The 108,819-nt window shown below is 48.4% G+C and overlaps 6 protein-coding genes and 1 long non-coding RNA gene across 11 annotated transcripts in view; 1 reads left to right on the top strand and 6 right to left on the bottom strand.

The window, feature by feature from the left end:
- Positions 1-2,114: 2,114 nt before the first annotated feature.
- LOC146560461 (uncharacterized) lies at positions 2,115-8,515 on the bottom strand. Its single transcript, XR_014888250.1, has 3 exons — positions 8,139-8,515; positions 2,357-2,559; positions 2,115-2,270 (listed from the first exon to the last, which is right to left on the bottom strand). It is a non-coding gene; the product is annotated as an uncharacterized LOC146560461 (long non-coding RNA).
- A 6,593-nt stretch (positions 8,516-15,108) lies between these two features.
- On the bottom strand, positions 15,109-28,296 carry dvl3b (dishevelled segment polarity protein 3b). Its single transcript, XM_085244557.1, has 15 exons — positions 27,562-28,296; positions 25,983-26,052; positions 25,415-25,548; positions 25,239-25,330; positions 25,001-25,145; positions 23,710-23,806; positions 22,950-23,019; positions 22,486-22,625; positions 22,322-22,398; positions 19,530-19,597; positions 19,365-19,445; positions 19,159-19,293; positions 17,768-17,935; positions 17,510-17,677; positions 15,109-17,362 (listed from the first exon to the last, which is right to left on the bottom strand). The coding sequence occupies exons 1-15, from the start codon at positions 27,723-27,725 to the stop codon at positions 17,070-17,072; spliced, it is 1,902 nt and encodes a 633-aa protein (XP_085100683.1). The 5' UTR covers positions 27,726-28,296; the 3' UTR covers positions 15,109-17,069.
- Positions 28,297-28,528: 232 nt separating this feature from the next.
- On the bottom strand, positions 28,529-35,891 carry rnpepl1 (arginyl aminopeptidase like 1). The gene is made up of 12 exons (XM_085244555.1): positions 35,509-35,891; positions 33,994-34,525; positions 33,765-33,905; positions 33,516-33,667; positions 32,949-33,065; positions 32,642-32,877; positions 32,349-32,462; positions 32,150-32,262; positions 31,060-31,168; positions 30,747-30,974; positions 29,838-29,980; positions 28,529-29,728 (listed from the first exon to the last, which is right to left on the bottom strand). The coding sequence occupies exons 2-12, from the start codon at positions 34,480-34,482 to the stop codon at positions 29,432-29,434; spliced, it is 2,139 nt and encodes a 712-aa protein (XP_085100681.1). The 5' UTR covers positions 34,483-34,525; positions 35,509-35,891; the 3' UTR covers positions 28,529-29,431.
- A 9,271-nt stretch (positions 35,892-45,162) lies between these two features.
- On the bottom strand, positions 45,163-65,273 carry abcc5 (ATP-binding cassette, sub-family C (CFTR/MRP), member 5). Of its 2 annotated transcripts, XM_085244558.1 has the most exons (30): positions 65,104-65,273; positions 64,178-64,309; positions 63,127-63,224; positions 62,861-63,016; positions 62,637-62,781; positions 62,321-62,554; positions 62,057-62,230; positions 61,368-61,515; positions 61,139-61,287; positions 60,946-61,053; positions 60,674-60,837; positions 60,391-60,589; positions 60,214-60,285; positions 59,999-60,123; positions 59,801-59,873; positions 59,516-59,719; positions 59,279-59,422; positions 57,862-57,955; positions 57,567-57,736; positions 57,334-57,480; positions 57,077-57,206; positions 56,714-56,996; positions 56,450-56,636; positions 47,960-48,049; positions 47,566-47,755; positions 47,301-47,460; positions 47,143-47,221; positions 46,929-47,042; positions 46,689-46,853; positions 45,163-46,092 (listed from the first exon to the last, which is right to left on the bottom strand). In XM_085244558.1, the coding sequence occupies exons 2-30, from the start codon at positions 64,241-64,243 to the stop codon at positions 45,991-45,993; spliced, it is 4,170 nt and encodes a 1,389-aa protein (XP_085100684.1). In that variant the 5' UTR covers positions 64,244-64,309; positions 65,104-65,273; the 3' UTR covers positions 45,163-45,990. The 2 variants fall into 2 exon arrangements, with proteins under 2 accessions (XP_085100684.1, XP_085100685.1); XM_085244559.1 differs by lacking the exons at positions 64,178-64,309; positions 65,104-65,273 and adding an exon at positions 63,430-63,544.
- A 4,639-nt stretch (positions 65,274-69,912) lies between these two features.
- On the bottom strand, positions 69,913-74,409 carry rpl35a (ribosomal protein L35a). Its single transcript, XM_085244617.1, has 5 exons — positions 74,345-74,409; positions 73,460-73,504; positions 71,961-72,113; positions 71,734-71,878; positions 69,913-69,994 (listed from the first exon to the last, which is right to left on the bottom strand). The coding sequence occupies exons 2-5, from the start codon at positions 73,468-73,470 to the stop codon at positions 69,971-69,973; spliced, it is 333 nt and encodes a 110-aa protein (XP_085100743.1). The 5' UTR covers positions 73,471-73,504; positions 74,345-74,409; the 3' UTR covers positions 69,913-69,970.
- Positions 74,410-81,059: 6,650 nt separating this feature from the next.
- On the bottom strand, positions 81,060-99,325 carry lrch3 (leucine-rich repeats and calponin homology (CH) domain containing 3). 3 transcript variants are annotated; one of them, XM_085244578.1, is made up of 20 exons: positions 99,031-99,325; positions 97,153-97,297; positions 96,559-96,685; positions 96,369-96,474; positions 95,071-95,207; positions 94,886-94,995; positions 94,693-94,786; positions 94,242-94,347; positions 93,753-93,895; positions 93,476-93,531; positions 93,339-93,384; positions 92,825-92,938; positions 92,692-92,736; positions 90,551-90,604; positions 87,581-87,611; positions 87,383-87,496; positions 87,206-87,297; positions 86,995-87,132; positions 86,849-86,926; positions 81,060-84,108 (listed from the first exon to the last, which is right to left on the bottom strand). In XM_085244578.1, exons 1-20 carry the CDS (start codon positions 99,260-99,262, stop codon positions 83,947-83,949), a joined length of 2,130 nt encoding a protein of 709 aa, XP_085100704.1. In that variant the 5' UTR covers positions 99,263-99,325; the 3' UTR covers positions 81,060-83,946. The 3 variants fall into 3 exon arrangements, with proteins under 3 accessions (XP_085100704.1, XP_085100703.1, XP_085100706.1); XM_085244577.1 differs by lacking the exon at positions 81,060-84,108 and adding an exon at positions 84,978-86,402; XM_085244580.1 differs by lacking the exons at positions 81,060-84,108; positions 90,551-90,604 and adding an exon at positions 84,978-86,402.
- Positions 98,566-108,819, top strand: part of abcf3 (ATP-binding cassette, sub-family F (GCN20), member 3) — a 21,073-nt gene continuing 10,819 nt past the window's right edge. Inside the window, exons 1-12 of one of the 2 annotated variants that reach the window (XM_085244582.1) lie at positions 98,566-98,688; positions 101,957-102,173; positions 102,288-102,479; positions 102,896-103,043; positions 103,127-103,203; positions 105,398-105,453; positions 106,210-106,307; positions 106,380-106,502; positions 106,581-106,847; positions 106,973-107,053; positions 108,150-108,209; positions 108,295-108,351. In XM_085244582.1, the coding sequence (XP_085100708.1) occupies positions 102,407-102,479; positions 102,896-103,043; positions 103,127-103,203; positions 105,398-105,453; positions 106,210-106,307; positions 106,380-106,502; positions 106,581-106,847; positions 106,973-107,053; positions 108,150-108,209; positions 108,295-108,351 (1,040 nt within the window). In that variant the 5' untranslated portion in view covers positions 98,566-98,688; positions 101,957-102,173; positions 102,288-102,406. Of the gene's footprint in view, positions 98,689-100,685; positions 100,972-101,956; positions 102,174-102,287; positions 102,480-102,895; positions 103,044-103,126; positions 103,204-105,397; positions 105,454-106,209; positions 106,308-106,379; positions 106,503-106,580; positions 106,848-106,972; positions 107,054-108,149; positions 108,210-108,294; positions 108,352-108,819 lie in introns of those variants that run through there. The other variant, XM_085244581.1, reaches the window with a different exon arrangement.

Raw genomic sequence — 108,819 nt, forward strand, 5'->3', positions numbered from 1 at the left:
CTCAGTGTTTCTGGCCCACTGCCCGGGGCCCACGGCTTCCTGGCTCGAGTCCAGCTGGCTCGGAGGCCCGGCGCATTGGGAACCTGACGGCACGTCACTCAGAGAGACGGAGGAGAAGACAGACTTTCAGCCGGAGCTGAAGGATGACGATTTAATTACACTTCTGTCCATTCATCTGTCCATCCACACACACACACACTCGTCAGCAGGTTCCCACACCTCACAAACAGCCCCTCCATCTTGTTCTTTTCTTGTATTTTTTCGGGTCGATGAAAAGAAACGATTCTGTTTTTACAGGCTGCTGGTTGCCGTGGTGACCGGGAGCGACCAAAAAATGTCCTGCAGGTCAAACTAGACGCCTCGACCATCAGCAGAGATGAGAAACCAGGTTGCTCAGTTTAACTGAAGCTCCAGTTTTATGACTGAAGATTATCACCTCTGCAAAAACTCTGTGTGTGTGTGTGTGTGTGTGTCGCGAAGTAGAGCAGCTTCAGGTTTGTGTTGTCTTTAGTGTCACAGCCTCAGTGTGAGCTGCTGTTAGACTGAACCTGAGATGTCCAGCAGGGGCAGCAGTGAGTCCGTCTCCATAGACTTCCATGTTAAAGGTTCGCAGCACAAACAAACATGTTTACAGCCTGAAACACAGACAGTCATAACACGCCCCACAGGTGTTATGAAGGCGGGGGAAATGTTTATATAACTCACCTCTTTGCATTTTTAGGGGTGTGGCCTCTTTGACTGACAGGTAGATGGGCCTGCTCAGCATTTATCTACATGCCACGGAGCATGAGTGGATGTTAATTGCTTAATTGTACCATGCAGTGCACCTGTGTGGAAACATCTGCACTGGCTGTGTCTCTCCACTCATTTATTCAAGGTTTTTCTTTTAGATAGCCTCATTTATTATTGCAGATGTTTTGCTTTGCACGGGATGACTAAATTAGTCAGATATTGTGATTGGAGTGCCTTTGTTTATCCGTGATGCAGTCCATGTTCAGTACAAGAAAAAAGAAACACTGTGGCAGACATGAGGCAAAAAAATAAATCACTCAAAACTCTGGAACAGTGAAAGATTTTTAAAATCTTCCTTTCAAAATCAGTCATTACAAATAAGGGACAGTTGTATAAATAGGATAGACCATAAAATAATTAACAATAACCCATGACTAGACTCTTATCTACGCACATAAAAAGCGTTTTCTTATCAGCGAGACCATTAAATGTTGCTGTGGCTAATGGTCACTTATCCAAACAGAACAGAGGTCTTACGCTTTTTATTTACATGAATTGTTCCAAGTGTTGATGCCAAATTGTTGTCAAGGTGTAATGTGCTAATGTAATTTAGCTTTAAAAGAAAAAAAAAAGATCTTTCTAAAAAAAGATCTTTCGCACAAGTCTACAAGCCGTGAACATTACCAGTCAGTTGATTTTGTGCTGCGCTCTTCTCAAACTCCGCATTTCAACACACAGCATCTGCAGTATCTGCAGTGTGGACCTCTGGACCAACCCAGTATTACAGCAAAGCGTGTACACGCTAACCTGTGTTTACATGTAAAAGTTTTAATGTCTGTTTGAATGTTTCACGTCATAATTTCCATGTTGGCTTGAAATGTCTCCCTCTGCTGGCTCTGCAGCTTACTGCACATTTGGAGGGTCACAGCATGAAATGGACACTGTGGACTGCGTGTCTGTTACACGCTTTGCTGTGATATCAGGACTGGACGTGTTTGTGCTGTTTTTAATGACATCATGTGACCAACAATATGGCTGCTGTGAGGTTACTGTACAGAGCGTCCACAAAGGCGGAGCTCCAGTTTTAGTGAAATTCAAGGATTTTGATTGGATGTTACTAATGCGCAGGTATCTGTGGTACCAAGCGTCAGCTGATGACTCCATCCTGTCATTTCTGATTGGATCAAAGCAGCCTGGAGTCCATCTTTTATTTACAGTCTACTGTGAGTAAGCACGCGTCACGCCGCTTTCACTGGTCCAGCACCAGTCAGCACTGGTGGCTGAAACAGGCTGCAATGTCAAATCAAAGGAGTCTAATCAGCATGATGACATCGTCAGCGTGATGGGCGGGTTCACGTAAACAGACTGAGACACTCGGAAAGTTTATTTTCACTCTGCTTTACTGAGGAAGATGGAAACGCTCTGACAGCGATCACAAACAGGAAGTGCACACATCAGCCTCAAACATCCAGCTGTGGCGTGATCGCCGAAGGTCAGCGACGCCTCCAAGACTGTCACACCTGAACAAGCCACAAAACCTGAGGAGGAGGAAGAGGAGGAGTTAATCAGCAGCAGATGATGAAGAGTGAAATTCAGCGTGTATGTGACGATTTCCTGTTCTCACCTGAAACTTGATGAAGGTCACAGGAAGTGTGCAGACCTCCTCATGTCCAGCAGCCTGGTGCTTGGCGCCCCCTGCAGGAAGTTCTGTCAGCGCTGTATTTTCTTTAGGTTTTGATTTTCTTGTCCAACGCTACAAAAATCAAAACCTAAAAAAACCACAGAGCCGCAGCAGCAGCACAGCGGCACCATGGGACACGCCCCTTCCTGTTTAGGAAAAAACAAACAAACCACACACTGGAGCTGTGTCCCAAAACGTTGGCTGCATCCTTCGGAGGCCGCATTTGAAGGCTGATTACGTCACAGCCAGGCGATAAAGGCTGTCCCAATTCGTCGACTCCTTCAAATGCGGCCGACAGATACGCCCTTTATTTCCCCGAATTTGAAGGATGGGTCGGGTGCGTCCTTCGTGGCCCACCATATCCCAGAATTCATAGCGCAGCTCAGCCAATTCCAGTTTCCAACAATGACAATTTACATATTTTCGCGTGAATGCAGCTGTGTAACCTTCAAATATCTGCTCGGTTTATCAAGATATCACATATTTGCAAAAGTGCTCCGACGTTTTCAGAGACGTCTGCTACCCACCAGCTCGATAGCTGACTGGTAGGGGTGCAACAATACACAAAATTCACGGTTCGATATTTTTTCGATACAAAAAAATGTTCATACCTTTTTAATTTGACATTTATTAAAATTATAAATATATATTTTAACTCAAAAGTACAGTTTGATGGAGGAATCACTCATCTTTGGAAAAGAGAGTTTATTACAGAGAAATGGCTCTTTCAAAATAAAAGCTATACTATCCGCTTCTTCTGGGCTATATTCTCAGCAGCATAAGGAGAATCATGTGCTAACAGCTGTCTAAATGAGTTGGCTAAAGTTAGTAGCATGCTTGCTTTTTTTTGTCTGCTTCCACTTGTCTTTGCACTAGGATGATGTCGGAGTAAATGTGCAGTCATATTCGTTGTGTTCCCACTAGTGCTGTCAGCGTTAATCTGAAATGACCTTAACGCCACAACACGGCAAATCTCCGTTAATGAGCTACCGCGGATCGCCCCGTGCGTGGGGCTGGACGACCAACACGTTAACGAGCTAACTGCGCTAACGCACTAGTTCCCACCCATGTAATTGAGCATTGCGTGGCACATCCAACATACTGTTTTACTTTAGTCCATGACGCGCTTACCTTCAGGGTCATACGTCACATGAAAACCAAAATCTGAATAAATTTGCCATGTTGCAATGAGCTTCGCTTCTGTGCTTGTGCTGCGCTCAGTGGATCTGCGCTCGACAGTGCAGCCTAGGCGGAGTAGTCGAACGCAGATCCACTGAGCGCTCAAGACAGACAGCATAGTCAGAAGAAAAGTTGATAAAATAAAAAAAAAAATTTTTTTAAATTTGTATTGTTCGATACATATGCGTACCGAACCGAAAGCACTGTATCGAACTGTTCAATATCCATACGAGTATCGTTGCACCCCTACTAGCCGGGGTTCAATGGTCACTCGAGCTGGCGAGGGCAGCGGATCCCCGCTGTCTTTCGCTACTCAGGTTAAACGTGATATTTAAGTCACTCGGATAACTTAAATCGTAAAAGTAAATCGGTTTGGCTGAGATCAAAGTTATTAGATTAGATTAAATAAAACTTTATTAATCCATCGGGTGGGTTCCTCCAGGATTTTCACACAGCTGAATAAACGTCAAACAGAAAACTGATTAAACAGAAGTGTGAGACGGTCGAGAGTTTACTCCAGTGTCCTGTTATATTTAGATAGCACGGAGCAGACGGCCAAGTTCATTAAACCCCACCCAGACAGCGATGACGCAAATCTGAAGGCTGGACCGTCCAATTTCACAACCTCGCTCTTCCGGCCTTCTCGGTCTTCAAAGGACCCGGCCCACGTAGACCGCAAAGGCCGGGTCCTCAGGAGGACGCAGCCTACGCTTTGGGACACAGCTTGGGTCACAGAAACACTGCTGAGGTAATACCTGAAATCACACTTTACCCTCCCCCGCAGCCACACCTCCAAACACGTCGGTCAGCGCCGCAGTTTTCGGTCACGCCCTCCCTTAAAGAGGAAATGTCCTCCAGCCCCAATCTGCCATGATTCCTGACGGCATCCGTGCAGCGATGCAGGAATGTGGTCAGAGCTCGCGACCACTCGCTCGATGTCAGAAACACTCAGTAATAAAAGGTCAGAGCAGCGTGCCAAAAACTCAGTGTCTCCACAGGTCACGTCTCCACAGACATGACCTGTGGAGCTGAGCGGCGGGTTTTACCGCACGGTCGCCGGGTTGGCGTCGCTACGTCAGTCCTCAGGTGGTTGAACAGGACAGGTGAGCACTCTGGGGTTCCTGTTCCTGTCACCTGCACCTGACTGTATCCAGATATCAAACATGGCCGACACCGCGGTGATCGTTACAGACCCCGATGCACACGCACAGTTGAGCCAACATCGTAAAAAAAGCTCTCCGTCATCTGAGACTGCCTCCTCAGCCTGAACACGAGGTGATCGGGGTCGTCCGGGTCAGAGTGCGCTACGTGTTTGATCCACTAACGTCCACGCCATTATACCCGAGGTCCTGATGGGCCTGTCGGAGCAGACGCTGTGCATCGGCTGGAGGTTGGACCAGCGAGCTCACCTGTGAGCCCGGCGTCACTCACTGAGCTTTCCATCAGCGCCGCAGCCCTGCTGCTGTTGCCTAGCAACAGGCTCCCTCTGCATGTCTGCAGGACCGAAGGAAGCTGCAGAGCGTCACGTTCAGCACGCAGCTCTGCAACGGCGGTGGGAGAGCACCTGCCTCAGGGCTCCATCGCATTTTTTAATCACTAGGGTTTGAGAGTAACGAAATTTCTATTCTCTGTATGTCCTGTACATGTGGCAGAATTGACAAATAAAGTTGACTTGACTTGATCACCATCGAACAGCACAGCACACCGTGTGACTCCACACTGCCTCCGATTGGTCCAGGAGAGTCGTGGTGCAACCGTGAGATCAGAGTTTAAATCTAAACGATCAGCTTCACATCGAAGCAGCCCCGCCTCCTGACGCAGACTCAGCATCCAAAAAGAGAGTGAAGCGAGGCTGCGGTAACCACGGGAAACGGCCGACGGTACAACGAGCTTCCTCCACTCACCGTCATCAGACAGATGGCTGGATTCGAGATTAAATGGAAAGCTGAACCTCGGAATGCTTCAGTGACAGCGCTGCAGAGGGCAATCACAGGAAGCAGCGTTTGGTGCAGCGTCTCACCTTTGACCCCAGCTGACCGTCACAGATTAGGTTCATTCTGCATTTACAGCTACTGACGAGCTGTCACATGACCAGGTGTTCCTGGTTTCAGTTCTGGGCCGGATCGATCAGTAATCAATCAACATTAATGAATCTGTATGGATGACCTCAGCGGGCTCGCTGCGTTACATCCTGTATGGGTGTGGAAACACTCCAACATCTTTACCATGGAAACACGTTTCCATGGTTACTGCTGGAGGATGAACAGTGAGGGCCGTTTAAGACTTTTCTACTCTGGGATCTATATGACATCATAAGCACCATACAGATGCCTGTGAGGGTCAGCCAATCAGAAGCCAGCTGTCTAAAAGGGGAGGGGCTACAGTAACTTCGGAGTATGACTTCGAGCCCTGAATCATGCTAGGTTGCCCTGAGTAAAAGATTCTGAGCATGCTGTCATGGTGACAAGCTCTGGAGATCAACACCTCCCTCGCAATCGTGGATGAGGAGCTGACACCGTCAGTCAGAGCCAATCATAACGGAGAGTTGCAGCTGCACAGACAAGAACAGGGCGCAAGTTATTACAGGCAGCGCCTGGGAAACACTTCACATAGCAGAGGGCACTGTTCCCGACTCGGAAAACTCCATTCCTCCTGGTCGTTGAGCTATCGATCCCGCTTATCGGTTCTTGCACTCGTGCTATGATCAGCTGATTTTAGTTGGCGTGTCGGAGGAGGAAAACGGCGGTGCAGTCTCCAGCGTGGATATGCACGTCACTTTTATTTTATTGCACAAAAGGGCGAGATACAAACTGCAGTCTGCTGCTAACACAACTTCACTCTTTACAAGCAACTGCACAGACAGCATGTTAATGCTGAGCTAGCCAAGAACCCAGAGTGCACCAGGTAACAAACAGATGAGCCGTCAGGCTGCAGCCTCCTCTACCTGTTCAGAATCACCGTGGCGACCGCTTTTTGTGCTGGTTTTCATTTTTGCGTTGTACCAAGACAGGGGTGAGCAACTCCAGGCCTCGAGGGCCGGTGTCCACGATCCAACACAGCTGATTCAAATGGCTAAATGACCTCCTCAACCTGTCTTGTAGTTCTCCAGGGGCCGGGTAATTAACTAATCATTTGATTCAGGTGTGATATCTAAAACCTGCAGGACACCGGCACTCGAGGCCTGGAGTTGCCCACCCCTGTACTAAGAAAAAGACCTGAGAGAGGTGCGTGCTGCTATGTGGGGCTGTAGCCTCATGGTTATATCGTTAGATGGTGATTATAAGCGCTTCAGATCATTTTACAGAGGAACATGAAAGTAACGAATAGTAGAACGAAGTGTTCTGTGTAATATGTTACCGAGTACAAAGAAGAAGGAAACCTCAGCACGCTCAAACATGCGACCCACAGCGTGTGATTCATTTACATGACTGTAATGTCTTAGTGATGCTGGTGAAAAACAATCCATAAGAGAATCAATACTGGAATCGCTAAATTCCTATCAGTTCCCATCCCTGGCCAGCTGATGACATAATGTTAAACTGCAACATGAAATGTGGACCTCGGCATCCATGCACAGAAACATCGCTCAGCTGGAAATGAATCCGCAGTAATCCTTATGACAGGCAGGCAGCTGAACACTCTGAAATCTGACTGTCAGAGCAGCACCTGAACAGAGCGTCGTAAATAAAGCAGAGTCCATCATTATTTTAATTTCACACGCAGAGACCAGCTGTCAGTTTACCTTCTTATAAATATACATCATCTTTTCTAAAGAAAGCTCGTTTGTATAAATATGAAGATGCATTTGTGGTTTCCCTGTAAACGTCAAGCTACACCACTCCGTGCGGATGCTTCAGATTATAAAGATGAAGCGTTTAAATGCTGGCGGACATGTTCTCCCCTTTTATTGTTTCATATGACATATTTATTTTAATCGTAGACACGAAAAGGCGTTTTGATATTCACATATGTGCACACAACAAGAACATCTCCACACTGAAGGTTAAAATGTACGCTGACAGCCTGCAGTTACCCGCTGATAAACCTTAAAAGGGGCGCACTCCGAACTCCATTGAAGAAATCTCCGTTTTAACGTTGGTGTTAAATTTCCCGGGATGGCGAAGGAAACCCTTCAGATCGTTTAGCGGCCGGTAACGGCAGGCTGTGCCGCTGTTTTCGGCAGCCTCGTGTGTCCCCCCAGTTATTTGTACCTGGACGGGAGGACTGATGTTTCTACCCAGTCACGTAGGTTTCGGCGCCGCTCACGAGAATGGTATTTATCGACGACAGCGACACATAAAAACGCTAAAAAGGTTCGTTTGTCTTACACGAAGCTTCCTTATGGGTGAGCCGAATTGAAGGGCGGCTCCTCGGCTCTCACTGTGGACAGTACACCGCAGCTCAGGCGGGAAAGACGGGAGCGGTCAGCGCCAGGAGCGAAAACCGGGATTTCTGACGGCTGCTTCGGAGCTAGCCGTTAGCAGCTGCTGCTAGCGCTGCCGCAACGGTCAGCCACCGCTGCTGCAGTGCGGACGGACGGACTCACGGGCAGAGCGCGGACCGCTGCCGGTGTTCCCCGGCCCCGCGGACAGGCCGCTGGCTCCCGGCGAGGATTCCTCCTGGACCGCGAGCCTCGCCGTCGATCCATCGGGGCGTCAGGACCGGACCCTCCGTCTTCACCGTTCGGTGCCAAGATGTCTGCGCCGCGGCGGAGCTCCGCGTAAGCTGACGGAGCCCCGCCGGCCGCGTCCCACTCAGAGCACCGCCTTCCTCCCCCGGGACACTCCCTGCCCTGCGGGACCCCAGCGGCTCCCTGTGCCAGCGGCCCGGGGCCTGGTGTCGGTGTGGTTCGAACACCGGCGCGTCCCGGACCCCGCCGTGCCCGCTCCCGGAGCCCGAGGCGGCAGCTGAACGGTTTGGGACGCGTCCCAGCAGAAAAGAGCGAACCGTGAACGCGAGCCAGTGACGTCACCGTCCGGGCCCAGACATCAGGGGTCCCCAAAGACCAAGGTTAGGCTTCAGGGTGACCGTGGGAGAACGTGTTCACCAGAGGCGGAGCCAGACATTTGAAACACCCGGGGCTTAGCCCTAAAGGGTAGTATGTATGTGGGATTTTTTTTTATTTTTTTTTTGGGGGGGGGTTTAGAAATGACTGAAAGATTAATTGGCTCTGTAATAGAGTGAATTGTTGCCCCCCAGTGGTAAAATACAGAAGTGCCTGTTACAGGGCTAGTTCTTGGTTGACCAATATATAACAACAAAAAAGGGTAGTTTTCTGCACCGCTAAGAAACAACAAGTTAGTGTGTGATGTCCTGCTGTTCAATAAAGGCACCTATCCACGTCCTTCTGTCCTGATCCTTTTAAGAGCCTAATCCAGAATATCACAACTGGCGACGAGGATTCTAAAGATTTCCACAGCGTGACAGAGGCTGTAGGAGGGTTGTGTTCACATGTAAAGAAAAAGACAAATCAAGACGTTTTCTTCACGGCTGCAGCGGAACAGCTTTTGGTGAGCTAACATGGCGATGCATGTGGGTCGTGTTGAAGAGTATAATGAATCGAAGGAAGATTTTGAGTCATATTTGGAGCGGTTGGAGCAATGGATGTTGGCAAATGATGTTTCCGATGAGAAGAAAGTGTGCACGTTTCTCTCTGTGATCGGAGCAGATACATACAGGCTGCTAAAGAATCTTGTGTCTCCGAGGGTACCGAGTACCATAGGATATGCAGCGCTGACTGGGGCGTTAAGTGCGCATTATAAGCCGACTCCAGTGGTGATAGCTGAGCGTTTTCGTTTTCAGAAACGTAACCAGAAAGAAGGGGAGGCAGTTTCTGACTATGTTGTCGCCCTGAGGCAGTTGTCAGCCACATGTGATTTTGGACAATATTTGGATGAGGCCCTGAGGGATCGTTTTGTTAGTGGGCTGCGTTCTGATGCTGTGCAGCGCAAGCTACTATCGGAAAAGGATCTTACATTTCCACGTGCATGTGAGATTGCCGTATCCATGGAACTCGCTTCGAAAAATACGATGGAGTTCTCAGGACGCCAGGACCCTCACCACGTAAATGCCTTGACAAATGCTCCAAATTTTTTCAACAAAGGATGGAAAGGACAGAACAGGCAAGAGGGCAATAACAAGCCAAAGAACTGGAAGGGACCTAAAAAAGACACAGGAATGAAGCAACCATGTTATCGTTGTGGTGGAAAGCATTCAGCACGTGAGTGCAAATTTAAGAGTGAAAAGTGTCATGTTTGTGCAAAAATAGGACACATTGCACGTGCTTGCAGGAATAAAAAATTCAGTCAGCAAACTCAGTATTTGGAAACTGAGGATGAATGCTCAAGTAGGAATAATGAAGCTGAACTTTTTGGAGTATATTCAATGTACTCCATCACCTCCAGTGAGAAGGGATACACAGTGGATGTTGCGCTTGGGAGCAAGAACACCACCATGCTGCTGGATACAGGATCAGCAGTGTCGGTAGTATCAGACAAGTATTATCAGATGCATCTCACTCATTTCCCTATAAAACCAGCCAGTGGGCTAAAGCTCAAGTCCTACTCAGGCCAACACATTGCTGTGCGTGGATATATTATGTTACCAGTACAGTATGGGACTCAAAACATCACCCTACCACTGATCGTTGTTCAGGGAGACAGACCAGCTCTGATTGGACGAAACTGGTTAAAGAAACTACAGCTGAACTGGAAACAGATTTTCACAGTACACAAGGTACTGGTGCAGAAAGAAGCAAAGCCAGGAGTACTAGAAGTGATTCAGCGCCATCAGGCAGTGTTTTCGGATGACCAAGGCTGCATAAAGGGATTTAAAGCTAGAATCCACACTAAACCAAACACCACACCAATTTTCTGTAAAGCTCGCCCAGTTCCTTATGCACTAAAAGAAGCTGTGGAAAAGGAGCTGGACAGATTGGAAAAGGTGAAGGTTATTTCAAAGGTTGAGAAAAGTGAGTGGGCATCCCTTATTGTTACTGTGCCAAAGGCAGACAAAACAATTAGGATATGTGGTGACTACAAAGTCAGTGTCAACCAGTGTGTTGAAGAGGAAAGATATCCACTTCCAAATACGGAAGATTTGTTTGCCACTTTAGCTGGAGGAACATCCTTCAGTAAACTTGACCTTTCTCATGCCTATCAGCAGCTACAGTTAGATGAAGAATCAGAGAAGTATCTGGGCATCAACACACACAAAGGTCTCTATAAGTACAATCGCCTCAGCTATGGTGTTTCCAGTGCTCCGGCTCTTTTCCAGTTTGTGATGGATCAAATCCTTCAGGGGATGGAGCATGTCACCTGCTTTTTGGATGACATCCTCATCACTGCTTCATCTGAAAGGGATCATTTGAAGAGGTTGGAGGAAGTACTCACACGTCTGGAGAAGCATGGTGTCAGAGTGAAGCTTTCCAAGTGCCATTTTCTTCAGAGCAGTGTGGAGTACCTGGGACATCGTATTGACAGGGATGGTCTGCATCCTTTAGAGGAAAAGGTAGCAGCCATAGCAAATGCACCAGAACCAACAAACGTCACTGAACTGAAGTCCTTTCTTGGTCTTCTAAATTACTACAGTCGATTTTTGGAAAATCCATCCACCATTCTTCAGCCTTTGCATAACCTGTTGAGAAAAGATGCTAAATGGATTTGGACCATGGAATGTGCAAAAGCATTCAGGGATGCAAAAAGTCTACTGCTGCAGAACAAAGTGTTGGTGCACTACAGCACAAATCTGCCATTGAAGTTAGCCTGCGATGCATCACCTTATGGATTGGGCGCAGTCATCTCTCATGTCATGGAAAATGGAGAGGAAAGGCCTGTGGCTTTCGCATCAAGAACATTAACTGAAGCTGAGCGAAAGTATGCCCAGATAGAAAAAGAGGCCCTTGCCATAATTTTTGGAGTAAAGAAATTCCATAAATATCTGTATGGAAGGAAATTCACCCTCATAACAGATCATAAGCCACTGCTGGCTATACTAGGGCCAAAGTCAGCTGTCCCAACACTCGCTGCACTAAGAATGCAACGCTGGGCTCTTATTCTAATGGCATACAACTATGACATTGAATATAGAAGATCAGCTGAACATGCTAATGCAGATGCATTGTCACGTCTACCTCGGAATACGCCAGACAACATTGCCGCTGAGGGAAGTATCTTCTATTTCTCACATGTGGAAGAGCTACCAATAGTAGCTAAAGACATTGAGAGAGCAACCATGAAGGATCCAATCCTCAGCAAGGTCTGGAGCTACACCATGAATGGGTGGCCGAGTTATATGCAAGACGAATCACTTAAGCCTTACTTTACACGCAGACACGAGCTGTCAGCAGAACAAGGATGTGTTCTTTGGGGACAACGGGTCATCATTCCACCGGTTTACCAACAGAAAGTGCTGGAAGACCTGCATCATGAACATCCAGGTATCTGTCGTATGAAAGCACTCGCTCGCAGTTACCTGTGGTGGCCAGGCTGTGATGGTGATATACAAGAACTGGTTCAAAGCTGCTCAGTCTGTCAGGCTGTACAGAAGTCACCACCCGTTGCACCACTCCATCCGTGGAAGTGGCCTGAGAGAGTTTGGCAACGGATTCACATTGATTTCGCTGAAAAAGGCAAGCAGTACTTTTTAGTTGTCATTGACAGTCATTCAAAATGGTTGGAAGTGTTCCCTATGCCATCCATTACCTCACACAACACCATTGAGGTTTTGAGAGGGTTATTTGCTTCATATGGACTTCCAGAAGAGCTTGTTTCAGACAATGGACCTCAACTTGTGTCAAAGGAATTCAGTCAGTTTCTGGAGTTAAATGGGATCAGACACACAGCTGTTCCTGCCTATCATCCTGCATCAAACGGGGCAGCAGAGAGGTCAGTACAAATCCTGAAACGATCCCTGATGAAAAATGTGCTGGAAGCAGATGGTAAGGCCACATTGCCACTCAGTCATCGTTTGGCAAACTTCCTTATCATGTATCGCAGTACACCGCACACTGTGACGGGTCGTACACCAGCAGAGTTGTTCCTGAAACGTCAGATCCGGACTCGCTTCAGCCTGCTGAAACCTGAACTAAGCAGACACATTGAACAGAAACAGTCTGAGCAGAAGCGACACCATGATTACAAAACCCAACCTGTTCGTGTTTTTTCGGAGGGAGACGCTGTGCGTATCCGAAACTTCAGGGGGGGGGGGAAACAAAATGGACTCAGGGAACAGTTCTGAAGAAAATGGGAAGTGTTACTTACCTGATACAAGAGGGACAGAGAACACGCACAATACATGTGGATCACCTGTTACCATGGAGACAGACTGTGGAGAAACCCCCAGTTATATTTTCACCGGTTTCAGAGGGACGGCCAGAAGTGATTATGGACGGTGTTGTTTCAGAGATACCACCAAGTCCACCTGGGATTTTAACATCACACTCCTTACCTCCTGAACCACCTAAACAGACAACCGATGAACCACCAGTATCCAACCCAGAAACCACCCAAAGCCCATCTGTGGAACGCAGATACCCAGAAAGACGCAGAGTTCCCCCAAAGAGACTGAATCTTTGAAAATGTAGAGTTATGTTTTAGCTATTTACTGCCAGTTATTTTAGAAGTGAACAGTTTAATAATAAAAGTAATGGCTACATTTGTTCTTTGTTCGTAAGGGCCACAGAATATTTCTTTTTGGTGGGGGCAGTGAAATACATTCTTTAAAGGGTTGCTTACTTCAATTACAAATCTAAAAGGGGAGGAATGTAATAGAGTGAATTGTTGCCCCCCAGTGGTAAAATACAGAAGTGCCTGTTACAGGGCTAGTTCTTGGTTGACCAATATATAACAACAAAAAAGGGTAGTTTTCTGCACCGCTAAGAAACAACAAGTTAGTGTGTGATGTCCTGCTGTTCAATAAAGGCACCTATCCACCTCCTTCTGTCCTGATCCTTTTAAGAGCCTAATCCAGAATATCACAGGCTCTGTTTTGAGTTTTGTTAAAAAAAATGACTTCATATAGGGAAAAATATATATCACATGTGCAGGACACCTTAAACTAGTTTTTTAATTAAGCAGCGAGGCAGAACAAAGTCAGGGCTGTATCAAGACACAAGGCCTAAACCCCAATTCAACCAGACCCAGAACTGATCTGGAATTAATAATGATAATGAATTGGATTTATATAGCGCTTTTCAAGGCACCCAAAGTGCTTTACAATGCCACTATTCAGTCACACACTGGTGGAGGCAGCTACAGTTGTAACCACAGCTGCCCTGGGGCAGACTGACAGAAGCGAGGCTGCCATATCGCACCATCAGCCCCTCTGGCCAACACCAGTAGGCAAGTAGGGTAAAGTGTCTTGCCCAAGGACACAACGACCAGGACAGAGAGCCCAGGGATCGAACCGGCGACCTTCCGGTTACAGATGCGATTCCCAACCCCCTGAGCCACAGCCAAGTGCAAAATCAGGACTACTGAGGACTTAACCAAGACAGAACCAGAATCAGAACTAGATGATAGCAGCACTAAAAATCATCATAGACCTGCACTACACTTATTTTTTTAATTCTACCAAAGTTTATATAATTATTTAGCCTTGTTGTGCAAACAAGCTGCAGAACTTAATAAATATAGAATTTGAAAAATAGCAAACCTAAAAAGAAACACGAGGTACGAGATACATGAGGACCTGTGATACGCTGATACTTCTGGTAAACAACCATTTGACTAACATGTGAGTCTCACCTGCTCTTGTTCCCTCTCTTCCTCTTTGTGCTGACAATCATCAAATATACAGTTATACAGATATTTACAAACTCTTCAGATAAAAACACTTTTTAATTGTAACATCAAATCAGACTAAATGTTTATTTTTTAGATAAATATAAAAACATATTTGTTAACTTTAAGAGTAAAGAGAGAAACTATCTGTATTTCTTAATTGTAAATGGCACCAAATTGTATTCAAACTGAGCCACACTTATGGAGCTCCACAGTTCTGTTCCTGGTGTTTTGGTTGACATCTCCTGATGTTCCCATGTCACAGAAACAGGCTCTGTGTTTTGCCTTATATGCATCCACAGCTGTGCCACCAGTTTACTCACATGGACTCTACGAACCAATCAGAAGCTTCTTCAGCTCAGAATGGAATCGTCTGGAGTTTTCTTATTAATTTACAATAAACTTAGTGTACATGTACTCCTAAATTTAATGAAAGTGATAAAAACAGAAGCTCTGTCTCTCTTTATTCTGACATTTAACTAATTCAAAAGATGTTTCAATATTTATCTAAAACAAAAGTTGACTCTAAATTGATGTTGTACAGTAAAAATGTTTTGTTTTCTCCCTAAAGTGTAAATATCTGGTTTAAACTGTGAATATCCTGCTGTGTGTTGAAGTTCCTCTTGTTTTCATAGAAATATACTGAACAACATACAAAGCATAATATATAAAATAACATCTGCCAGAGTTTTTTCTTTGAAAGAAGCTCCTTATGTCCATGCTTGTACATCAGTGCATTACTGAAACCAGTTTAGAGAGTTTATTTAGCCGTGGAGGGAAACAACTGAAAATATGAAATAAACACATGTAAGCTGAGACTCTCTAAAGAAACAGCATTGTTGTTGTTCGGCTTTTCATTTCGCCATTTGTTGATTCACTTGAAGAACAAGTAACGTAATATGGGTCAAGTGATCAGTTTGATATCAATCTTTCATGATGCACCGTCATATTTACATTATTTGTACAGTACGAATGATTTGCTTTGGTACCTGCTCAAACTTCAGCTCTCCTCTGTCTGCGCTTCTCTAACAGAGCACTCACAGGCAGCAGCTGCCCCGCCCCGGTTAGTGCCTGAGCTCGGATCATACCAATATCAGGGGGGATTTACACACAGTCGTAAATTCCCACAGTGTGCACTATGTGCTTCGAATATTGTGTGTACTTTTTGTTTTATACAGTTGTCAGCCAGACATCTAACTATGAAGAAATTACACTCCAAAAGACCCCGGGCCTCTGACAAAAAGACCCGGGCTTAAGCCCGCCCCGCTCCACCACTGGTGTTCACTACAACGCAGTAATGAAAGAGGCGTGTTTTGTTTCTGAGTGGAAAAGTTCCGATTGAAGGTCTTCGGGGTCACCTGACACAATTCTCTGTTTTTACATGTTCTAGATTGTTTTTTCAAATAATAAGATAACCTTTATTGGTCACACACGTGGAAAATATTTCCTAGTCTTTGACTTTTACACTACCGGTATAAATGAATAAGTTACTTTATTATTTTTATTCATGTGGATATTGAACATGTATGTCTATAAATGCACATCACATGAAAAATAACACGTTTATTTTGTTTTAAAAATAAACTTGTGATATTTATGTCATATGCACTATATCCACATGAATAAAAAATAAAACAATTCTGACCAGCTCTGCCCTACATTATACATGCTTCCCTTAGGCAGTATCATCAGAAGACATAGCATACATTTTCACCCAGCTCTATCTGTCCATGAAGCCAGGTAACACACACTGGTATCTAACCAGATTCTTACTCTGGGTGGTGTTCACCTGTCTCACAGAGCCTTCACGGCCCATGAGGCCTCTGTGTTTTGTAGTTTTTGTCCAGCGCCACCCATCGTTCAAACAGCCTACTGTAATCAGCTCAGCGTGCAGATCGGAGAGAAGCATTTCACACATTTCAAAGACTTTTATTGTTTTAAACAACTCAAATGTCTGCAGAGGACACACAGCGTTTCTCTGAAAGCTGTGATGGAGCAAGAAGGACCATCCTCCGACCATGTTGCTGGTTTCACTGGGTTTTTATTTCTTTCAGGTTTGGTGTTTATGCTTTTCTATACTTTCAAACGTCTCATTCACTCTGCTGTCACTAATAAACAAGTGACCCGAAGACACGAGCAGCTGAAGTGTGCGCAGGAAACCGGGTCAGCACGGACTCGAGGAACCGTCAGTGAGCTGGACCTGCTGGACCTGCAGGCCTGCGGACGACAGCCGGGTTGGCAGGGCGTATCTGCAGTTAGTTCCCGTTTCCTCTCGCTGACCTGAACCTGCTTCTGCTTCCGGTTTGGATCTCCTGTCGAGCCCAACCCGGCACACGATTCAACATCCAGCAACTTCTGGAGACGAAGCTCAGCTTTCCCTCTGCGACATCCTCACGGACAGGAACCAGAGAACCCCGCGTCGATGGAGAACAGAAGAGCCTCAGAGCGAGGTCCTGACGTGATAACGGATCAAATCAAACGCTCCCGGCCTCTGAGCTGCTCCGATCTTCAAACACGTGAGGATGGCGGGTTGGACAGTGCTGGAGGCAGGTGAGGTCAAAGGTGTGCCGCTTCACAGTGGAGGTTCATAAATAAAATCTAAATATGACGAAGAGCAAACTTTCCTGAATCAGCTTCATTCAAACTACGAACTCAACAGTTTATAATCACGGAAACGTTTCCAGTTCCCAATGTGATCACATGACATCCACAAAGAAGTCGCCGGGGTTTCCCATGGCCATGCGGAAGGACTGGCGGGAGGCGGAGACTCCAGGCTGGGCTGTTGGAAGGTCATGGTGCTGACCTCTAGATGACGGCAGGAGGTCTTCAAAGCAGCTCAGAGGTCGCTGGACACGACTGTCACTGAGAGGCTCCGCCTCCAGACGCTTCTCAGGAGAGGCACTCGCTTCCTGTTTGGAGGCTCTCAATTCGCTCCCTCCTGCTCCTTCCTCCTGATTATCGCTGCAGTTCGAGCCGCTGCTACAGCTTCCTGTGAGGTCACAACAAACCATCATTACTTCAGACATCATGATGTCAGTCATTTCACAGCGACCATATTTGGACAAGAGCGGCCAGCTGATCAGTAACAGCCAATCAGAACCCACTGCGAGTGTTTGTACACGAGCACGTTTGTTACCTTCACTACATGGGCCTCCTCCTCCTCCAAGGGCCGGCAGCTGGTGGAGCGGGTGGGGGGAGCTGTAGGGGTGGGGGATGGGGTACTGGTAGGGGAAGGTGAGCTGGTCGCAGTCAGACCCTCGTGTGGAGGCTCCTTCCTGATCCATCAGTGACATCACAGCCATGTCTGAGGAGGAAGCACAGAGTCATGATCAGCGCAGCAGAAACCTCAAACTCACGCTCTTATTATGAAATGGTTTTAACTTCCTGCCCTCACCTCCACAGAGGTCTCCGAACACATAATAGCACTGCTCGGAGAAGGTCACCTTGTTGACGGTGTGTCGGATGAACCCGGCCTTCAGCAGGTTGCTGGCATACTTGCGAGCCTCGCGTCGGTCAATGAAGCCATCCACGTTGCGGTGCAGCCAGTCCACCACGTCTGAACCTGCAGGGGCGGAGGGAGGCCGTCAAAGGTGAGGCACACATAACTTCCCGCTTTCCTAAAACCAGCCCTCGCTGCAGTCCAGCCACCAAAGCTCTGCGGGGATCCGAGGAACGTCCCTGGAACCAGAACCAGCTCTAACTGGTACTTGCTCGCTCTCCGAGCCTCGTGGAGTGAACGTCCTCACAGGGCGCCATTCATTGTCTGACGGCTCCTCGCTAGCACACTGTGGTTGCCTAGGTAACCCTCCAGCGTATTTACTACCAGTGTAGTATCCTGTGCTCTCATTGGTTAGAACCTTAGTTGCTCATCTCAAAGCTGATAAGGGTTTATCTCGGGACCCGCACACTTCAGTGTGGTTAAAAAATGCCTGGCACACTGATGATGATGGTTTTGCTACCATGGCACCCCGCGGGCGACATACCTCTCCGTACTCTTACGCTAGTACTGCTAGCTGCTGTCGCATCTGGAACTTCAAAGCTAACGTTAGTCTGGGTTCTCCAAAAAGTTGATTCTGTTCATCTGGACGTAGCGTTTTGTGGGAGAAACGTTTCGTCACTCATCCAAGTGACTTCTTCAGTCTTCTCTGAAGAAGTCACTTGGACCAACATTTTGGAGATTTACTTTCCTGGATGATTGAGAATGCATCAAGACGTTAGTCTGGGTTCAACATGGCCAGTGACCAATCACATTGTTGTGATGTCATAGCAATGTGGAAAAAAACCTGTTGCTGTCCCCTCGGGAAAAAAATCCCAAAAAGGGGGCGGTGCTGTTCCCATGGTCCAAAACAATGACATCACAACAACGTGACAGGTCACCTGCCACGTTGAACCCAGACCAACGTTAGCTTTGACGATTCAGGAACAACACCAACACGGGGATACCAGAGCGAGCGCCTGCTCCTACAGGGGAGTGTGGGTTCGGCCGGCGGCCACGTCCCGGTAAACCGCGCTGGCTCGCAGGCTAAACGAGCTGAGGGTACCACACAAAGGGCCACTGTGTGTGACGGACGTCATTCGTAGCTCTAACATTGGTGGTGTAAAAAGTCACAGAGTGGAGGGACGGTCTGGATCGGCTGAGGGCGGAGACCAGGTCAGAGCGAAGAGCGAGTACGTGAAGACGAGACGATGAGGTTTCCTAAGTGACTGAACCCACACATGATGGTCATCAGAGGTTAAAGGTCACGGTTCCAGGATTCAGACCAAAATATGAGCCGGACTTCTTACCGATGAAAGCGTTGGGGATGGTGATCTTCAGCCACATCCTGTCTCGGACCTCCAGGCCAGACTCGGGATTGGCCATCGCCTTGACAACCATGGTCATGTCACTGTGGATGTTGAGGTGGTTCTCCTCGTTCACGCCTGGAAAAAAGTAGCAGGTTAGCATCTGATGGACAGGTGACGGGAGGTGCAGAGGATGGTGGGTGTAATACCGTATAGTGGGAGGAGCCTCCCCGTCATGGCGGCGGTGTGAGACACCCAGGCAGCAGGGTCGATGGGACGGACTGGCTCGCCTGTGGAGATTTGGATGTGTCATGTAATCATTTTACTTTATGTAACACCTCTTGTGTGCCAAACAAATACCGACGATAACTCACTTCTCGGCAACGTGAAGCAGCCTCGCGGGTTCGGATCCCAACACTTTGCCACGGTTAGTGTCACCGGACTGAAAGGAAGATGACACAGATCGGTCATTATTCAAACTGTAACTTTATTCACACAGCAGCCTCTGACATGTACATAGACGGTGTCTTGGCAAGTTTTCAGGATTTGTCACACAAACTTGACCTCCCTCGTTCAGCTTATTTAGATACTTTCAAGTTCGCCACTTCCTTCAGCATCATAACCCTGACTTTCCAAATATAACTCCACTTATTGCTGTAGATGATCTGTTGAACCTGACATTTAAGCCTAAAGGTCTAATCTGAAGAACTAGTAATTGTATAGCCTCCTTTCAGAATAACAATGCCAAAGATCAAAGCGGACTGGGAGGATGAGCTGGGGGTGGACTTAGAGGAGGAGACCTGGGAGAGCGCTCTTTTAAGAGTAAACAACAGCACTTTCTGTGCCAAATTAAACATCATACAGTTCAGGATTCGACACCGCATTCATTACTCCAAGGCAAGACTGGCCAAAATATTTCCAAACATAGATGCAAGCTGTGAGAGATGTAGAAATCCCTCTGCAGATTTAACACGTGTTTTGGTCATGTCCAACTTTAAAAGCAATTTTCAAAACACTGTCTGAAGCATTGAATGTTGAGCTTCAACCCAATGCAGCTATGGGTATATTTGGTGCTAGAGATAGAGGACATGGAACATTAAGGAAGTCATAAAAACACAATCGCTTTCACTACACTGCTTGCACGCAGAAGGATATTGTTGCATTGAAAGTCAAAGAAGCCACCCAAAGCGGCTCTGTGGTTCAGTGACCTGACACAGTTCATACAGCTGGAAAAGATAAGTACGCTCTCAAGGGGTCGAAGGAGAGATTCTTTGCTGTTTGGGATACATCGCTAAAACATTTAGAGAAAATTAAAACCATACCCACCTGATAGATGCTTGACAGCTGCCGTACATCCTTTTTCTGTGTGATTGTGATTCATTTTGTGCAAACTTCCCTTTAAGTGCACATCTTCAAATATGGTGAATTTCCTTGCACCTCATTTAAATTCACTTTATTCATTTATGTATTTAAATTTTTCCCCTCTGGATCGCTGTCCAACATGTTCTTGGGGTGGGGTAGATATATAGAAGGAGCATTGTGGCCTTGCTACATGTATATCTTCGTACTACATTGTTGATGCTCAATAAAAAGAAAACAAACAAACTTCTCCTTCGGTTACACTCACCTCCACCCACCCCCCCTGCCTGCACTCTCCTCTTCACCTCTCTGTGGATGGTCAATCCCAGGTATTCAAAGTCCTCCACCATCACTACCTCTGCTCCCTCCACCTGTGCCCCTCTCGTTCGGATGGGGCGACCGTGTCTCAAGAGTTGGCAGTTCGTCTTGTAACCTGGAGTACTGCGCTTTGAGTACTCCAGGAGAGTAAAAACGCACTATATAAGAATCAGTCCATTTACCATATGCCTCCCCAGACCATCAGTGACGGCAGAGCACAGCCAATGACTGCCCAAAATATTCATTGTATGTGCACAATGACAATAAAAGGCTATTCTATTTTATGTGATTCTATTCTCCCCATCACCAAACCCACCATACCCAGTATGAAATCATAACGTTCTCAGACCCCTTCACATCTGTCACATGTGCTCAGAGTGAACCTGCTCTCGTCTGTGGAAAGTTTGGGCACCATTGGTGGACCTGCCAATTATGGTATTCTATGGCTAATGCCTGTCGGGCTCCACGGTGCCGGGCAGTGAGCACAGGGTCCACTAGAGGACGTCGGGGCCTCAGACCCCGCTCGTTAGTCTGTTTCTGATTGTTTGGTCAGAGACATTCACACCAGTGTCCTGCTGGAGGTCTGTAGCTCTGAGGACGCTGTTCCTCCTTACAAAGAGGAGCATTTACCGGTCCTGCTGATGGGTTAAGGGCCTTCTACGGCCCTGTCCACCCATAACTGCCCATCTCTCTGCATGGTCCTGAGACCGTGCTGGGAGACACATCAAACCTTCTAGCAATGGTACGTAGAGGCCATCCAGGAGGAGTGCTGGGAAGGTTACTTTTAAAATGTATTCCACTACAGATTACAGATCACATGCCCCAAAATGTATTTTGTAACGTATTCTGAATACTTTGGATTACTTAATATCATGCTTTTTACAACTACATAAATGTCCTATTGCTGTGTGATTCATTACTGAAGGTTACTCTCCACACCAACACCAACTAGATGTTTAAATCTTAATATAAACGAGTAACAGCAGGTGGACATTAGGTAAGGCTGTACAGGCATTAGAGCCTCTCAATGAGCGTTTTATTTGGGTTTCCACTGGCATGAAATTACCAAAGATGGAGAGGGGACAGCCTAAGTTATGAAACAGGAAAAGACCGTTGTGTAATCCATTCATTTCAAGTAACTGTATTCTGAATACCACCTTTTTAAACAGTAACTGTAATGGATTTTTCTGATGTGAAATATGTGCCGTGGCTCCAAAAGATTGGCGAACACTAGCTCAGAGCACCTGCTGTTAATTTCATTCAGACCAAAGCAGCAGAATCGGATGAACCCCAACTCGGAGCTGACCGCTTTGACAGACTCGACGGTCTGGTTAAAGCGTTCCTTTGATGCAGCGTCTCCACTGCGACGCAGGAAAAACACCTGAGCTCCCGCACGGATTCATTTGTCAGATAAATCAAAGCTGACTTTAAACCACGTGATCGGCCTTGGTTACCATGGCGAACTTACGGATGAAGCAAAAGGTCTCACCCCGGTTTGTGGACGATCTCTCGGAGGACTCGGACGGCGTCGTCGTTGCTCATGTTCTCGAAGTTGATGTCGTTCACCTGACGGACACACATACGACACAGCATCGTGAGCCTTCTCACCACCACCTTTAAAACAGGAAGCGGATTAAACGGCATGAGCGGCACCTGCAGCAGCATGTCTCCCGGCTCGATGCGTCCATCCGCCGCCACCGCTCCGCCCTTCATGATGGAGCCGATGTAAATGCCTCCGTCCCCTCTGTCGTTACTCTGACCGACAATACTGATGCCCAGGAAGTTGTACCTCTCTGACAGACAGGCAGGCACACAGCAGGGTTACCCTGAGCTCTGCTGCTACGTGCAAACATCCCTGTCACTGCGAGCTAACAGCCGCTCCATAATAACTCTAGCTTCTTAAACCTGCGTTCTCTCTAATGTCCTGCAGGAGGCGACTTCTTACTGTGCTCCTGCATGAGCGTGCTGCTCAGCTCGTGCTTCCAGCTGTGACTGAACAAGCAGCAAGTTACTTTTGGTCCAGTTGGAGTTTCAGGGAAACAGGAAGCAGGGGAGGGTTTAGGGCGGGGCTACGGTGTGATCGGCAGCAGCGCTCACCCGTACTGAAGCGTACTCACCCATGTTGAGAGTTACAGTGATGATGTTGAGCGACATGGTGGAGTCAGTGACACTGCTGAAAGACACAGACTGACAGACAGACGGACAGAGAGAGGAGACAGTTACAGACGGACGGACAGACAGACAGTAGAGGAAGGTGAAGGACGGCCCCCTCAGACAGGAAGTTCATCAGGTAACGTCACTGACAGAGTCCACAGGTGTCCGCAGTCCTGAGTCAGCTGACCGACTCATCAGCGGCACCTGCTGTCAGCCTGGACCAGTCACATGACTGACTCTGACCTCCGTGAGCTCAAAGGTCAGACGGCTTTGATCACAAAGACCGCCCACATTAAAGCACCTGCGTGTGCGCACAGGTACGAGGAGGCAAAAACCAGCCTGCAGATGTGAGTAGAACCGCTGCATTAGAATTCAGTAGAAAAGACTTTCACTGAAGTTGGTTTGTCACCTGACCTGTGAGGATTAACAAATCACCTGAGAGCAGGAATGTTGTCACCATGGTAACCAACGCACGAGACCCCACAGGCCTCCACACAGTGACCCTGACCATTGTTGGTCCGTCTGTCTGACCTTTGAACCCTGCACACTCCCACAGGTCGCCTGAAAACTCACATCTGTTTCCTGTGCAGCGCCGCCACAGCTGAGGAGGCGCCGATGGCCTCCGACCAATCAAGTCGTTTGTTACAGGAAAAAATAGGAAGTGTCTGAACTCTGTCAATAACGCCATCTGATGTCAGTGTGCGTGCGTGCGTGTGTGTTTACCCTCTCCATCCGCTGTGTTTTGGGTTTCCGGTGGCGGCGGCGTTGACGCCTGATGAGACGCGGTGAGGAGCTGCTCTGCTCTGTTGATTGGCTGAACCTGAAATGATGTCACAGAGGGAAGCACACCTGGTTCAGTCCGACTGACTTCACAGCTTACAGATACCTGTGTGGTTGGGCGTGGTCACTCAGTCGGGAAAAATTAAAGACAAAATGTAAATATTTGTACAAACAAACAGGAAAAAAGCTCGATGTGTTGAAGGAAAGCGGACGCACGAACCCACGCGCCTTCACTGAGATCTGTTGTGTCTTGTTTGTTGTCTCGGCTCCTCTCTCAGTCCCCTGTTTCCCCCTTTATGTGTATATGTGTTTGTGTGTATCCCGAATGCTGGCTTAGGAACGTCATCGGGAAGCTGAAGCTGGCCACGCCTGCTGTACATCGAGCCTCGCTGGCTGAGCTTCAGTCGGCTCTCGGGGGGAAACGTTTCCTCGCCAAACTAATTTCTTTGTCTGGTCAGGATGTGGGAAACGAGCGTGTCACGACTCACGCCACAGAGCATCACCGCTGTGCCGAGGGTATCACTTTGTTACCTTCACTGGACATAAACTCACTGTCTGTTTTTGGAAACGTCCGAAAGGTCTGATTTTATGTTAATAAAATGAATAAAAGGAAGTGAGACTAAAAGTCGTCGCTGTCATTTATTATTATCATCAATATTAAAAATTATTGATGAAAGTTTAACAACAGTCATCAAAATAAACATCATTTGTTCACAGATTAAGTCCAAATAAATACATGATTATTTTTATCACTATGATCATTAAAAGAAAGGTGACATGCACATACCTGTGAGCGATGTTTCATAAAAATGTTGCGAGGCTCAAATTTAAAACTAAAAAAAATCTAAAATCCAGAGAAAACCTGCAAAAACGGACGGACAGAGGCGGGAACACATTATTTCTGCTCATGGATGAGCTGGGACGCTTTTATCTGCGGGACAATACAGACTGCAGCGCTAGTCACCTGACCTGCAGCAGCCAATCAGAGCAGGAGAAGGAGAGCGGCGTGTGAACAGGATTACTGGAGCAGAAGAAGCAGACCCAAGGGCGGCGAGTGCATGTCATAGCAAACCCACCAATCACAGCGAGGTCTGCTGATGATGTCATGAGCTTACCTTACATACTTAAAGCAGAGGGAAAGTGTTAACCTGCTGATTATGAGCATCATCGAGAGGTCAGAGTTCACTGAGGGTCCTCACAGGTACAGGTAGGCGTGTCTGTGAGTGAGACTGACCTTCCTCCTGAGTCTTCCTCAGAGGAGCAGAAACTGGTTGTTTCCAGTTCGCTGCTCTGCTGGGTCGATGAACTGTCGCCGCCACCTGTTGGCTCCACCCCCCTCTTATCAGCTGGGCAGTGGGCGTGGCCATTCAGGCGATCACCTGTAGAGACCACAGCCAATCAGCAGATGGCAGGAAATGCCTGTCACTGTTTAATAGGTGTGCAGGTGACACCTCTCTCTCTCTGCATCTTACCTTGCTCACCCACATCTTTCCTCTGCAGCCTCTCTGAAACAGCAGGTTTGACCTCTGACCCCTGCAGCTCATCATGGCTCACAGTGGCAGCACTGAGACAGACATGACATCACTTCCTGTCAGCATTGAGGCCTGCACTACAACACGTGTTGCATTCTGGGCCCCGGTGTACTCACTGGAAGGATGGCGGTCTGGAGTCTCCGATACCACCTGTCCTCTCTATAGGGGGCGGGGCTAAATTGGTGGGCGTGACCACAGACTGGACATCTGAACCTCTGAAATCCAGCTGGCAGGTGTCTGATGACACCAACTGCAAGGAGAGACATGATGAACACCTGAAGGCTCAGGACACACCTGTGTGTGTGTTTGTGTGCGAGTTGTGCCTGTTTACCACCACTGTGAGGACACAAATTACAACTGACATTGTGGGGACAAAGAATTTTCTGTAATAAAGGTTTAAGAGTGGGGAAGCTTCTAATTAGAATCCATTCAGTGTCTTCCAGTTATCCAATAAATAACACAACAAAATGTGTTTTCAGTCTTTTAATGTGACTGAAAAAAGCTGTTGTGTGCCTGCAGGTGTGCCTGCAGGTGTGCATGCAGGTGTGCATGCAGGTGTGCCTGCAGGTGTGTGCTTTGGCTGACTGTGTCGTTTTGAGACAAAGGAACGATTTTAGAGTTTGTCCTCAATCATCGTCAACAGTCCTCATAAACTCAGCTGTACCATGTTCGTGTGTTACTGACCCAACAGACGACCCGTCCGTTCACACAGGGCAGCCTGGCGTCATCATCGCTGATCTCCTCTTTGACCACCCTGTAACACATCAGGATTAGCCATGAAAGAAAATTAAACATAAGTACTCTAAAAATATCTAATAGCACATGTGGGCATATCAGGTAGACAAAAGCCACACCCACCTGCTATCAAAACCTCATATTTGTGAGGGGCAGCCAATTAGAAGGAGAGAGATGCAAACAAACTGGACTAACATCACGACAACAACGCTGAGGGTCTAAAGTGGGCGGTGTTATGGTTGCTACATACATCTCATATTCACAATCTGAGTATTACTGCAGCTGTGGCGGGGACACAAACCCCGCCGGGTGTTCTCCTCCTCTTTGTTACACTCAGAGTCACAGATCAATACTGAGCAGAACGATCGATCATCGCAGCATCAGCTGAGAGGGGTCACACACATGTGCTGGTCTGCCTATCTTTGTGAGGACACATAGTCACAGACACCATCCCCCAAACCTGAACCTGGTTATAATCCGAGCCCTGAAACCAGCTCTGCATCTCCACGCAGCCGTACAGTCTGTCATAAAAGCCCTGTGTGTGTGTGTGTGTGTGTGTGTGTGTGTGTGTGTGTGTGTGTGTGTGTGTGTGTGTGTGTGTGTGTGTGTGTGTGTGTGTGTGTGAGATTATAGAAACTCAGATTATTAAACAGTTGTTTCATCAGCTGTTCAGAGTAAATGAGTGAATAAAAATGAGGAGAGCTCAAACTGAAGCACAGGCTGGACTGCTGGACACACAGCAGTGTGTAACTGCACAGACTGTGACCTGTGTGTGCAGAAGGGTTTACAACCACACAAATACAAAGACGAGTTTGAGGCGTGGAACCTGCTGCAGCGTGCCCACGTCACAGCGCCGCTCCATAAAAGCTCTTTCACGTGAAAACAGCAAAAACCAGAGTAAGTGAAACGTGCAGAAGGAGCCCCGGAGGGCCACCCTCAGACCGGAGGGCGGGAACATGTTGGGGAGCCCGATGTCACGGGGACGCCACAGATGTGAACAGATTTGAAAGTGGGTGGATGAAGCGGAGCAACATGTTCTCCAGAGAACTTCCTGTCAGGAAGAACCACCCAGTCTCCGCCTTGTCCACCACAGCTGCTGCACACGTGCGGTACAGCGGACTTGCCCACCTTTGACCCCGAGGCCACAGGTGCAGCATCGGGTGGAGCAGCTCAGCACCAGGCTCCGACCGGGCTCTGCTGCTGCCACCTTAAGGTTTCTCCAAGTGTAGGACTGGAAAGAGGGCGGAGCACCCCCGATGGCGCCAAAGGCGTGGCTCCAGGCTGACCTCTGACCTCAAGCTCTGAGGGGACAACACCTGTTCCACCTGGACAGGAGGCAGGTGGGGGGCGCTCCCTGTTAGGTGCCTGAGGTCCTGCTGCTGCTGCTGCTGCTGAGGGTCAGCTTCAGCTGCTCCACCCTGACATGCGCAGGAGGGTGATTGTACCTTAAGAATAACAAACATCGCGTGACGGGAACAATACACTCACCCGACCACGGATCAATGAGCGCACGGACCACGTGACTCACCCGAAGTCGTCGTCCACAGACTTGAAGAAAAATTTCACGTTGGGTTTGTTCAGCACGTGCTTAAAGTCCGCCAGGGTCACGCGCTCCGCGGGCGCGTTGATGCGGACGAGGTAGGGGGTGTCCTGGTCCTCCAGGTGGTAGATGACGCGGGTCTCTTCCGCCATGCCCGCGAGCCCGGCTTGGCGGTCACGGGATGACGCTGAGGAGACACAGCTGTGCACCTGTCCGCGCGCCCGCGCTCCGTTCGTGCGCGTCTCCGCTCCAGAGATTTCGCTCTCGGTCCAGATGTGTCGGTCCAGCTTCTGCGTGTCTGATGCTCCGTCTCCTCCCGACGCCGTCAAGACACACACACACGCACGAACACACTTCCGCTCGGACCCTTCAGAATAAGAGCTGAATGAACACAGGCAAAAATAAAAAGAATATCTGGACTCTGAGAAATGATGACACACACACACCTGCACGTTATTACGTCACAACGTCAGAGGTTCAGTCTCCACGTTAAAGGTCATGTTTCTTTTGGGGCTTTTTGTTCTTAATCAGTTTTATTTATTAATTATATGTTATGTAGTTATTTTATCTTATTTTTTAAATTACGTTTACCAATTTATTTTGTAGGTCCGCATATTCAAACTCCCTGAAGGTACAGAACAAATGTCCTCGACCCAGAAACGCTTTTCTTTTTCCCGCCGTCCTGGTTGTGACGTCACGTCCCTCACCTGTATCCGGGCTGAATTCATGAGCTCACAGCAGAATCCAACCCCTGAATAAACTCGAGCCCGTGACGAGTTTCCGGCTTCCGCTGCTCGGACGAGATCAAACGAACCGCTGAATCATCCTGTAACGGACCGCTCCTCCAGCTTTTATTGTGAACGGAAGGCCTCAGAGCTTCCGGCACTTATGCCCCTTCAAGCTAACGCCTAACACGTCCGACTTTTCCGGCCTGATCTGAGAGTGAAAGCACCCATAGAGACAATCATTTTATTGTAAATCAAACACGTGATCAAACAGGAAACAGTTTCAGTTATTGACACGCTAATTCATGAATATAAATAAAAGATGCATTCATTCGGTTCTGAATTTTCTCCATGGATTCTGATTGGATATCGGTGTTTATTAAAGGGTCAGCAGTTCATAAAAACAAACGTCCATAAAACAGTAAAAACAAACAGGCAACACGAGCTCGCCCATCGGACCGGTCCGTGGGCTCGTTTAGTCAGAGGTCAGGTAAACATGAGGTTATCTTCAACATTCAGAGAGCGAGGAGGCGTTCAGTGTCGGTGGGACGTTTCAGAGCCAGGACAGACAGAAGGCCGCGTGTTCCCAGCTGCACGAAGGCAGCGTTAAGGTGATCTGCTGGTGTTCTGAGGTCCTTCAGGTGAGTCCACACAAGCGGAGGTAGAGTTTAAACACTGTCACAGAGGCTCCGCCCACACAGTGATGGGGGCAGAGACTTCAACAAGGCAAAGGCACTCACGGCGAAACCAACCAGCAGTGAGCGCACGGGCAGAGAACGAGCGTAAGGCTGAAATGTTTTTCTCACTGAATCATCAGCAAGCATGGCGTCTCCGTCCCTGCCCGGTCGAACTCCGCCCACACAGCCTAGTCGCTGAGCGAGTTAGCACGAACGCAACCTAATTACACGACGCCGCTCTGGTGGCGCGTTTCTGCCAGAAGCTGAGAAGAACGACCTGACCTCTGCTCTGTCGTCAGTCGCATAAAAACACTCTAGGGTCCAACCAGGGCCCTCCTCGGGAGCGCCAGACACAGGTCAAGCTTTCAAGCAGTGACCTTTGACCCACATCAACCCTTTTAAAACATCTGGAGTGAGGCTTCCTGTTGATTGTTTCTACTTCCTGTAGTCCGGGCATCACGCCGAGACGTTGACATCACGCAGAGCAATGGTGGCAGTTGTCCCGGTGGCTCCGCCAGGGGAGGCAGTCGCCACGGCAGCGGTTGGCTCCTGCGGGGGGGTGGAGCCGGAGGAGGGAGGCAGAGCGGAGCCATTCTGATTGGTCGAGCTGGTCTGGAACAGGATTTGCTGCAGCGTGCGTCTGAGGTTCGGGTGCAGCCGCCGCTGTGTCTGGTAGAAGATCTCCACGGCAACACACTTCATCACCCCAGCAACCAGGTCCTCATACAGCGGCACTGTGTACATCCTGGACGTCTGCGGAGAGGGAGGGGCAAACATGTGACAGAGTAGCTGAGCGACCCCCTTAAAACCATGTCTGTTCTGATCGGCTCAACGTCGCAACAGGCAGGTGGGCGGAACTTACGTGTTTGTGCAGGAAGGCTCGCACTCGCGGCAGGTCGGGGTAGAAGCTGTTCCTCACCACCATCTGCAGCCAGCGGATCTGCACCTCGGCGTTCAGCCCGTCGAACAGCGACGAGTACGAGTCCGACAGGCTCGCCATCACACCTGCGCAGTGACATCATCATTCATCACTGAACCTTCAGTGGACACCTGTCACATCACTTCCTGTGTTCTGCGCGGTGAGGAACATCAAGGCAGTTTCTCAACATCTGTACTTGTGCTCCGGCATCAGTCGCAGTACTGTTCCCGTCAAAGTAACAAATCTAACATCAAAATATTTAAATTCAGGAGGAAGCAGTTTCACCGGGAGCAGAAACGGCGTGCTGATGCGTGGAGATCCTGAACGCTGCTCCAACAATGATCTGATTATTTGTTCCAAACCAGCTGTCTGCCCTGAGTGTTTACTAACGCTATGTTGATTGGGAGACACGTGTCATGTAGTGATCGTGCTTCACTGTATGAAACTGATGATCCGTCAAAGTGCTGAAGATACTTTTTGAAATATCTTTTTCCTGAAGTAAATCTGCTGCATCATGTGTAACAGTTAAATTAAGAGGGGGTGGAGCTGTGATGTCATCACGTACACTGCCGTTCCAATAGCAGAACGATCGCGCTGCGTTCTCGGGAAGTCCGAACTCCCGTGTGAACTTACGGAGTCCAGACTAGCGAGGACGTCAGTACAGACGTGAGTACTGAGAAACGGCCCACGTCCTCGTCACCAACCATTTGCAGCAAACAGGATGTCACATGACCCCTTTCATCAGTACTCGTATGTTTCATGCTGCGGAGTACAAATACTCGAGTACTTTGCACTCGAGCAGATTATTGCAGGCTCTGAATGATGTGTTGCAGTGTTTCTACGGCAACTTACTGTGCAGCAGCGGCGAGTGGTCCAGCATGCGGTCCAGGAAAAGGACGATCTGAAAGGTGCTCCAGGTCGAGAGGTCAAAGGTCGCGAGCGCCTCTAGGTCAGGGGGGTCAGCGTTCCTCCACAGGTCGCACAGATCCTGGACGGGCCCGATAAGAGCGCCGCCCGCTGACAGGTCTGGCTCGTAGAGAGGCGGGCCGCAGCCGCTCAGCCAACGCTCAAACTCTAGACCTGAGGACGAGCATACACACAGGAAGTGATGTCACAGAGAAGACTAGGAGGCTGCTGATGAGGTGAGCTGAAAGTGTCTCCTGACCTTCTCTCTTAGCGACGGCGGCATCCTTCAGCTCCGGGAAGTAAGACAGGAAGTAGTCTATGAGGTCCTGAGCCACCACGCTCTTAAACTTAAACTCTGAGATGTAATCCTGTGACACACACACGATGCAAACGCTGGTCACATGACTCTGAGCAGCATGTAAAACATCCTGATGAAATGTAAATCTATGGAAACGTGGAGCAGAAGTATGTGGACGCTGTGACTGTGAAAGCGACTCAGCTGCTGTCCACAAACAAACTGTCACTGCTCGAACACACGTGACACATGTATGACTCCAGTGTGTGTGACTGTGTGACTGTGCGTGTGTGTGTGTGTCTGTGTCTCTGTGTGTGTGTGTCTGTGTGTGAGTGTGTCTGTGTGACTGTGTGTGTGTGTCTGTGTGTGTCTGTGTGACTGTGTGTGTGTGACTGTGTGTGTGTGTGTCTGTGTGACTGTGTGTGTGTGTGTCTGTGTGTGTCTGTGTGACTGTGTGTGTCTGTGTGTGTCTGTGTGACTGTGTGTGTCTGTGTGTGTGTGTGTGTCTGTGTGTGTCTGTGTGACTGTGTGTGTCTGTGTGTGTGTCTGTGTGTGTGTGTGTGTGTGTGTGTCTGTGTGACTGTGTGTGTCTGTGTGTGTGTGTGTCTGTGTGTGTCTGTGTGACTGTGTGTGTCTGTGTGTGTCTGTGTGTGTGTGTGTGTGTGTGTCTGTGTGTGTCTGTGTGTGTGTGTCTGTGTGTGTGTCTGTGTGTCTGTGTGACTGTGTGTGTCTGTGTGACTGTGTGTGTGTGTGTCTGTCTGTGTGTGTGTCTGTGTGTGTCTGTGTGTCACTGTGTGTGTGTGTGTGACTGTGTCACTGTGTGTGTGTGTCACTGTGTGTGTGTGTGTGTGTGTGTGACTGTGTCACTGTGTGTGTGTGTGACTGTGTGTGTGTGACTGTGTGTGTCTGTGTCACTGTGTCACTGTGTGTCTGTGTCACTGTGTGTGTGTGTGTGTGTCTGTGTCACTGTGTCACTGTGTGTCTGTGTCACTGTGTGTGTGTGTGTGTGTGTGTGTGTGTGTGACTGTGTGTGTGTGACTGTGTGTGTGCTGACCCTGAGGAAACAGTCGAAGCGTCTCACGTCTCCGCTGATCTCCGACAGATACGACACGAAGCAGAAACCTTTCTCGTAGGTGAACAGGTTCATCAGCGTGCTGGGGTTCACACCTGGAACAGGTCACAGTGATGTCATCTCACCTGTGCGAGTGGACACCACACCTCCATCTGTGTGTGTGTGTGTGGGTGGGGGTCACCTGACTCAAACTTGACCTGCAGCCTGCTCACGGGGTTGCTGTCTCCAAGGAGACGCAGCTGTCTGTGGAGGGCGTCCAATCGCACAACAGTCTCCAGGCAGGTGAACGGCTCACCTGAGGGCGACAGGTAACCCGAGGTGACCAAAAGTATGTGGACTGAGGCTGAAGTCGTGTTTACTTTAAAAATCAATAATCAGCTGTTCGTGACTTCAGGTTCAAACACGTAAAACTGAAAATGTTTTAAAATCTCGCCAACAAAAACGTAAATTCTGAAACGGTGAACGCAGCGTTACCGTAGGCCTCCGTGGTGATCCTTCGCTGGGCGTACGTCGCCAGGCCTTCGCTCAGCCACATCTCCTCCCAGGTGGCGTTGGTGACGGCGTTGCCGAACCAGCCGTGGGCGATCTCGTGGATGACGTCAATCAGCAGGAACTCGCTGCTCTCCAGGATGGAGGCGATGATGAACGTGAGGCAGGGGTTCTCCATGGCGACGATGGGGAAGGAGGGAGGGAGGAAGACGATGTCGCACCTGAGGACGAGCCGTGTCAGCATCGCCGAGGATGTTTTAAAGAAAGTTTGGTCAGAAACTTAGAGGCTCACCTGCCCCACAGGTAAGGTCCAAACAGGTCCTCGGCGACGCCCAGCCAGCGCTCCACGCTGCCCCCTAGCTTCTTCACCGCGCAGGACAACAGGCAAGGCTCCGCCCACAGACGACTCCTGAAAGAAGATTGGCCGAAGGTCAAAATGTGTTTCTGCACAGATGTAAATATTTTGTTTATGATCATCTTTGACCTTTAGCTCACGTTTATCTTTCATACTGATTTTCACTGCTTTACATTACTTGAATAACTCGAGCCTCCGAGTGCTGCAGGTTTTAGACGAATCAGCTGATTTAAACAACTAAATGAAAACGTTCCCAGACGCCTGGTGATGAGCTCGTCGTGTGACTCAGGTGTGACCCAGGGTGACCCCTGCAGGACACCGAGGCCTGGAGTGCCCCCCCCCCCCCCCCGATTTAACATCAGGAATATGAAAAATGATCTGTTTGTTTGCCTAAAATCATTTTTACTGTATCATGTTTCAAACTCACTCGTCAAACAAACACATCGAAACAATATTTGGACTCATTTTGATAAATAATGAAAACGTTATTTTACGCGGAGCGACCTCGGCCCGACGTCTACGTGCTGCAGCTCGCCGGCCACCAGCGCCACCAGGTAGGAGGGTACAGGAAACTCCATGGAGAACTGGAAGACGCGGTCCTGTTTGGAGTACGAACTCCGAGACGCACTCATGAGGACCGTCACGCCATCCGGGACCTGCCGAGGAGGACGAGCAGAAACGGCGTGAGTGCAGGTGTTTAAGGAAACGCCTTCTGTCACCGCTCTGATGTTACCTGGGCTCCGTGTGACTCACCCGGACCGTGGCGGTGTACGTGCTCTTGACGGCTGGCGTGTCGAAGCAGGGGAAGAAGGAGCGGTTACACACTGAGTGACCCTGAGTGAAGACCAGAGGACGAACCTGACCGCAGGTGAGCTCCGAGTCCAGCCACCAGATCTGCAGACACACACACACACACACACGGGTCACGCTGTGGTCACCTTCAGCATGCTCACGCTGTACAGACGCCGTGTCGTCTCCTTACTGCCGGCCCGTCCGTGGTGGTGTAGCGGACCGTGATCTGGACCGCCCGGCCTGGTTTCACTGCCGCGGTTGGCAGGCTGATGCTGAGCGACGAGCCGTAGTCGGTGAACGGGTCCACACGGTACGTGAGGGACACGGGCTCCTGCTGCCCGGCCCCCGGCACCTTACAGTCTATGGAGTGGATCAATAAAGAAGGGTGGGAGTCCAGGATCAGGGAGCAGACCCCCGGCTGCACCGGAACCAGGTCCAGAACCAGCCAGCCGCTCATCTCCTTCACTGCAAAGTTCAGCCGCAGGTCCAGGTGGAAGTGACACAGCTGGAAGCTCCTGAAGTTCGATGCGGACGCCACATCCACCAGGGGGCAGCGTTGGGATTCCAGACCCAGGCCCGCAGAGGGCCGGGCCAAGTCCCCGGAGCACCGGCCCCCGGAGTCCGGCAGGGATTTACGGCAGCAGCACAGCGAGGTGGGCGCCTGGTGGAGCTCTGCCATGGTGAGCTAAAGCTGGGACCAAACCTGCTTAGACCGGAACCAACTGCATGAGACACGAACAAGAACACACCTGTGAGGGTCGGGAACACAGAGCAGAAACCCACCAGGCCCGCCTCAACGCTCAACACCCAGTACCGATGCCAACAGCACCCCAGTTTAACACAGTTTCCCCAAAACTACCTTTAACTCACAGTTTTAGTCCAATTAAAAAGCACATGATCCAATCCAGAGTCTAATCCTAACCACAGTAAACTGACACCCACCAGTGAACCCAGTACACAACTCAGGTACTAACCCAGTTTAACTCAGGACTCGATGCGTAGCCCACTTTAGCCCAAATAAGTAACTTTAACACAACAAGAGGCTTAGCGTCAAAACTCCATTCAAAACCTCGTTAAAGAAACGTCTAATTTTACGCCTAACAGAACATTAAGCCCCCGGTGAAAACTCATCCTGTGTGTCCCTGGATCCTCGATAAACCCTGAAGTTTGTATTTTTAAATCATTTTAACATTTTATAAACAGTTTAGGGCCAAATGAAAACTTTTAATCCACATCTAAACCCAGCTTTACTGGTCAGCCCCGGCCCACCCCATTCAAAACCTCAATCACACAACATTGAATTTAATAGTCAGTCCGCTGAAGACTGAAAATAAAGCCGAATAAAGGCTTCGCTGAGCGTGGGCTGACCTTCTGCCTGCTTCTCTTAGATTTAAGGAACTGTTTCACGAGTAAACTTTGGCTCTTAGTCCATTTAAACAACATTTAATCAAACTTAGCAAACACTGACAGGCAGTGTTTAACAGCCCTACTTGTTAAACCGGAGTTAAACTTCATATAAACAACAAGTCCAATTAAGTCAGAGACCCGAAAGAGCTCCGACACCCGGGAGACTCTCAAAGCCCAGTTTAAAGCGCAGTTTTAGGGACTCGGAGGAGTTACAGTGGCGGCTAGCAGCGCTGGAAGTTAGCAGCTTTAGCTCGAAGTGAGTGAAAACAGCACTTTAAGGTCAGCGCGTTGAACTGACCTGGTTAGCAGAGCCGGCTAATCAGCGCATTAGCACGGCGCACTGTTGCGGCTTCACGGGGACACATTTAAGTAAAATCCATCGGGACCGCACGGCGGAAGAACCAGGCGGACACCGGCTCCCCGGGAGAGCTCAGCCCGGCTCCTACCCGCAGTCCCGGACACCGAACCCGCGTCCTCCCGGAGGGTCGACGGAGGCTGGAGGTGAGCTGTGAGTCCGAGACCGAGCGGCCACACACGGACACAAAGAGGCAGAGGACACCGGCGGAGACCCGGGGGACAGTCGAGGCTCCGCTCCGGACTAAACAGGAAGTAACAACAGCGGGAAAAAAGTTTATGCAGGCCGATGAGTGGCGCTGTGGAGGCGGGTACACGGAGCGAGAGGGCGGCTCCATCCAGTTACCTGTTCATCCACCCATCAACGTATCAGTCTATTGATTCGTTCCACGACCACGATGCTCCATGTGAGGACTACACAGGACTACATAACGTGCAAAGTGTGCAAAAACTGCAACAAACAAAACAAAAAACAGTGCAAAAGAAAAGTGCAACAATGACAGTGGGTTGTGCAAAAGGTAACTTGATGTATTAAGGTGTGTGTGTGTGTGTGTGTGTGTGTGTGTGTGTGTTCAGGAGTCTGACGTTCTGGGGGAAGAACCTGTTCCTCAGTCTGGCAGTGAGGGCCCGGATGCTCCGGTACCTCTTTCCGCAGATGCAGCAGGTGTGACAGGTGTCTGATGGAGGGAAGAGAGGCTCCAGCCTCTCAGCTGCTCTCACTAACAGTTGTAGAGCATTGTGATCCGATACGGTGCCGTTACCATCCAGACAGTGATGCAGCTGCTCAGGATGCTCTCGATAGTCTCTCTGTAGATGGTGGTGAGAATGGATGGAGGGAGATGGGCTTTCCTCAGCTTCCACTGGAAGTAGAGACACTGCTGGGCCTTCTTAGTTTTGGAGCTGGTGTTAACCAGGAGAGGTTCTCCACCAGCTGGACACCAAGGAATCTGGTGCTCTTGACGACCTCCACAGAGGATCCATCGATTCAACCATTCATCCACCCATCAACGTATCAGTCTATTCATCCATTTACCAGCCAACACATCAGCTCAGTGGAAGGATCGTGGTTTTCTGGAGTGTTCTGTGCACACTGAGGAGAATGGAAACATTAACATTGAAGCTCCCACACACAGAGCAGTACCTCCACCCTGTGGAAGGCAGACTCAGGAGTCTTCGCCACCACGACGTCCCAGTGTCCTTCAGACCCAGCCACACATGCAGACACAAACTAAAAAACGTAGTGTAGCTGTGCAGCAAGGACAGCTCAGAGCTGTACACTGGAGACACCAAACAGCCACCTCAACAGGACTCAGCTGTTCATCTGCATCTAAAGGTCAAAGGTCAGTCTTTGAGGACGCCAGTGTCCACATGTTGAACTGGAAGACAGACGGTTTGAACGAGGAGTGAAAGAAGCATCTATGGCTGTGTCCCAATCCAGTGACCGCACGCATTTGGAGACCGATTATGTCACAGCGACGCACGAAGGGTGTCCCAATTCAAAGTGTACTCCAAATGCAGTCAACAAATGTACCGTTCATGTCCCCAAATTTGAAGTGTGGTCCGGTGTAGACTTCGTGGTCCCATATATGGTAAATGGTAAATGGCCTGCATTTGTATAGCGCTTTTCTAGTCCCTAAGGACCCCAAAGCGCTTTACACTACATTCAGTCATCCACCCATTCACACACACATTCACACACTGGCGATGGCAGCTACATTGTAGCCACAGCTGCCCTGGGGCGCACTGACAGAGGCGAGGCTGCCGGACACTGGCGCCACCGGGCCCTCTGACCACCACCAGTAGGCAAACACGGGGTTAGTATCTTGCCCAAGGATATTTGGCATGCAGCGAGGAGGCAGCCTGGGATCGAACCACCGACCTTCTGATTAGTGGCTGACCTGCTCTGCCACCTGAGCTACAGCCACCCACAATTCATAGCGCGGTGGTGGGTGTGGATAATTTGTTCGGAAAAAAACGATGGATGCCTGAAGCGGAGCGGCCGAAGAGTAAACTTTCAAAAGTAAGTACTGAATATTATGTCACTTATTTATGTACAAATGTTTAATAATGAAGAACATTAAAACATTACTGTTGGTCACATGTCGGCAAAGTTATGTGACATTAGTGACGTTTGTACTAACTTGGTTTTAAAGCCTTTAAATATGCGCCGTTCAATAGTCGACCTTAATCTTACAGAGATTGTGATGATTTCATGGATAATTAAAGTCAGTCATATATCCACAAACACAACAAGCTGAAAGTCACTGATGCTGCTCGGTTTGCAGTCCTGAACATCACGGCACAAGCAGGATTCACTGCACTGTTAATGTGAGCTGTGTTATATTGCTGCCTCTGTTTGGTGGTGTCGAGCCAAACGGACTTTAACGTGTGTTTGAACGAGCTGACGGTTCACTCGTTAAGCTGAAAGAAAGATGCTTTAATCACAGCAGTCACACATGTGTCCACTGCACCATCTGGAACTCTTCTTGTTTACACTCGTAATAACACAAACACTAAATCCTGCTTCTCTGTGCTGTTGTGTAGCAGTGTGTACACCTGAGACTGTCACCTGTCTGTCTGTCCTGCACTCTCTCTCTGTTTCTTTCTCTCTGATTGTGGAATAAAAGTATGAACATGTGTTTATAAGTTACACTTGTGTTTGAATCCTGCAGCTTATCACACATTTGATTTCCATGTGTGACGACTGCAAGTGTCCAGAGTGAGGACAGACTGAGGGACCCACTGCTGCACATCATCTGTGAGGCTTTGCAGCCCTGATGATCCACCAGGACAAACTCAGCAGTGTGTGAGGAAGAGGAGGAGGAAGAGCCAGCAGCAGCTGACAGATGGAGAGAATAGACAGACTGTTCCCTGTTTGTGAAGGACTGCTAGGAAAGTTTAACATAACTGTCTGTGCTGAATCAGTCTTATTAGGTAATGTTCAAATAATGTGATCATCCCAGTGTTTCCAGTGTGGGAGGAAGTACTCAGAGTACTCAGGGCCTTCAAGCTACACACTATGAAAGGCAGCAACAAGTTTAATGTTCAGAAACCTAAAGTCTGTATCAGCAGCAGAATGGAGCTAAAATAAATGTTGGTTCCAGTTCTATGAAGCTTTGAGTATTTTGGATCAGTAGCTGCTGTGTTTGTTGCATCATATTGCTGTAACTGTTTATATGCTTTATATATTCTGAGCTAAGTTGATCTATAGTGTTACATCATATTCTATAAGGATGTTATGTGTTTGTAGACTTTCTGCCCAGTTTGACCAATACTCGCCCGTACTATGAAGCGTGCGGTCGCTGGATTGGGACACAGCCTATGTCCACTGTGAACGACCATCTTTGAATAGAGGGCGGGGCTTACCACACCAACTGTCTCCCAGGGCTTTGGAGAGGGCGTGACCACCGAGGCGCCATTTTAGCAGGCCAAACAAATGGCTAGAGGAGTGCAAGCATCAGTAATGGTTCGTCCTTGCTGTGTTGTCAGTTGTTAGATCGGACGATCGGGAAGGGAATAAGCTGGAAAACGGGCTCTCTTTTTACTCTTTCCCCACCTGGAAGCATCACGAAGGAGCTCATGTATCGGGTGTTACCAAAAGAAGGCGTCTAGCCTGGATAGCAGCTGTGAGACGAGCTGATATCCAGTTCGCTACCATCCCCAGATATCTATTGGTGCTACAGACATTTTCATTCAGGTAAGATCCAAATAAGTTCATATTACTCTTTATAGCCTATTAGTTTTATTTTCAATGCGCTCTGAGGTCATAGCAAATTAGAACAAACATCCTAATGAGTGATTTTGTAGATAAATGTTCTATTTATAGAGTTGCTAATTGTTTTTCATTATTGCAGCAAACCAGCCTATGAAATGGATGAAACACATCCTGACTGGGTTCCAGCGCTACACATGGGGCACTACGAAATCCCTGCTTCAAACTACATGCTACATACCAGCATGCCAATCAGATTACTTCTTCCATGTGAGGGTGAACATGTGCCCCAGTGTGGTAGTAAAACCAGGGAAAAATACTACGGTGGCTGGGAAGTGCAAATCACATTTAAAACATCAACAACAAAATAACATTTCCGAAAACATTTTAACAAGTCTGCAACAAATTAACAAGTGGCTCTTGACAGAAAGGGATTGTCTGAAATACCGGAAGTGACTCAACGATTAGGCTTACTCCATATTTGTAGTACGGAAAAGTGATTTGTAGTCAGCTAAGCGAGGGCTTTTCAGAGAAGTAGTGTTCAGTTAATGTTTGAAGAGATTTTACAAAAGAGTATGGGTGAGATAATGATGTTCAGATTTTTAAATGTCACGGGGATTTTCTTAAGAAAATATCCAGACCTTAAAACCGTCATGGTCCACACTCCAGCCCAGCAGGTGGCAGTAAAGTGCCTTTAAATTAGCGGCAGAAGAATAAGCAGCAGCTAAACGCAGGATGTCAACAAACGTCGAGAAAGTAACTCCTCATTGCGCTTCGTTATTACCCTGAAGGTGCTCGCTGCACTAAAAATAGCTGGAAAATGTTTTGCCCGTTTTGTGGTGTTAGCTTCAGCCTCTTCACTCCTTTTTGTGCTTCCTGTGGACGGTCTCTGGAGCTTTTGCGGGACACAGACCAGGCTGAAGGATCAGACACCTCAGGGACATCAAAACAGACAGAAACTTCTGAACAAAGTCATTTTGATATATGAATCACTTTTTGTTCTCTTCATACAGTCTATGCTATTGCAGTTAAATGGCACGTTTATTTACCATGTTGGCTCTGGTTTTGTATGACGGACATGTTTGTTCTGGTTGAATGAAAAAGGTTTAACATCAAAACGGGGTTATAAGCACTCTCCATTACTAAACGTAGAAGAGAATACAGGATAAGCAAACATAAAAAGAAACCATAAAAAAAAATCTTGTTCATGACCTGTGCAGCATGTTAACACTATTGGAAGTAAAAATAACTTCAACTCCAATTTTGAAAACACAACTTTCTTTTTTTTTATTTTTTAAATAAAGCTCTGACTTGTATTCTGAGTCTGTGGTCTGGGAGAGAGTCTGTAACTCTGTCTGCAAAATACAGTAAATAATGACCAATGTTGGCCAATTAATTATATAGTTACTTCTTCAAAAAAGTAACTGAGTTTTGCAAACAACAAAGCTTTTTGCAGCTTTTACCTTAAAAATGCAGCCAAGGCGTTTTTTAAACAAACATTTCAAACTATTTACAGAACAATCAGCTGTTCTGCATCAAATCTGATGCCACACAGATTATTTGTGCCGCTCCAAAAAATAATTTGTGTCCACTATGAGATGAAGGAGAACAACAGCCTGATACCTGCAGGCCTGACAGCAGCAGATGTGTCACTGCTGTAACACCTGTAACACTCAGCAGTCGCCTCATTGTTCTGACACACACAACACAACTATTGACTACACTACACACTAACTACACACTAACTACACACTAACTACATAAGATTTGCACTGAACGTCACAAATCTCTCACATCTCAAAACACGCCGTCACTCTTAGAACTTCCCCCTCCCTAAACTAAATGCCACGTTGCCATATCATTTTTTGATTGGTCCACATGGTACATTTTTCCACCAATAGGAAAGGTGGGGGGAGGTTTGTTTTTGTTTTTGCTCACAGGCTTTCGAGCGTTTTCCTTATAAAACGCCGTTTTCACCATTTCTTCCCGCAGTAAATATAAACAACGACAGTATTCAGGAAGAAAAACAAACATTGCAGATATTTTATCATAACTCTGGTTTTACGTAAATGGCCTGTATTTATATAGCGCTTTACTAGGCCCTAAGCCGGGGCTCGAACCGGCAACCTTCCGATTACAAGACGAACTACAAGGCCACGATCGCCCAACGTGGCCGATCAACACAATTTAAAAACTGGTATAAAGTCCACACTTTTTCCGTCAATTGTTCCGTCTGTCCTGCTCACATCTCCAATGGACTTCTTTAAGTTGCTTGAAGACGTTTCACCTCTCATCCGAGAAGCTTCTTCAGTTCTAGGGTTAAATGGTGGAGAGTCCCAGATATAAACCTAGTGGGAGTTTCCCCCCACAGAGGGACACATGACCACCTGATGATCCTCTAATCGCCTGAGCCAAGGTGTGAAACTGGGTGTGGGTCCCAATCAGCCAGGGTTTCGGGTGAGTTCATTGTGAAACCTGGCCCCACCTTATCATGCGAATTCCTGAGGTCAGATGGCCCAGGATGTGAGTGGGCGTTAAGGCGTCTGGGAAGGATCTCAAAACTGGATTATAGATGGCAGAGAGTTGGTGTCGTAAACCCCGCCTCTGTTCAAAGATGGTCGCTCACAGTGGACATAGATGCTTCTTTCACTCCTCTTTCAAACCATCTGTCCTCTCTGTCCAAAATGTGAACATTGGCATCCTCAAAGAGTGACCTTTGACCTTTAGATGCAGATGGACTGCTGAGTCTTGTCCTGTGGAGGTGGCTCTTCTGTGTTGTGCCATGCGCTTGTGAAGTGGCTGTTTGGTCTCTCCGATGTAGAGGTCTGAGCATTCCTCGCTGCACTGTACAGCATACACCACATTGTTAAGTTTGTGTTTTGGAGTTTTGTCTTTCGGGTGAACCAGTTTTTGTCTGAGCGTGTTGCTGGGTCTGAAATACACCAGGATGTCGTGCTTGGAGAAAACTCTCCTGAGTTTCTCTGATACACCGGCTACATAGGGGATGACAATGTTGTTGCGTCTGTCCTTCTTTTCCTCCCTCGCTGGTGTCTGGTCTTCTTTTCTGTGCCTCTTTGCTGACTTTATAAATGGCCAATTAGGATAGCCGCATGTTTTGAGTGCTTCCTTTACATGTGTGTGTTCCTTCTTTTTTCCCTTCAGGCTTAGAGGGAACATGTTCTGCCCGGTGGTGTAGGGTCCTGATTACTCCAAGTTTGTGTTCCAGAGGGTGATGGGAGTCAAAGAGGAGGTACTGGTCCGTGTGTGTGGGCTTCTGGTAAACTTTGATGTTGAGGTTGCCGTTCTCTTCAAAGTGCACGGCGCAGTCCAGGAAAGGCAAACAGTCGTCCTTTGTGTCTTCCCTGGTGAACTTGATGTTTTTATCCACAGCGTTAATGTGCGCAGTGAAGGATTCCACTTCTTGTGTCTTGATTTTGACCCAGGTGTTGTCCACATATCTGTACCAGTGCTGGGTACTCTTCCTTTGAAAGAGCCAAGAGCCTTCCTTTCCACTTCCTCCATGCAAAGGTTGCTACAATAGGTGACACGGGGGAGCCCATGGCACAGCCATGTTTTTGTCTGTAAAAGCCTTCGTTATATTTGAAGTATGTAGTGGTGAGGCAGAGGTCTAACAGTGTGCAGATCTGATCGGGTGTGAAGTTGGTCCTGTCCTCCAAGGAGCTGTCTTCTTGTAGTCGTTTTCTGACAGTCTCCACGGCCTCCGTGGTGGGTATGCAGGTGAAGAGAGAGACTAGAGAAAAGGACACCATGGTTTCATCTGGATCCAGGGGAAGTTTCTGGACCTTGTCGGTGAAGTCGTGGAGTTCTTGATGTGGTGTGGGGTGTTCCCCACAAGAGGTGCAAGGATGGTAGCAAGGTGTTTAGCAATGTTATAAGTGGCTGAGTTTATGCTACTGACTATGGGTCTGAGTGGGACCCCTTTTTTGTGGATCTTAGGAAGTCCATAAATGCAGGGTATGGCATCCCCTGGGTAAAGCCAGTGATATGTACAGTGGTCAATGATTTTGTCCTTCTCAAGGTCTTGAAGGCAAGCTATAACTTTCTTTTTGTAGCTGCTTGTGGGGTCTCGCTTTAAGGCTTCGTAGGTAGTTTTCACACCTTGGCTCATGTGATTAGTTAGAGGATCATCAGGGGGTCCCTTTGTCCTTTTGTTACTCCCACAGAGCTTAAATCTGGGACTCTCCACCATTTGACCTTAGAACTGAAGAAGCTTCTCGGATGAGAGGTGAAACATCTTCAAGCAACTTAAAGAAGTCCAGACGCTTTTCTTTCCAAGCTCCTTAGACTACGATGACCTGGATGACTGAGAACCTTCACAGACATATATACGAATGTGAATCGCATCATTGGCTGGACTTTGGGATAAGGTGGCATCGTTCTGATCCCATACGGGAGCAGCCAGTCACTGACTGACTAACACTGCAGAACAGGATTGTTAAAGTTTTAATTTTGATTTCAATTTAGGTTAGATTTTTTTTCTGTGCGCAATGGCGGACACGCACAGCTTAGAGGGAACATTGCTGTTAGCTGATGCTATTTGAACACGTATACCTTTCTGTCATTTAACATGGACATCTCAACATCCACAGTATTTCTGTGTCACACTACAAATATATTGGTGTGGATCCAAAGTTACTCAGCAGCTGACTGGAGGAGAGCCGTGTGCTGTGACTTTTGAGATCAGTTCTCACCACTATATCCCTGCAATTGTTACTTTCCACAAAAATTAGCTAACACAATGAAACACACCTTTCAGCTGTTCATGTGTTTTCAAACCAGGTTTTTGGGTTTTTCCTGTCTGTAACGCACACAAAGGTGGGAACGTTTTTCATGTTTGACGTTTATTTTTTCCAAAGGAATAATAAACACAGTTCAGCGGGCTGCATACTGAACTTGATGGATACAACCAAAGTACCGATACTAGCGTTGGTATCGATACCATCCATATTTGGATCGATCCATACACCTCTATCCTCTCGAGCTCTCTGCCGAGCCAATCAACACCTCTTCCTCTTCTGTGATGTACGCTCTTCTTCCTTCATCTCTCTGACTGTGGCACTTTTTCCTGAACTGAAAGTGTCAGCTAAGCTCACGAACCCAGCTCGAGGCAGACTGCTCTGCTATTTATCGTTAACCACGTCTTTATGGTTCAGTCTTGCGCCGACTGAACCATGAGGCAGGGCGAGTCCGACTGTGCTATGTGTTCATGAAAGATGATGTTCGGGTGAAAATCGATGACGGCCCCGATCCTCTCAGAGCTTTGAGTGTTTGATGTGAGGTTTCAGTGTATTCTTGATTTCTCAGTATGTTGTTGATTCCCATTATTTATGTGTCTGCTATATTTTGTGAGTCTCGTCTTATTTTTGTAGTCTGTATGCTTCTGTGTTACGGTCCTTTCTCCATGTTTAGTCAGTAACTTCCTGTTTTATTTTGACAATCTCGTGTCTGGCCTTAGTTTTAGACCTGTAATAGATCCTGCACTGTGTGACCACGACGGGCAGGTAACGTGTCTTTAAACATGGTCAGACTGTGAGCCACAGAGAATTAAACCAGCTCTGAAAGAAAAAGGAGCTCCAGTGTCATACCTAATAAAGTGACCAGTACAGGCCTTCATTTCATCTGTGGTTTAAAAGAAGCTGATTCAGCTCCGCCCCCTTCAAGACAGTGTTCCTCTGATTGGCTGCTGCTCATAAACAGAAGGTCTGTCGTACTGCAGGTGGGTGGAGCCTCTTTGTGACAATATCCAGATCCAAGAGTAGAAAAACCTGTGAGGTAAGTTTCCAGAGGAGCTTTAACTCGTTACAAACTTCAAACGTGAACATCGAGCAGTGACCACACGACAGGAAGTAAGGAGGACAGGTGGAGTTAAAGTCAGTAGTTTATTTATAGGAACAGCTACAGAGACACGCTGACGTGTGCACAGCCCGAGCTCGAGCCCCGCACACTGCAGTCAGCATCGGTTTCTCGCTTTCACATTAAACAAAGACGTTTAAGAGAAAAAGAAACTCCATAAACGGAGGAAACGGAAACATCAGGATTAATAAATTGCTGTTTTCATGTGCGTGGGCGCTTCCGGCGTGGTCTGCAGTAAATGTCATGATGTCTAATCACGGAGCCACCGACACGAAGCCTGAGCGCAGCCGCTACACAAACACAAAGCGGCTGCGCTATGAGATTAAAAGCGGCATTTTTCACTGATATCAAACAAGTTACAGAATCATTAACAGTCCAACCGGACTAATATGTACTTACTGTGCTTCTCCTCTAGAGGGCAGCACAGGCTTCACTTACGAACTAACAATCAAATCTACACAAACGTGCAAAAAAGAGACTATAAAAATGTAGAGAAGCTCACGTGTGTCAGGTTAGAATAAAAACAGTCCTCTTTACATTCTGAACAAATTCATAAATAGCTGATCAGCTTCTGGATCAAAGGAAACCGCAGTCGAGGCGAAACAACATCGATAAAAACAACAAAGAAGATTAAAGTACAGCGTCCTTTAGCCCCGCCCACCAGACAACGTGACAGATGTTTGAAGCACTTCAGTGAGCACAGACCTGCTTCGCATCAGGTCATAAAAACGACGGTCACATGATTCGAGAGAAGAACGTCGCAAAAAAGCAACAGTAAGTCAGAGCGACTCCTGCGAGCGCCACCCTGAGGTCAGTTACAGTACAGCAGCTTCTTCGTCCTCATCCTCGCACCGAGATCTTGTTCTCCACGGCTGCCAGCATCGAACACAGCCGTGAGTTCTCATTGGCCAGCAGCTTGGACGGCTCGTCGAACTCCACCACCTGGACCAATTAGAGACAGGGAGGCAGAGCAGGTGAGAGTGTTAGCGGAGCTCGACAACACTTCAAACACAGAGACCAGATCTTCTGTGTCAGCATACGCGACACGAGCTCGTCCACACACTTATGGTCACGCGTGTGTCACTGCTCAGTGCGAGGCGTTGTCTTGGACGCAGCTCCCGGGGCTGAAAATGAACACCTGAAACCTGCACTCTCTAAAACAGACACCAGGGGGCCATACCTGTCTGTTTACAGAGGTGCGTGTTATGTCTGTTTTTTCTCTTTTACAGGAAACAAAGTTTCGATTTTGGGGTTTTATACCGCTTGTTACTTTGATTACTAATGACACAGGTGTCTAATTTATTCTAGTGTTCCATATTTCAGGGAAATAGTTCCATTCCAAACCACTCTGAGCTCCGCCTCTCACCATCTGTGCGACTTTAACGTCACAGTTTTTATTTTCATCATTTAAAGAAACAAAAACCTTCAAACTAACATGTGACTGAAGCTTCAACGTGTTTACACTGATCTGCTCACACACAACCAGCTATGCTCCTATTGGCCGCGGTGGTGCATGTCTGAGCTCCCATTGGCCGTACCTGCCCCTGGTTGAGCACCATGATGCGGTCGGAGGCCAGGACAGTGTGGAGGCGGTGAGCAATGGTCAGCGTGGTGCAGTGGTGGAACGAGCTCCTGATGGTCTCCTGGATCAGAGCATCCATCTCGGCATCCATGGCCGCGGTCGCCTCATCCAGGATCAGTACCTGAGAGAAGAACGAACCGATCAGAGACAGAGGACAGGCCAGGGGCGGAGCCACTCTGACCTCTCAGGTTCTCACCTTGCACCGTCTCAGCAGCGCACGGGCCATGCACAGCAGCTGACGTTCCCCCACCGAGAAGTTTTCTCCGTTCTCCACCACCTCCGACTCCAGCTTCAGGGGCAGCTGGGACACCTGAGGGGCACATGACGGTCATATAATGTCAGTGTTACAAACACTTGTTGCTGAAGAAGAAGAACGGCGTGTGGTACACAGTAAGCAGCGTGACACTCACACACTCCTTCATGTGACTCCTCTCCAGGGCGTCCCAGATCTTCTCCTCGCTGTACTGGTTAAACGGGTCCAGGTTGGACCTGAAACACACACACACAGTCTGAGTGTGACACCTCCTCACGGGCCTGAAGTGCCTCAGGTGCTCTCAGGTGCTCGTACCTGACGGTGCCGCTGAACAGCACCGGGTCCTGAGGGATGATGGACAGTTTGCTGCGAAGGTCGGCCAACCCGATGTCACTGATGTCCACGCCGTCGATCAGAATGGAGCCGCCACAGCACTCCACCAGCCGGAACAAGGCCACGCCCAGAGACGACTTACCTGAAGAAACACGGCAAGCATCAGCACACCGCCTTCTACAGGCAGGGAGAGGAACTACACACACACTCACAAACACACACACACTCTCTCTCTTTCGGGTCCGACCTGATCCGGTTCTGCCCACGATGCCGACCTTCTCCTTGGGTCGGATGGTGCAGGAGATCTTGTTGAGGACCAGAGGGAGGTTCTCCTGGTACCTCATCTCCACGTCCTTCATCACCAGTTCCCCTTCCTGCGGCCAGTCGGGCGGAGGGGCTCGACCTTTGACCCTGGCTGGCGCCTCCTGGGACAGGGACTGAGACACAGACGGCACATCAGAACCAGAATCCGACAAAGCCAGGAGATGCAGGTTAGAGGTACCGCCGGTGCAGCAGCTTCGTTTCAGATCCTGTCAAAAAACTACGAGTGCTTTTAATTTGGAGGAGTTTTAATCTGACAGGAACCAAAACTGAGCAGAACTGGACCGAGTGTAGAACGATCCAGCGAGGGGCAACAGTACCTGGATGTAGTGATGGATTCGTTCGACGGAGGTGAAGCGAGCTTCGGTCTCAGAGGCCAGGCGCACAGTGAACTGGAACAGACCTGTTAACTGACACATGATCCTCCACTCAGTGTTACTTCATTTCAAATACAGCACAGTTTCACAACAGCAACATCTCACAGAGCATCACACTGCAATCCTCAGCAAGGAGCACCTGGTGACAGTGGGGAGGAAGAAACCTGCGTTGGATTGACTGTCCATGAGCAGCGAGGTCAAAAATACCCGTTTACCTTAAAGGTCCTACAATCGACCAAGTATCCATGTCAATGTCACACACGGGCTGCTGTTAGCTGTCTGTAGCTTTAAATCAGCCAATGAAGCAGCCAGCGGGAGCAGAGTGGCTCACTCTGCACGCTGTCGCAGGTCATTATAACTGTAGAGAGAGAGAGAGCGCTCCACGGAGGTCTCGCCTCATAGGATGAGGATGATCCTGAGGAAGGTGGATCAGCTGAGAGCCGTGGAATAGAAGAATGGCTCGGTTCACTGCATTGGAGGGAGTGTTTACAGCAGTGGCGGTCATGGAGCCTCGCAGCAGTTACCAATGTTAGCTGCACAACAGAGCTACAGCAGCACAAAAGACTGTGTGTTATCAGCACACATCCAGCTGCCCGATTAGCACTCGCAGGAACTCTGTGAAGGCTACACGACCCACTGATGACCCGAATTCGGAACCCACGGCGACAGGACTCTGGATCAGCCCAAAACCACACAGGCAGAGCTTGTTAATGTGCTGAAGGCATCTGGGTCCACAGCCACCAAGAACACCATCGCTAACACACAGACAACATCCTAATGACTCAGAGAACCTTGGGAGAAAGTGTTGCTGTCAGATGATCAGACCTTCCCCACAGTCGGGCACGGAGGTGGCAGCATTCTTTGGTACAGAGCTGATGAGCCACGTACCGTCAGCGTTGGGGAGTAAAGGGAATACATGTACCGCCATTACGTATTTAAAATACAAAATATGAGTAACTGTATTCCGTCACACTTACGTTTAAAAGGTGGTATTTAGAATACAGTTACTTTGTTGAAATAAATGGATTATACAGCGGTCTTTTCCTGTTTCATATGTTGGGCTGTCCCCTTTCTATTTTTGGTAATTGCACGTCGGTGGAAACCCAAACAAAACACTCACTAAGAGGCTCTAATATGAACGCAACAGGCAGAGTGTTACAGGCATCACCCTAAAGAATGTAGCCTCATGGGCGGTGTAGCCCAGCTGTAAGTAAGTGTTGGGATTAAATAATTTGCAGTCTCAATAACGCTATGCTTTTTTATTAATAAGTGTTATAAAGTTATATAGTGTAGTATTAAGTGGACACAGCCCTGAAAAATAAAGGCATGAGACCATGTGCTCTTGGGAAGTAGAGAGCTGTAGACTCTCGCTCACGCTTGCCTGGGAAAATGTAGATAAGAGGGGACCATCTCTAGTGGAAAGTTACTGAGACACTGTTGTTTAGACTAGAATGAGAGAGCTTCTGTAATCAGACTGTCAGGGGCGCACCACCATTTTGAAATCCGCGGCAACGTGTCATGCAGGACGCATCTCCCCTCTAGAAGTAATGTGAAGAGAAATAAAGTTAAATGGTCTACTGAGCAGTGTTTTGTCTTCCATCGGATGCCTCTGAGGAATCAAAAAGAACTCGGTGAAGTGTTGATATTAACTACTGGGGGCTCGTCCGGGATTCCAATACGAGGCTAAGGAGGATGGATTGGGCGCAGTCTGGGGACTCAACCAGCGAAGCGAACAGAGACCAAATTGTATTCAAACTGAGCCACACTTATGGAGCTCCACGATTCTCTTCCTGGTGTTTGGTTGACATCTCTTGATGTTCCCATGTCACAGAAACAGCCTCTGTGTTTTGCCTTATATGCATCCACAGCTGTGCCACCCTCACATGGACTCTACTAACCAATCAGAAGCTTCTTTGTGTTAGAACGGCCCAGTCAAAGTCCAGATCTAAATCCAATCCAGAATCTGTGGCAAGATCTGAAACTGCTGTTCACAAACGCCGTCCATCTAATCTGACTGAGCTGGAGCTGTTTCAAAGAAGAATGTGCAAAGATTTCAGTCTGTAGATGTGCAAAGCTGGTAGAGACAGACCCTGAAAGACTGGCAGCTGCAACTGCAGCAAAAGCTGGTTCTACAAAGTGTTGACTCAGAGCTGAATAATTACGCACACCCCACTTTGCAGTTATTTATTTGTAAAACATGTTTGGAATCATGTCTGATTTATGTTCCACTTCTCACGTGTGCACCACTTTGTGTTGTCTTTCACCTGGAAGTCCAATAAAATTGATTCATGTTTGTGGCTGTAATGTGACAAAATGTGGGAAAGTTCAAGGGGCCGAATACTTTTGCAAGCCACTGTAAACACACATGTAAGCTAAGAGTCTCTAAAGAAACAGCATTGTTGTTGTTCGGCTTTTCATTTCACCATTTGTTGATTCACTGGAAGAGCAAGTAACGTAATATGGGTCACGTGATCAGTTTGATATCAATCCTTTGTGATTCACCGTCATATTTACATTATTTGTACAGTACGAATGATTTGCTTTGGTACCTGGTCAAACTCCTCTGTCTGCAGCAAACTCACAGGCGTCAGTGCTGTGCTCAGTCACCTAGTGCCTGAGCTCGGACGATACCAAAATTAGGGGGAATTTATGACAGTGCGCTATGTGCTTCTAATATTGTGTGTAGCTTTTGTTTTATACAGTTGTCAGCCAGGCATCTAACTATGGAACAAATTACACTCCAAAAGACCCCGGGCTTCTGAAAAAGATGACCCGGGCTTAAGCTCAGTAAGCCACGTAAAAGTGGTCTTGAGGCCAGTCTTGGTCTCCAGACTGGCTTCGAGACATCCAACTCTAGATTCCAAGCTGGGTTCATTGGCCGCTGTAGCGCCTAGAGACTGTCTGGGTTAATTTTGGGGTTAGTAAATTAGGCTTAAAGTTGAAATTTGCCTCTAAAACCGTGTGTTTGGATTTTGCAGAGCGAGACACGCGCTCTGTATGGTGTGTTGAGTGTGAGGGAGAAGTGTCTCCCAGAGCACAGTGAAGCAGATAGAAAGAGGAGGAGCAAATGACCCAACTCAGAGGGGAGGAGCTGAGTGTGAGGTGGATCCAAGGAGGCGCTAGGAGAAGCAGTCTGTGTGACTGCAGGGGGAAAGTGTCTAAAACGGAGAGTCAAGAGCAAAAAACAAAAAGCGGTAAATTATTATGAATTATGCATAAAAACTAAAGCAGAACGGGAGGAATTGGGAAAAGAAGGCACAGGATTATTTAAATTAACAACAAGGGGAAATGTGTTTAAAGAATCAGGGAGAGTGTCAAATAACCAGTGATGAAATTGATTTTAAATAAATCTCTTAGTGTGTTAATACAGGTAACTACGGACCTGGATCAACCGTCCACCACGAGCACAGCAGCCGGAACAAAATGATAGATTAACATAACCCAGCAAGAATCAGCAGCTGTGGAACGGACAGCAGAGAACTAAAGGAGAAATGAAGGGTTTAAGAGTACATCGAAATTGGGTCGAGATTTGGGGCCAACTGACTTGTGGAGGTTGAGAAAGTGTCCGGAGCATCGCAACAAAAGGTGAAACAAACACACACACAGGCAGAGAAACGTGAGAGGAAGGCTCCTTTTAAGGAAACACCTTTTGGAGAAAAATGGGAGCTAAGGCAGAGAGAGGCTTTGCTGGATCTGCAGCTCCACTAAACACACATACAAACCTGTCTGCAAACACACACACATGCAGCAAAAGTCAGCTTACACTCATAAACACGTCAGTACTTCTCAGCAATATTAACTTAACTTAACACACACTTGTTGTTAAAATGCTGATTTTATCCACTACTGACAAACTAAAAAAAGAGACTGGTATGACCAACCAGTGATGAAACAATAAATGTAGTGGTTAAGAGTCAAATTGTGAGATGTTTTCTGCTGCTTGAGAAACACAAGTAATTACTGTATGAAGAAAATTCTATTTTGTGGTAATATTTTAAATATGCATCTCTGTTGTCCTGTCATCCTGGTGAGCTATGAGTTCATTATATTATTTAAAAAAACAAACAAGGGGGAGAAACGCTGACACAGGACAGTGTTTCTCTGTAACACAGCAAACACAACATCATTTCCCTGTTGGTCCACTCCTCTCTGTTTATGCTTGATTACAGGCTGCTTTGCCGGCCCTGGAAGCCGAGGCTGACCTGGACTCCTGCTCTCCCCTCTACCATCTTTGACGTGGCCCTGACCAAACGCTGCAGCAGCTGGACCCACAACAACAATCTGAAAATGTCAACAGTGCTACAGGAAAGGATCTCATGCAGCGGAGATGGAGGGCGCTATCACTACACGGGGAAATTCCCCGACAGCTTCAGCTGACAGAGCTGTGATGAGACGCCCATTAAGCACGGATGAAAAGTGAGGCCGAGCAACAGAATGCTGACCTTGGTAACTCTGCATTAACACTGTGCACAGTGACGGACCAACACGGATGATCGGGCAGCAGAGAAAGGGCGTGGCAGAGACAGGAGGAGTAACTGAGCTCAAAAGGCACCAGTGAGCATGGACACTGGAGAAAGGAAGGACCGCCCCAATGGGATCAGAACCAGGATGGACAGAACTGTGAGCAGCAGCAGCAATGGACGCAAACAGACTGAAGAGGAGGGCAGGACCCCAGGGCACGCTTCAGGCCGTGGTTTACCCCAGACACCAGAACAGGAAAGTGATGAACACACACATCTACACACACTCTGACTCAGCATGAAGTGATACACAGACAAACACATGTGCACTTGTTGATTGAGTGAGAAATGACACACACACCTAAACCGAAGTGCTGATTCACTGAGAAGTGATCCACACACAAAATACACACACACAGACCCACATACAGACTCTGTTATAAGAAGCCACTGATTACACAGAACGCATTTATGTTATCCAGAGGACACATATGTACATTTAACAAACGAGGTCTATCATTCTCTGCTCATGAAACGATGTCTGTGTGGTGAGAGTGGAGTTTCTTGCACCTGACTGCATGCCTCGGGATGTTTATGGCTGCTCAAGGCCTGGACTGAGCTGTTCACTGGGCTTCACACAGCCAGATGAGAGATATGAGGAGCAGTGGTACAGAGTGAAAATGATGAATTAACTGTGTAATGTATAATTCGGAGCACTGCATTTTCTATGATTGAGATTTGATCCCTGGAGAAACTTGATAGATCAAGTGACAGCAGGTGGAAAGACTGTCACAGAGTGACACTCAAGTCTGAGTTCAGACCAAGAAAGTATAAGAAACTAATTAAATCCAGGAGCAGTCAATGCAACTCTGCATGTTACAGCATCTGAGGTTCTAACTCGCACACAGTATTGTTCTATGGGGAACTCCTGTGAGTTTTCTGTTGATTTTTCTTAGCAGTAGGTTGAGTTTATCAGTGAGGTTTGGATTGTTTTCTTCCTCTATGAGAAAGACAGTTTTGTGCTTAGACATGTCTGGAACTGGCTCTAGTATTTGTTATTTTATTATGATTTTATGGTCTGAGATAAGGAATATGAGACGTGTGATCCAACGGTGGTGATATTTTGTGAGCTCATGATTTAAGAATCTTTTATCCAGGCCTGGAAGACTGAAATTTAAAGTTCTATCAAATATTCTTACTGGAAACTGTCGCAAAGTGTGTTTCTCCATGATTATAATGGGCTTTGGAGAAATTCACTTATATGGGACACTGATCACATGAGATAGTCCTGAGTCTGAAGGAAGATCCAGGGGGTCAGTGTTGACATTGTGGAGGACTATAAATACCTTGGAGTACACATTGACAATAAACTGGACTGGGCTAAAAACACCACAGCACTTTACAGGAAGGGCCAGAGTCGTCTCTATTTTTTGAGGCGACTGAGGTCCTTCAACATCTGCCAGAAAATGCTGAGGATTTTCTATGAGTCTGTTGTGGCCAGTGCGATCCTCTATGCTGTTGCATGCTGGGGGAGCAGGCTGAGGGTCGCAGATGCCAACAGACTTAATAAACTGATCCGTAAGGCCAGCAATGTTGTGGGGATGGAGCTGGACTCCCTCAAGGTGGTGTCGGAGAGGCGGATGCTGTCCAAGATAAAGATAACGTTGGATAACACCTCCCACCCACTCCATGACATGCTGGTCAGTCACAGGAGCACGTTCAGTGAGAGATTACCCATAATGCACCACTGAACGACACAGGAAATCATTCCTGCCTGTGGCTCCCTCTACAACGCATCCACTTAACACACTGGTTACTGCTACAGCTACACCCTTCTTGCACGTTCTTTTTCAGCTATTTATTAATAAGTGACTTTATGTATATATATGCCTGTATATATTATATATGGTGCTATTCTTAGTTGTGTATTGTCTGTCTTTCTACTGTTTGTTTATAATGCAGCACTGTAACGAACAATAATTTCCCCCAGGGATCAATAAAGGATTCTGATTCTGAGAACAGCGTGCAAGGCGAGCAGATGGACGGAGATGTAGCTAGCCACCCCCACGCAGGCTTCCAGGACATCATTACTCACTTAAAGCAGAGTTTAAAACTGAGTTTGCCACGAATAAGAAAGACATCAAACAAGAAATGAAGGACGAATCCGACGGCTTCAAGAAAGACATTAATATAAACCAGGCAGAAACGGCGAATGAGCTAGCTAGCCATGAGACCAGACTCGAACAAGCTGAAAAAAGACTGGAAGAGATGGAAAGGGGGAATATGGCCGCAAAAGACGCACTAACCCAGTCGCTCCAGCAACAACGGAGTATTCAGATGAAACTGGCTGACTTGGAAAGCCATAGCCAATTGGTAAATAGATTTGATGCACTGTGCTTTAGCGGGTTGGGACGCTCATCTTGTAACCAGAAGGTTGCTGGTTCAATCCCCAGCTCTGTCTGGTGTACTGTTTTCCCTCCTTGTAAATCTCACATTTGATGATGGACCACAGGTTCTCAATGGGGTTCAGATCAGGTGAACAAGGAGGCCATGTCATTAGTTTTTCTTCTTTTATACCCTTTCTTGCAGCCACGCTGTGGAGTACTTGGACGCGTGTGATGGAGCATTGTCCTGCATGGAAATCATGTTTTTCTTGAAGGATGCAGACTTCTTCCTGTACCACTGCTTGAAGAAGGTGTCTTCCAGAAACTGGCAGTAGGACTGGGAGTTGAGCTTGACTCCATCCTCAACCCGAAAAGGCCCCACAAGCTCATCTTTGATGATACCAGCCCAAACCAGTACTCCACCTCCACCTTGCTGGCGTCTGAGTGGGACTGGAGCTCTCTGCCCTTTACCAATCCAGCCACGGGCCCATCCATCTGGCCCATCAAGACTCACTCTCATTTCATCAGTCCATAAAACCTTAGAAAAACCAGTCTTGAGATATTTCTTGGCCCAGTCTTGACGTTTCAGCTTGTGTGTCTTGTTCAGTGGTGGTCGTCTTTCAGCCTTTCTTACCTTGGCCATGTCTCTGAGTATTGCACACCTTGTGCTTTTGGGCACTCCAGTGATGTTGCAGCTCTGAAATATGGCCAAACTGGTGGCAAGTGGCATCTTGGCAGCTGCACGCTTGACTTTTCTCAGTTCATGGGCAGTTATTTGGCGCCTTGGTTTTTCCACACGCTTCTTGCGACCCTGTTGACTATTTTGAATGAAACGCTCGATTGTTCGATGATCACGCTTCAGAAGCTTTGCAATTTTGAGACTGCTGCATCCCTCTGTAAGATATCTCACTGTTTTTGACTTTTCTGAGCCTGTCAAGTCCTTCTTTTGACCCATTTTGCCAAAGGAAAGGACGTTGCCTAATAATTATGCACACCTGATATAGGGTGTTGATGTCATTAGACCACACCCCTTCTCATTACAGAGATGCACATCACCTAATATGCTTAATTGGTAGTAGGCTTTCGAGCCTATACAGCTTGGAGTAAGACAACATGCATGAAGAGGATGATGTGGACAAAATACTCATTTGCCTAATAATTCTGCACTCCCTGTATCTGCAAAACCGCTCTCCAACTACAAGCATCACTGCTGTGCACCAACAAGGCTTTCTCCACCAAGTACTATGTCATATTTTACTTTGGCTGACTTCACTCAGTGATATGCAGATCAAATAATTATTTCCCTCACAGTGTTTAAACTGAGCTCTCACGTTTCTCTCACTGAAGCTGCAGGTTTCCGTGGTCTGGTTTGTGCTTCAGCACATCAGCTTCAGTCGAACCAGCCGTGAGCACAGCGCCAACAGTGCAGCTGGCTGTCTTCACAGAGCGCTCTCTGACAGCAGCTTAGCATCGATCTCGACTCTAACTGTGGGTCATTTTCATGACCCGGACGACCGTTAGACATTACTCCACTGGGGACCAGTAACGCCGTCGCATCACATCTGCAAAGGTTTAAATGTTAAAGTTACCTGGACGGCGTAGGAGATGGCGAGGCCGGCGTAGGCAGGGGAGATCTTTCCATGCATCACAACCATCATCAGAGCTGTGATGCTGATCAGAGCCACACTGATGATGTCCAGGCGCACAGCCAGCCACCGCATCGCACAGCTGAAGAGGTAGAACGGGGCCTGGTTCTGGTCCAGCAACACCTGGTACCTGGAAACAACAGCACACAGTCAGCGGTCAGAACTACATCCTGGACGTCGGAGCGGGTCATTCGGTCCGACCCAGACCTGTGCAGGAAGTCGCGGCCTCGATCATAGGCCTGCAGCGTGGCCAGGCCGTGGATGCTGGAGGTGATGTGGGACATGAAGGGAGACATCGTCACATTGTCCAGTCGCTTCAGCTCTCGTATGAAGACCCTGGAGATGCTGTGGAGCACCGCAAAGAGCAGGACCAGAGGACCCACCGCCACCAGGAACCACGGGAAAACACAGCTGATCACGCCCAGGCAGAAGAAGACCAGGATCACGTTCTGGATGAACATCTCCGCTTGGAACGGCAGACGAGTGTCGACTAGATGGAAACAGAGGAGACGGGACTCGGTTAGACCCTGGACCCGAACGGCAGCTCAGACCCTCCAGTCCCACCGTCACCTTCATCCATGTCCTTGGAGAAGCGGTTGAGGAGCCGTCCCGTGGGAGTCGTGTCAAAGAACTTCATGGGGCAGCGCAGGATCTTATGGAAGAGCTCGTCATGCAGCTTAGAGGAAGCTCGCAGGGTTCCCTGAGGAGAGACCACAAACACCACGCTGTAACAACAGGCTCGCTGTAACCACGGTAACCAGTATTTTACAAGCAGGCTGAGAGCAACTGCAGCAACAGGCCGGAGGGGACCTGGGCTGAACTCTGACCTTGACAAAGGCGACCCCTCTGATGAGTTTGAAGAGCAACATGACTCCCATGGAGGAGGCGTAAATGGCGGCATATTGTTGCATCATGGGATTATCTCTCATGCTGATACTCACCGCTGAACTGTTGCCAAGGGTTACCGTGGTGTTCTGGGAAAAACGGAGAAAGAGGAGTCAGAGGGAGAGCAGGGAACAGGAGGAGACGAGAGGCGGAGAGCAGAGAGGAGGAGACGCACCCCGCTGCCCTGATTGATCCAGTAACTGAGCCACCAATGGCAGAAGGCAGAGCTTCCCACATTCAGGACAAACAGGGCCACGATCAGCAGGCAGGAGGCGGAGCCACCACATGCTGACATGTACACCTGGAACACAGGCCACACCACAGCCCCGTACTGCTGCTCCTCCCCTTTAGGGTCACATGAACAGGAAATGGGACAGAAACAGAGACAGAAGGTCCCTCGTTTAATTTACCTGAACGCTGTGCTCTCTGTCACTACGAAACTTTCAATAGAGCGGATTAAAAAATCCTACCGTTGTCCTTGACGACCGGGATGTTCTTCTTCAGTGATCCTGGTTTAGCGTCCGCTGGTTTCCTCTGAGAGCTGCCATTCTTCCTGCTCGGAGCCTGAAACAGGTGAGACAGAGACAGAGACATGTGAGCTGCAGTCAGGTGAGACAGAGACAGCTGAAATACAGGTGAGACAGGTGAGATACAGACAAGTGAGAAAGACAGGTGAGACAGAGGCAGGTGAGATACAGACAGGTGAGACAGTCATGTTAGATACAGACTGAGGAGACAGGTGAGATACAGACAGGTGAGACAGAGACATTTGAGATACAGACAGGTGAGACAGGTGAGATACAGACAGGTGAGAAAGACAGGTTAGATACAGACTACAGACAGGTGAGAAAGACAGGTGAGAGGCAGACAGGTGAGACAGAGACAGGTGAGATACAGACAGGTGAGACAGAGACAGGTGAGATACAGACAGGTGAGACACAGACAGGTGAGACACAGACAGGTAAGAAAGACATGTTAGATACAGACTACAGACAGGTGAGAAAGACAGGTGAGAGGCAGACAGGTGAGACAGAGACAGGTGAGATACAGACAGGTGAGACAGAGACAGGTGAGATACAGACAGGTGAAATGCAGACAGGTGAGACAGAGACATGTGAGATACAGACAGATAAGACAGGTGAGATACAGACAGGTGAGACAGACAGGCGAGAAATAGACAGGTGAGACAGGTGAGATACAGACAGGTGAGATACAGACAGGGAGATACAGACAGGTGAGACAGGTGAGACAGAGACAGGTGAGACCGAGACAGGTGAGACAGTCATGTTAGATATAGACTGAGGAGACAGGTGAGATACAGACAGGTGAGACAGAGACATTTGAGATACAGACAGGTGAGACAGGTGAGACACAGACAGGTGAGAAAGACAGGTTAGATACAGACTACAGACAGGTGAGATACAGACAGGTGAAATGCAGACAGGTGAGACAGAGACATGTGAGATACAGACAGATAAGACAGGTGAGATACAGACAGGTGAGACAGACAGGCGAGAAAGACCGTTGAGATACAGACTACAGACAGGTGAGATACAGGCAGGTGAAACAGAGACGTGTGAGATACAGACAGATAAGACAGGTGAGATACAGACAGGTGAGACAGAGACAGGTGAGACACAGACAGGTGAGAAAGACAGGTTAGATACAGACTACAGACAGGTGAGACAGACAGGCGAGAAAGACCGTTGAGATACAGACTACAGACAGGTGAGATACAGACAGGTGAGACAGAGACAGGTGAGACACAGACAGGTGAGAAAGACAGGTTAGATACAGACTACAGACAGGTGAGATACAGACAGGTGAGATACAGACAGGTGAGATACAGACAGGTGAGACAGAGACAGGTGAGATACAGGCAGGTACCTCAATGTGTGGTTTGTCTCCGAGCAGGAAGAGGTTAAACATGGCGGCATAGTCTCCACTGAGTTTCATCAGGTTGTCATGGTTACCCTGCTCCACGATACTCCCCTCCCTCATCAAGATGACATCATCACAGTCCACCAGATACTGCCCACCGCCACACACACACACACACACACACACAGGTCATCTCCATGGTAACCACCTGCAGAAAAGCTCAGTGGTGGCGAGGGTGCTCACCTGTAGCTGGTGGGTGACGAAGATGACGGTTTTGTGGCGAAGCTGCTTCCTTATAGCGTTGTGGAAGATGTGGCTGGCCACATGGGTGTCGAGGGCGCTCAGCGGGTCGTCCAGGATGTAAACATCCCGGTCACTGTAGAGGGCGCGGGCCAAGCTGATTCGCTGCCGCTGCCCACCACTCAGGTTGGCGCCACGCTCTCCGATCTGATTGGAGGAAAACAGCAACATAAAACGACGCATCCAGAGCCTTCTATCTACACACAGGTACACAGGAAGTGATGTCACCTCTGTGAGGTCAGCGCTGGGCAGAAGAGCGAGGTCGGTTCTGAGGCAGCAGGCGCTGATCACAGACTGAAATCTGCAGAGAGGGGGCGGAGTTAGTGTGGAACAACAGAAGGGCTTCTGTTGACTGGGTGATGTCACTTCCTGTTTGGCGTCCAGCTCAGTGTGTCAGTGTGTGATGTGCAGGTGTCTCTGCCTCACCTGTCCTCCTGATACTCCAGCCCAAAAAGGATGTTGTCTCTGAGCGTGGCGTTCAGGATCCAGGCCTGCTGGGCCACGTACGCCAGCCTTCCTTTGACCGCCACGCTGCCCTCCAGCACCGTCATCTGCCAACACATCAATGTTTAATAATGAACCGATAATGGCCAACAACCAACACTGATCACCATGGCAACAGCAGGGAAAGGAGACATCACCTGTCCCAAGATGGCTGAAACCAGCGAGGTTTTTCCACTGCCGACACTTCCACAGACGCCGAGCAGCTTCCCCTGAGCAGACAGACAGGTGTGAGTGATGTCCCACCCCCACTCAGGCTCAGATGCTACTAATGCCACGCCCCCACTCGGGCTAAGGTGTGACTGATTGGTGGATACCTGCTGGATGCTCAGGTTTATGTTGTGCAGCGTGCTCTGCAGGCGCTGAGGGATGGAGGGGGTGGGCAGCAATGGAGGACACGCCTCCCCGTCTTCCTCCTCCTCCGGACTTCTCTCCTCTCCTCCTTCTCTTCCTCTCAGCAGGGAGTCCTTCACCTCCTCCTCGTCCTGCTCCTGGATGACGGCCGAGTCTCTGCACCTGGACACCAGCAAACACACACCTGAGTGCATCAGCGATCAGGGCAGATCAATACAGCTGATCAACACGAGCTCGTGGGTTTACTTTTCTCTCTGTCGGTGTCTGCTGGCCCCTCCCACACTTGGACTGGGCTGAGCGCTCTGTCCGCCTCCTTCCCACGCCAGACTGGCACCGCTAATCTCCACGGCAACCTGAGGGTTGACAGGCAGCGCTCGGACCCCATCGACCTCAGGCAACAGGAAGAGACTCTGAGGAAGGAGGGCAGGGCATAGATGAGATCAGGAGGCACAGGTGTGTGCAGGTGTTCCTGTGAACGTGCAGTACGCAGGCGTAAGTGCACGAAGTCAATAACCAACCTTGAATCTTTCCACAGCAACGGAGGCCTCGGACAGCGACTTGACAGAAAATGGTGTGACCTTCAGGGCAAAGGTCATGGCGTTAAACACCGTTACCACGGTGAAGGCCTGGATGGGTAACGGGAAAGGGCATCTGTTATCATACCAGACTGTCAACAGGTAACCGGCACAGAGAGGACATGAATTGCGGTACCTGAGCAGCTGTCAGGTCGTATCCTAGCAACATGTGGGCAGAGAATGTCGCCACGCTGGCGATGACAACAACGATGGGAGCCACGCCCACTGTGATGCTCTGGAAGTATCCCGTGAGCTCAAGGATCCTGCGCTCCTCGTCCCGGATCCCTGAAAGGAAACACAGACATGATGAGTGTTCGGCTGTGTTACCGTGGCAACCGCTGAGCGCGTGTGAGGTGAGCGCGTACGGTGGACGTCCTGCGAGAAGGCTTTGACCCAGGCATACATCTTGATGAACTTGATGTAGCTGAGAATCTCGTTCATCTTCTGAACACGCCTGTCGGTGACGGCCATGCCCTTCCTCCTGAAATACGCCGTCATCCTCGAGCTGAGCATCTAATGGCAGATCAATACATCGCCATCAATACACTTAATCGCGCTCGATAGGTGCGCCTGTAGCACGTCTGAGGCTCGTTTAAGGACAGAAACAGCTTACAGTCACAGCGCCGTCTCACACTGCCTTTAACCCTTTCACACATAGTGGTCACCACAGTGCACAGCTCTTTAAAGGCTGTTTTCTTGTATTTGTGTGAGTGTTGATGCTGTACTTGCACATAAAACACAACATTGGACACTGATGTGTCACTCCACACCCTGCCACCCACTCCAAAGGTAATCTTATCCACCTAAGTGGACGTGTAAAAAAGTCTTTGAAAAGTACATGTTTAAAAAAAATGAAGTTCAAAAATATTTTTTTCATGCCTAAAGATGAATAAAAATACTTAAGAAAAAATCTTGATTGAGGTTGTCATAATTCATGCATGAAAGGGTTAAAGAGTAATCATTTAGAAGAACACAGGTGTAGTCAGGTGAGCACAGGCGGGCTCACAAAAGGTCAAAGACTCAGTCAGACTCGGCGAGTTTTAAAGGTGCTGACCATGGTTGGGTAGAAAAGGATGAAGACGGCGGAGCCCAGCAGAGAGGTCGGTCCCAGGATGAACAGATTGTAGGCAACGCCGAGGACGGCCACCAGGGGGCCTCCTGCTAGCAAACTGCCCACGGCTGCCGCCTCAAACATCCTTTGACCGTCACTGGAGCACATGTTCACCAGCTGACAGGAAGGAAGCAAAAGATGACAGCAGAGTGAAAGGAAGTAGAAAACAATAAGAGTATTAAAGTCAGCACAGTCAGGTAACCACACCTGTCCCACAGACTTGTCCCTGATGCTGCGCAGACGCAGGATCTTCTGGAAGGCCAGGCTGAGGATGGCTCCCCTCAGTCTGGTCCCGGTCCGGTAGTTCAGGGCCCAGGTCAGAGCCAGAGACCAGGACCGCACCAGCTCTGCCGCGAGGAGACCCAGAACCAGCAGCAGCCCGTAGCCCAGGTCGGCCTCTTCCTGTTGGGTGTATTCGAGCAGACGCTTCACCACGAACGCCTGTGGGGGGTGGAGTCACTGGTTACACCACGGCAGTCTGATGGCAGTAAGGCAAACGTGATTCTGGCTCTGAGGTTCTCACCGGCCCGCTGAACCCGGCCACCTGAGTGACGGCGAGGCAGAGGATGGAGAGGAGGAGGCGTGTCCTACAGAACGCCCAGACCACTGAACACAGAGAGGCGCTCGTGCCCTTTGACCTCTGCTCTTCCTTCCAGAGAGCCCACAGCCTGTGGACACACAGTCTCACAATAACACACACATACAGACCAAAGGCTTTGAATACATGCCTTCATTAGCTCCTCCCACCTCATGCTGTTGTCATTGCAGCTTTCCCGCTGCGACACGGGCCAGACATCATCCAATAGGAGCTGTTTCTTCCTGCGGGCGCGCATGGCCAGAGGAGTCAACCAATTAAACGTCATGAAGGAGAAGAACCCAGCGCTGTCGACGGGATGACACCACCTGAGGAGTAACACACAGGTGAGTGCACCTGCCTGCCTCTTAGGGACGTACCAGGTCCTCACAATCATAGCAAAACAAATCTGTGTGTGTGTGTGTGGGGGGGGGCTTACCTGTCATCCTCTCCACCTTTGCTCTGCTCTGCATCATTGGCTCTGTCCTCCTCCAGCTCTTCACAGTGGCAGTCAGTTGATCTGTCCTCCAGTGAAACCTGACCACACGCACACAGACACACACAGACACACACAGACGCACACAGACACACACAGACACACACAGTACACACCTGTTAAACTTCTACTGTCTCTACGTCTTCAGCATTTAAAAGGCTAAAACCCAAACTGGTCCCCAAACACACTGACTCTATATACACAGAAGAATGTTCTCTGATTGGCTGTTAGCAGTTTGCTGCAAACCTTCAGGTAACCATGGTAACAGGACCGATGTGTGTCTCATTGAGTTTCAGGACTAGCATCATGTGGCTGAGGGTCCTTAAAGAGAGACAAGTCTCTGTGTGTGGCTGCAGCCTCCTCTCTGAGCACGCTCACTCACAGCAGCAGAGCTGCATCCACCGAGCACGTTCAGAGCTCACGTTCCTGCCTCGTGATGCCTACACACATAACTTCCATTCACTCGCCCTCGGCCAATCAGGTGCCTCATAGACCCTGAGACTCAGAGCCTCAGCCAATCACACAGCGGGGTCCTCAGCATCGGGAGTGGGCGGGGCTTCGTTATATAAACAGACTGCAGCTTTGTCTGCTTTTTATTTAGCAGTGCAGTAGAAGCTTTTATTTTGAAGCAGAAGCTCACGTTTCCTGTCTGATTTCTGATCACATCATGTATTAATTGAATCTGATCAGTTATTTATTGATTACTCAGATATTCAGGTCCGCAGAGGGTTTAATGAGTTCATCAGTCACACTGATGAACACTGATCAATCGCTTTGGCTGTGATTTCTGGTGCAGTGGTCACTTTATTAGGAACACCTGGAACGTCCACAGGTGTTCCTGTTTCTGACCTGACCTGGCTCTAGGTTTTTCCACTGATCAATAGAAAGTATTGATCAGCAATTGCTGTTGAGGTGACCTGGCTTCACTGTGCTCCCAAATGCAATATCGATGCAGTACTACTGCCCTCCTGAGTGGCTGTACCCGAGTACTCACCTGCAACCCCGGCAGAGCGCCGCAGGAGGACCCCGACTCGCTCTGTCCAAAGTCATGTTGTTTCATCTTCTATCAGACCACATGGGACCGTGACCTCTGACCCCGCAACACCAACAACCTCAGGAAAAGCTCCTGAAGACAAAAACAGATACACATTAAAAACACTGCAGTAAGACTACTCCAAATATTACATCTAGCAGTACTACAGTGATGCCAAGACTGTAGTACCAGTTGCACCAGCATAAATATCACAGTAATACTGCAATACATACTACAGTAATACTGGACTATATCCCGCAGTAATACATGAGTAAATACTGTCTTTACAGTGATATAAATATTGCAATACAATCTGAAAACGCTGCATTAATAGTTGCACTGCACAAATTGCACTACTACTGTAGTAATTCTGCAGTAAATACTACATTAGTACTACTAAAAATATTTCAATACTACCTTAATAAATACTCCAGTAAGTAACTAAGTGAGAACGCTGCAGGAACATTTGAACAATTACTACAATAATACTTCAAATACTGTAAAATATTCTGTAAAAAACTTAAAATACTGTAAATACTGGAGGAACGCTGCTTCTGCCTTTAAACCGGTAGGAGTACTGTAGTAGTACTGGTTTAAATACTACAGGCACACTAGTATAGATACTGTGATAGAATTAATATAAATAACACAGGATTATACTGCAGTATTAATGCTATCAACACTGCAATTGTACCAGTATAAATACTGCAGTAGTACAGGTATAAATACGGTTATGGTAGTAGTATAAATACTGCATCTCCTCCAGAATAAGGTGACGGGCTATGGCTCCTTCACAATAAAAGCCTGTGATGCTGCCGTTAGAGAACAGGCTGTCCTCGCGCTCGGACACGGGCAGAGAGGAGCTGCTGCCCGGTGTCCGGGCTCACCTGTGCGGGTCTCACTTGTCCGTCCGTTCCACAGTCTGCCCGCGTTCCCGGTGTGAGCGCAGCCTCGGTCACTGTCCTCCTTCAGGTCCGCGGATCTCTGGTAACTGAAGCTGCGGCTCAGCAGTAGCAGCGGTGATGCGCGGGGCAGCATGGGAAATGGAGTTTAATCCGACCGAAGACCCCCCCCCCCCCCCTCCCCCCGACATGACGTCAGCACCGACGCTGATCCCTCAGTCTGGTCTGTCAGGGCGCTCGCGCTCACTGATCAATCCCACAAACCTCATCCTGGTCATCTGAGTCACGTGACAGCACCCAGCCTGCACTCACCGTGCGGAGGGAGGGAGGGGACTGGAGTACCAATTTACAGATTTTGTGTAGTTGTGCTATATTAATATGTCAATATTAAAAACTGTGGATTTGAAATCTTTGGTTTCTCAGTGTGATCACATCATTACACATCAGCAATACACAAGTTAGTAACAAGTACAGTATCATGTATCATCAACCATGTGACCCTTCTCCCAGATTCCCTTGAGACTGAGGCTGTGTCCCAATTCAGGGTCTGCAGCTTAACGGTCCACAAGGGCCGCATGATCAAAGACAGCTCAGGCCGGAAGTGAGAGGCTTGTGAAATGGGACGGTCTAGCCTCCGTCGCGCTGAAAAGGTTGCCTAGCGAACAAGATACTAACAGCTGGAAACGTTTCAGACACCTTTGTTTGACAGAAATGAAGGAGAAAACCTTTTGTTCCAACACCTTCTCACTCCCAACTCGGCACATGTGTGAGGCATGGTCAGGCTCCCTCTGCGTCACTTATCGACGCGCAGGGCCCTCTCATTGAATACTATAGAGCTCCCTAAACGTTGCTTATTGACGACAAGAGATTAATATAATATATATATACATATACATATATACATACATACATACATACACAGTGGGGCAAAAAAGTATTTAGTCAGCCACCGATTGTGCAAGTTCCCCCACCTAAAATGATGACAGAGGTCAGTAATTTGCACCAGAGGTACACTTCAACTGTGAGAGACAGAATGTGAAAAAAAAAATCCATGAATCCACATGGTAGGATTTGTAAAGAATTTATTGGTAAATCAGGGTGGAAAATAAGTATTTGGTCAATAACAAAAATACAACTCAATACTTTGTAACATAACCTTTGTTGGCAATAACAGAGGTCAAACGTTTACTATAGGTCTTTACCAGGTTTGCACACACAGTAGCTGGTATTTTGGCCCATTCCTCCATGCAGATCTTCTCGAGAGCAGTGATGTTTTGGGGCTGTCGCCGAGCAACACGGACTTTCAACTCCCGCCACAGATTTTCTATGGGGTTGAGGTCTGGAGACTGGCTAGGCCACTCCAGGACTTTCAAATGCTTCTTACGGAGCCACTCCTTTGTTGCCCGGGCGGTGTGTTTTGGATCATTGTCATGTTGGAAGACCCAGCCTCGTTTCATCTTCAAAGTTCTCACTGATGGAAGGAGGTTTTGGCTCAAAATCTCACGATACATGGCCCCATTCATTCTGTCCTTAACACAGATCAGTCGTCCTGTCCCCTTGGCAGAAAAACAGCCCCATAGCATGATGTTTCCACCCCCATGCTTCATAGTAGGTATGGTGTTCTTGGGATGCAACTCAGTATTCTTCGTCCTCCAAACACGACGAGTTGAGTTTATACCAAAAAGTTCTACTTTGGGAGAATGTCATGTGGTCAGATGAAACCAATCCTCTGCTGTATCATCCATGTGCTCTCTGGCAAACTTCAGACGGGCCTGGACATGCACTGGCTTCAGCAGCGGGACACGTCTGGCACTGCGGGATTTGATTCCCTGCCGTTGTAGTGTGTTACTGATGGTGACCTTTGTTACTTTGGTTCCAGCTCTCTGCAGGTCATTCACCAGGTCCCCCCGTGTGGTTCTGGGATCTTTGCTCACCGTTCTCATGATCATTTTGACCCCACGGGATGAGATCTTGCGTGGAGCCCCAGATCGAGGGAGATTATCAGTGGTCTTGTATGTCTTCCATTTTCTGATGATTGCTCCCACAGTTGATTTTTTCACACCAAGCTGCTTGCCTATTGTAGATTCACTCTTCCCAGTCTGGTGCAGGTCTACAATACTTTTCCTGGTGTCCTTCGAAAGCTCTTTGGTCTTGGCCATGGCGGAGTTTGGAGTCTGACTGTTTGAGGCTGTGGACAGGTGTCTTTTATACAGATGATGAGTTCAAACAGGTGCCATTCATACAGGTAACGAGTGGGGGACAGAAAAGCTTCTTACAGAAGACGTTACAGGTCTGTGAGAGCCAGAGATTTTCCTTGTTTGAGGTGACCAAATACTTATTTTCCACCCTGATTTACGAATAAATTCTTTACAAATCCTACCATGTGGATTCATGGATTTTTTTTCACATTCTGTCTCTCACAGTTGAAGTGTACCTCTGGTGCAAATTACTGACCTCTGTCATCATTTTAAGTGGGGGAACTTGCACAATCGGTGGCTGACTAAATACTTTTTTGCCCCACTGTATGTATATATACATACATATATATATATATACATATATACATACATACATACTGTGCTATTTCTTTTTGTATTGTCTGCCTTTGTTAGTGTTTGTACTGGAGCATGTAACCAACACAATTTCCCCTATGGATCAATAAAGTATTCTGATTCTTCCGATGGATCTCTCACATGTCGTTCTGCTCTTTATAATAACTCCTGTTCTTTCTGTGACGGGAACATTGAATCTTACAGATGTATTTACTGTAAAGCCCTGTGGGACTACGTGCACTACAGGCTTTGCCCAAAGATTCCAAACTTACTTGATTTTTCTAAAAATTATATTATTTTTGCATCTCTAAGAAAAGAAACTTGAAAATGTCTTAAATGTGATAATTATGTGTAAATTCTTCATTCACAAATGTTGATTTCTGAAAACAAAGCCAACCTTTTTCACTATTCACAAAGAACTGTGCCTGACAAAAAACACGCTGTGGAGCTGCACTAAAACCTTTAGAAGACACAGAGGTTAGAATTCTGTCTTTTAATTTAATTAATTTCTTTAATTACTTATGTTTATATTACTTTACATATTGAAATACAGGCTGTTCTGCTGTTACCTCAAGTTGCAAAAAAGTCTTTGAAAATGCTGCCATTGTTGTACTTGTTACATTAATTAATAAAAAGAAAACCATGTGACAGCTGGACCAATCATTCTGAGCACGCTCACTTTAGGTGCTTCATATACAGTCCGGTTATATAACAGCAGTGTTGGGGAGTAACGGAATACATGCACCGCCGTTACGTATTTAGAATACAAAATATGAGTAACTGTATTCTGTTACAGTTACCGTTTAAAAAGGTGGTATTCAGAATACAGTTACTTTGTTGAAATAAATGGATTACACTGCGGTACTTTCCTGTTTCATTTTGTCGCGGGTCAGGACTGTTTGGGTTTTGTTTGACAGCTACGTGCTGTTGTTCCAGGCGGCAGCGTTACAGTTGCCATGGTTACAGGGCGACGCTCTCTCTCTCTCTGCGACTGTGTGTTTCCTGGGTGAGAGAGCGCCTTTTCGTTGTTGTGCTAAGCTAACAGGCAGAATGCTACAAGCATAGCTCTAAAGAATGTAGCATCATGGGCAGTGTAGTCCGTGCTGCAGGGAGAATGGACTGCCATACACGTTATGTGTCTGTGAGCGCGAGGAGGGAGAAAAAAGGGGAGTGGAAAGGTACGAGTTGTCATCGAGGAAAAACGGGAGCTGGAAGCATATAAATATAATAATAACCACTGCAGCCAAGAAGAGAGCCTGACGAGCCCAGTTGTAAGTAAGCTATTAAGACTCGACTGTACACCGTGTTCCTGTTTTCCTCTGAAAACAATAAGTTTCGTTGGAGCAGCCTTTCAACGCCTCTCTCTGTCTCTCGCAAGAAAAGTTGACCCACACAACAAAGTAAAGCTATTTTTCAGCTACGAGCCGACAGGGACCCCGCCGTATTAGTCAGAGGTCCCTTTACTACAGTTCGGAGTCGCGGACCTTCAGTAACAGTAATAAATCACACAGCAATAGTACATTCACGTTGTTGTAAAAAGCATGATAATATATTAAGTAATCCAAAGTATTCAGAATACGTTACTGTCATTGAGTAACGTAACGGAATAAGTTACAGAATACATTTTGGGGCATGTATTCTGTATTCTGTAATGGAATACATTTTAAAAGTAACCTTCCCAACACTGTATAACACTTACACCTGGAGTCGATTCCAAACTTCATTGTGCTGCACCACCCACACCTGAATCCCCACCAATCATCACCGTTGTCCTGACAACCTGACAGCCTAAACTCTGGACATAACACACCCTTTAAATCAGCGGTCTCCAACCTTTTTTGCCCCACGGACCGGTTTATGCCCGACAATATTTTCCTTTAAGGTGTCGCGGATAAATACAAGAAAATAAAACTAGTACCGGTACCGAAAAAAAAGATGATTTATTCATAACACACGTGGAAAGACCCAGGAAAACAGAGTTAACGATAAAAACGATAACAAAATGACACTGAAAACCGATAAAAACCCTGAAAACTATACATTTCACACCTGAGCCTCAACTCTCGCGGCCCGGTACCAAACGACTCACGGACCGCTACCGGTCCGAGGCCCGGGGGTTGGGGACCGCTGCTTTAAAAGACCTCTCCGAATGCTTTGCTGCCCCCTGCAGTCAGAAGAAGAGTGAGAGACTCCTGTAGATGAAGGCTGTGTGTGTGAGAGAAACACAAAGCGGGAGTCTGACCAGATTATTGATCACTTTATTGTTTCTGTACAAACAAAGAGTCGCTGCCATCTCCGCCTCACACCCGGGAAGGATACAGCATCTGCACACAAAGAGGAAGTACACTGTCACAATAAAACCACGCACAGGAAATGAACTTCACAATACAACTACCACACAGGAAATGCACACAGGAGGAGAAACCACAGAAGAAGTAAGCGGCGAGAAGACCTGAGACGCCTTCAGAGCATCAGTGCGGCGAGCGAGGTGGAAGATATGGCGACGGTGGTACGAATGCGCGTGTCACACTGTGAGCAAACACCTGTGACAGGTGAGACCTCTAGATGTGACTCCGAATGACTGAACGCCATTTCTGCAAAATAATATGGTCAATCAGAGTCATCAGATCTGCGCTCAGCAGCATTTTTTCTCTTGGTACTTTTTTCTAAATACTGCTCAGAGCTGCAGACCCCCCCCCGGTCTGTATCTCACTGTAAATCTGTATAGTACCTATCCAGTTGTTCAGTGATGACGCGACGAATCCTACTTCCGGGTCTAAAGTAGTCTGCGTTTAATATGGCTTTTGTGTTGTTAACATGTTTAATGTTTTGTATTTTCTTCTATTTGATCTCAAAAAGCTCCTAAAACAGTCAGTGATCCCTGTTGACCTCCCTCGGCTTTTATTACCGCTAATCATTTATTTAAGCTCAGTTTTTAAAACCTTAGGATGTAACTACAGCCCAGCCCATGCAGCAGTATATGAATGACTAACCTCGTATTGTGGATGGATTATCTCAGTTGTTCTCCTGGCTGAAGTTTGGTCCTTTTACAGCATCCTGCCATGCGATTACATTTGTTCCTGACCACCGAGAACACTCACGGTAACTTTTATCGAGTGGAAAAAAAGTTAGCTTGTTTATATTATGCTAACATAGCTGTGTCGCTAGCGGTCACGTAGCACATCATTATATACCAGCTAGCCCAACTTCAGTAACCCTACAAACGTCACTGCTGTTTAGTTTTCTGTCTTCATTTATGCTGGAAGTGATAAGAAAGCTGTACGTTTGAATTTGTTTCCAAAACCCCGCAGTCAGGACATGCTATATTGTATTTAGATAGAAGCTAGCGAGCTAACTCCCTGCTAACTTCTAACTCCGTTAAATGTCATAAATTCCGTTTTCATGGATGCCTGGATGTTAAACTCAGTTGTTACACCTGGTAGAGCAGAACGCTGATCATTTTATTAAAGATGAAAGACTTTAGACAGTTTTTAACTCTCAGTAATGCCACAGTGATGTTTGATATATGGACCTGCAGCGGAGTTTAGACCCAGACACGGCTAGTGACGTCAGACTGAACGACCGGATAAAGACTTTCTATTCTCACAGCTGTACACCAACAGCAGCAGCCGGGTGGAGCGGGCTGTCAGTCTGATGAACATGCTCTAATCTGAGTTTATCTGACAGAATGATGTGCAAACGTTACTCAGCCTCTCGTCTTGCTTGAGTTTATTCATTTATTCAAATATTGATAAGCTTCCTCAATGCTGCTGTCTGAAGCCACACCCCTCAGTCTCGTCATATTGATTTCACGTTATAAAAAAGAACCTGTAAATGACGCCTCCAGCTGTGGCTTCATGGTGAATAAATCAAATTTAAAGACTGAGCGCACTCAGGTAGCGCTCTGAGCCAGAGCAGGTCAAAGTTCGCACGAACACTTTTACTCCTGAAGCGTATTGGAAACGATCTGATGGCATGATAGGAAGCAGTGAACACAGAAACGCCACGGCAGCCAAGACGTCTGCGAGGTTGTAACCCCAGCTGATCAGGTCATGTGACTCACCACTCTGACTCTGTGTCCAATGGCTTTGGCCGGCAGGTTGCTGCTGAACTTTGCTCGCACCATCCCGCTGCTTCCGTGTGCCCGGGTCACCTTCCCCCAGATCACACGGGTCTTGTTGGGCTTCCCGCCGGGCGTCACCGTGTTCCTGCGTGCACACACACACACACACACACTTAGAAACACGCCAACCTTAACAGTAAATGAAAGATGGCGGTGTGGCAGCTCACTTCTTGGCCTTGTAGACGTAGGCGCAGCGTTTGCCGAGGTAGAAGTCGACCTCGTCCCGGCTGTAGCAGCCCTCGAGCTTCAGCAGCGCCGTGTGCTCGCGCTGGTTCCTCAGGCCGCGCTTGTAGCCCGCAAAGATGGCCTTACTCCACAGTCTGAAAGAGAGACTGCGTCAGACCATGTCACCACCACCTGCTGACACGCCCCCAAATCTGACCAATGGAAAGAGCTGCTCATCTCCAGCCCAAGCGTGACCAAAGGTTTCACCAAAGTCAAAGCACAGCGTGTCTTTTTCACCCAGACATCAGCTGGTGGAGCTCACCCTTCCATCACACACACAGAAACTGCACAAAACAGTCGCCAAACACAGGAGGCGGGAAATCAATCACAACGACGGAGCTACCCTCCGCATCTCTCTAACAGACCTTAAAACATCTAAAGCAAATCAAACCTGCAGAATGATCAGTCTGATTACTGATCAATCAGCCCAGAAACAGCTGACAGAATCAACATCATCAAAAAGCTGGAGTGGGAGGAGCCACGGGTGAATGTGACCCCCAGAGGCCTGTGCCGCTCTGGACTGATAGACGTCAAGTATTGATTTATCTGCTGCCAGCGTTCTGTGCAACGTGATCAACTCACTAATCAGACACAAATGATCAATAGAACTAAAGTGAGCGGCAGAAGGTCCCAAAACAACCAATAGGAACTCCAGTGCTTATTGATCAGAGCCAAACCGTGACCCACTCCACCAGCTGATGTCACCGTGGTTACTTCACCCTTCTCCTCCGATCTGAGGATCGAAGGTCGTAACCCTGCACCTGCTTCCCCTGTACGCTCCACAGATCACCAGCAACGACCCACTGACAGCGCCCACAACTGTTTCTATAGCAACAAGGACCCAACTCTAAGGTGTTTACGTGTCGACGAGGAAAACTGAGATTTAGTCACACAACATCAAAGGTGTGCGAGACGTTACTGTTCACATGAGATGAACTTCTACAGTGACAGAAACACTGCTGCTGTTACACATAGTTACTGTCCCTCTGTTTACACGACTATGTGCCATCTTTGCTACTCGTTCCCTGCCAGGCTTCCGTTTTTTGCGTTTACACATGGACACACATACTTTTTCTGCCTAAAACACTCGGCGGGGCTGAGATAGATTTTGGTCGCCCGACCGGAGATATCACTAGCTCCGGGACGTTGGGCTAGCAATTTTGCGAGCCCTGATCTGTGCACCTCCAACCATGACATCATCACCATCAGCGTCTCTGCAGCGAGGAACAGCGTCTCTGACAGATCACGGCCTGTTTGAATAAAACTTTATTAAACCCATCCCAGAATCACTGAAGAGCAGACAGGAAGTCGCTCTGCACTCACAGTTAACTCACTTCCTGTCAACACCTGTCTGCCCTCTCCTGTTTCAGAACTTCAGCAGGTTAAATCGCTCACACAGACATACATCATGTGACCACAGAGTGAAATGATTGGCACTCACCTTCCAGGCATCTTGGTCGTTGTGGTCTTCTTCAGGTGAGTTCACCTGCACAGAAACAGTCACATTAACACCTGAAACCTACTGTAGCATCACGTGATTGACGGCACTGGTAACCAGCATGTTTTCCTGAGCTCGCAACTTTGTACCCGCTGTGTTTTCAGAGGAGGACACATCACCATGGCAACTAATAATACGAGTTTTTAGTGCCAGGCCCTGATAACTGTAGGTTTAGTCAGCTATGACCTCACAGGTGGAGGACTGAGCGTGCTCCAACCTGGGATGCGTTTACTGTTCTTAAGAAACACTTTATGTGGGAACAGCACGTGCCACGCTACCAGGTAAAAAGTCACGTGACTTATTCAGAGGCATCTTGGACCACAAGTAAAGTGTCTGAGGTTGTCACAGAAACAGTCCCGTTCAGAACCCGTGCGATTCTGCGGTCAGCCCGTCACTGATCGATAACCGATGGCTCCCTGCATACAGCACGTAACATTCGGCTCTTTCCGTTTCATTGTTTCACGAGAAACTACGAAAATCCGAGTCAGCTCCGGCCGGTGGATCCTCTGGTTTGGCCCGTTTACCGGGGGAGCTCCAGCCCGCCGCGAGTATCGGGGCTCCCACACACCCTTTCCTTACCGCACGTGTGCGGGAGCCGGCACGCGCAGCTCGGAAGCCGCTCGGTTACCCGCGGCCCTGCGCTTCGTTAGCCGAGGCTAGCTTCTCTATCCGGAGCGAATCTCCGCCATCAGTGGCTCAAACGCAGACACAGACCGACCGAGCAGCGCCGGGGCTCCTGCCCCGGCCCCCCTCGGGACTATCAGCCGCCCACCGCGCAGATTAACGGGCATTTTTCAAGGATGTGCCGGCGGACATGTTGACTCTTACCTGCACCGCGTCCGCAGAGAAGGAGGAAAAGGAAGGGCGAAAGGGATGCTGGGAAATTAGTGTAAACAGAGGTGTCCGCGGAGCTGCCTGAAAAGAAAGGCTCGTTTTATTTTCCCGCTTTTTAGATTTTAATGTAATCAAGGAAACAATTAAAAACACGTTTACAGAATTTCATAACACACATTTTAATAATAATATTAATACATGTTTATGGCTTCATGTTTTGTCTTTGTTAATGTAATATTTTTACGTTAATTTTCAAAATCCACCGCATTAACGCGCTTTATTGAAGATAATATAAACAAACATTTATGTTTGATTTGTGAGAACTAAAACTGGTAACTAACAAATGACGTCACATGCAGCAAATGTAACCTATCCAGTCACCCCAGCCATAAACTGTTCAGACTATTTCCATCAAGCAGGAGGTTCTGCAGTATCCGGTCCGAACCAGCAGACTGGGAGACAGCTTTTTCCATCAGGCCATCAGACTGCTGAACACTTCATAGACACCTCACCTTCACTTACTTCAACATTATGCACTCCATATTGTACATAAATGCCACTTGTTTTGCACAGTAAACATCTGCTGACCTCTGTATATTTTATTTTTATTTAATTTTATATATATATATATATATATATATATATATATATACACACACACACGCACACACAAATATGTATATATACATATTCAGTAACGCGCCTGCACTCTTATATTTGTACATATTTATTCTTAGAATTCTCAGATTCCCATTCTTATACTTCGCTTGCTCTTATGTTTCTTGTATTTTGCACACCTCTTTTGCTTGTGAAGCTTGCACACAAGAATTTCACTTACATGTGCTGTATCAGTGTACCTGCACATGTAATCTGGCAATAAAAGTGATTTGAAATGAAATTGAACTAAAATACAAATATTTGACTTTATTGTATCAATAAGAGGGCGGATTACCTCCCTCCATCCCACCCTGTCAGGTAAGTCTCCAGCTGGCTGTAGGATAATGAGCCTCACCTGCTCCCAGGTAAACGCCTCTGTGACTGTGTGGTGATTGGTCTGAACGGCAGCGTTACCTGTTTAACCCAGAACTCCAACGTTGATTACAGTCTGTTTTCTCTGACCTTCTCCATCAGCTGTCTCACCTGCAGACACCTGAGGTCTGCACTATGAAGCAGGATTGAGTCTTATCTGATGTCACCCCAGGAACAAACACCATTCCCCAAAAACTGCTCATGTCCTTTGGCTGCCCAGCAACAGCACGAAATGCTGTCATCCCTGTGTGCACGCAGAGCTGCACGGCTCCGCTGCCTCAGGAACGCAGCGGCCCTCACCTCCAGCTACCACCTGCTCCACCTGCTCCACCTGCTGCTATCAGCAGGAGACACCAGAGCACTGAAACTCAGGCTGAGGCCTGGCTTCCGTCTCACAGCCTCCACAACACTAAATCCTACCCAGCAGATGCTGTTGTGTGGAATATGTTTTTGTAGTTTGACTATTGCTTTACTTTATTTGTATATATTGACCTTTTTATATACCCTTCACTGTTTTGCTCTTCCTTTCCTTTTCATACTTAGTTTTGTTCAGTAGTGCATGGGCGGAGCCTGATGTCATTGTTACAATCAAAGCACACTTCGGGGTTCCACTCATGTCTTCATCTAAGATGGCGCCACACACACACTCAGGTTGCCATAACAACAAGATGACGTCATTATGTATTCTTGATGTTTTCAATGATGTATATTTTTCTTCTTATTAGTGTGAATGCTTGAAAAGCACACTATTGTTCTTTGAATCTTTATTATTATTTTTCCGTAAGTTTTTTGGACGCTAACTCCTTCAAAACTGTTCAACTTAGAAAAACCATTCAAGCACCATTAGATTCCTATTCTTTTGGACATGACTGCTTCTATTTTTCTCATTTTTAACATTTATATTTTTAATTTTATTCAACTTTATTCAACAAAAATTTCCCATGTATTTCAATGGGGAGACCCTTCAAACCCTCATTCAACTTACTTATTTTTCAACTCCTACTACTTCCACATACATTGACATAGAGCCACCATTCAAACTTTAAAACGAAGCCAAGAGATTCAACTATTCAACTTGTATTTATCTTTTCAATATCTATTATACTTTTTCTTCAGTTCTAGTTTAAGTTTCATGATGTTTTTTCACCCGTTTCAGAGTTTATAATGGGTGTGTATGGGACGGAATGTTGGGGCTAGAGTGAGACAGCTCAACTGCTAGAGTGAGAGGAGCAAAAAAATCTTTTTTAAAACTGCTGCTGTGTCCGCAGCGTTTGCTCTACAGGTATGATTTTACCCTCAAAACTTATCCATCGCTGTCCTCTTTCATCCAATGTGTTTACTATTGTCCTAGGTGTTATGGTTCTTTCATAAATGTCACCAATGCACAGCCTCCTCCCTCCAACTCTTCCATAGACTCTAATGTTAAAATGGCTCAGAAGGTTCGTTTGAAAATCAGAAGAGCATGGTGTCTTTCCACTGTCACCACGTCCATATAATAAACTCCACAGGCATGACAACTGAGAATCTGGTAGACTGGACATTGCTGCCGCTCACGGTGAAAGAATTTTGTCAATACGACTTTTACTTTTCATTTGGGAACGATTTGTTTCGGCCTGACTTTTCTGTTCATTTTAAGCAGCAAAAGTGAGGTGCATGTCTGTGTACGTGTGTATGGAGCCATTGGGTGCGGTCACTATAGCAACCAGGCTCACACCTGCCTGCTTAACGAGCTCTGCCTGCCACTGTACCAAGATTCATCTTAAACACTTCTCTTTCAACTGCTGCTGTGTCCACAGTGTTACAGCCATCATTTTACCCTCAAAACGTCGCCATCGTTGTTCTCTTTCCAACATCTTGTCTTTCAAAGCTCAGACATTTAAACTTTTTAAACTGTGTGGATCCAAGTGGAGGGATCACATTTTAGTCATTCAGTGATTCAAAGAATATGACCTTTTAATATTCTTTCAGATGTTTTCTGACTCGAAAATGTATTTTCTCATTACTTAGGTTTTTCTAATTTAAATTTAAAAACTTTTCAGCTATTTTCCAACTTCTTCTGTGTGAACATCAAACTCTGTATTTTCCAGCTCATTCAACATTTTTAGCTTAATATTCAATAATTAATTCATTTCAGCTCATACATTCAGATTCAAGCATTCACACTGCAGTTTCTTCAGAAAATGCACTTTCTAGTTGCTCCTATGTTGTCTTGTAAAATGTGCTTCTATCCCTGGCTCTTGCATCTTCATATAATGATGAATAAACACTCATTAATGAGGAAACCATAGGGCCACTCTTTCATCACAAGAGCGTTTGGAACAGTTGAAATAATCATAATAACAATAATAATAATAATAATAAATTTTATTTAAGAAAGCACCTTTCAAAACACTCAAGGACACTGTACACAAGCAATAACAACAACAAACATAACAATTTACAAAATAATAAGGATAAAACTTTGAGCAAATAAATAAAACAAATTAAAGTAGCAGGATGGAAAAAATTATGTGTAATAGGCTAATGTGAACAGGTGAGTTTTGAGTCTGGACTTAAAAAGAGGGAGGGAAGTGATGTTTCTTATCTCAGGAGGGAGGGAGTTCCAAAGACGGGGGGCAGAGCAGCAGAAAGCCCTGCGCCCCACGGTGGCTAGCCGGGGGGGAAGGGATGGAAAGCGAAAGAGAGGAGGAGGATGTGAGACACAGAGAAGGAACGGTGATCTGAACCATGTCAGAGAGGTATGAAGGCGAGAGATGATGGGTAGCCTTGAATGTGTACAAAAGTGTCTTGAAATTGATGCGGTATTTAACCAGAAGCCAGTGAAGCTGCTGCAGAGCAGAGCTGATGTGGTGCATAGAAGGAGTCCTGGTGATGATACGAGCAGCAGAGTTCTGGACACGTTGAAGCTGATGGACAGATTTTTTTTTTTTTTTTTAAATATTTTTTATTGAAAAAAGAAAACAACAGTACTTGCAGTTACCAAAATACAATCAACCTTTCTTCATTTTCCTAAGTAAATAAACACACATATATATGAAAAAAACCCCACAACGCCCCCCCCCCCCCTCCCCCCAGTCCCACACAGATCAACACAACCATCAAACATATTAGAGGAATATAATGATGGACAGATTTTTGACTACGACCAAAAAGAAGAGAATTGCTGTAATCGATCCGGGAAGTGACCGGGCTATGAACAAGAATGGCAGCGGCATATGGGGAGAGAAAAGGACGGAGACGATTAATGTTGGAAATATGCAGTGATGTCATTGACGTGGGAGTTAAAAGATAGAGTGCTATCAAGGATGACACCCAGATTTTTCACAAATGGGGAAACGGAGACCGGCGAGTTATTGATTGTAATAGAAAAGCTATTAGTTGTGAATAGCGTTTGTTTAGTGCCGACTAGGAGGAGCTCAGATTTGTTACTATTGAGTTTGAGAAAATTGTAAGAGAACCGCGAATTTAGTTTGGCTAAACAGAGGGTGAGGAAGGACGGGGGGAGAGCAGAATCAGGTTTAGTGGACAAATAAAGCTGGGTGTCATCAACATAACAGTGAAACAGTGAATATTGTATTTACGAAAATGTGTCCAAGCGGATGAAAAGAAGGGGCCCTAGGACAGGTCCCTGGGGCATACCTGCAACCAGAGGAAAGAAATCATCAGCTCTCTGTTTCACATGGACCTCGACATCGAAAGTGATCCATGGAGCTGGCAGTCAGGTCACCACCAGATGGTACATGGCCATTTTACCAGATAACTGGTGGAGGCTCAAACAGCCTGACGTTAAAGCTCTGCTTCATCTCACAGTGAAGCAGGTGTTTGAGGCTCAGGTTACACACCTGCCCACTGATCCGTGAAGACTGATCAACAGCTCACTCCTTAAACAGATGACCTTCATCGTCAACAACAGGGCTGGGCCGTCGCTCCTTACCAGCTGACCACCTTCTGAACCTTCCAGTGAGCTGATGATGCTGCCCTCTCTGTTCTCACCTGTTATTAATCTGTCTCTTTTCCACAGCATGTCTTTATCCTGTCTTCCTTCTCTCACCCCAACCAATCACAGCAGATGGCCCCGCCCCTCCCTGAGCCTGGTTCTGCCGGATGTTTTTTCCTGTTAAAAGGGAGTTTTTCCTTCCCACTGTCGCCAAAGTGTTTGAAGATTTAGGCTTAAAGCTGAATTTAAATAAATGCGAAATTCAGAGCCAAGTATTTGGGAGGTGTGATTATTGCGTCTGATATGACACAGTTTAAAGCACAATGTTATCTGGGGCCTCAGGGCTTCCTGTGAGGACGCTGCCACACGTCCTGTAATAAACCACGCTGTTTAAGAACACCTCACTCCAGGACACCACAGCATCAATGAGAGCACACACTGCGTGTCATTAAAGAATGTGAAGTTAGACTGTTCTTCATAAACAGCCCTGATGTGACACGCTGTCGCTTGGTTGATTTCCAAACATACTTTGAAAAGATGTCACAAAATCCTACCGTGAAACATGATTATTGTTCTCCAGAGGAGTCATGAATACTTTCAGTCACAAACCGGTGTTACGTTATATTAGACTGCACTTCCTGTCGCAGCGTCCTGACCCGGGAACAGAGCTGCAGACGTGACGTTCACCTGTGACAAATATTTCTACTTTATTCACAGAAACAAAAACCACCAAGGAGAGAAAAACAGAAAACATAGGAAACATTTACAGTATGAACACAATCAGCTGATGGTGTTCTTGTTTTTTGGCCACATGTTTTTCACCACTTCCTGTGTGCGGTGTTGAGACAATAAAAGCATCAAAGCCACATTCTATTTATTTTATGACTGAAACAGCAAAAACACACAAGTGGAAAAACAGCCGCCCACGTCACGTGACCCGCTGCTGCCACAAGACGAGCGCCTGAAGAAGAAAACATCTGTACACCATCACCTTTCTGAAACCTCTAAGCCACCACACCTGTCCCCATCAGGTTCACTCAGATCTCAGGTGAGTCCAGTTAAGATGAGCTGATTGGTGGAGGTGGTTCAGGGGGCGGGGCCCAGCCTACTTGTCATAATTCAGGTTGTTCAAGTTGTGCTCTTGTGCTCTGTTCAGGTGACTGAGAAACAAAGTGAGGCTTCAGCAAGTGTTTAGTGTAGTGTCAGCATGCTGATGTCGTACGCCACCTGAACACAGCACCAGCCCCCTTTACTCATCTTTACAGTTTAAATTATAAACACAGTCTTCTCCTCCGGTTAGTGAAGCAGCAGCAGCTCAGATTCATGACATCACTGTACACAGAGGCCACGCCCACTGTAGGATGGCAGGATGTGTGCTGCAGTTCCTCTAATGTCCAGCAGAGGCAGCAGTGAGTCAGCCCCACACACATGTTTACAGCCTGATACACAAAGGGTCTGGCCCCTTCATGACACCTGTTTGCATTATTAGGGGTGTGGCTTCTGCCTGACAGGTGGATGGTGACACAAGCGGCTGTAGCTGCTAGCAGTCTGCTTCACCTGAGCTGCACCTCCTGACTGTGTTTGTGCAGTTGGAGCCTTTTGGAGCTCCAGTTGGAGTGAGACGCTGAGCAGGTATTGCTTTGATCACTGTTGTCAAGACGAACTTTTATAAATAAAATTACAGTACAGCAGCTGTTTGCTTACTTCACTGACAGGAGAAGAAATCCCCCCCCCCCTCCCCCCATTGTTGACATGGCAACACAAACATCTCTGTTGTCGTAGTAACACCCAGGTTTCGGCCTCATATACAGAGCATCATCAGTAAATTTCTATTTACAGGATATATTTGTACACAACAGTCGGGCCACCTTTACAAGGTGAAAAATGTCCCAGCATGCAACAGAAACCACCCAGTCGCCTTCAGCTGCACACGTGACAAAGGTCTGATCAGGTGATCACAAAGCCAGGTCACATGATTGACCTAAATCACAAGGACATGAGTAAAAACTGTACAGACGACATCCTCCTCTTCATCAGCGGCGAGATGAAGGTGTTTACCATAATAAGGACAGTTGGAGACGAACAGAGCCAAACTGAACCACACTTTGTCCTTGCTGCTTCTTTTGGGATATTATTTACTGTTAGCAAGTAGCTCACATTTGGGTGAGTGCCCCACAATGGAAGACTGGCAGAGGCCCCGCCCCCTAAAGCAAAACTAAAAGCATAAAAAAATAAATAAAACTAAATAAACTATAAAAAAAAACAAAAAGGAAAAATAAATAATTTCTTTGACAATACTGGGCACGATCAAACCCACTACTGTAACATTAGCATTTAGCAATCATGCTATAAACTAAGCGATCGTCGACCGTTTTCAGATTAGAAACAAGCTGTTAGCTTTACCTGACTTTATCTTAGCTACCTTCTGTGGTTAGCTCGACATAAGAGTACCATTAGAGTTAGCTTTCTTCAGCAGGTAGCCATGTTAAAATAGTTACGGAACTTTTGAAATGTCAGTATTTTTAAAGCTAACTGTGTCACATATATAATATTAAGTACTGTTATCTAACAGTTCATAAAGTTAGTCTTATTATAGTCTTACCCAGAGATAGCAGAGAGTCTATTCAATTTTAGACTACTGCTTACTCGTTAGCTTAGGCCACTTCCTAGCTGTAGTTCATGTTAAGTCTGAACTCATCACGATACTTTTATAGCTACCTATTTCAAGCTAGTCTTCCAGCTAGCTGGTTTCTGTTAACAGACTGCTACGTAAGTATCAGCCTGTGTCTCTGCAAACATGACAAGCATGATCAGCGTGATCCAACACATTTACTCTGTTTTAATAGTGTTAGCCTTAACAGTCAGTTACATTTTCAGACTGAAGCAAATTCAGAATCGTCACTGTTAGCGATGGGTAATCTGGGAATAGTTTTCTCTTTATTATTATTATTTTAAACTAAGCACACTCATCTTAGCTAGGTCACCGCTAGCCATTAAATGTAGCTTACAATAAGTTTATCTTTGCCAATATTAACTTTAAGCTATATTAGCCACAAGATACATTAGTGTTATTTAAACAAAACAAAACTGCTGTTAGCTTCCGTTAGCCTTTAGTAGCACTGCAACTGTATCTCAGTGTGCAGACCGGACAGTTTCAGACTTTATTGATCAATCAGATGTTACTGAGAACATGAAATACTTTTTTTTTTTTTTAAATTAAAGTGCTTTTCCCTTTCTCATTTCCTGTTTCTGTGGCAAATGTTCATGTTAAACAGGAAGTTCAGTGTGTCTGCAGCTACTGGGAATTATGAGGTTTTTTTTCTATTCATTGATCTGTGTGATGTCACAGAGAAAAGCTCCACCCATCTGTTGTTCAAGTCTTCTGCTTGTGAGATACAGCCAATCAGAATAAAGCACGTTTAAAGGCGGAGGAGCTAAACCGGCTTGTGTGAGACAGCGGCTGAGCTGAGGCTCAAGATGATGGGGACTCATGCTAAGCCGCTCTGTAAGAGCTAACGTTGGAATGAGCAGAACGATCCACCTAACAGAGTTTTATGGTTTTGAGTCGTCTGTGTTTAACACTGGCTCAATAATTATGCATATTAGTTTCTAAGCTCCGCCTACACAGGTAACCAAATGCATGTAGAACTAATGTCACACAGATGTTGAACTGCATGGATTCACCCGTTAGAAAACTTGACAAGTAGAATAAACCACCTCCCACTTTGCCTCTGGGTTATTTTTCTGACATCAGAGGATCATTTTACCTTCTTTACCTCAGACTCAGGGGGCAAAGGTCAAAGGTGGTAAGCTTCTATCTTTTCGCCTTGTCACACGTGGAGGATTTCCTTTGGACCGCTGCTCAAACACAAGCAGATGTGGTTTCACGGTGAGGGCACTCATTATTATCACTTGTAATAATCAGCAGATGGAGTAGATTAGCTCCGCCTACACCAGGTACAGCATTAAAATCTGGTCAGATTATTTGCTCCTTCCTATCTGGTCTGCTCTGCGGCTCTGTCATCTGTGATGAGTGTAATAGGTCCAGAGTGAAACCTCCACCTGTGAGAAGCTGATTTCTAACAAACCTTGCAGCAAGAGTAAAGATCAGTTCAGCTCGACTCGTCTCCATCACTGCCCATCAGCCACTCCCTCACCTGCAGAGCGACGGCACAGGTGGGATGGAAGCCCATTTCTGCCCACAAATGGAAACACACTTGCTGCAAACGTCTGAACGTTTTACTCTACTTTGTATTTTGGGGGCGCTGAGCCTTTATTAGTCAGCAGAGAGCGGGCAGGAAGTGGCCGTGGGGAATTGAACCTGCACCTATGAGGTGCCTGAAGGTCTCACCTGTGAAATATTTTTTTGTCATTCAGACACGACCTTAAATATTCGATTCATCTTTTACTTTAAAATTCATTTCAGCCGAGGTCATTGGGTAGCATCCCCCCCCGAAATGGGCTTCCATACATACAGCACTGACCAATAGGAGCTCAGAACCCGTCACTGTGGTATTATGTCGGTGCCAGCCCCCTGCTGCAGGAGCTTCGGACACTTTCTGATGACATCATGCAGGCTTTAAGAGACGCTTAGCTCTGATTGGCTGGTACAAATGGGGTGCAAATATGGCTAGATGGTGACAGACGGCCCCGGTGGGGTTGATGGCGTCGTGGGGGTCGCTGTGGTGCTGGAGTGTCGGGGCGGGGCCAGGTTGAGCAGGGCGCCGACGGTCACGGCCACCTGGGGTAGCCCTCGCTCCTCCAGGATGTGAAGAGGAAGGCACAACTGACTCTGCACAGACAAACACCACAGAAGAAGACACAGCGAGGGGCAGGGGGAACGGATGGAAAACGAAATCAACAGGTAAAATAACTGAAACCATGGCAACGCAAGGATGAAAACAAGGAACGGCAAAAATGATGGAGGAGGAGGAGGAAAGAAGGGGCGGGGCGTGCAGATGGAAGCAGACAGGTGAGAGAGCTTTGAACAGAAGGCTGTGGGCCAAAGACGGGGGCGGAGACAGAAGGAAGTAAGAGGCGGATGGGAAGTGTAGTGCCACAGCGGCAGGTGTCAGTTTTGAGCCGGCTGCCATCAAACACGTACAGATTTAAACTCCAACACATTTGCACGGTGACGCACCAATCAGCACACCTTCCACACAGCTAGGAAACATGGGAGTTTATCAGCACTGAGGTTAATCGATCACCTGACTAACAATAACCTCCGAGTTTAGCTCAGTGAGGCCTGAAAGCAGCGACTGCAGCACAAACTTGTCAGGAAGCTCGGATCAGGATCACGCACTCATGCTTACAGAGAGGGGAGCACCCCCTGCTGGTGGAGGAAGAATAAGGCACTGCCTTGTCGTCATCTTCACAACACGCGTGCTAGAAGCTCTGCTAAGGTGTCCTGGGCCACACCAGTGGACCGACTGCAGTGGCAGGAGCTGGTTTCCACTAGGACACCAGTCCAGTGTCGGTGGGTTGCAGGCGAGTATGAAGCATGAAATTAATGTGCTGACATCAGTTTACACCTTGACTGTGTTACCTGATGTCGGGTCTCTGTGAAGAGGATGAAGCGGCCATTGCTAGCATCGATGGAACAAACCAATCAGGAGGCAAAGACCTCCAGGTGTGTTTGAAAGACAGACAAGTGAGTCGAGCGGCTTTACTGAACTTTATTGATGGAGCTCTAAAAGGAACAGAGCAGAGGCACAGACATCCTCATCCTCACTCTTCATCGTAGAACAATCCCATCCTGTGACGCTTCGGCGTGCTCCGGCCGGTTGGAGCCACAGGAAACCCGCCCACGTTGAGGCCGAGTCCCCTCCCACTGCAGGATGCCTCTTTGTTCTGCTCGAGTTTCCACCGTCACAGACATAAGAGCGATGGCGAGGCCATCACAGGTCGGTGTCCTGACCCTGCACACCTGTGGGGGTTGCTGCTAGTCCTGCAGTGGGAGGAGTCTCCAGAGCCTCGGTACAGGTGACACTGAAGGTTCCTGCGCTTCGACCGGAGAGCCACCCGGGAGGTCAATGCAGGCATCAGACCACATGTGAAATGCTGATGTGGTGCTCAGAGGTCGTTTCCAGGGAGACGTGTTTCTGATGGGAGGGGCTGACACTTCAAACAGTAAAAAATGGAACGTAAGGCACGGGGCAGAACGCCAACAGGCAGGACGCGAGCGTGAGGGCGAGCTTTGGGGGATCGTCCAGGTCCGACTGAGGGGTCACATGGTCCTCTGGCTCAAACACTCAACTCTGCTGTGCCTCACGCCTTCTACCTGCCCACTGGGCGGAGCATCGGTCACTCAAAGGGTCACGGGGGGGGGGCTGGATGTTCATCGTCGTCAGCAGAAAATGTTTCTGTTAATCAGCAAGGAGGCTGCGACACGCACACCTGTACAGGTGAGAGAGGAACGGCTTATGGATGATTTCAAAGCATATGGGAGAGCATTTGATCCAGCTGCTGGAGTGAACTCGCTCGGATGTTCCTCTGAGCCCACAGCTGATTGGCCGATGACAGACGCTCTAACTCGAGTGGCGAGCATCGCCCCACGCTGATCTGAGTCTTCACCTTTGACCTGAACACGTCTACAGGGCCAGGATCAGAGCCTCAGGAGCAGCGTCAGGTCCCGCAGATGGGCGTGTCTACAGACTAGACGCCGCTGCACACGTCAGGAGACAGACGGACCAATCGCAGCCAGGCTCTTCTCCTCGGCCCAGTTTTTGTGCTAAACTAACGTAACCTGAAAGGTGGCAGTACTACGACAGATCCAGGGCAGGATTCCTGCGTCACTGTGGTGAACGGAGACTCTGAGGGGGACATTGCTGGGATAAATTCACGCCCGCTGCGTGCAACTTGGCGAGATCGCCCTCGGCTCGCTCGGCGTCAGACGTGCGGCGCCAGGTGCACATAAATGGCACACAGCACCGACATGACAGACAGGTAAAAGAGGGCGAAGCCGGCCAGCTGGACCTGAGGGGACAGGCTGACCAGGGGAGGAGCCATGGAGAGCAGCACCTCCACTGTGGCATAAACCCCGCCCCCTTTCCCCTCCAGGACGTCGCCCACTGAACAGAGATGGTCCTGAGTGCGTGCGTGTTGGGTGAGATGGACACGGTGGAGGAAGAACAGAGGAGAGACGCACGGAAGGAGGAAGGGAGCGATGAGAGGCGGGACGATGACAGAGAGGAAGAGAGGCGTTAGTAGAAGAAGAAACTTCAAACTTCACCATCAGTCGTCCAGCCCGATTGGTTGGTTCGTTATGATAAACCGCACGCGTATTTATGACTACCCAGCCCCGCCCCATCAGTCATGGCGGCGTGCTGCAGATCGCACTGAGATTTAATGACAGCGTCAGCAGCAGAGGCCGAACCCGTGTCTGAAATCTCCGAGCCGGGGTCAAAGGTCACTCTCAATAAAAACCCCAGCGGGCCCCGTTTCATTAAAGGCATCGGCTCGTCTGGCAGGAGGACTGATGGGGAACATTTGGATTTGCTGTTGTTCATTCATCGCTCAGGTGTGCATGGTACCTGTGGGACTCCGATGCGGCGACACGCCTCCAGGAAGTTCTCCACGTTTCTGCGGCACTTGGCCATGGTGAGTTTGGGCTGCGGGCAGACGGGACAGTCAGCGGGGCACACCTGAACAGCAGCGCACACATTAACACTTTACTCACCACGGCAGGGGAGGGGACGTGGATGCTGGGGACGGACCGCGGCCTCACGTGATTGGCCAGGTGACAGAGAACCACGCCGTCCGTCAGGGCTGCTCCCAGGTCACTCGGCAGTGACACTTTGAGACGAGCCTCGATGTTCTTGGAGGGAGAGAGAGGGCTGATCAGTCACCTGTGAACAAGGTAACCCACCCAGGTGAGTCCAGGTACGCACCTTCCTGAGCTGCTCCACCACCTCGACGTCCTCTGCAGCAAGAGGAGGAGCGGCGGGAGCCTCCTCTTGGCTCGGAGGAGCAGAGGTGTCACCTGGAGGACAGAGAGGGAACAGCAGTCACACAGAGCACACCTGACAGGTGAGTGAGGCTGAGGATGCACCCCCACAGGACCTCACCTTTCCTCTTCTCCTCCCTCTGCGCGAGCCGGAACAGGAAGCTCTCTGGCCGCACATTGGTAGTTCGACAGGAGGCCACGCCCCCCGAGCTGGGGTAAGACGGCGACTGATTGGCTGAAAGAAGAGAAAATCCAGGTGTGAGCGGGAGGCAGGCGAACACTGGGGAGGGGAGGGGCTTCGGTAAACTGTCGGTCTTACCTGTAGGAGAGAGAGCAGCTCGGTCCTCACCCTGTGGGACAACACAACACAGTCACACAGCTGGACACACCTGGAGGTCAGTGCGAGGCAGCGAGCTTCAGGTGTGCTGCTAGCTCCAGGCTGCTCAGGTGTGTCAACGCTAATGATGTCATTTCAGGTAAAATACTGATTAACATTCAGTGGAATCACTCAGGTACTCTTCACAGGTATTTCTGATCATGTGACTGAACAAAAACAGCTGCTCTGGGGGCGGGGCCGAGACCACTTCTTTCCTGAAACAGTGAAATGACGTCTGTAACTGGGACGTCCTGCAGTGGACACCGGGCCTCATTCACCGAACACGCGTCAGCAAAATCACACACGTGAAACATGAACAACACGACAGCGAATCGCAGTCATTTCTCACTTTAATGAGAAAGAACGCCAGAGGACGCTCGGCTTCCACGGCAGCGGTTAAAAACACCGGACTGAAACACAATGAGGCTATGTCCACACGTACACGGGTATTTTTGAAAATGAAGATTTTCCGTTTTCGTTTATACAAAAAAATCCCGTTCACACATAAAAGCCAAACATGAAGGAAAACGCTGCTAGGAACAGCAGCTATATCTCTAGCCGTGTAGAAATGTTGGCCAATCAGAAGTCGATAAGCCTGGGTGGGAAAGAGTAAACAAAGATGGGGCATAGAAGCAGAACTGAGTCGTCTGTGTGGAGGGACAGTAACTGTGTGTGTGTACGCATGTAAACACTGCAGAGTAACAGTAACAGAAATTCATTTCACCGAAACAACGTGGCGCACAGTGTGACGTCAAAAAAGGCGCACACCTTTGACACTGCGTTTTCTGCGTTTACCTCGTCCACACGTAAACGCAAAAACTGAGTTTTTGAAAATCTCCATTTTCAGTGACCGAAAACGCCGTTTACGTGTGGACGAAAGGCGCAAACGCATAGAAAAATCTGCGTTTTCAAAAATACCCGGGTACTTGTGGACGTAGCCTGAGACTCGTGGAAAAACGAAAAGAAAAAGACCTGAGCGCCGACGGAAAGAGAAGGAGGAAGTCAGCAGACAGGCAGCACCTGACAGAAGACTGGTCTACGACCGTCGCCATGTCCAACGCCGTTCGGCCCCGTTAACATCACCACGTTTGTTTTGGTTTTTTCGACTTTTTGCAAACTGAAACGGACCAAAGAGAAACGACATGCAGCGAGACACCTCAAAGGACCGTCCCACGTTTACCTGTCCAAGGTTTGCGAATGAGGCCCAGTGACACCTGGTGTTGCTAATGAAATATTGTAACGACAAACCGCTGACTCCGCCTCCTAGAAACTGCCTCACTTTGAAGGTCAAGCATGCGGACACAGTGCAGCATGCACAGTGCAGTACCTGCAGCAGACAGGAGGTGGCGCTATCAGAAGTGTGAGAATAACAGCCGTCTACAGACAGTCCAGCCACAGACTGAGACACAGACAGACAGACAGACAGGGGAGGGGCCAAATAAAAAGAAAGGAAGAGCAGTGATGTCAGTGAACGTTGCGTCCAGCAGGGACGGACGCGTGGAAGGCGTGTGTCACCTGTCTGTGTGAGCCAGGTCGCCTCTTTATCGTGTTTGTGTCAAAGTCGATCTCAAACACCAGGACACACTGACACACAGACAGACACGCAGACAGACAGGAAGGAAGGTGGCGAGGGCGGAGATAAAAAGAAAGGGGGAGGATCAAACTGAGGAGGAAGTGAAGATGAGGAAAAAAGAAAAGGGGAAGAAGAAGAAGAGAAGAAGAAGTAGTTAATGCAGAGATTCAGGTGTTAATGACGTGCAGGTGCTTTCAGCTCATCGTCTGTTTCAGTGAATTTAAGCTCCGACAGCTCGGCAGGTTCAGGAAACGCGTCGCACAAACTTTACCACCTCAGTCTCTCCACAGGAAGTGCCGATGCTCACGGGACACACCCACAGCGTTAATCACCTCTAGGTCCAACGATTTCAGCTCCAGTGAGACGATCAGTGTTTGTTCTCCTGGCTGTGACAATAAAGTTTTTCTAAGGATTTGCGAGCGCCGCCGTCACCGTCGGTGATGTTTAGAGAACAATGAGGTCAGCTGACACGTGATGATGCTACAGAAGCAGAGCGGCCAGACTGTTAAACTAAAGTTCACAACGAGGGTCTCTGCTGGGCGGAGACAAACATCACCATGTGACAGGAAGTAGATGCTGAAAAGAGACCAAACTGAACCTGAGAGAGTAACCGCTGCTGCTCGGGTTACTCCAGAACCAGTTTAAACCAGTTTATGGACGCGCCGTGTGACCCTTTATAGACTAACATGTCATCACCACAGTCACAGTAGCCACTCAGAGCCCAGAGGAGTAGATAGGAAAGGGGTAAAGGGAGAGGATAAGGACAGGTGGTGCTGGGTGGGGCTTAGAGGAAAGGTGGACAGGTGTGTTCATGCTGATTCAGTCCTCAGAATCCCTCGGGTTTGTGTGCTTTTTCAAAATAAGAGCGCTCTGCTAACACAGGCTAACACGGCTCCAGTGCGATCGAGCGTGGGGTCAAAGTGATCCACAGAGAGAAACACGTCTGTCTGCGTAACGCTAAAATGAGAGCTCGTTTCTCACCTCGACCTTTAACCTTCATTCAAGTTTGTCACTGATCTGGAGCTCCTCCATGTCACGACATCAAAACTTTGACCGTGCCGCCGGTTCACGTGGTTCATACAGCGGCGAGAAGCCAACCACGAGATGAAAACGAACCCGATAATCAACCAGGTAAAACATATTTACACCCAGACGAGTTTCACGCGCTCGAGCCGAGACCACAACACTGAGCAGCTGATAAATATATTTACAAAATAACAGCACGATGAGGAAACGCAGTGCGGACGCAGTTTGTCCTCCAAACGCTTCTGCACACAAACCCGAGCGACCCTGCTCTGAAAATCAGTTAGTAGCTGTTGGGGGTGGGGCCATACTCTTACCATGAACAGGGCGGAGTCGTCTGTGTGGGTGGAGCGTCGGGAGGGGTAGACGTTCTGAGCGCACAAACAGACACCACAGACACACAAACACATTAACAAATACTAACATACAGGTGAGAGCGTGGCGAATGAGGGGTGTGGTTTAAACAGGGGCGGGGCTAGACTCACTGTGCGAGCTTCTAATAACCATCGCTATTAGAAGATCGTTACCTGCTGAGTCGTGCAGCTTTACGTTTTCTCTCAGATATTTGGAACAAAAACGATTTTCCACATTGCTCCCATGTCAGAGGTCAGAGGTCATGCGTGCTTGGCTCCACAGTTTGAAACACTCTCAGCTCTCAGCACCGGTCAGATGGGACAGATCAGCGAGTGAGGGAGCGGGAGTCGCCCTGGGTCACCATGGGCTGTGGAGGCGGGGTTAACTTACGAGACAGGCCTGACCCCGACAGGATGACCCTTGACCTCCATGTCTTCATTTATCTTTGTTAGACGTTTGAAAGTGAACGCACGTGCCGATAAAAACCGACCGACTAATCGCGCCCACACTCGCCGGCGTTTTTCTGTCAGCCTCACACAGCACCATGTTTACCTCTGAGCCAACCAATCATCAGCAAGTGAATCACACGCCTCCATCGTTACAGGAAGTGACACAGGAAGTGAAACGTTATGACTCTGATTCCATCAAACCAATCACGAATTATTATTATTACATCATTTAACAACACCTGTTCACAAAGAGGTACACACCGACTCACACAGACTCACACAGACAGACTCACACGCACAGACTCACTCACACACACACACACGCTCACACAGACTCACTCACATACACAGACTCACTCACACACACACACACACACAGACTCACTCACATACACACACACACACACACACACAGACTCACACACATACACACAGACTCACTCACATACACACACACACACACACACACAGACTCACACACATACACACAGACTCACTCACATACACATACACACACACACACACACACACAGACTCACACACATACACACACACACACACACACACAGACTCACACAGACAGACTCACACGCACAGACTCACTCACATACACAGACAGACTCACACGCACAGACTCACTCACATACACACACACACACACACACACAGACTCACTCACATACACACACACACACACACACACAGACTCACACACATACACACAGACTCACTCACACACACACACACACACAGACTCACTCACATACACACACACACACACACAGACTCACACACATACACACAGACTCACTCACATACACACACACAGACTCACACACACACACACACACACACACAGACTCACTCACATACACATACACACACACACACACACACAGACTCACTCACATACACACAGACACACACAGACTCACTCACATACACATACACACACACACAGACTCACACACACACACACACACACACACAGACTCACTCACATACACATACACACACACACACACACACAGACTCACACACATACACACACACACACACACACACACACAGACTCACTCACATACACATACACACACACACACACACAGACTCACACACATACACACACACGCTCACACAGACTCACACACACACACACACAGACTCACTCACATACACATACACACACACACACACACACACACACACACAGACTCACTCACATACACACACACACACAGACTCACACACACACACACACAGACTCACACACACACACACACACACACACACACACGCTCACACAGACTCACACACATACACACACAGACTCACACACACACACACAGACTCACACACATACACACACACACACACACACACACACACAGACTCACACACATACACACACAGACTCACACACATACACACATACACACAGACTCACACACACACACAGACTCACACACACACACACACAGACACACACGCTCACACACACACACAGACACACACACACAGACTCACACACACATGCACACACGCACACACGCACACACACGCTCACACAGACTCACACAGACTCACACGCACACACACACACGCACACACAGACTCACACACACGCTCACACAGACTCACACACACAGACTCACCTCTGTGTCAGGACTGGCCTTCGTGGGACTCGGAGCTGCTTTATGCTGAAAAGCATCAACAGAGTTTCGATCAATAACAGCTGATCAGCGATCAATAACGTGCCGTCACCAGTTAAACTGGTACCGTTCGTACCTTGGCGTGTCCGCTCACGTTGTCCCTCTGCAGCGAGCGGTTCTTCTGCCGCTCCTCGTCGTACCTCATGGCGGCAAGCTGCGCCTCCCTCCTCATCCTCTCCACGCCGCCTCTCTGAGGACACAGACCGTCAGTGCTGCTGCAGCTGTGCTCAGCTTCTACCTCACAGGTAAATGGTAAATGGCCTGCATTTGTATAGCGCTTTTCTAGTCCATAGGACCCCAAAGCGCTTTACACTACATTCAGTCATTCACACACACATTCACACACTGGCGATAGCAAGCTACATTGTAGCCACAGCTGCCCTGGGGCGCACTGACAGAGGCGAGGCTGCCGGACACTGGCGCCACCGGGCCCTCTGACCACCACCAGTAGGCAAACACGGGGTCAGTATCTTGCCCAAGGACATTTGGCATGCAGCTAGGAGGCAGCCTGGGATCGAACCACCGACCTTCTGATTAGTGGCTGACCTGCTCTGCAACCTGAGCTACAGCCACCCCATGGACTGCCTTACCTGTCCGTGTGAGCCAGATGCGGCCGCGGCGCTATCGACTCCACCCCTGAGGGACAGGAGTTGACACAGTAAGCGAGACAGGAAGCCAGACAGGAAGTGAAAAGAGCAGGTGTGATAAAGGTGAACGAGGACCGTACCTGCCGTGTCTCCTCGGGTCTTCCATCCTCGAAGAGCCGCTTTTCACAGGAGAACCCTGAGCACAGAGACAGGAAGTCACACAGGCTTTTCACAATAAAGCTCAGGTTTTACACCACAATTATCAGTTTATACCTCAAACCACCGACAGACTCGACCTTTGACCTTTCAGAAGTCTGTGTAAAAAGGCTTACTGTAAAGACTGTAGTTAAAAGACGACAAGCAATTGTGGGGTGCATGTGAGTCGCAGGTGTGACTTCCTGTGGGCGGAGCTCTCACCTCTCTGGTGATGCGTCTCTCGATGTAAGCCATGAACTGAGAGCTCAGGCTGGTCCTGTCTCCTCCCCCACGACTCCTCCCCTCCTCCTCCTCCTCCTCACCCGCACAGCTGTCGATGAAGTCGATCTGCTCCAACTCCCCATCTGACACACACACAGAGGAGGAGACGATCCAGACGAGAAGCACCAATCAGCTCCATCACTCACCACATTCACTCTGAGTACTCTGGATTCCGACTGGCTGGCAGCTGTGGAGCGTAACTTCGAACCAGCTGATGGAGACGTCTGTGCAGGTGAGAGCTTCTACCAGTTTCACCTGTCCTAACCATGAGCCACGTCACACTGATCTGAATTGATGATGCTGAAGCAGCCGGAGCCAACCTTCCACTAACACGCTCGGCTTCATCTTCCTCAGCAGTGTGCCAGGCTCAGGTGCGTTTGTTTTACCGCCTCAACCTCTAAACTGATGTGAGATCAGAGAAACGCTCACATGTGCCATTAGGCAGTGCCGCTCCTCCCGCCGCGCCTCCTCGCTGCCTCTGGTCTCGGCTGATGTCGGCCACTCGCTGCGGCAGCTCCGACAGCTCCTCTGAGGCCTGCACAGAGGAGACAGCGCAGTTTCTGCAAACGGAGCTCGAGCAGGAGCGAAATCAGCGGCTCAACACCAGCAGGCTGCGATGGGTGGGCTTATTATTCTGTGGGTCGGCACAGCTCTGATCGTTTAGCAATGCCTGACGGGCTCGCCCTGGTGTGAGCCACGCTAACCACACATTTATCTGCTACAGCACAGTTCATGTAAAAATCCTCCACTGTTAAAGGGTCAGGGGTCAACAGGGGTCAAGATGGAGGAAACGTGTCGTCGACTCATTAAACTAAAAGAAAACAGAACATCGAGGCTGCCGTGACGAAACACTGTGTTTGTGTGCGTGTGTGTGTGTGACCTCGTTGCTCAGCCATCTCTTGTCTCCGCTGTCGACGCTGTTGAAGCCGGAGTCGAGCGCTCCGTAGGGACGCCCGGGGTAAAGCTCATCCACACTGATGGGGCAAAGTGAGAGAGTCAAAGGCTTTTATTGTGAAAGAGCAGCAGCTTTTGTGTGTGTGTGTGTGTGTGTGTGTGTGTGCGCGCGCGCAGACCAGGAGCTGAAGGTCAGAGGTCGTCTGTCGTACTCGGGCAGGTCCGGCGTCGTCTTGCTGGCCTCCAGATTCAGGTACTTAAATATGTGAACTTTCCCTTTAATGCAGATCTGCAGACAGGAAGCAGACGTTAGCTCTGAACCGACACCTGCACAGGGACGCCTGCGAGGTCACTTCCTGCGTACCTGAGCGGGCGGGGTCTGCAGCGGGTTGTTGTCGAGGACGATGGTCTGCAGCTGCGTGAGGCGGCGATAACAGACGGGGATGGAGGTCACTTTGTTACAGGAGAAGTCGAGACGCACCAGAGGCAGCTCGGCCAGCTCTGCAGGGACGACCAATCAGATTACTCCACGAGCCATCACGCTTCACTTCCCAGGTTTGACAACACAATGACTCAATTCTCTTCTTCTTATGGTTCCATCCGTTCTTTTGAGGGGTGGAGCCTATCCCAGCTACCATAGGGGGAAAGGCGGGGCACACCTAAATACTACTAATTATTACTAATGGCCACTAGTGGACAATTGGCAGTACTGCACGTGTTTTTTACTGTCTCATCATCCTGGAGGAAAATTAAAGAAACCAAGACGACCTATGACTGCTGTGGATCTACATTGCGCCCAGGCACGTTCAGATCCCTGAACGTGGCGTGGAGTATCGCCTCGCATTGCTGCCGGGACTGACCGCTATGTCTGGTTTTGATCTGGGTGGATAAGTGAGTTTAAACGAGCTGTGCTGACCGCCGGGGTCGCGGTGGAGCGTCAGCGATTGGTGTGATTTGCCATTCGGTTAAACTCAAAGACGTGCAAACGACTATACTGTTTTTACCTGCTGGGTGGGCGTGTCCCCGTAGCTCTGACGTCAGGTGAAAACTGTGGATCGCCTGTTCTAGGATTTTACTACTCAGCTGTAAAAAAACGAAATCTGACTCGCCGTCAGAACTCGCTCAGGAGTTCACAGACGAGTCGAGACAAGCAGAGAAATGTGGCGGCGACTGAGCTGTGAGAGAGAGAGCAGCTCTTTGGAAAGATAGCAGGAAATGCCGCGGCCGCTTTGAAACCTGAACACAACAGCGGGCGCTTCGTGCCACTGCTGTTCGGCCTGTGTGGTGATTTTAATCACGTTGCTTTGACGGGTAGAGATTCACGACACTGATGTTTGGGTCAGAGGTTAAAAACTGCAGCTCACCCGTCTGCATGTGCACTGGGGGAGGAGGAGCTCCACGCTCACACAGGAGCACCAGACCCATCAGTGGGTTAGTCTGGTCTGAGCCATGCCCTCTGCCGTGGGCTGACTGACAGCTCAGTGGGAGGAGCTTAGATTGGCAGCGCGATCCAGGTGTTTTATTCCAATTTAACCTGCAGTCATTTATCAGGGCCTGAGTCAGCTGATCGGCTGATACAGAAACAATAACTGATAACAGACAGCGCAGACTCCAGGCTGTGAACACAGCGGTCACCATCGTTTCACGCGTTTGTGTGTGTACCTGGTGGCAGTCGGACCAGGTGGTTTCTCCTGATGTTCAGGTCTCTTAGAGCCTCCAGCTGGCCCACCTGAGCAGGCAGAGTCTGGATCTCGTTGCAGCTCACATCCTGTGGGCGATCAAAGATAACGATAATCAATAAGCGCTGCGATCGGTCAGCGAGGATGCCGACGTGCGGCGTGAGAGGACCGACCAGCTCGGTGAGGTGCCTCAGCTGTCCCAGCTCCTCCGGCAGGGAAACCAGCTTGTTGTTGCAGGCGATCAAAACCTTCAGAGGGAGGCCGCAGACGACGGCGGGCAGCACCGACAGCTGGTTCCGACTGAGGGGAGGGGCATTAAGAGAGGGGCGGGGTCACAGACACAGGCATCCAGCTGTCATCGGTAAACATGTGACAAGTGTGCATGTGACAGAGAACAGAGGAAGAGGAGGACTACGAGACAAAACAGAATGAGACAAAGAAAAGAAAGACGATGAAGAGCAGAGAGGAAGAAGAAGAGGAAGACAAAAAGCAGAAGAAGATGAGGAGATGCTTCCAGATTCCTTCTGGTCCTGCTGATGACACCAAAAGTGGGCTTCATGGTTTCCGACCAATAAAATCAGCAGCATTCAAGCCGTCGGTTCAGTGAGCAGCACCCACAGGTCACCCACAGAAAAGCACGCCACAAGGTGAGGACATGCCAGAGGACTTCCTGTTTGGTGCCGTCTGACAGAGTGTGGAGCTCGTGATAAATGAAACAGACCTGAGGCACACAACTGCACAGGTGTGTGTGTCTTTGTGTGTGTTACCTGAGGTTCAGGTAGGTAAGCGCCTGCAGGTTGAGCAGGCCGTCAGGCAGCGACCGCAGACAGTTCTGGTACAGGTTCAGACTCTCCAGAGACACGAAGAGACAAACCTCAAGAGGAAGCTCCGACAGCCGGTTACGAGACAGATCTGCACACACACACGGTACAGGTTAACCCGAGATCACACACACGGTACAGGTTAACCCGAGATCACACACACACACACGGTACAGGTTAACCCGAAATCACGCACACGGTACAGGTTAACCCGAGATCACACACACACACACGGTACAGGTTAACCCGAGATCACACACACACACACGGTACAGGTTAACCCGAAATCACACACACGGTACAGGTTAACCCGAGATCACACACACACACACGGTACAGGTTAACCCGAGATCACACACACGGTACAGGTTAACCCGAGATCACACACACACACACGGTACAGGTTAACCCGAGATCACACACACACACACGGTACAGGTTAACCCGAGATCACGCACACGCACACGGTACAGGTTAACCCGAGATCACGCACACGGTACAGGTTAACCCGAGATCACACACACACGTGTTCCTGAAGCTGCTGGTGACCCGCGCACACACAGAGCTCACACATGAACATAACCAGCCTCCGAGGACTGCAGAGCGCCGAGGGGACGCTTGGCCCCTGCTCACTCTGCACACACAGAAATGTGAGATACTCTGAGATGGGCGATGTTGTGACTCTAAAGCAGAGATACAGAGCGAGCTGAGGAGTGAAGCAGCTGTGAAGCCTCAGCTCAGAGAGAGGAGGAGCCTGGACAGGTATGGACAGGTACTGCTCACAGACCCGCCTATGAAGCATTTGTTCCTGCAAGGCTCAGGATCCGCGGAGCAGTCTTCCCCCCTCATCCAACATCAGCCTGGTCAAGCATCGCACCTGGGCGGCACTCACTCAATTCATGGCACACACGCGAAACACTCGTGTTTGTTTGTTTCCGGTCTCGTGCTTCCCGAGTATGTCCAGGGAGATGACGAAACCCAATCAAACACGTTAAACTGTGACGTCATTGCAGGCTACGTACAGCGAATATCGGTTTGGGTGCAATTTAGTGTGAATGAAAGGAGCACGCGCAGCATCAGCATGGCGGGCTTCGATCAGCTGATCGATAATCAATGCTGTTTGTTCTGTACGTTTGTTTTGCTCGGCACGCCGGCCCGGGCAGGCGGAGCCGCCTCTGTGTCCTCCTGGCTCGTTATCTAATCGAGTCGAACAAAATAAAGCCAGCCAGGTGTGTGGTCACCTTTGGGCCCAGTCTCTGACTTCAGCCCCCCCCGCGGGTGGTCAGCCTCCCCTCGCCCCGGTGACCCCGCACGCCTCCTCCGCAGTGTTTACAGGCTGTCGGGGGCAGAGCTAACATGCTAACAAACAAGCTGGCAGGTGAAGCGGCACGAGCCGTCACCTCTGAGATCAGGTGACAACCTCTCAGCCTCCCCGCAGTGAGAGCCGTTAACCGCAGCTTTAAACGCGGCGGCAGCACCCAGGTAACCGCGCTAACCTTGCTAGCATGCTAAGAGCAGCTTACCGGGCTCAGACCCGAACCGTCCGGTACAAAAACGCCTCTGCCGGCGGGCTCGGTCCCCGGATTCACTGTGACTGCCTGTCTGCGCCGGTACTCTCCGCTCGGAGAGCCCGGTAAAGGCAGCGGAACCCCGACACGGTGCCGATTTCTGAGTTCGATGTTTGTCACAACACCGGCCTGACGGTGTCCCAGCCTACCCGCAGCCTCAAACCCGACTTCCCCAAAGCACTCCGGACTAAGCCACCGCCCACGGCCCGCTATACACGGCCCGCCGCCGGGCCGGGTCCCGGTGCGGTTCACTCACCGGCCCTGGTGGTGTCGGTCAGGTCGTGGTTGGCGGCGCACCGGGGGAACTCCTTCAGCTTCCTGCCGCTCAGGTTCAAGCTCCCGGTGGCCGCGGCTTCGTCCAGCGCTCGGTCCAGAGAACGGTTCCAGGGCGCCGGGCCCAGTCCGTTACTATTCCCGGTGCCGCCGCCCCCGATGGTGAAGCTGAGTCCGGCGCTGTCCGCAGAGCCCAACAACACCGAGGCCGCCATTACACGCTCCGGCTGTTAGCTCGGTGCTAACGGCTAACTCCCACCCTAAAGTCCAGGCCGGAGCATGCGCATTGCGGCGCTGGACAACAAGACGAAGCGAGCAATGCTGTAGTATTACTGCAGTACTACTACTTTATTACTGCTATAGTGCAGCTGCAATACTACTGTAGTATTATTAGTACTGCTGTAATATTGGCATCACTATACCACTATAATTTAGTACTATTGTAATACTACTAGTCAAACTGCAATACTACAGTACTATTAGATAAGATATATAACTCTTTGTTGTCATTGCACAGTTATAGAGTACAATAGTTCAATGAAGTTGGAAAACTGTCCTACGTCGGCACTACATGTAACACGACACGATACAACACAGTATATTAACTTAGTAATAAAAATGAATAACTGTATGTGTATTTCACACTGTTATTATTGCACATTAGTCATTATTGCACCTTGTTATAAATATAAATATTATTATTGTTATTGTTTTTACCCCCCCCCCCAAAAAAAAAAAAAAAAAGTCCAGGGAGGTATCCAGTCAGGTCAGCTGTTAGCATTGATCAGGGCTGTTGCCCTGTTGTAACAGCTGTCCTTGAGTCTGTTTGTTCGGGACCTCAGCAGCCTGAACCTCCTGCCAGACGGCAGCAGCTTAAACACCCGGTGTCCTGGGTGTGTGCAGTCCCGGAGGATGCTGCGTGCCCTCCTGAGACAGCGAGTGCTGTACAGGTCCTTCAGGGAGGGAAGAGGATGTCCAATGATTTTTGGGCCATATTGATGACCCTCTGGAGTGCCTTTCTGTGTGGTGTGGTGCAGCTGGAGAACCACACACAGGTGCAGTACGTCAGCACACTTTCAATGCACCAGCGGTAGAAGACGGTCAGCAGCTCCTTCAGGTCCATTTTTCTGAGGATTCTCAGAAAGTGGAGGCGCTGTTGGGCCTTCTTTAAACCCGCTGTGGTGTTTGAGCTCCATATACTAGTAGTGTAACACTACAATTGAGTGAGGAGACTCATTACTGGAATATTTCTAACATTTTGAGTTATTTTCCAGTGTTAGAAAATCAGCACTGCTCAGTGTTAGCCATTGTTGATCTTCAAAACTGACTAGGTTACTTTTAAACATATAACATAGTGTTGTATTTAACACTCAGAGGAGTGGACCCATATAGACACTCTCTAGTGATAATTTAACACTGGAGATTTTGCTGTGTAGAGATGGGCAGTAATGTGTTACTGTAATCTGATTACTTTTTCAAGTAATGAGTAAAGTAAGGGATTACTATTGCAAAAACGGTAATTAGATTACTGTTACTTTCCCGTAGGAACGCTGCGTTACTAAAACCATGATTTTTTTGTGAGAATGTCTCATGACAGTGACATAAGCGAGCAGACATTCGTGACAACAGCTGTGTGCAGATCAACAATGGATCATATATCGAGTGCAGAGAGAGTATGAGCATGCAGCGTTTAAAGCGTGGAAGTACTGACCTTACTTTGAGTTTGATTCCATAAAAAGTGACAAAAACATTAGTGTCCGCTGTGCGTGGGAAGAAAACTTTTTACAGCGAAAAACCCCTAAACTTCCAAACAAGCACCGAGTAGCTGCCAAGGAAATTCACAGACAACCTTGTGGATTCTTCCACTGACTGCGGCACACCTGCACCAGGGTAAACCTCCGTCTGCTCCAGTCCTGCTTTACAGGTGAAAATAGAGCAACAGGACCGCTGAGTCTTTGACTTTATTTATTTTCTGCTGTGTTTTACTTGCATCTATTTGAAAGACTGAGTGTAAACACACAAAATATTTTATTTTATGAGCTGGAATGTGCAGAAAATAGGTTTAAATGTTAAACTAATTTCTTCCAGTCAGAGAATGTTGCATATAATTAAATTTTTGCTTGATGCATAAAGTTAAAAGATTAAAACTAATAAAACAAGTTTTAAAAAGAGACTTTTCCATTTGATTACATTTTGTATGATGGATTGTCGAAAAGTAGAATTGGGCTGAAAGATCTATCGCTTTATCACCTCTTCAGGTTGTAAATCATGTTTTTAAAAAGTAACTAAGTAATTAATTACTTTGAAAATAAGTCATCAGTAAAGAAACGGGATTACTTTTTTGGGGAAGCAATTAGTAATTAGTTACTGATTACTTTTTTCAAGTAACTTGACCAACACTGCTCACTACCACTGTAATACTTAATACTACTGTTACATTACTGTAGTACTACCACAGAGACACTGGAACAGAGAGCCTGGCGAGCAGTCACGATGCTGCTGAAATACTCCAATACTCTTTTAAGATTACTGCCCATCGTACTGTGTTCTGATTTTTTGCAGGCGATCACTGACAGGTATTTGTATATGTGTACAGCAATACTACAGTTGTTATTATAATATTACTTTTGTAATGCTCTTACTGCTTCTAATGCTGTAATACTACAACAGATACAGCCCAGTGCTTTGTACAATACTGCTACTGATACCACAGTACTATAACTATTTAATGCAATAATACTATTAACAATGTAATACAGTGCTTATAATAGTATAATACTGCTGGCACGCTACCATACTACTGCTAATACAGCAGTAATACTTGTCGTACTACTGTAATTCCCAGCTTTGTTGCGGTGAGCAGATCTCTGTACTCACTCATGTCGTTTTTATTATAATTTAATAAACAGGAGGAGGAGGTGCTCAGTGAGCAGCATGGACATGAGTCCATCACAGGGATAGCTCAGAGTCACAGAGGCTGAGCAGGTTTGAGCATGTGCAGAGGATGGCGGCTGAAGATGGAGCTGCCAGGCGGGCGGAGGAGAGGAAGATCTGAGAGGAGGCTCATGATGCAGTGAAGAAGAAGAGGAGTCGCCGCCGCCCTGCTGGCCAGCAGAGAGAATGCAGGTTTACGCTTGAGGGTTTTTTATTGTTTAGTTTATTTTATTTAAAATGACGTAACATCCTGGAAAAGTCAGGAATTCAGACAATAACAGGATTTTTTTTCTTAAAAAAAAAAAGAAAAGCAGGGGCTCCTTCACCGCTGACGTCAACCGCTCCACAAACGTCATCTCCCAGAGTTCACAGCGCTGTCGCATACCGGCACATGCGCGTCCAGGCGGTGTTCGGGGTCGGCTATCATGGCGACGTACGTGGACATCCTGAAGAGCGAGTTTCCTGAGATCGACGCGGAGCTGTTCGACTACATCACAGGTGAGAGGCCGGGCACCGGGCCGCTGTCCGGGGGGAGCGAGCCGTTGTCCGTCGGCCCGGAGCCGACGGGGGTTAGCCTGACAGCGGCTGCTCTTTAGCCAATGAGCTAACGAGCTAACCGGGTTGACAGCACTCAGAGCAGGGACACCGGCTAGCACGGCATAACCCGGCACGCCTGGACCTGAACCTGGGTTAGCACGGAAACACAGGTAGCGGAAACACGGAAGCAGCATTAGAGGAAGCAGAAACCCTGAGACTCAATTATTGATCCTGTGATTGATCCAGCCCAGAGGCAGCTGGTGGGGGCTCTGACATTAGGAGGGTTTCCACCAGCTTCTTCCTCGTGGTGTGTGAACGGGAGCAGACACGCAGCCTGGAGCTGCTGGTCCTCCTGCTGAGGTGTGTTTGTGTTTCAGGGGTTCTGGATGGCGGCGGGGCGGATTTCGAGGACAGCGAGGAGGTTTACGAAGCGGTCGGCGGCGTGCTGCAGGAGGTGTCAGCTGACAGTAAAAACGAAGATGACATCCGAGACATCTGTCTGCAGATGTTCAACACGCTGAAACTGTGAGGACTGGGTGGGCGGGGTCTGGGCCATCGGGAGAGGTGGCGTGCTAATGTGAAGGTGTGTGTGTCTTTGTGTCTTTCAGAAACCACCACCGCGGCGCTCAGAGGCAGGTGCTGCTGGACGCTCCCGTGCAGCTCTCCCAGATCTCTGCAGACAGCGGTAAGGTCAACACGCCGAGGAGCACGCACACACACACAGGCTGTAAGAGTGCAGAAACCAAACACACTCCTAACACGCACCTAACCAGAACACACCGTGTGTGTGTGTGTGTGTGTGCTACCAATCAAAAGTTTGGACACCTTCTCATTCGATGGTTTTTCGGAGTAATGTAGCAAAGAACAACTCTAAATATGTTTATATTTTAGCTTCCTCCCTTTGCTTTGTTGACAGCGCTGCAAACCCTCGGCCTTCTCTCAGTGAGCTTCATGATGTAGTCACCTGACATGGTTTCACCTCACAGGTGTGCCTGTCAGGGTTCATTTGACAGGTTGGTGCACAGCTGACAGCCTGTTTGACAACTGCTGGAATTTATCTTATGGCAAGAACCAATCAGCTGAGAGAAACAACAGTCCATCATTACTTTAAGAACTGAAGGTCAGTCAGTCCAGAAAACTGCTGAAACGCTGAATGTGTCCCCAAGTGCAGTCACAGAAACCATCCAGCACTGGGATCACTGGGAGCTGCTGAGGAAACATTCATCCGAGTCACCAGCCTCAGGAATCACAAGTTAACAGCAGCTCGGATCAGAGCCCAGATAGATGCCTCACAGAGCTCCAGCAGCAGACACATCTCTGCATGTTCAGAGGAGACTGTGTGAATCAGGCCTTTGTGTCAAATAGCTGCTGAGAAATCACGACTAAGGAAAAGCTACAAGAGAAGAGATTTGTTTGGGCCAAGAAACACAAGGAGTGGACGTTAGACCATCTGTGCTTTGGTCTGATGAGTCCACATCTGAGATCTTTGGCTCCACCAGTTCATGTCTTGTGAACTGATGGTCTCTACATGCATGGTTCCCACTGTGAAGCATGGGGGAGGAGGTGTGATGGTGTGAGGGGGCTTTGATGGTGACACTGTTGGGGATTTATTCCAAACTGAAGGCGCACTGACCCAGCATGGCTACAACAGCATCCTGCAGCAACATGCCATCATTTATTCTTCAACGGCACAATGAGCACAAACACAGCTCCAGGCTGTGTGAGGGCTCTGTGACCAAGGAGAGTGATGGAGTGGTGCGCCAGACACAGGCACCTAAACCCAGTGGAGATGGTTTGGGATGAGATGGAGCGCAGAGTGAAGGCAAAAGGGCCAACAGGTGCTCAGCATGTCTGGGAACTCTGTTGGAAACCATTTCAGGAGACGACCTCACGAAGCTCATGGAGAGAATAGAAATATAAAGCAAAGGGGGGCAATTCTGAAGAATGTAAAACTAGGGCTGAGTATCGTCACTGTGTCAGTTTTGACTCAGACAGTCAGAAATATTCTAATTCTGATCATTTATCAGCACACATCCATGTTTCATATCTGTGTATAAACCAAAGCTGACACTGAGACGTCATCAGAGGTGTGAGCATCACAGCAGGTGTAACTGAGGATCAACAGAGAAACATGAAGCAGGTTTTCCTGTTCTGGCTTTTTATAGCAGAAAACCTTAAAAATATTCTGCAGTCGATCAAAAACTGAAGCAAACCATGAATCAACATGTGAACATGACCTGATGAGGTTTGATTACAGACACAGCTGAGCAGTCATCTGTTTCCATTCGTTCAGTTTGAACAGCAGAGACGAGGCTTTGCTGTCAGAGGCCGACAGCACTGAACACAGCAGCAGACTGGTGGCTAATAAACAGAGAATAATGCAGGAAGCAGAGATTTGATGGTAAACTGGTCTCTGAGTGCTGAGAGAGAGAGAGCTGTGCAGGAAGTACAGCAGCCAAAGTCAGAGGGAGCTCATGAGCATGGTTATCAAACGTGAAGCGCAGTTTGATCTTCTTTTGCTGCTGGTTCAGTCAGTGTTGGTCAGAGTGACGAAACCTGCAGCTTCAGGATCTGTGAGCCGTCGACTCTCAGCAGACGAGCTGCTGGAACAGTTCATGCTGGGTCTGACAGAAAGGTCACACTTGGACCTCTGACCCCTGTCCACCTTTGAAAGCAGCAACATCGGGCACGTGAGCATCAGATCTGGACCAGGGAGCATGCAAGAAGCTGGGCAGGTCTGATGAATCACGTTTTGACTCAGTCAGTTTAATGTCACGTGTGTGCCCACTACACCTGCTGTCTGCGAAGACAAACGCCATTAATATTATTACTTATTGATGTCATGTCATGTATTGATCTGCCCGTTTCCTTCTCCTCAGTTTCTGCAGCCAAAGACGCTGAGGGCATCTGGATGATGAGACGTGCTCAGAACACGGTATGTACCGGAAACCTGGGAGACTCGTTCGTGGTGACGTTAGCCTGGCTGCGCGGGACAAAGATTACAGCCTCTGACTAAAAAGTCAAAAAAGCCGTGATGGACGATCATCAATAAGCCTTCGATTCAATCAGCAGATGATTGATTTAGCACTAGCTTTAGCCTGCACGTGTCCGGGTTTGGTCACCAGCATTTGTGTATCGACACGTTAGTCTGCCAGTCAAACGAGATGGATGGAAACGTTCAGCACAGACGAGAGCCAATCAGAACTGAGTTGTGTAGAAAGGTGTGACGAATGTGGAAGTGGTCCAATCAGAAGCGACCTTCCTGCGCAGTCAGGTTCGATCTGCCCAGGAAACAGTTCAGCTAGCTTCCTGTTTCTCACAAAACGCGACAAAAAGGAGCAGCGACACATTTCACAGTGGATGTGATGAAAACACGGCCACTCAGGGGCAACGCGACAAACTGGAACGTCCTGATGCTGCTTCGACTAAAACCAGAAGAAAGTAGACGCCTAAATTACGACCAAAGCTAAATGAACACATGACAGATGTGAAAACCACATGAGCTCCTCAGACTGTCGGCAGAGTCACGAGGAGGCGAGCTGAAGGCGGGGTTGGGTCTCATCGGTCACACTGCGAGTCTGAACGCTCCGCATTAAATGCAGCGTGGCGTTCTGGCCCGCTGCTCTCGGCGGGACCTGTCTCTCAGGTTACGGCAGGTGTTACTGAGCGCTCCTCTGCTTTCTGTCTTCAGACGGTCGACGCCAAGAAGCTGGAGAAAGCCGAGGCGAAGCTGAAAGCCAAACACGAGCGCAGGAGCGAGAAGGACTCGCAGAAGGCCTCCAGCCCACTGTGAGTCCACCGTCCACCTGTCATCACCTGCACACACCTGTGCCCCTCTCACCTGTCCTCCTGTTTCCTCAGAGTCCTGGAGGAGGCGTCGGCCAGTCAGGCCAGCAGTAAGAAGGACAGCCGAGTCGACCAATCGGGGAAGAACCGCAGCTACGACATCCGCATCGAGAACTTTGACGTGTCCTTCGGAGAGAGGTGAGCGCTCGGAAAACACCAGCGGGGGCGCAGCGGGGTGGGACGGCTCGTTTTCTCACACTGCCGTTTGTGTCTCAGATGTCTGCTGCAGGGGGCGGAGCTGAGCCTGGCGTCGGGCCGGCGGTACGGCCTGATCGGCCGCAACGGCCTGGGGAAAACGACGCTGCTGAAGATGCTGGCAAGTCGCAGTCTCCGTGTCCCGGCTCACATTTCCATCCTGCACGTGGAGCAGGAAGTGGCAGGGGACGAAACGTCGGCGCTGCAGAGCGTCCTGGAGAGCGACACGGTGCGGGAGGACCTGCTGGGCGAGGAGAGGAGGCTGAATGCTCGCATCGCCAATGGAACGTAAGAAAAACGCTCTGAGGCGTGACTCGCAGAACATCTCTCACATTTAATTCAGCTAATGAGAGTGCAGCAGGCGGCGTGTTTGTCCAATCAGCTGCAGCTGTCTCTGATGCGTGTTGTTTCAGTGCCGACGGGATGGAGAGCGTGCGGCTGTCCGAGATCTACGGAAAGCTGGAGGAGATCGAAGCTGACAAGGCGCCGGCCCGGTAACTATGACAACCGCACCGACACGCTGGTGTTCTTCTTCACTGGTGTTTTTCCCTGCAGCTGACAGGAAAGATTTCTCCTCGTCCTCTGCTGTGATCCTCCAAGGCGGCGGCGTGTTCGAGGCTCTGTGATAAAGTCGTACACGTCCGTGAGCTCGATAATGCCGCTATTACCCGGCCGGCAGGGAAAAAGACGGGTGCCCAGGTACACCGCGTTAAATCAGCCCCGCCCACAGAACACAGTGCGTAACCACAGAGTCTACGTCGGGCTGGAAAACGTTGTGAAGCCGCCGTGATTATTGGGATCCAGATGTGAGAAAACAAGTCTTAACGATGAGCCAACGGTCGGCGAGAGCAGGGCTGACGTGCAGACAGCTCGGTGGAGGCGATGAGTGCGGCTGCAGGCTGACACAGCACCCGACGCAGCGCCTCAAAACATGGAAAACCTTTAAATCTCCTGATGAAGTGAAAGTTAAGGCGGCGCGGTGGTTCTGGGGTTAGTGCTGCTGCCTCACAGCAGTCTGCAACGGTTCCGCCCATAGTCCAGTCACATGATGTCAGGTTTGCCCCGACATAGGCTCCACCCCCACCGACCCTGAACAGATGGAAGTTAAAGGTCTAAATCCGGCCCCTTGTGTGTTCAGACAGCAGTACGAGCCTCTCGCTGATCATCAGGTCACTGAGCACGTGTGACGTCTGAGCGTGTCCGTTTACCTGTGTGATGAAGGACGCGCTTGAGAATCGAGAAGCTAGTCAGCACAGATGTGGTGATGAATTTGTAATCGTGAGGTCGATGGTTTGATCCCCGGCTCCTCAAGTTCACCTCTGTGTCTCGGGTAGAGGGCAGGTTTATGAGGAGTTTAACCAATAAGATGCATAAAAGCTGGTAGACCCGCCCACTGAGCACAAAGCCTCCATCCAGTCGCGTTCGTACCTCAAGTTAGACGTGAAGTGCTGTGAGAGGTTTTCACCAGCAGGGGGCGCCATGGCGAGGCTTCGCCTGCTGCTGATGTATCTACTCAGAGGACAAACACCGGAGAGGGTGTCGGTTTGAAACCCACAGACTAAAGAAGCTGTTATTCTCTCGTCCAATCAGAGCGTCTGTCATCCTGGCTGGTCTTGGATTTTCTCCCAGAATGCAACAGCAGGCCACAAAGTGAGTCACATGTCCCCCCCCCCCCCCCCCCCCACACACACACACACTCCTGTTTAGTGTCATGCTGAGTGTGTTTTCTCTGCAGGGAGTTCTCTGGAGGTTGGAGGATGAGACTGGCACTGGCCAGAGCTCTGTTTGCTCGGTAAGTGATGCACACACACACACACACAGAGTCACACACACACACACACAGTCTCACACACACACACACAGAGTCACACACACACACACACAGTCACACACACACACACAGAGTCACACACACAGTCACACACACACACACACACACACAGTCACACACACAGCCACACACACAGTCACACACACAGTCACACACACGCAGAGTCACACACACACACACACAGTCACACACACGCAGAGTCACACACACACACGCACAGTCACACACACAGCCACACACACAGTCACACACACGCAGAGTCACACACACAGCCACACACACGCAGAGACACACAGTCACACACACAGCCACACACACACACGCACACACAGACACACACACACAGAGTCACACACACACAGAGACACACAAAAAAGAGTCACACACACACACACACGCACACACAGTCACACACACAGAGTCACACAC

Source organism: Mchenga conophoros, linkage group LG14, assembly GCF_057382185.1.
Source record: "Mchenga conophoros isolate Kocher_MC1m ecotype Shallow Benthic linkage group LG14, M_conophoros_male_GT1.1, whole genome shotgun sequence".
In the NCBI taxonomy this organism is placed as follows: Eukaryota; Metazoa; Chordata; class Actinopteri; order Cichliformes; family Cichlidae; genus Mchenga; species Mchenga conophoros.

Excerpts from the sequence above, each read along its gene's own strand:
- dvl3b (XM_085244557.1), bottom strand. The coding sequence starts at position 27,725 with ATGGCGGAAGAGACCCGCGTCATCTACCACCTGGAGGACCAGGACACC. Across the intron at positions 19,598-22,321 it reads GAGATCGTCCACAAACCGGG|TCCGGTGACACTAACCGTGG; the intron begins GTGAGACCTTTT and ends TCTTCCTTTCAG. Across the intron at positions 17,678-17,767 it reads GTTCGGAGACCTCTGTGGAG|ACATGGCTGTGATGTCACTG; the intron begins GTGAGGGCAGGA and ends CTTCCTCCTCAG.
- rnpepl1 (XM_085244555.1), bottom strand. The coding sequence starts at position 34,482 with ATGGCAGAGCTCCACCAGGCGCCCACCTCGCTGTGCTGCTGCCGTAAA. Across the intron at positions 32,263-32,348 it reads GCAGGTCAAGTTTGAGTCAG|GTGTGAACCCCAGCACGCTG; the intron begins GTGACCCCCACC and ends GACCTGTTCCAG. Across the intron at positions 31,169-32,149 it reads GCTTCGACTGTTTCCTCAGG|GATTACATCTCAGAGTTTAA; the intron begins GTCAGCACACAC and ends TGTGTGTCACAG.
- abcc5 (XM_085244558.1), bottom strand. The coding sequence starts at position 64,243 with ATGAAACAACATGACTTTGGACAGAGCGAGTCGGGGTCCTCCTGCGGC. Across the intron at positions 62,555-62,636 it reads TGGCCGGGTTCAGCGGGCCG|GCGTTCGTGGTGAAGCGTCT; the intron begins GTGAGAACCTCA and ends CACCCCCCACAG. Across the intron at positions 47,756-47,959 it reads GAATCCATCACTACATCCAG|TCCCTGTCCCAGGAGGCGCC; the intron begins GTACTGTTGCCC and ends TCTGTGTCTCAG.
- rpl35a (XM_085244617.1), bottom strand. Across the intron at positions 71,879-71,960 it reads TACGTCTACAAGGCCAAGAA|GAACACGGTGACGCCCGGCG; the intron begins GTGAGCTGCCAC and ends GTGTGCACGCAG. Across the intron at positions 69,995-71,733 it reads TTGGACACAGAGTCAGAGTG|ATGCTGTATCCTTCCCGGGT; the intron begins GTGAGTCACATG and ends CTTTGTGTGCAG.
- lrch3 (XM_085244577.1), bottom strand. The coding sequence starts at position 99,262 with ATGGCGGCCTCGGTGTTGTTGGGCTCTGCGGACAGCGCCGGACTCAGC. Across the intron at positions 94,996-95,070 it reads TGCAGACCCCGCCCGCTCAG|ATCTGCATTAAAGGGAAAGT; the intron begins GTACGCAGGAAG and ends TCCTGTCTGCAG. Across the intron at positions 87,133-87,205 it reads TGGTGGAGCAGCTCAGGAAG|AACATCGAGGCTCGTCTCAA; the intron begins GTGCGTACCTGG and ends TCTCCCTCCAAG.